General features: G+C 32.5%; 12 protein-coding genes across 13 annotated transcripts; 6 read left to right on the forward strand and 6 right to left on the reverse strand.

The window, feature by feature from the left end:
- The first annotated feature begins 48195 nt into the window (after window positions 1-48195).
- Window positions 48196-49572, forward strand: LOC131841093 (uncharacterized protein K02A2.6-like). Its single transcript, XM_059189330.1, has one exon. The coding sequence runs from the start codon at window positions 48196-48198 to the stop codon at window positions 49570-49572; it is 1377 nt and encodes a 458-aa protein (XP_059045313.1).
- Window positions 49573-51928: 2356 nt separating this feature from the next.
- On the reverse strand, window positions 51929-55852 carry LOC131841077 (aldo-keto reductase family 1 member B1-like). Its single transcript, XM_059189313.1, has 7 exons — window positions 55727-55852; window positions 55352-55503; window positions 54521-54662; window positions 54237-54431; window positions 53684-53883; window positions 52956-53111; window positions 51929-52099 (listed from the first exon to the last, which is right to left on the reverse strand). Exons 1-7 carry the CDS (start codon window positions 55799-55801, stop codon window positions 52060-52062), a joined length of 960 nt encoding a protein of 319 aa, XP_059045296.1. The 5' UTR covers window positions 55802-55852; the 3' UTR covers window positions 51929-52059.
- Window positions 55853-59701: 3849 nt separating this feature from the next.
- Window positions 59702-60760, forward strand: LOC131841163 (glutamyl-tRNA(Gln) amidotransferase subunit C, mitochondrial). The gene is made up of 2 exons (XM_059189421.1): window positions 59702-60377; window positions 60592-60760. The coding sequence occupies exons 1-2, from the start codon at window positions 60079-60081 to the stop codon at window positions 60758-60760; spliced, it is 468 nt and encodes a 155-aa protein (XP_059045404.1). The 5' UTR covers window positions 59702-60078.
- LOC131841162 (DNA polymerase subunit gamma-2, mitochondrial) lies at window positions 60750-64528 on the forward strand. The gene is made up of 6 exons (XM_059189420.1): window positions 60750-61151; window positions 61552-61686; window positions 61955-62111; window positions 62792-62904; window positions 63372-63476; window positions 63560-64528. Exons 1-6 carry the CDS (start codon window positions 60750-60752, stop codon window positions 63611-63613), a joined length of 966 nt encoding a protein of 321 aa, XP_059045403.1. The 3' UTR covers window positions 63614-64528.
- A 603-nt stretch (window positions 64529-65131) lies between these two features.
- On the reverse strand, window positions 65132-68630 carry LOC131841111 (ER lumen protein-retaining receptor). The gene is made up of 5 exons (XM_059189358.1): window positions 68451-68630; window positions 68103-68362; window positions 67403-67549; window positions 65989-66094; window positions 65132-65457 (listed from the first exon to the last, which is right to left on the reverse strand). The coding sequence occupies exons 1-5, from the start codon at window positions 68539-68541 to the stop codon at window positions 65423-65425; spliced, it is 639 nt and encodes a 212-aa protein (XP_059045341.1). The 5' UTR covers window positions 68542-68630; the 3' UTR covers window positions 65132-65422.
- A 682-nt stretch (window positions 68631-69312) lies between these two features.
- On the forward strand, window positions 69313-71912 carry LOC131841120 (protein SDA1 homolog). The gene has a single exon (XM_059189369.1). It carries the CDS (start codon window positions 69579-69581, stop codon window positions 71745-71747), a length of 2169 nt encoding a protein of 722 aa, XP_059045352.1. The 5' UTR covers window positions 69313-69578; the 3' UTR covers window positions 71748-71912.
- A 1076-nt stretch (window positions 71913-72988) lies between these two features.
- LOC131841164 (ragulator complex protein LAMTOR2 homolog) lies at window positions 72989-73795 on the reverse strand. Its single transcript, XM_059189422.1, has 2 exons — window positions 73492-73795; window positions 72989-73408 (listed from the first exon to the last, which is right to left on the reverse strand). The coding sequence occupies exons 1-2, from the start codon at window positions 73557-73559 to the stop codon at window positions 73099-73101; spliced, it is 378 nt and encodes a 125-aa protein (XP_059045405.1). The 5' UTR covers window positions 73560-73795; the 3' UTR covers window positions 72989-73098.
- Window positions 73796-74609: 814 nt separating this feature from the next.
- LOC131841067 (WD repeat domain phosphoinositide-interacting protein 3-like) lies at window positions 74610-84212 on the forward strand. Its single transcript, XM_059189298.1, has 6 exons — window positions 74610-74837; window positions 74910-75191; window positions 76368-76519; window positions 76920-77123; window positions 81829-82066; window positions 82394-84212. The coding sequence occupies exons 1-6, from the start codon at window positions 74771-74773 to the stop codon at window positions 82495-82497; spliced, it is 1047 nt and encodes a 348-aa protein (XP_059045281.1). The 5' UTR covers window positions 74610-74770; the 3' UTR covers window positions 82498-84212.
- A 750-nt stretch (window positions 84213-84962) lies between these two features.
- LOC131841066 (translation factor GUF1 homolog, mitochondrial) lies at window positions 84963-94449 on the reverse strand. Its single transcript, XM_059189297.1, has 11 exons — window positions 94309-94449; window positions 94050-94230; window positions 93680-93802; window positions 92708-93221; window positions 88428-88638; window positions 88054-88185; window positions 87861-87976; window positions 87416-87648; window positions 86883-87011; window positions 86591-86674; window positions 84963-86204 (listed from the first exon to the last, which is right to left on the reverse strand). Exons 1-11 carry the CDS (start codon window positions 94377-94379, stop codon window positions 86079-86081), a joined length of 1920 nt encoding a protein of 639 aa, XP_059045280.1. The 5' UTR covers window positions 94380-94449; the 3' UTR covers window positions 84963-86078.
- A 643-nt stretch (window positions 94450-95092) lies between these two features.
- On the reverse strand, window positions 95093-105316 carry LOC131841072 (intraflagellar transport protein 140 homolog). 2 transcript variants are annotated; one of them, XM_059189305.1, is made up of 11 exons: window positions 104853-105316; window positions 101875-103095; window positions 100229-101791; window positions 99949-100123; window positions 99495-99673; window positions 98890-99075; window positions 97979-98221; window positions 97224-97296; window positions 96805-96897; window positions 95798-95914; window positions 95095-95512 (listed from the first exon to the last, which is right to left on the reverse strand). In XM_059189305.1, exons 1-11 carry the CDS (start codon window positions 104997-104999, stop codon window positions 95418-95420), a joined length of 4092 nt encoding a protein of 1363 aa, XP_059045288.1. In that variant the 5' UTR covers window positions 105000-105316; the 3' UTR covers window positions 95095-95417. The 2 variants fall into 2 exon arrangements, with proteins under 2 accessions (XP_059045289.1, XP_059045288.1); XM_059189306.1 differs by lacking the exon at window positions 96805-96897 and having other exon boundaries at window positions 95093-95512.
- A 1586-nt stretch (window positions 105317-106902) lies between these two features.
- On the forward strand, window positions 106903-109082 carry LOC131841078 (nibrin). The gene has a single exon (XM_059189314.1). The coding sequence runs from the start codon at window positions 107139-107141 to the stop codon at window positions 108945-108947; it is 1809 nt and encodes a 602-aa protein (XP_059045297.1). The 5' UTR covers window positions 106903-107138; the 3' UTR covers window positions 108948-109082.
- LOC131841079 (ribosomal L1 domain-containing protein CG13096) lies at window positions 109022-112594 on the reverse strand. The gene is made up of 5 exons (XM_059189315.1): window positions 112163-112594; window positions 111716-111854; window positions 110884-111310; window positions 110190-110337; window positions 109022-109186 (listed from the first exon to the last, which is right to left on the reverse strand). Exons 1-5 carry the CDS (start codon window positions 112510-112512, stop codon window positions 109117-109119), a joined length of 1134 nt encoding a protein of 377 aa, XP_059045298.1. The 5' UTR covers window positions 112513-112594; the 3' UTR covers window positions 109022-109116.
- Between the last annotated feature and the right edge of the window lie 31585 nt (window positions 112595-144179).

The following is a 144179-nucleotide window of genomic DNA, read 5'->3' on the forward strand; positions in this document are numbered from 1 at the left end:
AGCCACGCACTCCGAATATAATGCAATTACGCGAGATGGATTGCTTCAGCTCAAGCCGCGAGGAGCCCGTATAACTTCCTTATCTGTAGAGGTACCAACCCACTTTTATGGCGTCTTTATAAAAAGGAAATAAAAAATACGAGCCCAGTAGATACTCCTCAAACAAAGCGTACCGAAGCGAAAACAGAACCGACAGCCGCCATACAATTGTTTACAATTCTTTTTTCATTATAATTATTATTGTAAATAAATTATGAGTTCGGAGACCGAGCACGACGAATGCTTATTTCATTATACAATATCAGGATATCAACATACAAATTATTTTTATTTCTTTTTAACTTTGGGAAACAAAAGCCCAGTTACAAAGAGTAATAAATAATTTCTACATATAACAATCTTCACATCATTTGTTCCATCTCATTATTTGAGGTCAGTGCAGATAATTTCTACATACAATAAACAGAAATTAAGCCATAAGACGTTGAATTCGCCATAAGGTGGTATTTTGTGCATTGAGATTATACAAACATTTTAATAATATAAATATAAAAATTGTAAAAGAGATGTGGTTACTTGGTTTCGTTATAGACTCTAATATAAACTGGAAATCCCATATTAAAAAACTAAATAATAAAATATCAAAATTCGTCTATGCGCTTCGTGAGATCAAAAAAACTACAGACATAAAGACAGCTATTACCACATTATGCGTCATATGTGGTTATTCACACCTCAACTACGGTACTATTTTGTGGGGAAATAGCAGTGACTGGTCAAGCGTGTTTACTCTCAAAAAAAAACTATTAAGAATAATTGTAAACATAAAACAAAGAGATAGCTGTAAAAGTCATTTCATCAATAATCAAATACTAACTCTTCCATGTATTTATATATTGGAACTATGTAAATTTGTTCGCAAATACCCTGATTTATACAAAAAAAGAGTAGATATTAAACAGAATTATATGCTTCCAGACTCCAAACTTAGTTTGCACTCATCTGGTCCTCTGGCAATGTGGATAAAAATATATAATAAACTACCGGAAGATTTGAAAAATATAAAAAAAAAATATATTTATAGATAACCTAAAAAAATTACTAATAAAAAAATGTTATTATAATGTCAACGAATATTTGACAGATAAACTATAAAGTCAGTCTATAATAATAATGTATACAGACCGATTAGAAAAATAATAAATAAAATAATTAAATTCTGTTAACGCCACTGAATCTCATTGCAGCTTGCTGCACCCATCAGGGTCCATGGTGCTCTTATAATAATATAATAATATTATGTCAACCATTATTGTAACACTATGGAATGCAAATGAATAAATAAATAAACATATGAATAAATTATTAAGCTTAGTTAACAAAGCTTTGTTTGATAACATTAACCTAATGTTAGATACCATGCTTATCAGTACCTTAATTTATGGCTAAGTCTGTTATTAGATCCCATACTTACACATAGTTTATCGTTTCGAATATTACCTCTCCTGCACCGATGGAGTTAATCATTGAATTACCATTAAAGTATAAGAAGCTACAATCGGAATTGTTGCTTCTTATACTATAATAACAAAATATTTCCTTAACTTGTCTTACCACAAATTATTGAATATTTATTAGAATTATTTAATTAGTGTACAGTTCGTCTTAATCTATATTCTGTTAGATATTGGTCGAGTTCTGTTATAATAGTTCTATTTTTTTTATCAGTCGAGTAAACCTGGATCTGTTTAACCACTTTCGTTTTATTTTATCATAAAATATGCTTACACCATTCACTACAAATGTACAAACATAGCAGTTATTTTTATTTTATGAACTATTATGGTATTGGTGTCAATATGTGACCAGAACCAATGCCCCTTTTTCTTTTATCACGCATTAACACTATTGACCATAAAAACGTACGTAAGCGGTATGTATTTCTATAGCAAGAGTTTAGATAGTGTAAACTGTTTTGTGTACTATTTTTAGCAGAAACCTACTTTAAAATCCATATTTTATACAATAGTTAAATAAAATTGTAAGTAAACTTTTTAATTTCTATTAAACCATATCATCAATTAGTAAAATGAATCACTTATGATATTTAAACGATGTTCTAAAAAATCGATTTTTTATAACATCGTTTAAAAACGTAACGTAAACCTGACACTAGGTTTTTCATACACAAGAAATGAACCGGTTGAGATGCAATAATAAATAGATAGTGTATTATTTGCGTAAGATTTATGTTAAAATATGATAGCCAAAAACTGGCATACTATTCAAAACCACAAACATACCTATTAGAACAATCTTTCGTAATACAATTCAGTTCAGGTTTGTGGAATCAAGAGTTTGATGTAATTACCTTTGGCATTCTTGGATTGTGCTATAAAAATACATATTATAACATAAAGACTGTTGCATCTTCTAAATACTAAATTATATAATTGGATTCCTACAATTTCGTTCGGTTTATTTTTCAAATAAATAAAAGTAAGTGACAAGTAATTAATGACATAACCAGAAAGAAAGCTTAATGGATATTTACATATTTGTTGTCTACGCTTATATATGTATAATAATAAATAGATTTTCAAGATAGATGTAGATATGAAAGACTTTACATATAAATAAATTAAGGAACGTCAGATAAAAACCATAAACTTTTATGTAATTAAAACGCGATTATTTAGTTAAACTGCTTCACATCCGTAGTCTCCTGCTGACATAAATTAAATCTAATTACAGGCGTAAATGCGAGAGATAAGGTAAATATCACACCGTGGGGGAAAATTTTATTTCCTTTCCGCGGTTAGTGAGTAAAGTACATATTTGTATATTGTTTTGTGCTAATGCCATCCTTATTGCCTTCGTGTAAGGTGTATGTGAGGTGAGAATCTTGAGGTTTTCGATAGGTTCCATCGCAACCTGTTTGCAAGCCCGCGGCGCTCCACGTGGGATCTCGTTACACACTCGCGATTGAAATATTTCCGTACCAGGAGACACGTATCTTTATTTGTATACTTACGTCAATAAAAGGGGTAACGCTTTCCGTACATACTTATCTTATTCTCGTGAGGTTACAACACTACATGCTTCATAACACTTATAAAGAAATTACTGCTTTTCCACTGAAACTAAGTTATCATCGATTGCTCAGTTGTACCTAAATGAACGCGTTTAATTACGTCCGGCGAAACTGCAATTGATCTGGGTATAATATGATATTGCAGTGGTTTGCAATAATACTCTCTCCAGTGATTCGGGATTGCGGTTTAACGAGATCAAAAAGCTTTGGACGAACTGGAAGCTAAAATCACTAACGATATCTATAAATTCTACATCTATATGTATTTTTATTTGATTGTTACTTTCAATGAATTTACTTAAATACAAAGTATCTGTTATTATATCTAAAGCTAATATAATAAAAGGCTTCTTTTTATTCTGATTATTGAAATTATGAAAAAAAATCATTTATATTAAATATAATTATATATTATTATTATTATTTAATATAAATTATATATAACAGTGAGATTAGAAATAAAATCAACGTTCAAGATTAAAGAGATCATGCCCATTAGGAATATAATTTGAATAATTAATTTTTGTTTCATAAAAATAATTTCAAATTATTTGTTTACTGAAGTAGCTATAATAGTTGACTTATATATTTTGTCAATCTTAGTATTAGCAATTTGTACTCACACAAAGTCTTGCATTTGTAATGCTGAACAACATTTATTTATAAAAGTAATTAGCAAGTTTATTTCTCTTTCTTCATGTGATGAATCTGCTTTCCGAATGAGCGGTAAAATAAATAAATTATTATATGGCTACTTAAAAGTGTTAAAACATTATCTTTATTTGAATAAAGATTATTTTAATTTCTATTTAAATTTACACGAGATTTGCGATAGTAGAAGGTAATTTTTTTTAGATTAAAATATAGAATGATGCCGTATTTATAACTACGTCTGTAATTGTTAAAAATAATATGTTTAATTGTAATAATTTAGTAACTAGATAAACTTCCTATTAGTTATTTTTTCAATAGACAAATCAACATAATCGAGTATTTTACTAATTTACTGCATACACTCTATGCTCAAAATACAACGACAAGTACCTAATTTTTATTTCACCCTCTGTGTAATAGGTACCGTCATTTGGTTCTCAAAGTCTCTTCGGAAATACGACTATTACTTTTGACATTTTGATGTACTACTAGTAATACTCACTTGCTGCCCGACAAATGTGCCACATTCACATAACATTTACACATCATCAGCGTTGCATACCAACGAGCTCAAAGCTACGCCACAGGGAAATATAATACACCTGCTATGTGAGCATATACGATGCTTTGGGTACATACTTTGTTTACATTGTGTGGTTGCGTTTGCTTTGACAATAGCAAATTGGCATGATTGCTTTGTTTCACATATGTATGTATGTATGCTACTAATTCGAAATAAGTACAAACTTGCAATTAAATAAGGGGTACTATGATATACTAAGATGGATAGTTGATAACCTATTTAAGACTACCTTTCCGCATGAGCGTGGATTGTAACTTTATATTAAAATAAAATTAATTTATAAAATAAAAATAGCCTTATAGTTACTGCTTAAAACCTTAGCTATCTGTTGAAAGTCCCTTCAAAATTGGTCCAGCCATTTCAGAGATTAGCAACATCAACCAGACAGACAGACAAAAGATATAATATTAAAGTTTTTAATATCGTATTATGTGCGTAGAGTGAAAATCTGTTAATTTGAAAATAATAATAATAATAACCTCAAGACAATTTACACAGCGCCATCTAGACCCAAGTTAAGCTAGCTAAAGCTTTTGTTATGGGTACTAGATAACTGATACATATACATAAATATTTTTTTGCAAATACATACATATTATACATAGAAAACACCCAGACCGATACAAACAATCTTACTCATGAATACAAATGTTTGTGACGTGCGAGGAATCGAACCCGAGACCATCGGACGTAAAGCGGTGTGCTAGACCACCGAGGGCGTCAAATACAAACAGACACATCAATTTCATATTTTTTATAAATTATGTCCCCAAAAGCCAACTTGAATCCGTTAAAAAAATGTTATAAGACACAAGAGTACCCGATCGATTAAAAAAATGTTCAATGTAAGTACTGAAAACTCGGTTTTGTCAGTTTACAACCACAACAGCATAAAGTTATAAATTAGAATAAATTACACATGAAAATTAAAAGTATTATAAGGGCCATTGGTAACATTTACTCGCCCCTCGCGTCCCATAACGCGAAACACATATAACTTTAAAATTACCCGAATCTAAATGTAATCCGGTGTATTTGCCAGCTAACATTAAACGCGTGCTAATAGAGGGCGAGGAAGGGAACACTGTTTCAGATCGCACCGTTCCGTGAACACCTATTACGTTCTCATTAACGTGGCCATAGTGTGCCGCTTTACCCGCTCGTTAACAATGCCCCACAAGCAAATTGTGCTCTCAAAATGAATGTATACGATACGGCGACATTTAACGAATTCTCATTATAGGTAATCTACATAGGAACTTATGTAGAATTTAACAGAATTATGCCTACTATTCACATCAATTATAGCTATAACTAGTAATTTCATCGGCGTGAATCAACGAATTTTAGTACTAATTAATAATATGTGTAATTAAAAATAAAAAAAATATAAAAAGTTTGAAATGATTGGCATTGACAAGCAGGTTTAACTTATATACATATATTTCGAATTAGTACTTACGGCATCCCTTAACTAACTATAATAACTAAGCATGCTATAAAGTCGAATGAAAAAAATAGGTGTGTACCTTTTTGTTGATTTGTGATATATTTTAGATAATAGTACATAGTCCTGTCATAGTGCTACTCTAATACGCTAAATTAATACGAGTTTAAAAATAACAGTTAATAAAAATCGGTTTAGATATACCAAAAACTCGTCGAGTTGAGATTCTTCTTCTTAATTTTATACCCATCACGAGTTAAAGTTAAGAATAACTTTCTCATTTTTCAATAATCATGTTGATCTTCAATTATTTCTTTTTATTTGTAATGAAAAGAGTTTATTTTACTAATTGATATTAGTTATGTCATAAATACTATGTAGAAAACATTATAAAGATTAACTCAATAAGAATAATTCAGCACTGTATCTTTTATAGGTATTTCATACTTCTCTGGTATTTAAAACTAACTAAGAACATATGTCAAATACTTAGCAACCACTATGCATGAATACATACAGAAATTTAAATACCTATTTAAACACACAGCCTTGGTTAATAGAAACTACTCTAAAGACGAACCAAAATCACGTAGCATAAAAATCGAGATAAGAAGCTGCGCCATAAGGGTATCAAAGCAGAAAAAGGCAACGAAAAGCTTTGTCACAGTACAAACGCTCCAACCGGAATGTTCGGAAAGAAAGCTTTGAATAACTGAATCCCATCTGCGGCTGCTTTGGAATTTTTCTCTTGCTGCAACCGACGGCGGCGGTTGCGGCGAGCACCGTCGACACCAGGTGCTGAGGTGCCCAACCTCCGATAGCTCTTTTTGTTTCAAAAGATTATACGATATTTTTACGGGAGGAAAATTCAAAATGGAGACTTTTAAATTACTCGCCGCAAGTGATTTCTCTAAGAGTTTTATGAAAAACGTATAACTTTTATAGAATTTTAAATTAGCCAGCCCATTGCTGGTTACTGCTTTATTTTTAATGGCCGGAGATTAAATTGAGATCTTAAAGCTGGCAGATACTGACACGCATTAGGTGACTTAGACGTAGTATATATACTATCTATATGTATATTAAGTGCCTAAATATCAATATTTGTAAGTCTTTACGAAATTAAAATTGTTACTCCTTACAATAAAAAGTACTTAACTCACGAAGTAACTAGCATCCTGCCCTTGCTTCGTATGAAATAAGATATTTTGATGTGGCAAAATAAAGCCTATATTTTAAGTTAAATTTATAACAATATATTAGCACATCGCGTTTAAAAATGCATTAAATTCCAGGTAGTAATTTATGCATTATACGTGTACAATCGTACAAATAAATAAAAATTTTAAAAACTTTTGTTACTTTATTTTTTTTTTATTAAAGAAACGTTTCTCCTCGTTCTTATTACAGCTGGCAACAATTATGACATTCCACCACCATACATATATTAATATCCAGACGTAAAATTGTGACATCACATATATCACAATTTTACATCTAGATATTATTAACTGGCTATAATAATGAATATAATTATGTATATGTAGAAGATGAATAGTAACATTACAATTCTAACACCTGGGATTCTTCCGCCTATGTAAATGTACTACACAAATCAATACAAAACCAATAGTATTACGTATTAATAGTATTTCAATGAATGCAAAGTATAACAACAAACAAAGTATAACGCCTTATTATATTTCGCCTTGACCATCCGGTGCTTTGGACCTTCTCCAAGACTGACACTTAGAATTTGTAAAGGTCGTCATGAGAACGCAAATTCATCGAAACATTTTAAAACTATGTCACACCTTGTAATTTTACAATTGGCTAAATGTATATACAATATTCCCACTATGTTTCCACGATCCAACCAAATAATTCCAATGTCTTTAACTTGATAATTGCTCCCTCGGTAAAGGGCTACATAATAAATTAAACGGCAGAGGAATCCAACTGTGTATCGCCCTTTATTCTACTCGTATACTCCCGTGGCTTGAATGTTTGAATGCTCGTACATTTGAAAAATATATCTATATGTTTCGACTATATGTTTAGATTATATGATCAAACGCGTTTATGACGCTTTGTGGCGCTTTTCATTGTATATATTATAAGCAATTATTTAATTTTATGAACCTTAAATAAATACATCTTATCAATTATAAATAAGTGAACATCAATTTGAATAATCTCAGTTATGAAAAATACACTCTATGGACTAATTTCGACTTCGGTATTACTGTGTTACATTTAATCATTCAACCATTAACAATCGTCTGTTAAACATACATAGAGTGTAATCAATATATAACATTGTTTTATCTGTGGTTATAAATAACGATATGGAGCAAAAATTTACTCACTACTACTGTTTTAGGTTAACACCGCAATTTAGGGATTAGTATATGATGACGTTTATTTAAGTGTGTCCATTATCAAAATTAAATTTACAATGCTGTATTTGCTACATTAATTTACAAGAGTTTAAAAATCTATTCTAAAATCTATTTTATTAGATTAAATTCGAATGCAATGCCGTATAGATATAATTCTAATCCAATGCCGTCAAAAATCACCCTATAGATTACCGATACAAGCAAATCTCCGACAGGTTGTTAGTAAAATTTGTAACAACATTTCTATTCAAAAATATAACAGAAACATTACAAAACGATGGAACCAACTGGCGCACCGTGGGCAGCGAGTCGTACAAATTATTATAGAATCGAAATAACTCCGAAGCGAATATTTGTAAGGGAAATACGAAAAGGCTCGTTGAGCTAGGTATTTATAAACTGCTAACAGCTTTACATAAACTGCAAAGTTTCATCCAAAATTGAAAATGCCTATTGATTTACATCGATTGAAAAGTTCACAAAGCTCGCATTCAATAGTGCAATCCTAATCGCCTCTGAAACAAATATACAGAACGTTTATCTGTACTGTGCATAGTGGAAACTGTTTTTGATTTTATGAAACAAGTTCTATAAAATATGAATAAAAAATGTTGTCGGACGAAAAATGTAAGTTAAACGAAGATTTATAATTTATTTTAATTATAATTATAAACATAGAGTTGTATTCTATAACTTGATCGAAATAGCTTCAATATTTTTCTGTAATAGCTTATATAACGAATTCGTAATATATATAATTATTTCATATACGTTTGAGTATATACCAATGCAAGTAATGTGTTTACCAATACGAGGATATTGTCAAATAAAAAAAACGTAATTAATGAACATACCATAGTGGAGAGATTTAAGTTCAGTGATCTTAATTCCTTTCATGGAATGCCTACTTTATGATTAAATTAGATAGAATTCACATAAATGTGATTGAAAAACTTTTGATTTGCCCTTTTCATTAAATGAAAACACAGAGCCTAAAACATCTACCGAAAACTTGAACCAAGTACGTAAGTAGATATTTTGTGTCCTTGAATAGAATCTTTCAAATTATGTTTCTAAGGAATTTATTTCAATAAATATTAGTTATGCAATAACAAATTAAAGTACGTTGACTTTAGGAATTATTGACAATAAAATTTTGGGTTACGTTCTTAAATTGAACATATTCATTTTCTCATCATATTCATTTCATATGAACCTGATTAGTGGTAGTTATTAAAATAAAGGAACAGAAATCCATCAACCAAAGCAAATTGCTTAATGTAGTATTTGTTAACCGCCGTGTTGAGTCTATTACACTAAATACAAAAACACCACAATGTATTTGTATATTAGATATTTCTTATTAATATTCCATTATTTACTTCACTTATCAAAATTCAATAAAGTACAAAAGAACCCAGAATGCATAATACTATAATATAATATTCATAATATACATTAATATAAAATAGTTTTAACTTGCACTTTATGTCTTAAGCTCTATTTATTAATCTATGATTATTTTATTTATTTTAATAACGGTAGGTATATATGTAAATTACAAAGCGGATCTAGTGTACCTATATCCTAATTCGTGTACATAGAATATGAAAGAGTTTCATATACACATTACTACAATGGTGATATAAATGAATTTATAACGTATAAAACCAGAGAATTGTAGTTGCCAAATATTATCATTTTCAGAATAATCATCGAATTCCTATATATTGTTACAATACCCTTCACATGTTTTAGACATATTAATGTTGTCTGATTGAGTGCTAAATTAGACTAGCATCGGCACTGGTTTCCCTTGAAAAGGCTGATCTAATGTATAAACAAAGTAAACGTTCTCATACATTCGTTAATCCTTTTCTTAGTCCAAAGCGAATACAAATTTTGTCAAAACTATTGCTATGCCTATAAAAATTATAGATAAAAAGACCCCATTATTTCAATTACTTATTGTATTATATAATCAATAAAATTGAAGGAGAACGCAAATAATACCAACTACTTTATGTTTGACAAGGAAATGCCAATGGAAATAACAACAGCAAATCGCCTTATATTATGTAATCTGCTACCCCCTCTCTAATGCTCCGGGAAAAATACGAATGAAATGTACAGGCCTTACTTTAAGATACAATAGGAGACATTGCAAACAAATCACATAATAATGGTGCTATAAATGGGATTTGCTGCGTATTTCGTCACTGGTCTACTAATGGCAGATTTTATCTCATTGCTCTAAACATATGGTGATTTTTAAATATAACAACATTACGTATTATATATAGCCTTGAAGGCTTTTACGTAACGGAAATACTGAAACTATGCATTATATAGTGAATAGGTGTATTTGTGATTAGACCATTATTCAGTCTTAATATGTTATAGTGATTAATTTAAAGTGTATTATGATAACTTTAAAGAATTCTAAGTAATATTATTTCCGTGAAACACCTTAATAAATAACATGGGTGGATGGGCAAGGATATAGCTAGTTTTTACGTTTGTACGGAAATAGAAACAGTTTTAATGAAAACAAACATATTTTAATTTTAAAATTAATGTAATAATTTGACGTTGAACCAACTAACACACCTACTTGTTAATGAGAACCTCCCATAAAGTTGATCCCATGAGTATTTATCGAGGTCGTGTCCGGGACACGTCACAATTTGGTAACGAGCCGGGATTATTGATTGATTTTGTCCTCCCTGGCGAATTGTCTTCATTAATTGTGAATAGGTACCTAGTAACCTACTAACCGTTTTTTATATTTTTTGTAATTCGCATTCCTTAACAAGTTTGCAGGACCTCAGTCAGTGAATTACTAAATTGTAACGTTTATTTGCCAGGAGTTCACATATGTTACAGAATCCATTATATGTGTAGACGTGCAAAATATTATATGTATGTTTCTTTAATAGTTTTTATTTTTATGTCTTTATACTAATGCAACCAACACTTAACTTATTTTATCAATTCAAAGTAATCATATATATATATATATATTTATATATATATATATATACATATATGTATATAATTTTGTATATATTTTATTCTATTTTTATGCAATTGAGCCAATTATTCAAATAAACTTAATATAAACAGTTCAATATGTTATATTTTTTTTATTTTATCAGAAACCTCCTTCAGAAAGCAGATTCATCACAAAAAAATCGAGCAATATAATAATGTTGTTCATCATTATTATGTTTATTTATGTGTCTAACTGGAATGCCAACCAACGGATGCCTACATAATGGAAAGTGATGATAGTCTCCAATAAACACGTAGACGACAGACAAAATAACTAATCCAGAATCATTACTTCAATAGAGTTTGAATAAATGAAGATTAGTATCGACATAATAATACAAAGAATTTTTAGCTGACACCCACCTGACTAACTCTATTATTTCCATTGTAATCCTATCCTTTAAATGAAGTGTCTTACAGAGCAAATTTAATTTACCCACATCAAATCACAGAAACTGATAGACTTAGCTCTGGCTGTCTGAAATGACATTTTTCTTATCTATTGTTAATTGAAAATACCTACTGGTTATCTGAATAATAATAAAATAATGAAGCAGATATTAAATACATAATGTTCATAAATTTATATAGGTAATCATTACTTGAAGAAGGAACAGACAATAATTTTAGGAAAAGTATATAATATTCTTAAATAAAACAAAACATTTACTATATCCGAAATAGGGTTCAAATTTAAGCTGACGTTGTACAGGTAATATATGAACACATTTCTTTTAAAATGTGTATCGTTTTGATGATGATTTGACCATACGATGGTCCCACAACATGCTAAAAAATATCTCACCAAGGTCATGAAAATATATAAGATTAGATTACAAAAAAATCGACCGTATACGTTGTCATTATACAAAATTGAATTCATTCATTACTGTTATCTTATAAATAGCAAGCTATTCAGATATCAGAGAATTGAAGATTTAGGCAACAATATTAGTAAGCGTACTCGTATTTTAAGGCTGATAGCCTGTCACGTTCAGTTCTCCAATTTATCGAGATATTGCTGCTATGGTATCTACTGTATTAGATAATTACAAGTCACTTTACAACTAAATGGAGTTTGGTTGTGGTCGACAAGCATTTAATTTCAAAGTTGCTGTACGTATAGGCATATAGCTACAGTTTCTATTAACCATCTCATTCAATTAGACACGGAGCGTTATAAATGTTATACAATTTCACTATTTTATAATATACATACTAATATTAAAAAACCGAAAGTGTGTCTGTCTGTTCGCCTTTTTACCATTAAACATTTGAGGGAATCTAAATTAAAAATCTGAAGATTTTGTTGTATCACTAAGACGCGCGTAGACTATCTTTTACTATTTATTTTTATCTTAAAAAAGCAGTGGAAGTCGTGGTTAGTAAATAGCTAGTTTATAATAATTTGATAAATGAAACTCCTAGGTATATAATATTTCAAATAAATTCATGTTTAAAATCTGACAGAATTCTCCCCGTAAATATAATCAAATATAACTAAATATTATGATGCTAAGTATCAAATTACCACCACTCAGACGTACAAAAGAAGTAAGAATCTCCTTTGTTACACATCATCCATTTACTACATCAACATAAAGACGAATATTTTGGTATTGTTCGCAAAAAAATACTTTTCACCAATACTACACCGTTAGAACAGTAGCAAGACAGCTTTTTGGGCTAGGCAGAGCTCACAAAGCCCTATCCATTATCGCGTACTGATTTGTCACGGGAGCTGATTCATTAGGCGAGCATTAATCTTGGAACGCGGTAACGTAGTAACATGATAAAGCTTTACTTTGTTTAGGCATAACACTACAACACGATCAGGCGTACCTACCGATGTCAAAAGGAATCACTAATATAACCTTTATAACACTATAATAAGATTTGCAATTGCTTAAACTAATTTCATGGAAACTAGCAATGTGGCTTTGTGTGTTTATAAGTATCTCACGTGTAACCTCACACGTACCACGTGCCGTACCTCTGTTCTCCCATTACCATATCAAACTTTAAATATTAACAAGTCCCCATTTCGTAGAGTTTCTCCGCAAGTACACACATAGATATAAACACAAAACATTGGATTTACAATGGCAAAGATGCTACCTTTGCATTGTAAATTGTTTCAAGCAAATGAGGTAAGTAGGTAAGATAAATAAAAACTTTATTATCTTAAGCTATTTGTTCTTTTTTGTGTTTACAAATCAATATATAGGATTATTATAAAATAAATCTAGAGTGTTTCTGTTTAGAAATTTTAAAGACCCTTAATTTTTACTTAAACTTATCCATGACTATGCAATAATTACTATTTTCCGTCACCTTTTTTACAAGTCAGTAGCAGTTTTCCATTCCCGTATGACAAGTCGTATCAAAGTCATCAACCATCCCTCAAAATATTACACACCACTGTACATCTTGTAAAATCATAAATTCTATACATTAGGTATTTAGGTATTAAAAAAAGGAGCCTTGACGAATCTTACATATGAAGAATGCTATAAAGTGTGGTTAGTACAGTTCCTTAAATAATACTATAATAAAAATATAGTGACGAATTTCACTCTGCTGTTTAATATTATTATAGTTTTATAGCATACATAGAAATATGTGAAGCAAAGAATCTGTTATATATCTACAATTATTTTTTCCATAGGTCATAGGACATGCAATGCTACCATTAGTATGGTCTTAGAGCTTTATTTCTGAGCGATGAAGACAAAACAATATTGATATTGGATAATGGAAAAATGGCGTGTCTGAAACGAATTACTACGGAGGAAAATTGCCATTTCCTCGCTATTTTCTATCTAGCGCTTCTCATTTAATACCTGAGATATTACATGATGTCTCTTTATTGGAAATATCGTTCTAAATAAGTGTAAAAATATTGTAATGTATAAAAATGTAAAAAAGAAGTAAACACATGCGTATATTCATTCCCTAAATTAAAGTACAAATTAGGACGCGCGTTATTGTTTTAAACTTAGATTATACTATTTTACTTTTATAATATTTTTTTAACGATTATTTTCATTCGTAATGTATAATGTATTCTTATTATTGTAGCTAACTACAATAATAAGAATACATTATGTTTATGAACATCTATTCCAAAAATTATTGACATGGGTAATTATTAATCTACCTATAAAATTAGCTAACATACCTGTGTTGTCTATGACGTGCCAATGATAATGGTTTTTTTTTAAGACTGAGAATCTCTTTGGTGTACTCAATGCGTGCAATAGCGTTTGCGCCTGTGGTTTACGCTCGCTTCAGCAGAGTTTAAATGGATTTACAAAATTATGGTTTTAATAGAAGTGTAATTTGAATATCGTTATTGAAATATATACATTTTTATAAATATAATATTATTAATATAATAGAGAAGATGAAGGAACAACAAACAGAACAATATAAAACAAAAATAGAAGAACAAAACAAAACAAAATAAATAACAAGAGACAAAATAACAAAACAATGAAGATGTTGGTGGTTTTTATGATGATGGTATGGAGATGATGATAGTATGGAGATGATGATGGTATGAGAATGTTGATTATGGTGGTATGGGAGTGTTGGTGATGATGATTATGTTTGATTAAAATGTTTGAGGTTGTGAATGATGTATGATATGTGTGATGTGAAAGTGTCGATGGTTGATTGATGTTTGATGATGGATGGGAGATGGAATGGTTCTGAGACCCGAACCATGCTACAGGCCGTCTCATGGTCGAGCCTCGTGGGACCAAACCTCGGGCACACCTTAATGAGATGCTCCATAGTTTGCTCCATGTTTGGACGACAGATGCCCCTGCAACGATGATGCTCTATCGTAGCAGATGCATCTGTCGTCCGAGGTGATCCCGAACCGTTCGAGGTATGATTTGGAGTATGAATGACCCGTGAGAAGCTGGGTGAAATGAAAGTTTGGAGGGAAGGTCTGGAGACATTCATAAGCTTTGGTCAATAATAACCAATACTCTAATACTACAAATGTACATAAAGCATAAATAAATATTCTTTGGCTTACAGGTTCTCTATTTAGTACAAGACAATTTAACACAATTTTAAATAAATATTGTATAAAAGATATATGAAATTGTAAATTACATCTTAATCTTAATATAACATAATCATTATTAATATTATAAACGCGAATGTCTTTTACGCAAAACCTGCAGAACAAATTTAGATGAAACTTTACGGTAATATATAGCTTATACATCAGAATAACACATAGGCTATATTTTATATTGAAATTTAAGGCCGGTGTGCCCGCGGTTTCGGGCACAGCTAGTAATATTATAACCGCAAAAGTTTGCGAGTATGGATGGTTGTTACTCTTTCACGCAAAAACTACTGAACTAATTTTGATGAAACTTTACTGTATATAGCTACGTGATGTTCGTAATACTAACTATCAGATGAGTCGTCAAGTGGTTTGCGAATCGAATTATATAAAAGAATACTTTTACATACAAGTTTATTGATATTGTGAACATGAAGATTGGCATAAACGAAAGCAGTAAGTTAGAAATTTTAGGCTGCGTTTTAATCCGGTCAATATTCCATGCATGAGTCACGGATAGAACTAATATAATAAGCCATAAATGATAGGGAAGCGGATTGTTAGTAATGGGTACTAGTGACCCCATTGCTAGCAATATACCATATCAAGTTGACGTCCACGTGGTACTCCTGGAAACCGCGATAAACGATCGATGAACTACGGCAAAACTGTCACAATAAGTTAACTGCTCTGACGTCATGCTCACCCTACCGTCTATCACACATATTTGTTTAAATTAGAATATCTCTATCCTGTGTACTGGTAAGTACTATAAACAATTATTTATTACTAAACGTCTACAACACAACTCTGTAAATCAGACTCTGATATCCTATATAACATAACGATCGAGTTACTTTAGAAATTCCATTTTAAACAGTATCATTTCCAAATATTGCGACATGACTCCATAAAGAAGGTATTAAACCAACTTTTATAGTGAGCTTTTTATATATTTTACTATCAGCCAATAAATTTGGTACGAGAATATGCGTATTCACCATTAACCATGATTTAAACGCTCATAATTCAAGTATGACACATAATCGATGGTCACAAGCTACAAGGACACTCTACCCTTTTCTTTTCAATTAATTTTTCATAATAAAATAAATTAATAGGAGTAAATTGTTATGTTATAATGATTACAGTATCTTACCGTACTTTACTAAAATTGTCGGAACTTTTACTGTCTTAAATTTTATTATTATTATTAACATACAACATCAATCACAATGTTTTGTGTTCTTTCTGCTCAGAAATATACTTGGCAGTATTTAAATTACTACCAAGTATGTTTATGAGCAGAATATATGTCATGTCTTACAGGCAGTATAAACATTTTTATGACTATTCGTCTACCTTATCACCACCTGTCTTTACATAAGGTTACTCAAGAAGTGGAAATTGAATTCCTAAACAAAACTATTCACAAATAACAAATTGATCTAAAATTGAATCTAAAAACATTTTTCATACCTTTCTTATTAAAAACACGGTCACGTGAATTACGAATAAAAACAAAGTTTAAAATTAGCGAATAGAAAATATAAGTCTGCCTTAGATGACTTCCACCTTCGACAAATAATAGACATGAGATACGGGGATGACTTCCAAACATTACCAGGATTTATTAAGAGACTAGACATCCGCGCGCGCCCTATAGTTGTTATTATTACAGGAGTATTAACTAGCCATGGTGGATGACAGCCAAATTATGAGGTTTAAAGGTTTCAATATTCATGAATACCGCCGATGTTTCTCTCCCTGCCCAGCCAAACCTGGTAGGAGCCTGCTAGTGCAGCTTTAGATAAATAGAACCCATTGCAATTCAATCCTTTTTAGGCTCTAGGTACTGAAAGACTCACAGCCTTACGTATAATTTGGAGCCAAGAATGCAAGGCGGTCCTCGATAGGGGCTAGGAACATCTTGCATCCCACATATATACGAGCATTGCTATACCGTATGTATGGCAGGATTTTTCAGAGATTTTCCCCCATCTTACTAAATTACTTTGGTCTGAGAGTGATTTGCAAGGCAAGGTAAGTTAATGTAGAATTTCAATTTTGCACGTTACAGCTGCCATTTTCATCTTGTTGTAAAAATAATTTTACTTTGTCTACATCTTCTGATTTCTTCGTCACATCCCGGCTCTGTTTGTCTTTTCTCTGCTACAAACTGTTTATGGAACTGAAGTCGTGATTCAAGTTCAGTAGCATTTTTGGATTTATGTGATTATGATGTCCTGAGATTTTCCTAAGACGTGAATTTTGGTAATTCGGAGTAGTTCATAAAATTTCGAATAAAATTCTTTAATTTCAGCCCAAAAGTATTGTGATCCCTAAATAGAGTTAAGGTGATAGCCGGACGTGCCTGTCCAAACCATAACTTTATTGTCTTTATGATATTTACATCTCTAATCTAATTTAGTCAATAGGGTTTTACTGAAATGATATACAAGGAAATGCTAAGTCAGATGTAATGTAAGCTAATTATTTTACTCCCAAGCAAGTTATATAATACGTATAATATATAAAGTAATGATTATTAGGAAAATATATTTAAAATTATATAGATATACCTAAATTATAACAATATTATAGGAAATATCTTAGGAAACCTACCTCTAGTAGAAATATTAATTTCATGCTATCACGTTGTGAACGCTGTCCTAATATTCGTGTCTTGGATCCCCTTTCCCTTTTGATTAAAAACGTTGCGTGTCTCTAGATACCAATAGATCTACTCGATATGGTTTTCTGTACATTTCAACACTATTCTTACTCTCTCTTGCCCATAAAAATTCGATATACTGGGTCTCTGTTCCGTTCTATGCATTTACGTTAATTAAATTAGGAATTCGGCTAATTAGGTTCGAATAAAACGAACCAAAACTGAAATCTCACGACGCGTGTGCAATTTAAGTGCTAATTTAAAAAGGTTTATTTATTTTCCTGTTTCCAACAGATACTGTTTGAGTATTACTTTGTAAATTATTAAGAAGTTTAATGTTACGAAAAGGGAGTTCAGTAACTGTAATATATTATGTACGAAATTTGTTAGAGCCGTCTTTAATCCGGGAATTCATCACACCTGCGACCGAGTTATGGAGGTCGCGTCGCATCATCCGTACTTTTGATCTATTCTTCTATCTATATCGACTGCGTAATACGCATTCCAAGTAAATTGGTAAAATGTTTAAAGTAATATCTCATATCATATCTGAAGACTGTAAGGGGTTGCCATACTCTCTATGATTTGTGGCAATTACTTGCCATCACATTATATTAAATACATGTGTCCTAATATGAGAATACAAACGCCTCATGAATTGAAAATATTTTAGATTTTTTTTATATAATTGTGGATAATATAGTCATACTTTATGATAGAAAAAGTCCACCACCACCAAACGGGCTTTAACAATCGGTTGACAAGGTAGAGCAAACATTTAACGGGATAATAACATTACTTACCTGCGTGGGTGTATTCACATTTAGTCGCTACTGTCGCCAATAGGACTGTAAAACTCCAGTCATTATTCATATTTCCCTTTGACAGTGTATTCCACTAAGTTCGTAACACCGTATGAGGGGGATTAAATACCACCCATCTACAGCTGCGTCCTGTCGGATAAACATAATTTACTAATGACATCTGCCAGCACTAACTTGTTAACATTACAAATTACTACCACCATAATTGTATCACAGATTCACAATTCTAGCTGACACCTGCAATATCTCCGGAGATTAGATTCCAAAGAAAAGATTATTTTCAATGATTATTATTATAAAAGACAGGCCCGCGTCGAGATTTTGTCATGTCGAAAAAGAATGAGGTAAGCACTACACCTTTCGTCTTACGGAGATTTATACGATATACAATAGACTAATCCGCTGACGATGGGATTGAAAGGGACACCTGCTGCTCACAAATGGAAACTGTTTTTCTGCCAGCATTTTTTGACTTGAAAATAAACTCGCGTTCACACCCAAGGTCCTTTACCGAATACCATAATGGTTTTCATAATACACGTCGGTAAAGGAAGGATTATGCAGCAAGCTTAAAACTCGTAATACTGCGTTCGGGTAAATACAGGATATTTTCTCCGTCGCGTTTCCCTAACGCTTATACCCCCATTAAAGCGTTTCTCCCGAATAGAAATCACAACTAAATTGATATGAAAATGACTAAATTAAATATATTTAATTAAAATAATAGAACATTATCTGTGGTATTTATTACAAAACTACCATGTAGTCCTAATCCAAGCCCTGCCAAGTCTATAGGTATATATTAATATCTGAGTTTGTGCTGTAATTATTTTGTATAACAGAATTATTATTATTAGTATATCCTTAAATGAAAGCAGGTACTGTAAATTGTTCCCTAAGATAATAATTTGTATTATATGATTAGATGTTTTTAGATACGTAAATATTACTTTCTATTTACGTAGAATAGAATACTACATAATAAAATGCCTTCTATTTATAGGCATAAGTATGACATCGAAGGTCGGACAAGCGTGTCTCCTGCTTGTCGTCTAACCGTTCTTTTTACAGAAATCCGAGCATTTTATCGTTATACAAAGCTTTCAAAGAAAAGAAACGTAAAATGAATATTCTTTATCCATTACGCGCCATATTTTTATCCACAAAAGTATTCCTCACTGTAACATAAATATTTGTCATAGTTTATTTACGCGACGTCTTTGTTACTAGCCTCGTTCAAGTGTGAATCCCAGTTATCAACCGACTTTCAAAAGGAATGGAGACAATTTTCCTCAATTGTACATTCGTGTGCATATTACGCAATATCTTGCCTATAACTAAATGTACCCTGTATCTTTTGTAGGTAGGTACCTACATATCTATTGTATTGCAAATAGAATTATTAATATTTTGATGCAATTTAATACTATAATTCAATTTTACATTAAAGTACTTCGATCGGACTTTATTAGAGCTAATGGAAAAATTACTTTAGAATCTATACTATACGCAATATTTACTAGTTGATAATATTAACATTGTAATAATAATAACATGTACCTACCTACATATTGACATTCTACAAACATAACTTTAATTAAAATTGAAGTAAGCAATACATAAGTTTTAATAGCAACCTATTAACAGAATTTTTATAAAATGTGCTTAATATCCTTAAATACATAATAAATAAGTAACTAATAGTTACTCATTTATTAATATACAGTTATCATCAGTATCTATTCAATATACAGTTACTACTAACTGAGTCTATAGTCTATTTTTTTGTATTGATAAAAGTATTATCAATATAAAAAACTAGACTATTTCTAAACATTCTAAATTAAGGTAACAACTTGTAACCCTTTTTTGTGTACCTTTGGATACTATTAATATTAACTATGTGAGAAATTTGTGTACTGATGAATATACATATATACATGTGATGACTTATAAGGGAACGGTAAAGTAATAAATGTAGATACACATTCCACAGAAAAGTGAAAGAAATAAGAGACAACATAAAAAGCAATATCGCTTAGGTACAAGGATACATAATGAACCTTTATTTGATTCTAAAACAAAATTAGTTCTTTATAGAACACTACATGTAATGCTTAAGGTTTAACATAATTTTGATTTCTAGCATGATTTTTTTTAGTCTAGGATGCGGTTGCTAATATTAATTAATGTCTATTCTATAATATACATTTTTAACAGATGCAAATAGAACCCAATGCACAGTACCACATATATCATAAAATATATTGTAATACCATGATAATTATGACTACTATTCCTAAGAATTAAGGAAATATCTGTAAATATAAATAAAAATCGATAACTATTCATAATATTTTTGTGTAAATTAATTAAAAAAAGCAAGTTACTTGGAGACACAAATACAATAGGTAGTGACAATGAACATTATAAAAAAGAATTAAAACTAAAAGATACTCATTTCTTCTTTTAAGCCTGTATTTTTACAGATATTCAGTTCATATAGATGAGTTATAATTATTGTAAATCACTAATGAATTTACAGGCACGTTATGAATATAGATGTAAATGATATATATTATAACCACCACCGAAATTAACAAGTGGATCACACTAATGTTCCTATGTTTCACTTCGGGGAATCCTAAAAATCAAATATTTAAAGTGATGACATGTTAGTACACCCTCAAGGGAAGAAACGGCGGTAAAATTAATAAATTCGAGTATTTCCGCTCGCAGTTAGAGCGAACTTTGAGAGTGTTCTGAATATTAATACGCGGGTCAGAACGAAATTAATTTATACGAACCTACCAACCTCTGTTTCACTGGAATTTTCTATTTCAAAATTCCTTTCACGTTCAATTCCGGAATCACGACCATTGGATATTTCTAATACCTACCTAGAGAGCCACTTAATTTTTTCATTTGTATGTAAAATACCATCTAAATAATTTATTTTATTCTATAGCTATACTCATACATACTTTATACTCCTTATTTCATATGTTATTGTAATAAAATTATTGAGAAGTAAAATATAAAATTTTCACATTTAGATCTGCAGGGAAATTTACAGAGAAATGTGCAAATTGCTTGTTATACAAGTAGTTTTCAGATTCGATTTGTAAATTTCATAATAACATAAGATCTGTAAAAGTTCTGAATACGTATTATGTTTACTTACGTACCTATATATACCTATGTGGCGTTATCGCAAGTGTTTTAATAGCTCCACTTATTAATAAATTAAATCTTTAATATTTTTGTCAACGTCAGCCTTACGTGTGTCTGGCATACAATGAGAATACGATCATCAATCTTATAATCGCAAAGGTATTGCTTTGGTATAGAAGAGGACACGTCTCGCCCCTTATGTCATTATGCACGCATTCAATAAATTTTATTTAACGTTTTCGAGACAGTATCAAAATAAATTATACAATTTGTACTCAAATGTATGTTACATAAAAAATCTAAAGCTGTGAGTAAATAAACTGTAAACATAGTGTTAGTTTTAACATATTAAATACTTGTTACTACTAGAGACTTCGTTTGTTTTACCAGATAATTGATAACCTATATCCGTCCTCGGTATACAATCTATCTTCACGCCTTTCACCTTTTAGCCATTTAGTCGTGAAAAGCCAATAAATAGATAGATAAACAGCCAGACAAACTACCGTACTACCGTAACATTAGAATAAAATATTCATGTATTTAATGCCCCTGAAGGTTTAAAATTTGTAGTGACATAAACTAAAGGAACAAATCCTCGTTCTTCATATACTTCTAAAGTTTTTGTTTAGTGTCAACATTCTCAATGATTTGAAGCCTTTTCTACTTTGTCACAGTGAAAGTAGTTGTCAATAATGTCATCATGTACCTACTAAAGTATTTTCGTAGTATTCCTCGTGATTGCGTGTAGTTATTGTTTTGCTCTTTTATTGGTAGTGATTGCTTTATTTTTTATATTATAAATGGAAAGATTTGATTGTTTGTTTCTTGGCATTGAATAGGCTCTGGATCGATTTTAAAAATTAATTTACCATTAGATACCTTCGATAACATACCCCAACATGTGAAAAAAATAACAAAAAAATCCTTACGCTGCTGAACTTATTGACAATAGAGCAAAATGATGCACTCAGTTTTATAAAGGACATCAATATCTATAAATTAAATCCGCGATACCATGTCAATAATAGTAATATAAAGTAACGCCGGCTATACTAATATTATAAAGACGAAAATCTTTCGTCTTTATAATATTAGTATAGCCGGCGTTACTTAGACGAAAGATTTGATTGTTTGTTTGATTACATCGACTATTCAACCTATGCTCTGAAATGACTTGACCTATTCGAAAAAAATATTTATTATTACTACATTACAAAACAAAATTAAAATAATAGCAAAAACAAAATGTCTTAATAATAATATCCAAAATTTTATCATATTCATTTTAGTAACCATCAACGCAAAATAAGTGTATCCATGTATTAAAATTTGTAATTTTTAAATGTTTTAGAAAATACCCGTAAATTTATATACAACTAGTAAATTGTTAACTAAATTCATCTTCAGATTATGCAATCGACACGTCACAAATCGAAAACAGTTTTGAGAGGGAGTAATAATCCTGTAATAAAATTATTTTATTATTTAATGGCTTTATTTTGAGTACTGTTAATTATCATATTATACGACGAATAATAAATGTTTTGTGGTTGCAATTAAATAAAACGTGTTTACTAAATACAAAACTTTCAATTAATATACTGCTTACATCTACGACAACTGGCACCATAAAAGTTTTGTTATTAAATATCATACCGATTCATATTTTCAATAAATTACACAGGAAGGGTAAAGTAACAGGTAAATTTCTAAATCGAAGAGTCACAAGGGAGACGAGGGCCGGTAATTGACAGTGGTTGTATCAGCGCTGCAAACTTTTTATGGCGTCATAAACACGAGATGAAATTATATCCTAACGACCCAATAAACGGGAAAAACTCCTCTCAGCTACCAGTTATTACATGAACGGAAAGGTTCAGCTACGTATTTGCCTGCTAACTGTATTCATTTTTACGTTATTACCAATTAGATATTACTGAACCTTCGTAAAATCAAATCTTACATATATTAAGACATAACTATACAAATTGGTTTATATTTTTAAGTAAAATAATCATTAACAATAATTATCGGGCCAATCTAAGAAATCTTTAAATGGTCTGAGTTGTATTATTATGATGATATAATAAAAGTAGATATATACTGGTGTATACTCACTGACAGGTCAATGCAAGCAGACAATATTGAATGCAAATCTTAATTAACTACTTTTTAGCGTAGACTTTTAAAAAACCTAATGATAATTGTCCGAAATAATTGATAGGTGTCAGTGCGTGCCTATTTCGTGTTTTGTGTCGTTGGCGTGCTCTCAAATGCATATATTTCAAACTTCAGTACACATACACAGTACACGTTATACGTACACTAGGCCTAGTTTTTCTTGGATTTGGTAATGATTTACCACACTACATTACCTTTTTTAAATTTCTTTCTATAGCAGTACAATATACACAATTACTATTGTTAATTATTAACCATCAATATCCATTGTCATCAGTAAAAATAAAATTCAACATTATTTTAACTAACGACCCGCCCCAGCTTCGCACGGGTGGCGTTTGAAATGTAAGCGCAAAAAAATGTATTGATTTACGACATTAGAAACCTTTAAATTTATCTGTGTTTCTCTACAATATTACGCATGTATTATGCTTATAAACTTTCCTCTTGAATCACTCCATCTATTAAAAAAACCGCTTCAAAATCAGTTGCGTATACTATAAAAGATTTAAGCATATATTAGGACGGACAGACAGCGACAGCGACTTTGTTTTATACTAAGTACTAAAGAATAATATTTTTAGTAGCTCTATCATACACCTGGGACATCTACATCATTCATCTTACATCATCAACATCTACAATTCCACCTCTATAAAAAATAAGTCTGTCATCTAAGGTTTTAGTTTATTTGCAAATGATTATGTTGTTCATTATTAGGAATCTTGAGATATATGTATTATATGTTTATAAAAGTATTAAGAAACTAGTACAAAGTTTCGACTAATAAAATGGCCAGTGTGTACCTGTCTGATATGGGTACTTAGAGTCATTAGATTCGTTGCCAAGCCACTGTTGAATCTTCCAATTAGCATTTAATTTAGTTTTTATCCCTCATTTCGTTTCGATGCTGAATAACGTCGAGCGACCCTCGTCACGAAAGGCTTTCGCGGGGAAATAACAAGACCTTTGTTTATTTTCTTTATCTTTTTCAGCGCGAAATGCAGCTACTAAAGCAACAATTACTCTCGGTAAATTAAAACCCGATCCTTAAAAACAACACTTTGTGCCTTATCTCCGCGGCGTCCACTCGGAACATAAGCGCGGAACCCTCGACTAATATCGTTCCTGTTGTAATTAACGTGGTGATTAATTAAAAGAAGATGTAGCGGGGATACTAATTCTGAATTAGACTTCATTAAATTAAGCATACTTCAAATAGAATTTAATTAATATCCGGCTATAATTAGGTATAAATCCAATAGCATAGTAGCAAAGTGCATTCGAACTTCGAGCGTCATACTGGCAAACATGAACTTCAAAGACAAACTTCACTTAAGAGTTAGACGACTCTTTAAATGAACAGCCAGCGTTTTGTTAAAAGCGTCTCGACATCAAGCTATATTTACCATTGTTGAGTGAAACGTCACTTCCTTCTTTCACAATTTTTAAAGTTGATTTATTGTGGTCCCTTTGGTAATAAAGTGTATAGCAATATTATTAAAGTTTTAAAATGTAGACGACCATTACAAATTATTATTCAAAGTGCCAATAATTATTTTCAATACTGTAATATGATTTCATGACAATGTTACGAATATAATGCCGTAAACAGATTGTGGAATACAGGCCACTTATTTGGTTATAACTATTTTATGTTTTATATTTCGAATACCAAAATTATCTTCTAAATTGTCACTACTATCTATTGTTCTTTTTCGGTTTCCCTTCCTGGCCCTAGTTAGTAGTGTTTCTTTATAATATTAACATATACAATATATATATATATTCTACAACTCCCTGGTTTCCTTTATCGCCCACATATTTTGGTCCTTCTCGTTTTGAATTCAGCGACATATTTTTTTCTAAATTTTAATTATCTAAATTACAACATGATCACAAGATCGAAGGCGGCGATGAGGGAATGCCAGGCTGAGGGCCTGGGAGGGTTTCGTAGAAGCATTGTGGAACCTAGTGCTATGAGTTGTGAAAGTGTTGTGCCAAGACATTCAGCGGAGTCGGTGCGGGAAGCGCTCTCAGTGCCATTACCGCCCGATCAAGAATTTGACCCGCCTGAATCGTTTGCTCATCGCGAAGAGTTTGGGATTCTGAATGATGCAGCACTTGTATCGTCGTCGAGGGGTAGGCTAGCAGGAGGACCTCCAGCGTCCAAGCTGCGGCAGTTACCTGGCTCGGAGTACGGTCAAGGATGCTATTCAGGGATGCCGGTGAGTGAGTGTCGCGATGGCAATGTCCATCGCAACTTACAACAGGTCCAAACAGTACAGGTGAGTGAACTGTCCCGCTTGGCAGATGCCATTTTTACTCTAGCTAATAAAAATAGTAGGCCTTCACCCGTAGACCTTACCACATTCAGTGGTAACGTGAATGAGTGGCTACTATACAAAAAAATATATGACGATACGAAATCGTCCTATACGCCTGCCGAAAATATGGCCAGGCTGCGTAACTCATTACGCGGTGTAGCTCGAGAAGCAGTGTCAGTACTTTTACTTACCTCTTCATGTCCTGAGGATGTACTACAAGTCCTCGAGCTTCGTTTTGCTCGACCTGAGCAGATTGTTCTATCAGAGATAGCAGCAATTAAAGCTATCCCTAAACTTGGTAGAAACCCTAGTGATATTTTTATTCTATCTACAAAAGTAAAAAGCTGTGTAGAAGTAATGAATTTATTATGTCAACGAGAATACATTTATTCACCGGAATTATTACATAATGTCATTTCCAAATTAACACCTTTATTATACAGTAAGTGGTGTGATTTTGCCACAATTCACTACACACCCGGTCAACCACAACTCGAGTTGCTTGCTGAATTTTTATTGCAGGAGGCTAGTAAACAAGCACGCTTTGGACTGCCGTGTGAGGCAGTTAACATCACGTCTCATGCGGAGAGGACGAGGGCGACATCCATGTCTGCGGCCCCGCGCACGGATTGTGTGCAGGCTTCGTACCGGAATGCACCCTCAAGGCAAACATGGGCAAATACTACCACTGCGTCTGTGCCCCTTCAAATAAATAATAATTTGTCCAAACTCATTTCTTGTGCATTTTGTTCTGGCCCACATAGCATTAAGACTTGTTTTAAATTCATAGCACTCTCAGTTGATGACCGTCTCAGTTGTGTAAAGAAGGAAAAACTCTGTCCGAGATGTCTGAAAAAAGGTAAGCACAGCTGGAAATTTTGTAGAGCTAAACAGTGCGATATTTGTAATCAAAATCATCATAAATTTTTACATGTTGAAAATAAATCGGAAAATTCGTTTTCACATAATACAAATATTGATGCTGTCATTTGTCAGAATGATAATTTGAATTTTTCTTCTGATAAAATAGTTCCGAGTACTAGTAGTAATAATATAATTTCTTTTTCAAATAAACAAAAGCAAAGAGATCGGATACTTTTGAAAATTTTACCTGTTATTTTGTATGGTCCGATTTCCAATATTGAAACTTTTGCACTTTTAGATGATGGGTCTTCGGTCTCAATGATCGATGCTGACTTAGCGAAGCAGTTAGGTCTCAGTGGTACGGAAGAGAGTATGAACATTACGACGGTAGTTGGTACACGTAACGTCACCACCAGCTTAGTAGATTTTAATATTAAGGGTAAACACTGCTCGGAGATACATACGATTAAGAAAGCCCGTACTGTACCTAATTTAAAGTTAGCATCACAATCGGTTGACACTAGTGAGTTAGTTTTAGAACATTTGCATGATCTTGTCGACGTTCTCTCGTATTCTAATGCTAAGCCAAAAGTTCTCATAGGATTGAGCGACTGGCATTTACTGATTGCTAGAGAGAATCGTATAGGTACTCGTTCCCAGCCGGTAGCCACTCACACGCCTCTGGGGTGGGTACTATACGGATTATCATCCAAGATTACTACGCCTGTTCAATTCATTAATCATTGTGTATTTTCTGAGGTAGACAACGACCTTGATATTTTAATTAGGGATTACTATAAGTTAGATTCTATCGGTTTAAAATCACGCGAGCCTTATACCACTTCGGAGTCGAGAGCCATTCGTATTTTGGAAAATACAATAACACGTCTTCCAAATGGTCGATTTGAGGTTGGTTTACCTTGGCGTGAGGATTCAGTAGTTATGCCCAATAGTTATCATCACGCCCTGTCTAGGTTGAATGGTTTAAACAAAGGATTCAAACGGGATCCTAATTATCAATTATTGTACAAACAAAATATTGAGGCTTACGTTGAAAAAGGATATGCTGAGGAATGTGTGGTTGATGACGGTATTCTCTCAAATTCTAGGCTTTGGTATTTGCCACATTTCGGTGTGACAAATCCCAATAAACCGGGCAAGTTGAGAATTGTTCACGACGCATCTGCTAAGAGCAGCGGTGTTAGTTTAAACTCGTTACTATTGCCAGGTCCAGACTTACTTCAGTCATTGGTAGGTATCCTCATAAGATTTAGAGAGGGACAAGTAGCTTTGACAGGAGATATTAGAGAAATGTTTCCTCAAATTAAAATTCGTGAAGCCGATCGCAACTGTCAACGCTACTTGTGGCGACCAGATGGACCGGACGGGCAGGTTCGTGAGTTTAGGATGTCGTCTCTTATTTTTGGTGCAGCTTCGTCTCCTTTCACCGCCATTTATGTTAAAAATAAAAATGCTAGAGATTACGAGAAGCTGTTTCCTGAAGCAGCGAGAGCTATCATTGAAGATCATTACATGGACGATTTTCTGGGTAGTGTAGACGATGTTGATACTGCCGCTTGTCTTGCTAGGGATATTGTAGATGTTCACAGTAAGTGTGGTTTTGAATGGCCAGTAGAGCCCGCTGCTGACCCCGTCGCTGGCCAGGATCTGAAGTGTCATCAGACAGTTTTGGCAGACTCTCGGCCCTATTTTAATATTATTCCAAATTCTAAAAACTTTAGCAACTGGCTGCGACTTACGAGCCACAGCCAGAGCTCACCAATTTCTACGCCTACTTATAGAAAGTAAGTCAAATAATGTATTTTCTAATAATAGATGTCGTTTTACTAATAGGGGTACACTACGTCCGCTTCTTTTTAAAGACATGAAGTCAGCAGAGCTCCATTTATTACGGCAAAGCCAGGCGGAGTCTTTTAGTCTCGAAATTGCAGCTTTACATCGTGATGAGCCACTTCCTAAATCCAGTAGAATTGGAAATCTCTCGATAAAGCTTAGTTCGGATGGACTACTACGCCTTGATGGAAGGATATATATATATCTCTGCGACGAAGTTAAGTGTCCTCCTATTTTAGATGGATAACGAAATATATACTTATATATATTACCACATCTGGGCTTGTCATGGATATAATGAGACGGTTGTGAACGAATTGAGACAGAGGTATTGGATTCTTCATTTACGACCAACTGTTCGCTCAATTGCTGCTAGATGTCAAGCATGCCGCATAAAAAAGGCTTCAATCTCGATTCCACCTGAAGGAGATTTACCGGTATGCAGACTAGAACACCATCAACGTCCGTTTCTGAACACTGGCCTTGACTATTTCGGACCTATGGAGGTAACAATCGGAAGGAGACGCGAAAAGCGATATGTTGCGCTATTTACCTGTCTCTCCGTCAGAGCAGTACATCTGGAAATTGTTGGCAATTTGAGTGCAGATGCTGCTATTATGGCACTTAGACGTTTCATGTCACGCCGCGGAGTACCAAGCAAGATCTTTTCTGATAACGGCACGGCATTTGTTGGAGCTAGTCGAGAGATAAGAACGATGTGGAGAGCCATGAATCATGCAGAGGTAGCAGATTACGCGACATCTCGTGGTATAGAATGGAACTTTATTCCCCCCTTTCTCCATTCATGGGCGGTTGTTGGGAAAGGCTAGTTCAGTCTGTTAAAGAGCTCTTGCAGCGGTTGTCAAGAGTAAATCCTTTAAAGAAGAAACTCTTATCACGTTCTTAGCAGAGATAGAACACGTCATCAATTCGCGCCCATTAACCCACATATCGGTCGAAGCAGGAGAGGGACCTGCCCTCACGCCGAATCACTTCCTCCTTGGGCACTCATCTGGTCTTCCCGGCCCCACCACATTAGATGACGGAGTGTTACTTGGCAGATCGCACTGGCGTAAAGCTGTTCGACTAGCTGACCATTTTTGGTCAAGATGGCTGAAAGAGTATGTACCAAAGCTAGCGCCACGTACAACGCGGAACTCTCAGCAGCGATATACAAATTTAGCTGTTGGTGACATTGTGCTGATTGCTGATGGAAACATGGCTCGTGGAGTGTGGCCCAAAGGCCGTGTAGTCGCCGTATATCCAGGACGCGATGAAATAGTTCGCGTAGCGGACGTAGCAACAGCTGGGGGGATGCTTAGGCGTCCTGTACGCAAACTTGTTAAACTAAGTGTGTAAATATTTTTGCTACTTTTTTTATATGCCTGTGTTCCATGATTTATTGTTAGTATCGAGCCTAACGGGGTGGGCAATATGTGGAATACAGGCCACTTATTTGGTTATAACTATTTTATGTTTTATATTTCGAATACCAAAATTATCTTCTAAATTGTCACTACTATCTATTGTTCTTTTTCGGTTTCCCTTCCTGGCCCTAGTTAGTAGTGTTTCTTTATAATATTAACATATACAATATATATATATATTCTACAACTCCCTGGTTTCCTTTATCGCCCACACAGATGAATCACGCACTTACTTATTCTAAGCAGGTAAATGCCCCAAATACCATTTTGCACCTGTTCACTATATAGTTACAAGATAAACTTTTTACTATTAGGTGTATTTTACGCTACGGCAAAATGTACTAATGACTAAAGTCGCTGCAGAAAAAAATATTATAGCGGCGATGGTATGAGATTTGGTAAATCACAGACTTCACTGGGGCGAATGTAAAGATAGTAAAGTTTATATTAGTATGGATGGATGGTAAAATAACTTAATTTTATTTTATTAAAGAAAAAAAATATTTTATTGTTCTTCAACATTAACTTTGGTGATAAATGCTCATGATATGCTTTTCATCTTCATGAATAAGTGGTTTTAACATAAAAGTTGAATTTTAGTTTTCGCATTAAAATTAAATCCGCAATTAATTGGTTACAAACCACCAATCAGATTAAAATATTTTATCGTCACGAAAAGCAATTTACAGAGTTCACCGCAGCACAATGCGCGTCAGGAACAGCTTGGATCTGCAATATCTGATCGAGGTAGAAAACACTGCACATTTTACCTCGAAAATAATTTTCAGCCGTAGCCGTTTTTGTTAATTCTCTTATATCACGCCACATTGGAGTTGATAATTTACCAAATTTTGTAAACAGAATTCTACTAAATATATCGTGAGACAGCAACATGTTTATAGTATTATTTGACAGACGAATCATTAATGTGTTTTATCTCAAGACTGCTAGTGCATTAGGGACGACAACAGACTTATCCATGGAATTTATATATTTACTAATCCATTGCATACCATATAGGTATTATCTAATTATCTAGAATACAATGGTCTACTATATACAATTACTACTTTTCTTAGTTCCCTAAAAAACTTAAAATTTGTTTATTAATATTATTTACTAATTCATGTCACAAATAAACATAAAATTCCTTAAACTAAAAAGGATTTATCGCTGTTTTCATATTCTAGTACAAATTTCCTCAAGTTTTGTTGCAAATTGACATCTTAAAGGAAGTATGAAATGAGAGTTTGTTCAATCGGCTCGATCTGCGTCCCAAGTTAATGAGTGAAGATGCTCCGCGTAGTCTAAAGATCGGCCGATTTGCATTGATCAGTTATAAATTGATTCCCTTATAGACAAGATTATTCAGGTCTATTCTAACCCTATTACGAAGAAGAGATTTTGAAATAGCGCTCAAGTGAGAGTGAATAGCGCGAGTAAGCGACGCTCCTATTTATCTCGACTTAGATAATTCCGCTGAACTGACGTGGGATAAGGGTAAACATCTTGACGTGATTAATAGTAATCCTTAGTAGTTTAATAGTGTAGGATTTAGTTGTTTGAATAATATTATCTAAAGCAGCGAGGGCGGTAATTTGCAAAGCCATGATGTAGAGTCAATCCTTTGCTTAGTCGAAGTATTTTGCAAGTCAACTGGATCCTATTTTATTTTATTACACACGTATTTTTTTTATTAATTCATCATCGTAATAAAGATCTTTATTACGATGATTTATATTTATAAATATATAACTTTATATAAATATATATTTTAATTTTCAACATAGTAAATTTATGCAGTAAATACCAAAGCATTTATCTTATACTATAAACTTTCTTGATAGAGTGTTAAACATGATTTAATCAATTTTATTATAATATAAACTTTATTAACGTCCATAGAATTAAATTAACAGGTAAGTACATTACACACAGCGACCGCTCTGAATAGGAACTAATAAAAATTTGAATTATATGTCAAAGTATCATTCTCACTTCATCTTAAGTTTATTTTCTTAGTTAAATCACAAAAAAACTCATCCCAGTCACAAGTATCAAAGTTCGACGATTACGTCTTTAATGAATCAACCAAAAAGTTTTCTTATAAAAAAATTCTTGTAAACTTGCATAAAATTTTCAAAGTGGTTACCTAGCGCATGAATAAATTGTTTGTCATCGGAAAAAGTTAGCTACTTTTCACATAGTCCGACTAATATCATAGCCATGAAATTCTGTTAAACATACCTCCTCCTGAATTAAGCATGATTTATACTAAGATATACAAGGTCTACTTACGGAAAATAAATTGGTGCGTAATTTAGTAACATCGTGCGCGACAGCAGAACACGCACATTGCGCATTAAACCCTATAAGTAATCTGCGACAGGTTGAACAGAGTTGTATTTGTCGTCGTGTCAACAATTCAACACATTGTAACTGACGAGGTTATCGCTCACCATATGTAGATATATATATATATATATATATATATATATATATATATATATATTTACCTAGATATGAAAATACATTTTTATACCCCCTCCAAATTTTACAAACATTAAACACCTACATATATATATATATATATGTGTATATGAGTTCGTATCTTACATAGATTTCAATTACAATTTGTAAAATAATAATAGTCCAAATTAGAATTAGAATGTTGTACGTCACGTTTGTTACAATTTTACTGAAATTAATCTAAATTCCTTATTAATAAATAGTTTTTTTTATACTAGTATAATCATTATATACTTATACTTATATTACTATTTTATACTAGTATAAAAAAAAGTATTTTTAGTATAGGTGTGTACTAAAATAAATGCACACTTGTACAAAAAAAATCAAATTATTACATCCCGTTACAGTATCGACCCTGTCCCTACTCGGTACTATTTTCGACCTAGATATACATCTCCTGCATTATTTCCATTAGTTATGTGCATATAATACAGATTAGGATATATAAAACTACTTAAAAATTAGAAAGGCACTCAATTTACATAAAGGTGAAGCAACCTTCTCTTTTAGATAGATAGTTAATAACAGCTTGTTTCAAGTTACAAGCAAGTATATGGTAATGAAATGTAAAACTATAGTTAAAACGTAATACACATGTACTGTGCATAGATTAAGTTAAGTAAATATATACTCACTATACTCAACTTAAATTAAGCAAAAGATCCAAAATAGCTAGAATATGAAAAAGGTTAATAACAGTAATATTATAGGTAGAATTAGCCTTTATCTATTTTTATATATAAAAATGAATCTCTATTTGCCTTGGTCACGGCATGACTTAAGAAGGACATAACCAATTTTATTCGTCTTTTTAAATTGTTGTTGAATATCTACTACAAGTAAAATTTCAGAAAGTTAACAATTATTTTAACATTGCTGTTTTTTCATTAGCGGTTGAAACAAATTAAGACAACTGCTGTGCAGTCACCAAAAGAATATATAACACAATCTATGTTTATTACATCTTATAACCACATTACTTCTATAATAAAACAAGCAAGTTACATTCAACGTTGATTCAATAAAGCCAGCTTTATACAACACATCCGGAAACGTGTCTGTTCTTTTGTTACACACTGAAAGTACATTAGTTAGTGTAATCAATCAATAAACTAATTGAATTTGGTACGCGAGGGATGCCACGAAATGCCATCATGTTTGTACGATACGATCTCGTTTGAGAATGAGAACAGTGGGGTAACTTTTCGAATCGAATTAGGATGAAAACAAAATCCCGTCGAATAAGATAAGATTTAGTTGATGATATTTACATTTATACAGTATTATCTATGGCTTCAGAATAATGTACATTATTTTCGTTTCTGTATTATTGATTTACTTTTTAGTATGTGGAAGTTTTTATCCATTAGAAATTTGTACTATACCTACTATAGAAAGAAAAAAATTATGGATTGTATTGATATAGTATTTTTAAACAATAAATATGAGTGGTGGTGATAAAGGATACCTAGGTAATGATATAGCGAGAAAAACATTAACGGTTTGACCAACACTTACTCTTTTCCTCGCTTGAAATTGGCTGCGAACAGCAATACTGTAAGAAAAGTATATATAATACATATACATATACGACTGAAATAGTATCTGATAATATAATGATACTTGTTAGCAGTATAGAAATATGCAGAATGGTCTTAAATAGAATAGATTAAATATTAAAGGATATATCTGGGAGCGGTATTCAACAAGGCTGAGGTAAGAAATAATTTTATACTAACATTTCAATCTATATTGGAGGGGAGCAGTGAAGTTACAAATTGTCCATTTAAAATGTCACAACGGTGTCATGGCCGCGGTGTGAAATGACGAACATATTATTAATTTTCCGTTCCTACATTTTGTCGATAATTGAAATAGTCATTAGACCTTGATATTAACACAGCAAAAGCAATAGCAAATAGGAAGTCATCATTCATTCATTACGGAAGCAGACACATATTACCATTATGACGTTCATTAATATTTTATTTTCAACATCATAGTTTTTAAAATCAAACAATCATTAAATTTACTATAAGAATATATTTATTATTTATTACATATTTGATGGTCTCAGTGGTCTAGCATACTGCTTAGGTACTTCCGAACACTATCGGTCGCGGTTTCGATTCCTCGCACAGTACAAACTTATAATTAATAAATTAATTAATAATTAATATTCATAAGTACGGTTCTTTGTATTGGTCTGAGTATTTTAAGTTTATATTTTTAAAAAAATAATATCTAAGTATTTCTATCAGTTATCTAGTACACGAGCTATGTTAATGTTGGGACTATATGTATAACGCTGAGTGAATTGTCCTGAATTATCATTATTATTAGAATATATTAAAATAAGCAATGTATTTACATAAATATTGAAATAGTAGTAGCTATTATGGCTTTATCAAGTACAATACAACAGCAACCACATAACAACAGCTATGACTCCGATTATATTATAACAACGTGTAATAATGTAAAATTACTGACTCGAACGTGATACGACTATTAACGGTCAATCACATCATCATCAGCGACAGCACACGCGATGATAATTAGTAAATAGGTAGATACCAAAAGAGAAATTGAGCGCCCTTCAAATTTGAAATCGATTGTGTATATCAATGTTAAATACTTTCACTGTTACGTTAAACAAACTACAATCACTATAATCAATACATATTAACTATTTAAAATAACTATCTAAATATTTAAGCTTTGAAGTAATCAAGTCTCTCTCTCTATAATGTCGCAGAATGACGAGTGGTGCCATCTAGTATAAGGGATCAGAACTATTCAATGTTAATTTTAAATAGATAATGTTCGAAAATTCAAAAAACCTACTAAATACTACTTTATTAATGGGTGAATATAGAACATCCTCCTGCGCAGATAAACGGTGACGAGGCACCGGTAAAGGATAATGTCCTATCTATCTAGTAGATTCTTTAGGTTACCATAATAACTAGAATTAGTTCATCCTGACTAATTTATCAAGAAATAACCCTCACATGCCACTAATCCCTACTACTGACAATCCATGCTTGCACGTGTAATGCAAGGGAAAGTCTGAATTGAAGATTGAGTAAGACATTAGTTAATACTTAGAGTAATAAAATCCATACGATCACTCTAAATCCCTACAATACTGAAGCTAAGTAGCCAATAAATAACACAGACCACGTACTATAACCCATATATGAGCCTACGAAAATATATTAGTACTAATTGCAATATTCGATTCAGTATGAATTCAATGTATTATTTAATAATTCTTTAGGTCATTCAATTCTATGGGTTTTTTTATTTAGGTATCCTCCTAAGAATATTATCTGCTGTCTTCTTAGATACATATTGTTTTTGTAACAAAATAATTAATTTAATAGTAATTAATAATTATAGTTTAGTAAATTAATAATTAGTAACAAATAATAATGAATTTTTATTGCAATATTATTGTATAACTGCTTTATTTTTAAATGCTTTCACTGATACGTGATAGTAGGTACTTTATTAATATTAGAAAACCTACATTTAAGTGCAAGTACTTTCTGAATGAGGGATAATCACTAATATTGTATTTAAAGGAGCCTACATTATTTGAACACATAAACAAACCGAATAATATTAAGTTACTACTAATATTTCTCATTTGTGCTGCTAGTAATAATGTAAGGAAGGCCTCTCCTGATGTCAGCAGCTTCTAAACCGCCTTCGTTGCACATACAAGATGCTTTAGCATACTAAAATTCTATTCCTCCACAAGCTTTTTACAATATTTCAGACAATAAAGTAAATATTTTTATTATTGTCTTCCACAAAAGTATAAAGCAAGTTGGCTGTAGTCGTCTATCTACTTCAATGGATTTTAGTAATATTTAGATAATTTCCTCCAACAAGTTTATTTACATATATACATGTAATTCTTAGGTAACGAACATAAATTGTATAAGAAGATACACTGTACACCCGTGCAAAGTCACTAATTAATAATATTTTATTGGACAACAAAATCAAGTTGAAATAAAATATTAGTACATCGTAACAAAAAAAAAGAATCCAAAAATTCGTTTAGTTTGCAATAATTACGAGGGTAAACAAGAAGAATATTGAACACAATAAAATACTCTGAAATTGAAGTCGGTCACACAATCTGACGTACCTACATATAAGCTGGGATTCGTACTTTTCTCTTTTGCTTTTCTCCGACTGAACTGTCGCCAATTTTGAACATTTATGATACAATAATCCTCCGCCTTTGTGAAGGAAGTTATCTGCACTAGAGATATGCATTCCCGACTCAGTCCGTAATTATAATCATACGACAAAAGTCACAACGTAGAATCCCTTTACGACATAACATGACATTTTTTACTGTGCTTGTTCATTTAACCCTTTGTTTGAGCGGGGCCAGCCCTTTATTAAATATATCAGCATTTTGCAACTCCACGAATTTAATGCTGTTCATTATTAGGGTCCTATTCGTCACAAAGCGTGTCGAAAATAATAAATAAATTACTGCCGCAAGCTGAAAATAACGAGTAAATTTAAGATATTATGAAAATAGATTTTGTGGTTCATGATCCCATTTTGTTATTATAGTTTAATATTTTCTTGATCCTGGATAACTCATTACACAGACTTGTACAATGGATACTAGAACTCTGACCTCTTTTTTTAATACATGCTTATAAACATCAACAATATACACAATATGCAATCACGCACATAAATTTAAATACATAAAAATGTATGCTCGACAATCGAATATACAACTATTAAAGAAATTAAAGTACCGTGATCACCACGGTTGTCACTTCAAGTAATACTCAATTTCATCTAACTTTGGGTATACGAATACGTAGACAGTAGTACAAATCCCTCCACTAAATTTGATTAGAAATAAAAAATAGACAAAGAATCTTTTATTAAAACGAATTTGTACTTTCCGCTGGTTAATACATCATTAGCCGTTAAATGATATCACCCGACTTTTTTATAAAATCTTCTTTATCTACGAGTACATCACCATTTGCTATTGAAAAAATAAAAAGACAGATATGATGGTTCATAACTTCTTGCTATTATTATGAATTAAATAATGTAAGTTTCATTTCACATTTACCATATAAATTAAAATTACGTTTTTTTTATTTGCAAATTAATTTACATTACGGTTTGTTGAGAAAGGTACATAAATCAATTTAAACAAGTACAGGTGTAGTAAGAGCATCCCCCGAACCACAATGACGGTAGTCGGTGCCGGTGGTCATACCCTTCCAACTCTGTCTGCTAATTAGGTGACATAACATGGAAACGTTACAATAGGGTACAACAATATTGTTCTATGTGAATCTTGTTTTATAACTATTTTTATTGAAAACTTTTATTTAACTGTATTTATTTATCTTATAATCATCATCTTTATTTGTCTCAAATAATGAACTATTACAATTGCTATTTATGTTAAAATTTAAAGCTACAAATTGGAACAAAACGATCTACAAATAAGAGGAAGCAATCCACCCTCTCTGCTATCCTGTTATAGTCCTTATCAGTAATTATTACAATAAAAATTCACCGACGGAGAAATCCTCATTTATTCACCGCCAAACAATTTGCTATAATACCTATTTTGGATCTGAAGGGTGAGAATTTACAAGGTACGAAGGTAAGCTGCCATAGGTAAATGTATTTATATGAATGTTTATATACAGAAGGGACGATTATCACTTACTATCAGGCGGGCCTTCAACTTTTTCTTTTAAATAGTTTATAGTAGTAAATACTATTTGTATTGGGATTGTATTTTTTTTAATGTAACTAGAATACCAGAAACGTTGACGGCCCAACTATATACTTACATGAACAACACCATGAGAGTCTAGTCACAGAATTATATAAATAGACCTAAATATTTATAAAATATTTAACAGATAAATTATTAATAACTGATTTTTATTCATGCACCCAATTCCTAATTTACAAATTATTATCACATTGTTACATAACATGTTAAAAATTTTATAACTGTAAAGACTGTACCGTATCTTCAATACTATTATCCTACATGGGGTAGTCGAAAAAGCTATGGGAAACAATAAAAAAAAAGGGATAAACTAACGTTTATCTATTTTTTTAGACACAGATATAGATATATTTTATCCCGTTAGTTTGAAAACTACTTTTTTATAAGCATAATCAAAGAAATCGAGATCGTGAACGTGATCTAGCAGGAGTCGCTATCTTTCTTATTTCTTTTCCAGAAAAAAATAACAGCGTACCCTCGTCACGGCGGATTTGTTAACTGAAAAAAGATGTACAATTTGGCTTTTTATGCTTTGTTGTGTCACCTGATCAAGATACGAGGCCAATGGAAATCGACTAGGGGTAAACTGCGGCCGGATACGGCCAATTTTATATCATACTGATGACCGACGACAAACCCTATTGTCCCTTTTGTATGGGTCTATTATTGTGTAATATTGACCTTATTATATTTATTGAAATCTATTTTAATATTACTCTGTAACTTCTATGGAGAAAATTACTATTTACATAAATAATTTATATACTATTAGATGTCAAATTTATTATAAACATTAAATATTTACATTTTTTTAATTCTATATTGCAAAAATATGTAACAGGAACCTAGATGCTATAAACACCGATACAAGTTCAAAATGAATTAAATACCTAACGATACGCAAATTTCTTGCTCATTACCACTTGTAGTCAGCGTTCCCAGTGAGTGGTAGAACTAAACGAATATAATATTAAAAATTGCTTATATTAAGTTTATTTAAACAATGAATTTTTGTAGTAGTTAAACTCGTTTGTACAGTCTTTGAAGTATCAAAGTTGCTATTGAAGATACTTACAATCTAGAGCATTGTTGCACCACTTCCCGCATTAGATGGTAATAAACTAAATTGATGTAAACTCCTCCCCTGCACTTTAATACCTTTAGCTCCTTCGTGTTATCGTAACATAAAATTAGGTACATATTTATTATGCATCAAATTTCAATAACTCATAAATTGGAACAGACAATAAAGTCCCCTTACGGCGAAACGTCAAAGACTCTACCTCTAGATGACTTGTCAAAACACAAACCCAAATTAGAGGCTTTTTCGTTTACAAATCTTCCTTGACAAGGGTCGCCTTCCGGCAATACTAGAAATGTACGTAGAACGTATTCACGATGTTACCCCTTTCTGAGAATGTCATGAAAATCCTTACAAAAGGGAACAAGGAAACTGAATATCGCAATATGATATTATTGTAACGCAATATTGAAAAATACTTAATATGTTGTCATGACAAAATATAATTCCATTTTAGAAACACTTCTTGTGTTACAGTATGAACTTAGCTATCTTCATGTTATTGTTCATCCGTTAGTACGTCACCTTTTGTTCGCTCGAATTTCTTATAATTTCTTTGTAATACAACCCACTTTTCAAGTATTTTATCATCCGATAGAGTTAAGATCTTTCATACGTAAATATCAAATTTCAATAGAATAACATGATCTTCATGTTTGAATTGCAACTTGCAAATTTATCTATTACCTAAACTTCAACTGTTGTAAATTCTGGAGACTAAGATATCATAACGGTGTACCTTACATTTGCCTCTCATATCTTTAATAGAAGCATAATAACCTCATAGATAAATTACATACCTAACTAATTATTTAACAATACTAAATTTCGACCTAAATTTAAGTAAGAGTAAACGTGTAGTAAATAGAGAGAGACTGTGCCTAACTAAAACAACAACTCCACGTTCAGATTGCTGATTCTAAATATTCAGATACTTGCTGTTCTGTATATATTATAAAATACTATGCCATATCTTTTATACGTATCTTTCTTCAGATGATTGTTTTTTTAAATAGGTCATATATAACTGTTATATCCATTATAAATATTCGTAAAAAAATCAAAACATCAAACAACATTTTTGTTATAAATGACATAGAACTAACACTGTTTATATTTTAAAAGATTATTCTTCACGACAAGTCCCAATTGCACATATCTATGGGATGGAAGTGATATTCCTTATCACATGTAACGGTAAAGTCGACACAAGTGAATACGTAGGCTCGCAGTCTGAAACTCGCACGCAATATTTACAAGCTCCACAAAGACATCGCCGTAAAGTTCGCCCAAAGAACGATAAGAAAGTTGCGAGTGGCCCGCCTCGCTGCCACCCGCGATAAACTCCGAATATCCATCATACTTAATTACCTTACTCTTTTAACAGTTTAGAAGCTCGAGAGTAAGAAATTAACGGGAGCTTGTCACGTCGCGTCGCCCGCTGTTTCAGCGTTTCCTGACGTCCTGATAAATCTTAGTTCATATTCAAGTTCTTTGCGGTGATTTAATAATAATCATTTCTAACGTATTATTACGTCACTGAAATAGCAATGAAAAATCTATTAAGTAGGAAGTGAAGAGCAAGAAAAGAAACTATGATATTTTAACCCATTGAACTACATATAACTGGCACACAAAAATCACGCTAGACTGAGAATATCCAAATAATAACCATGACTTAATATCCGTAGCATAGTGGCACAAGCATTTTATAAGGGCATGAGTGATTCCGTTAATCACATTCGGTTGATTCGACGCAGGTAATCCAGGGCGGGTAAGATGGATGGCGAGACTAGCGAAACCTTCCGTACAACTTACCCTTTACAACCACAAACATTATTCTTTTTAATAATACCGCTTGTTTCCATATTAGTATATTATGTAATAATGTATATAGTAATTTTTATTTGCGTATTCTATTACAATTTTTCTCTCAAATTGGTATAATATAGGTAAGTCAGAAAATAGCCACGCTGTTACTTCTACTAAATGGGTGCTTACAGGTTTACAGGATGATTCTGATTGACCTAGGAAACGATGAAGTGTGGACCTGGACCTGAACACTAGAAGCAAATTTAGATAACCTTTGCCCAGTATTATTTTCAGCCCGGAAGACGTCCACTGGTGAACAAAGATCTCCCCAAAAGACCTCCACGACGATCGGTCCTGCACTGCTAGCATCAACGCTTTCCAGCGATCTTGAGCAGATCGTCGATCCACCTTGTTAAAGGCCTTTCCACACCGCATCTTCCGCACCGCGGTCGCCATTACTGCCCTAACGGCCCTCTATCCTCTATGCCATACTGGGCACATTGCCCAGTCTTAGCATAACATAAAAACATAGATATAAATATTAATATTAAAAAATATATAAAATAGTTATAAAGCATAATAGTTAAGCTATAATATAACTGTGGCAACAACGCAAAAGTATATTTATATATTAGACTAGACACACAAATCTTCAAATTACGCATCTAATTAAAAATTTTAAGATCTTATTAGCAGATAGGTCAAGGATATGTAGGTACTAGCTGTGACCGCGGTTTCACTAAATATAGTCTATATATTATTCAGATGTATAAACTATATTGCTGTACAGTTTCATTAAAATCCGTTTAGTAGTTTTTCCTAGAAAGAGTAACAAACATCTATCCAAACTCACAAACTTTCACGTTTAGGTATAATGTTAATAAGATATAATATAAAATAATAGAAGTACTTAGATAATATAATAAATGTTTCATACCGTCCAAATTATATTACATGCAAAAAACTTACCACAAAAGGAAACTAGTTATAACTGTAATTTGTATAAAAGCGTAAGATTTCCTTATTCCGACGAAAACTCTTGGTGACAAATTGCCAAAGGGCCCTAGGAAAGAAACAAGACGATATTAAAGCAATGGGTCATTTCTGTCCGGGAGAACTTCAACGATCCATCACTCGTAATTGCCACAGTTCTCTGAATGTCCATCTCTCCTGTTATTTGATTATTACTTATTCAATTTCTTTATACCTAACACCTATCGTATCCTAAGGAGACAAAAAGTATTTAAAAAATTTTTCTTGACATTTCGACTAAGTTTATATTTTTCTGCTTTCGAATTGTATTACAAATCTTCACGATTCGTCGGCTCTTTGGTTAATTTTTAAAAGCAAACATCAGAAATTTTGTCGAGAAAAGTCACAAAATTGGCATACAGAAAATCAGGATGTTGGACATCCGTCAGGCAGAAGAGAGAGCACACAAACTTTGAACGAGAACAGTAACCGGATTCACTAACGAGTCTCTACACGGGTGACGGCACGACTGCCTCCATATTTCGTGCCACTGATCTATATACATATAATGCGTAGATCCTTATGTACTTATATTTTACGTTTTTAATTCGTACGTTATTTATCAAATTATATTTTCGGTGAGCAGTTTACTAACTCGATCCAATTATTCAAAGTAATCACTAACAAGATTAATTACTTGACAAAGTTGCGGAATAAACAAACAACAACATGATTATGATAGCAAACAACGAGGTCTTCGCACCATGGAAATGCACAGTTCGTAACTCTATATTTGTTGAATTCTATTTTAGCGTTATCTTGTGCACACAGTGGTCACAGTTAGGACTTAACGAATTATCAAGCCAGCTGTCAATGGAAGCCAATTGTGAATAATGGAGCATTGAATTTATAATCACGCCAACCTAGGCCAGCGGACGGGCCGCGCACACCGCCCTTACCGCCCGACGCCCTGACCACTACAAAGCACGGTAGATTAGCGCCATTGTTTGAAAGTGGGCTTAGCAATATAATTTACATTCACAATAAAGTCCTTGAAATAGAAACGTGGGTAATAGGTACACATTTACATTCTCTCAGCTAGTATCTATCTAATGCTATTTATAAATTCACATACCTGAATTTGAGTCACTGCAAAGGAGCCTCTCAGGAACCACGATCGTAAATTCGTACTTCCTTTTACCTTAGGAAATGTAAAAGTGACAATGCCTATAATATAATCTTACCTATGTTAGCATGAAAATTCAAGTGTATTTAATATTTATCTGTAGTAATAAAATACGCAAATATGTCAACGAATTAATAAAGCCTATCGGTATTACCCACGACTTAATGCATCAAGTATGACTAAAGAGTCCTACCCATCTAAAGTACCTATCTGCTAATTCCGTACTTGTAATTTAGTTACACGCCAACAATAGGTTATAAATAAAGTCACTTTCACATTTATTAGACGGATAAGGATTCTATTTGTTTTGCAACCTTTCCTCGATAATGCGGAGAAAATTAATTAATCCGTAGTTACCTACTCCGTTCATTTTATAACATCATAAAATTTCATTATAATACATTTCATTAGATGCTTTATGGTTTCATCTTTTTGATGATAATAAAATATGTCCATATATTAAAATGTACAAAGCATTAAAGTTGGTTAAAAGTACAGATAACATTATATTTTAAAAGTATCTTTATTAATATTCCGGGCACTTGAAACTTTCAACCCTATTGCCAATATAGTACCTAACATTAAAGTTTACTAGCTGACCCGCACAACTCCATCTGCGAGTGTAATCACTTGCTTGACATTTATCATTATATTTCGCGCAATTTACATAATATGTTTTTAAGTTGTAGCCTATGTGTTATTCTGATGTATAAACTATGTTTTTATAAGGTTTCATCAAAATCCCTTCAGTAATTTTTGTGTGAAAAAGTAACAAACAACCATCCATCTATCTATGCTTTCCATACTCACAAATTTTCGCGTTTATTATATTAGTACGGTTAATCTTTTGCCTGCGACTCCATATTGATTTATTGTTTGTAACACAAACTAACCTATTTCACCCATACCTTCTAGTTAATGCAAAATGATCTAAGTAAGAAACTATCTACTTATTTATATGTAGGTACTTAAAATAATTTCAAAGTTTACTGTTTTACATTAAATAGCGGACGCGCGTGACTTCGTCTGCATCACACTTATTATTATATGTCGCTCAATTTACATGATATCATTTTAAATTATAGCCTAAATTAAATTATAACCAAATTGAAGAAAAAATAATAGCTTTAATTTAATGACGTGTTCAAGTAAGCAAACTCCTTAATTCCAATTACTTATTTGGTCAATGCTGCGTTACTTAATCAGAATATGATTACGTATTTTCTACATATATATGAAATTATTAATTTATTCCATATTTATCAGCTTTCACGAATTTTCAATCAATTACGTACACTCACGAAGTGTCGGTAGTATCGTGTCTAATATCTTTAGCAGAAAACAGGTGAGGTTGTAATAAATGGCGAGATAGGGCTGGTCACGTGCAGGTCATCCCATTTATGCTTCTTGTGAACACTGAAGGAAGTGCTGCAATTACCTGTGATGGATAGTGAGAGTTAGATGCGGCCGTAAGGGTCGCGCCATCCATATAACTTTCTTATCTACCTTCGAAGGGAAACTTTATGACATCTTTACGAGAATCGAAAAATATGGACGACCCTTGACATTAAAACGCTAGCCTCGTTTAAGGAAATCCTCGTAGTAGATGAAGTTTACCGTGACTGGCCGTCAGTTATCGAAAACTCGAGTGCATCTAATTTAACTTTCGCTCCAGTTTGGGAAAAAGTAGGTACATTATTATATTATTTGAGGCAGTAAATATACTTGCTGGAATTTAAATAACATTTTCACATGCCACGCTTATCTACTTAGTATTACTTACTATATATAAATATACAAGAAATTGAATTTATTAAAAAAAATACAAATGCAAACTTGTTTAGATTTCGTGTAAACTACGAGACTACAAAGGGCGACAAAGGGAAAGCAATTGGAATTGGAATTGGTAATTGTTCATCAGAATATACAAAGTTTTCCCGGCAGTGAGTTAATTATACAATTATTTTTGGAAAAATACAATATTGACATTATCTGTTTCACTGAACATTGGCTTAAAGAAAGCAATATGATGTTCAGTTTAAATAATTATAATGTTGTCAGCTGCTTCAATAGAAAGTCAGTTAACAGAGGTGGGTCTATGATAATTGCAAGAAATAATATTAAAGTAAAGGAACGTGCTGACATTATTAGACTTTCTATTGAATGTTGTACAGAAATCTCATGTATAGAACTAGATAATTATATACTTATATGTGTTTACAGGCCTCCTAATAGTGATTACAATGTATTTGAAGAGGTGATGGAGGATATTTTAAAAAAAGTATTTAATAGCAGTAAAAAAATTATTGTGTGTGGAGATTTTAATGTTTATATTCTTTGTATCCCAAACACTAAAATGTCCAGACTTGTGGCGGCGTGGTGGGGTCATTGGGCTCCCTAAAATATGGTCGAGCGCAGTGATGGCTGGCTCATCCGTCATACTCGGGAACGGGTACTGCTTGTAGGGACTGGTCTGCTCTAGTCACTACGACTGATTTCCTCTTATTAATTATTTAACCAGTTGGTTATACATTCAATATTTTTTCTATTTGAGTATTTAATTGAATTAGTGCTAATTGGTGGTTTGTATTCACACACTTAAAACTTAAAAATGTAAATGTCATATATAGATGTGGGTACTTACTTTTATACTTTGTTGATTAATAAAGTGTATTAATGTAGGTAGGTACAATATCTTCTTTACATAAAGTGATAGAAGCTACATAGCACGTTTTATTTAAAATACTATATCTTGAGGACATATTAGTGGCGACGTAGTGTAAAAGTACTAAAATGGACACAAAAGCTGTGAAATTCGATGAGTTTAATCCTCAAACGGACAATTGGGACATATATTTTGACCGGCTAAAAATTTGTTTCGAGACAAATGGCGTCATTACAGATTCGTCTAAACGAGCAAATTTCTTTACTGTGTGTGGATCACGAGTGTTTGAAACGTTACTAGCATTAATTACACCTAGAAAAGCGAGTGAAGTGACATTTTTGGAAATAGAAACTATTCTAAATAAACATCACAGCCCGAGACCGATGGGTTCAGCACCGATAGATATTAACGCTGTCCAGTCAAGAGCTTCCATTCGTTTTTGCTACCGATGGGGTAACCGGCACAATGGACAATGCAGATTTTTAAATGCCATTTGTAGCTACTGTAAGAAGAAGGGTCACCTTGAGAAGATTTGCATTAGTAAAAAGAAATGCAAAACTAATACTGTTAATTTCGCTGAAGAATCAGATGACTGTTTGAATGGAATTTACTGTATGTCAAGTGTGAGTCGCATGTCGCCTTATGAGGTGATAGTTTCACTGGCTGGAGTGCCAGTCTGTATGCAATTGGATACAGGAGCAAGCTATTCTATAATAAAGGAGCAACTTTGCACACAGATGCCACAAGCCGTACTGCGCCCTAGCACATTGTCATTACGAACATGGACAGACACACCGGTCCAAATACTCGGTCAAGTAACACTGCCTGTATGTTATAAGGATGTCTCACAAAATTTGTGTGTTATTGTGGCCAAGGGGAATGGACCAAACCTGCTTGGTCGAGACTGGCTTGCTGCTTTTAACTTTACAATGAAAATTAATTTTGTAGCAAATACGGATATCAAAGCAATATATGCAATCCTATCTAAACATAAGGAAGTTTTCAAAAATGGACTCGGTACCTACCGTGGACAGCCTGTGACTATACATGTGAAACAAGGAGCAACTCCAAAGTTCCTTAAAGCTCGTCCGGTGCCATTCGCTATAAAACAAAGGGTTGAAATTGAGATTGCTAGATTAGAAAGTGAAGGAGTATTACGCCAAACGTCTTTCTCAGATTGGGCTACACCGGTAGTGCCAATAATAAAAAAAAGTCAGGGGAGATAAGGTTGTGTGGAGATTATCGCAGCACCGTAAATGAGGCAACTGAATCTGATACCTATCCTATGCCTACAGCGAATAAAGTATTTGCTGCAGTTGCTGGTTGTAAATTTTTCACCACCTTAGATTTAGATCGGGCGTATACCCAGGTTATGGTAGATGAGAAGACTTGAAAACTCCTTACTTTGAATACTTGCAAGGGCCTTTACACTGTACATCGCCTGGCCTTCGGTGTTAAAGCATGCCCCGGAATTTTTCAACGTTTGATGACATCTTTACTGGGTGGTATCGCAGGTATCGCTGTTCTAATTGATGACATAATAATCGGGGGTCATACTTTGCTGGAAATGCAAGAACGATTTAACGAAGTACTAGGAAGAATTGAACGTGCAGCACTACGTCTAAATAAAAACAAATGCAAATTCGGCCAAGAAAGAGTGGAGTTTCTAGGCTTTGTAATTGATGAGAATGGCATCCATCCTGCACCAAGTAAGGTTGAATCTATTGCAAATACTCTTGAACCTAAAAACAAACGAGAATTACAAGCTTTTCTTGGTCTTTATAATTTTTATGAGAGGTTCATACCTCATAAAGCCACTTTATTGGAGCCTTTACATCGTTTGCTGGATACCCGGCAAGAATGGCATTGGACTGAACGGGAACAAAATTCATTTGAGACGGCAAAGCGATTATTGACATTTGATTTAACGTTAGTACATTATGACGTAGCTAAACCTATAACACTTACTTGTGATAGTTCAGAATATGGTGTAGGAGCTGTATTGTCATATGTAACAGATAATAACGAATTTCCTATAGCTATGGCATCTAGAACCTTACATTCTCATGAACGGCGTTATTCACAGCTTGACAAAGAAGCCGCTTCAATTATGTTTGGCATAAAAAAGTTTCATAACTATCTCACAGGAAGACAATTCTGTATAATAACAGACCACAAACCATTGCTTGGTATATTTGATCCGAAGAAGCCAATGCCTAATATGATTTCACCACGGTTGACGAGAATTGCCATAGCCTTGACATCTCATAACTATGAGATAAAATATAAGCCACAACCAGTACAAAGTGAACCTCAAACACATATTGGTGAGGTTTTGTTAATGGCTGAAGCTCCAGAAGATTTTCCATTTGACGCAGAAGATATAGCTAGAGAGACAAATCGGGATAAAATCTTATCTAATGTTATTTATTACATACAAAGGGGATGGCCTGCAAAAGAAACCGACGCTGATTTACGACCATTCTGGTTACATCGCACAGAACTGTCACTGCAAGAAAATTGCATACTTCTGGGATGCCGCGTCGTAGTACCTCACACTCTTCGTCGAGCAACGCTCCAAATACTACATAAAACACATACAGGTATAGTTCAAACGAAAGCACTGGCTAGAAGCTACGTTTGGTGGCCTGGACTAAATGAGGACATAGAACTTCTAGTTGGTGGTTGTGTTAAGTGCTTGGAAAATCGACATATGCCTCCTAAGACTACACATGAATGGATTACACCTTCGAGACCTTGGTCAAGAATCCACATCGATTTCGCAATACAAAATACTTTTTTTTGGACCGTATCACAACAAATATTTTTTAATTATAGTCGACGCATATTCCCGATGGCCTGAAGTATTCATGGTATATAATACAACAACAGCCACGGTAATACGATTGCTGAGAACGACCTTTGTAACTCAGGGTCTATGTGAAGTTTTAGTATCGGATAATGGTACATCGTTTGTATCAGGAGATATGAAGTATTTTTTGCAGGCCAATAGAATTCGTCAGGTAACTACAGCACCTTACCATCCGGCGACCAACGGATTAGCAGAACAGATGGTACAGACAGTCAAAGATAAACTAAAGAAAATGAATGATTTATCTTGGGATATCAAAATTTCGAATTTATTGGTTTGCGGGTTACTCCATGTACAGGAACCAATAAAACCCCGCAGAACTATTAATGAATAGACAGTTGCGCATATTGTTAGATACTATACATCCAGATAATCTGAAACATAAAAGAACAGAAATACAAATTGACAACAATAAACAGATAGCAGGCAGAGAAACTACTGTGGGACAAAATGTAATGTTCAGAAATTATAGCAATCAGGGCCCTAAATGGTTACCAGGCAAAGTCTTGCAGAAAAGTGGGCCTTCCAATTACAAACTTGAAACAGAGGAAGGTGTAGCAGTTAATCGGCATATTGATCAGTTGATTAAATATAAACCAAGGCTAGAGAAAGGGGAAGAAGGGATTACTGATATAACGTCAGAGGCAAATAAAGACTCTAATAGCACATACAGAAGTGGTACGAATTACCAACATGAGCACCAGGAAAATAGTAGTCAAGAGTCAGAGACAATTATTGAAATACCAGATGCCGAGAAATGGGCTGAGATTTTGGGTATCCCTCCTTCTTCGGAATCAACATTGCCAATTCCAGGGAAAATTAGAACTAAGTTAAATGTACATTCCAGAACTCCATATCAAAGGCCACAAGATCATATAGACAATCTGTATTTATCCTAAATGTGTTTTATATATAAGTGATCATTGTTTCAGTTATACTATTGGTAGATATTGTTTATTCTTAATATTAATATGTTTAATTATGTTATACTTAATTACAAAGTGATTAAACTATCTTAGTGGGGAGGTATGTCATATATAGATGTGGGTACTTACTTTTATACTTTGTTGATTAATAAAGTGTATTAATGTAGGTAGGTACAATATCTTCTTTATATAAAGTGATACAAGCTACATAGCACGTTTTATTTAAAATACTATATCTTGAGGACATATTAAATACAAACAGACAAACTTTTCCTCTTTATAATATCAGTATGATATATATATAATGCAATACAATAATGTGGAATGCTATAACTACATACAAATTTGTAATAACATAACAGTTAACAATGATTATATTTTATTATTATATTTGAGATTAATAATATATATCAAGTCAGTGTATTTGTCACACAAGTTGAAGTAAGAAGGTATGAAGTAAAAAATGTATATAAGTGCTCTAAATGAAAGGGCCTTGAGGGGATCGCGCCGTGATATACAATTTGTAAAATTACATTTCTTTTCAAGTTCTTTCATTTCAACTTCAGACAAAAATGTGTAATAGGATGGCCTATTACCAAAATGGATTTGCTTATACCAGACAAAATAATCTCTTCTTTAAAGATAAAGTACTAACCTTCCTACTACATAAGAAGGTTTTCGAATTTAAAGACATGTAAGATTTTTGACGACCTCGGTGATCTAGCGGTTTAGCACACCGCTTTACTTCTGATGGTCGCGGGTTCAATTCCTCGCACAGTGCAAACATTTGTATTTATTAGTATGATTATTTGTCTTGGTCTGAGCGTTTTCTGTGTAGATTATGTATCTATTTACAAAAAAAATCAAAATATTACCGTTGTACTAGATGACGCTATGTATTAATATAGCGCCATCTAGTACAGAATTATCTGTAGTGGTATTTTCGTTAATTTTAATGTTTCATATTCAGAAAATTTATAAAAAAATGTTTTAAATTTTAATAGTATATGTTTATTATCTCTTGGACTTATTTGATGCCTAGTCTACGAGACTGTAAGAGTGAATAACAGTGATAACGTAATTTAAGTAATCTGTACGTATAATTTGTAAAAATCACGGGATCTTACCACGTTTTATATTTATTTGCTGAGTTCTCGATATCCCGATATTTAAGTAATCTATACATTTCAATATATGGAGAAAATTAAATATGAGGTACGAATACGACTATAATATAAAATAATATTATTATTATTATAAATTTTATGTAGTCCTATAACTCAGTTGAAACTCTATATGATCTCTAAAATAATATAAAACACATACTGAAAATTACCTACAATTTTAATATTTAGAAGTAATAAAGAAGTAATAAATATTAAATTCTAATACCATTAACTATATAGAAGAAAATTGCGAAGATTTACCTATAGGCTAGTGAGTTAGGTAGGTACAATATTAGTCATTATATTACTTGTTCTTATAATATATTATATATGGAGTATTAATACACATTTTTTTAACTGGTAGGCATCTATTATTTCTTCATTTATTACTCTTGGGAAAATGGATAATCTTTGTGCTCCCGGCCACTGCGAACGGAAAAAATATCAAATGAGTATACAGGGTATTTCTCTTTCGGATTGTATCAAAGGCACAAGTCGTAAACTGTGATTTGTAAATCCTTTTATAAAATGGATCAAGCAAAATAATGTATTAGAATAATAGAAATTACATTTTACATCTTTATAATATTATTAGTACGTACGAATATAAAAGTATGTTTAATGTTAGTTTAAGAAGAGGTATAAACTGAGCTTATTTATTAAATATATATATGATTATGAGGTGAACTAAATATATTTTATTAATAGTACAATTGAAATATAATACAATTGCATTACATTAGTCAAAGATTTTACCATAATATTGAAATATTTTATATATTTGTACCCGTTTTATAAACAAACGGGTTTGCATTGGACAGATTCCTTATAGTGCACGGGGCGTGTAACTTTCGTATGTCTACATTAGCCGGCTTGCACTTGTAAAATTTGGGCACATAGAGCAAAATCATAATAATGGGGTAAACATAAAGATTATTTTATCATTTCACTTAGGAACGCTATGTATTTTTTAAAAAGTCTGAACCAATAGTCACTCTATTCTCTAGGCCTTTCGTTTTACTTTTATTTTTATAACTGAAATATATACCAAAATTCAATAAACACATTATGTTTTTGCCTTTCGCGACAATTATTTCTAATTCATCCAAAAGGCTTCTCGAGACTACAATACATTTGCCGCAGCTTGTCGGTTCACACTATCAGTACATTAATTAAATTCTGGCATGGAGTTCTAAAACCATTAATGTGAAAATTTTATACATCATAAAATAATAAAAACTCTTAACTCAATGAAAGGGAAAATTAATATGTTTCAACTTACTGATCGTGTGGTATGACGCGGAAGTTCCGATCTAGTCTGCTAATCTCTTTTATATCATCATTGGTCAGTTTAAAATCCCATATATCGAAATTTTCAGCGAGACGTTTCTGGTTTGCAGATTTTGGTACAATCATTATACCACGATCAACAGCTATTCTGTAATTTAAATTGTGTATTTTCTAAATACCTACATATATGATTGCTGTTGTGCCTACGTCTGACAAACTATAATTACGAGTATTACAAGCTTTATGAAGAAATTATTTAATTGCAGTCTTCACTACTAAAGATCGTTTATTACTGATTTGGTACTTGTCATACTCGACGTACCTTCCGACAAGTATGATTCAGAGTGAACTAAATCTACTCCGGCCGGAGAGGACAAAGTTCGAAGCGTAAGGACCGAGTTCAAAGTGTAATTTATAAAATCATATCTATAGATCATTTAAAAAATTTGTTCAGCTAAAATATATAATCCTAGCTTTTACCCGCAGCTTCACTCGCCTTGAATGAAAAATATTTGTTTTCTTTAATAAAAAGTATCCTGTGTTCATTCTAATACCTCCAAGAACATGTGTACAAAATTTCATGATGATGGGTTCAGTAGTTTTGCGTAAAAGCGTAACAAACATCTCTACTTTCACATTTATAATATTATTAAGGATAAAAGGTTGAAGATTTAGAAATAAAAAAAATGGCTAAAAACATTAAAAGCAATGCAATCATACCTGATAAGAACCTGAGCGGGAGTTTTTCCATACTTTACAGCTATATTCTTTACAACAGGATCATCCAAAACATTAGGATCCTTGCTTTGCGCCCACGGACGCTGAGGGCTACCCAGTGGACTGTATGCTGTTAAGACTATATCCCTCATTTTACAAAAATCATATAATTTCTGTTGATATAAATAAGGATGTATTTCCACCTGTAAAAAATATAATACGGTTTAATTACACCTGTAGTTATACGGAAGGTATTGTTAATAATGCGAACTAGCGGATACTGTGCTAGTAATGTTCACCAGGTCAAACTCCCCTCGGTTTCCCTGAACACCATTATAGTTTTCTGGTGAATTCGCCACTGACCTTACCTCACGCTCATTCCATCATTCTCCATTGGTTCCCAGCTAACGTATACCGTTAGGGAAGGAGGATGGTGCATACCATACATTAAAAAATTATACTAAGAAGTATATACTAAATAATTATGAGTGAGTATATTATATAATATCAATATAAAAATATCAAATTAATTAATAGTAAGTATAATATTTCCTACCTGGTTTGTAACGGGTTTAATCTTGGCCACTTTCAAAACACGGTCGATTTGTTTTGGACTAAAGTTACTGACTCCAATACTCTTCACTAAACCTTTTTCTACTAATTTTTCCATTGATTTCCATGTATCGACGTAATCTACGTCGGAAAATATTGTTTTACCATTTTCATCAACAGGTGTTAAATCATAGCCTTCCTAAAAAACAATGAGCACGCGTAATATAATATTTTACACATGAATATTATTTGCCTTCTATTATATTCAGGGATTTATTTTGTTATTACCTTGTACGCCATTGGCCAATGTATGAGATATAAGTCGAGATATTCGAGTCCGAGATCGGACAAAGAAAGTTTCACTGCCGTCTCAACCCAATCCGGACTATGAAATGTATTCCATAGTTTGGAAGTTACAAAAAGGTTTTCCCTGTAGATAAAGCGAGAAACAAATATTTAGTAGCTCCCAAATCTCCAACTACCTGGGTTGTTTTGTTACATATTGCCCTATTAAGCATAAGCAAATAGGTATCTATGTTTATTAGAATGTGTGAAAACTTACGATGTTAGAAATTGTAACTATTATTTTCGTATTTCGTCGGTATTTTATAATGTACATGTAGGTATAGTAAGTTTTAGAAGGTATATTTTTTAAAAAACTTAAATAAAAAACATCCTAAAAGAAGCCTGTCCATTATGATGACTACCGTACCGACACAGTGACTACCGTTGTCTACCTATATAGAAATAAATAGCGCCTCAGACATAATCATAAGACTCGCATGGTAACCATGTACCCCGTAGCCTGCCTGCACTGCCATGCTGCTAACGACTTCGTACACCGTAGGTATTTAAGTTTTGTGATACGTAATCAACACGAAACCAAATAAATCGATAAGTATATTAAGTAGGTATATTTAATGACCCGGTTTTTTTTACATGTTGCTAGTGTTATATAATGATGTTAGGATAATATCTACCTACTTTATAAAAAGGTACAAAATGTACGTGTTATATTTTTTTTAAATATATAACTAATAAGATTTTATACTAATAAAATCTTATTAGTTATATATATGTACCTATTATGAGTAATATATTCTACCTACTATTCGTTACCTTTTCACGACGCCTTGACTAATCTTTTCCTTAATCGCTTGCCCTACCTCCTTCTCGTTTCCGTACAAATGTGCCCCATCAATATGCCGATAGCCTAAGTCAATAGCATCACAAACTGCTTGGTAGACCTTGTTTTCTTCGCCGCGTATTGCCTGAAAATAGAAGAAATTCAATTCTCTGAAGTAGTAGTGTCTGACAGAACTTTCGATTGATGCCAGTTTCACCGCAAAATTGTTCGTAAAGACTAAAACCAACAAACTCATATTCACTAGTCACACGGCTGTAGGATAGTGATTCACTGTTGTAGGTTGGGTTACAACCAAACTTTTTTGTAAATTCAAATGTTTCAAAAATTATGTATTATAAATTCCTTACCTGCCATGTTCCCAGTCCTAAAATAGGACAATTTAAGCCATTATTAAATTTTACCAAGTGTACTTTTTCCGACATTATTGATTACTAATAGTCACTGTAATGATTTATAAAAAATAGTGTTCATTGATGAATGTGCAATAACTAGGATACGATAATACCGTTGTCAATATCATGAAGATATTTTATCACTTCGTTATCAACAATCAAGGTTGGATTATAGGCATATCTATTAAAAACACTTATAACCTTTATAGGCCTTTCAAGTGGTCATAAATTCAATAGCATTTTTCCCCTTTCTGTAGTAAAACAGTAAAATATGTCGAAAATGCTGCTTATCGCTCTCTATTTTTAAAAAGGTACCAACCAAAAACTACCGCATAGAATTAATTGAAAATTTTCACACACAAGCCTTGCAATATGAGCTCTCAAAGCATATAAAATTATACGGCTGAAGTGTGAAGTTGATTGCAAAAATTAAATTAAATCCTCTGTCAGGAAAAAACGAAATTACTTTCCGAACAACCTAATATTTTTTATATATTAAGTAAAAGTACTAAATGATCGATAGTCACGTAGAGAGACGGATAGTTCGGTAGGTACTTACCTATTCTTCAGTGTACTCTCTAAAGAATTATCTACAATATTGCCGTCCTCGATGGTCTAGCGGTTTAGCACACTGCTTTACTTCCGATGGTCGCGGGTTCGATTCCTCGCACGGTATAAACATTTGTATTCATGAGTATGATGGTTTAATTGATCTGGGTGATTTCTATGAATATTGTATATTATATGTAAAAAATGTATCTAAATATTTATATCAGCTATCTAATACCCAGGACTAGATGGCGCTATGTGAATTGTTCAGGGATATTATATTATTGTCTACAATATAATAATAAAAACAAAAATAACCAAGTGTTAGATCACAAGTTGTGTGGTTGTTTAGTTTCATGATAGAATTGTATAAAACGAAACAACTTCCTCAAGGTGGGTAGTAGTAAATGTAGGTATTTAATTAAAATATACAATAACACCTATTTGTAAAATATACAAATTAGTAGGTATTTTTTATCTAAATGGAATTGTTAGGAATGGTTTATAAGGAGAGTAGCCCATTGCTATATTTATAGACGATAATTAAACATCAGATAAACATCTTAAATTTTTTTTAAGATTATTATACTTTTGTTAATTTAAATGTATTTACTGTGCAATAAATTGTTACCAACAAACAAAAAATCAAACTTATTATAAATTTAGTACTTCATTCATTTATAATTTAAGAGCTACGCTCTCTTGAAATTTAGTACTGACATGTTGTAATTTAAATATTTTAATGGGAGAAAATTGAGATTGTTACAGCATATACTGTAAATACTATAAATAGGAGGAGGAGGAGTAACATTAAACGGTCATGCTCGCTACAAAGTTCAAACTTAGGGCGGCATAGTGGGCCGGGCCAATGTGCTCCCTCTAACATGGTTGAATGCAATGATGGCTGGCTCATTCGTCATACTTGTCTGTTTGGGTTATGAACACTGTTTAGACTATGATTTTGCAATAGCATATACTGGAGGTCACTCTATTCTCCCAAATTTGAATTTTAAAATAAATCTGTAATATTCTAAACATACAGGTAAATTTATTTTTTTAAATAAACGAGCGGAGTTTCTTGTCAGTTCTTTTCATCTTGAAATCATTCCGAACTGACGGTAGATTTGATATCATAAGATTCTGTAATTCTTCTTCTTCTTCTTCTTCTTCTTTGTCGGTTCCTCAAGACTGAGGGTCGTGACCACCAGGAATGCTCCTTCCAACCAATACTCTCCAGGCATTTCTATCCTGTGCTAAATGGACCGCCGACTGTATATGTTTGACTGCTTCTCGTACAGGATCAGTCCAACGTGCAGGTGCCCTACCTCTGCCCCTTCTACCGTCCACGTGGCCCAACATTATATTTTTTTCAAAATTATCTGGTTTTCGGCGGGCTACGTGGCCGAAAAAAGTTAGCAGACGCTGGAAGCACACAGTAGAGAGACGGGTTCTGATATCCAGTTGTTCCAAAACAGATGCATTAGTGCGACGCTCCGTCCATGATATTCCTAACATTTTGCGCCAACACAGATTCTGTAATAGACCTACATAAATAAATATATGGTGGCGAATTCATCTGGCATTCTTAACTTTTTCCCATGCATAACCAAATTATGGGATCACCTTCCAGCAATGGTCGAACCACGATCGAATCGAAACAATATTGAAAGCTTCAGACAAAATAATACTTGTTTCTAAAAAGGCTGAAAATGCACTTGCAATTCCCCTGAAGTCCAGGTTGGTGTGCTCATATGCGGCGGTAATCACTTACCATCAGATGTGCTGCAACCTCTATGCTATAAAAAAAAATAGGTATGCTGGTGGACTACAGAATGTGAAAGTTGCTGATGGAAGTTTGAGAAAATATATTTTGAAATAAATACCTATTAGACATTAAGATGATTAATATTTTCTTAGTTTAAAAATTAATTAGATTTCACCCAAGAATAAATCTTATGATCATAATAAACTACTTAATTTGGGTGATTGGCATTATTATAAAGAGGCTTAATAGTTGAGATTAACACATAGATTAATACAAGTGCTATATTATATCTAGGACTGGTCTATCTTTTATATTTACATATTTAAAATTCTGCCATAGTCACCTATGCAAAGCTTCCATCAAATCACTAGTTATATTATAGATAACAATAATTTTAATATATTACTATTTATATTTGTATAAATAATGTATATAATATTTATATGCCAACCTTAAATAAAAGAAGAAGCAGATGATGCATATACAAATATTAACATAACAATTTTAGTTTACAATTTGTCAAATATATTACAGTTTAATTCATCAATTATCCATTTGAAAATGTAATAGAACTAAATAAAAGAATAATCCTAAAATAAAAGAACAATTGCAGAATAAATTATTTATCAATAAATTATCATACTACAGTACATTATCATAGGTGTTGCACCAGATATTACATACTTAATTTCCAACTGAAATATTATACAAAGCTTATGTACTTATATGCATATTAATCATTATCAATGAGATACACAGATTGCTTAAATAACAACTATGTAATAACTTACATATGTTAATGGAAATAATATTAAAAAAAGCTTAATAAAATTTGTTTTATGATCATTTTCTTGAAGGTTTTTGTAGTACAAATTACCGTTACACTGAAATAAAGCTACTAAAATAAACTACCTAACAACTACTAGCTACCTATTCTTTCAACAAAATTTTATCTGAAGACCCTTCCGCTAATAACTCTTGCTCTGTCGCTAATTTTGCTGCTTGTATTTGAGGTCGAACATATTTGAAGTATTTATAGAAATGGTCAGCAAGCATAACCGAGCCATAAATGGTTAATCCAATACATACTAATACACCTCCTTTGTGTAATCTGTCATACAACTGATTACGGGCATATTTCTTCATAATTTCTGAAAATATAAAATCTGAATTCAATAAATAACGAATATGATATTCGTAAAATCTCAAATGTACATATAATTTTATAAAATACAATTAACAATTATTATTAAAAATAATCAAAAGTGGTTAAATAGAGAGCAAATAAAATAAAATATTAATATCTAGAAGTACAATATAATTATTTATAAGGATATACCTAGATTTAATATGCGCACAGTATTTTAAATTAAAAATAGTCCCATGAATTTATTTATTTTGGTTTAACTAAGTATAAAATTATTTTGATTTTTAGGTTATATTTTTTTTTATTTAATCGGTTTCTGGCTTGGATACTTGTTCATTAGCCACTTTTATTTTTAAATTTCACTTTTTGAAAGTATATTAAATAACGACAAAATTCTTTATATAAAAAAACTGTACCCCTGCCGGTCTTCGATATATTAGAATTTTAAATGGTGACCTACGAACCACTTTTTGTTGGAGACTAGATTCTGTGTGCAGCATTTAACAGATACCATGTAGTTCTATTTTCTATCTAAACAAGACTTGAATCTTCTCCTGAGTTCCTTTTCGTTCCTACTTATTTACTCGTCTTCTTTGTTATCTACTGTAAGTGACATACAACAGAGACCCAGTGCCAAAAGAAAAAGACATTTTCACAGAGAGAATTCGTATATATATTTTTTTGTTTATAAATTGACAATGACAATTGGTTATTCAGTACTCTGTATTTTTATAGCACAGAACATTGAATTCAGTAAAATCAGTAAAGGATTAATATATTTTATTACTTTCGCTATTTGCATTCTAAACTATTGAATTAATTTCATTCTTAATTACGTTTTTTGCAATGAAATTTAAATTTCCTTCCCTGTTATCTTCATATAGTAAAATAAAATATATACAAACATTGTCTAGAAACTTTGGAGATAAAGTGCCAATAGGTCCTGTAAATTCTTTGGAAAAGTGCGAAAACAAAAAGGTAGTAATAGACCAAAACACACTCGGACTCTTGGAAAGACTTTCTTTGGTAAAATGCGATACAGCGGATGGAATTAAAGTATTAGAAGATTCTATTGCATTTGCTAATAAAATTCTTCACATAAACACAGATAATGTGCAACCTATGTACTCTGTTCTAGAAGAAGAGTAAGTTTTTTTCTTATAATGAAAACACTTTAGTGCTAAGATATGAACTTCTCTGTACTATGATATTTAAGGACTTTGTATATTAAAATTAAAGATATAAATCAGTTTTTGTAATAAATAACTGCACACTTTACATATTGGACAATATTTAAAATAAAGGTGAATACTTTGTTATTAACTTACTGAAGCATGACAATTTTAAATCCTGTTTCAGAAATCTTAATTTGCGGATAGATAAAGTTACCCAAGGAAACTGCCAAAAAGACATTTTGAAAAATGCATGTGTAACAGAGGATGATTATTTTGTTGCCCCACCAGGAAACATACCACTGCAAGACATCAAAGTTAAAGAGATAAAACAGGCTCAAAAAAATGAAAACTGAAATGCATAGAATTCTTAATATGCCTATGTTTTTTAAAGTTATACAATCAACAGAACATAATGTTAAATATATTTTTAAAAAACCTTGTATAATATTGATGTCAAATATTAGTCTGCATTGGCTTAAGTATATTAACACCAAAACACAGAAACACATGCCTGTATTTATAAATGAGAACTTAGTTCAAAACCAAAAGAATCAAACCTTACCATTTGGGATTCTTTCCCATAATCACATTAATTATAATACAGACACTTTAGTAGAACATAATTTGAATAGCTTTACTCTAAATACACAATCAGAATTTAATTTCAAATTAATAATACCACAAGAGAATGTGATGCAATATTTTACACAGTGGCAAAGATATAGAAAATTTTGGTGGAGTTCTGTAAGTATAAAACAAATTTACATACCTATATATTTTTGTATTTTATAGTTTTTTTCCATAACAGTAACAGTACTAAGTCCTAAAGGGAGTCAAAATGTAATTATGAAATGATCTTGGTAACCTTACAAATATACTCAAATGTGAGGAAATGAAAATGTCTCTGACAGTGAAATTACACCATTATAATTTGTGTAGAAACATTGAATTGCTCTAACATAAACTGATAAATTTAGTATTTGAGTAATGTTTTATATTGATAGACTGAAACCAATACTATATTATTAATTATATAACAATTTATGATCTTAAAAGTCAGTAGAATAGCCTTTAAATACTCCTTGCATCTTTCTAAAATAGATGTAAGTAAAAAAACTAATAACAAATAACAATAATGTTACAGATTACAACAACACCCAGTTTATTTTCTGTAAGTGATATCAAGTTTGGAGAAAATACAGCAGACGTGGAAGTCTTAGCTCAATTTACACCGGGCAATACAATTGTAGAAACTATCAAGATATATCCAAATACTAGTGTAATCCTTTTCTTTTGTCATTTACTACTTTCCTGTGTTATCTGTTTCCAATGACACATATGAGTAATAGTTAGAATAGCTCGTAAGCTAGTTTTAGCTCTAATTTATCTATCAACATCAGATAAATATACAAAGGGGCACAATATTCTTCCTAAAAAGTTCTAAAATCAATACATCCTAACAGTACAAATTTAGTTTATATAAAAGTAGATGATGTCTACAACTAACGTTTATTTATTATATTTTACTATATTTCATCACATTTCAGATACCAAATTCATGTTGTCTCAGTTGCACATTATATTTAGAAAAAGCTCTATTTATTTTATTATTAGATGGATTAAGTGGACAGAATAAAACAAACTATTTAAAGCTACACAAAAACATGGCGCCTTATAAAATTTCATTTGCTATTAATTGTAAAGGTATAGTTTATTATAATTATAAGTACATGTTACAACTGCAAAATTACATACAGTGGACCCCCGGTTATCCGACAAACGTTTTGTAGGGCAGTGTCGGACCATCGAATTTGTCGGATTATAGTGCTGCCTAAGGGTCCCGGATATATATAGTCCGGAATTTTTTACAAAAGAGTATCTTATAATCCGACAAATTACAGATCCTGTGATAAGATTCTATGTTATATATGTATGTATGTATATGCACTTTGAAATATAAATCATACTTCATTATGTATGTCAACTACTAAAAGATTAGTTTCGATTTAGGCGGTCTAAAATATCATTTTCTTTAATTGTCAGTGTTTTGTGTTTTCGCTTCTACTAATATGTATACATGTGAATAAACAGTAAACAATGAACACATGCTATACTGCACTGCTATCTCCATCACATGTACTTACATGTGATGGACTACTTAGTCAAATTCAAACTAAGCAATCATAATCAAAGCAATACCCTACGCGTCGAGTACAACCGTGGTGATTTACAAGTTTAAACTTGTTCAATCATGTATTAGCGAAGATTGTCAAAAAAATATTCAATAATAAATCACAGACCATTTCGGATTACAAGGGGGCCTGGATTAGCGCGGATCCACTGTACTTATTATATTTGATATTTATTTTGTCATACAATTGCAGATACCGAACATAAACAAACGCTACAAGAACTATCAGAACTACTCAATTTTAGACTACAAAAGAAAAAAATATCTACTTGGATACCAAATTTTTCACTGTCAACAGAATCACAAGTATGACTAATATATTTATTTCTTTTTATAGTCCGATTCTTATTGCAGTGCAGTAAATTTGACCGAACTTTTTTTCAAATTAACATTTCTATTATTCTTATAGTGACTTATGGCTAACTTCAGTTCAGGTCACTTATTGATATGATATCATATATCACATATCATTATCATATATCATATATCACTTATTGATAGTTGTGAGTTGGACTGAATTTCTGTAAAATGTAAGTTTCAATCAGTCTCACCATTATATTTTGCCCATATCGTATTATTAATATTATAAACGCGAAAGTTTGTGAGTATGGATGGATGTTTGTTAGCTTAGTGATAGCAACGCCTATTGTACAAGTCTATTTAAAGGTAATACTTTTCAGTAAAATCACAGTGCAATAAAGTTTATAAATAAAGATACATATTTTTTGTTATATTCGATGTACAAGCTTGTTGAAACTTTATTTGTTTTACAGATACAGGAAAACTTACAGATGGGTGTAGTTTATACAGCTATCCTAAACGATAACACTCTAAAAAATGGAATATTTCGCTTAATGAACAGCAGTACTATGTTACAGGTAAGTAGTCATTCGATAACATTCTTATTATTTGAATTACTTTCATCTTGGATGTTTAATTCAATCTTTTTTTGTTATTTCAGGAACAAATTCATGTTGCCGATTTTGATTCATATGCATCATTGTTGTGTAAATAGAAGATGAATAAAGAAAATTAAGCCATAGTGAACATCACAATTTTTATTTTTTTCCTCTATAATAAAACTATATAAGTATGGTGCCCTACCAACATTCTCTAAGTACGGCGATGTTTTAATTAATGGATAAATATGGAATCATGTACTCGACTGCGCTACACACAATCAATAAGACAATATCCAAACGTTTCACGAAAAAAATAACTTTTAATAAAAACCTAAAAATACAAGTCAATCGCGAAATATATAAAAAAATACAAAGATATACATACATATATATATATATAACCACATTCAACAACTGCGTCGCGGAGTCTAGCAAAAACAGGAGAAATTTCTAATAACTTAGTAACTTATATCGCAGATTTTACCATAGTGCCCATCTACGTTAAAATCCGCAATAAGTTGCTGGTAAGTAATAATAAGTTGTTACTAAGTGAATTCAATTTGTGTTGACGATAATTACACCCATCATAACTTATGATGATAAGGTTCTATATTATAGATTTAAAAATGATACACTTCTCAAATTTATTTATTCAGGAATACTTATTGCAAGATATTTATTACATACAGTTCTTACAAATATCGTTCCATCTCTATTTTAATGAAAAAAAAACATTGCTTTTGTTATAATTTGACACTTGTACAATAATAGTTCATGAATACAAATAATATTAACGATAGCAATATCAAAATTAGAGACAATAATTGTTGAAGACTTGTACAATCCTCGCATACAATGTAATCAGTAAATTCAGTTAACCTGCGCCAACACTGTTCTACATAAGAGCAGGATTGACGATACTATGTAAGGAATTTTTACATAGTAGGAAAATATTATAAAATGACTTACCAAAGGGCGATACCTACACATCTGTGATAGCTTTCATTGGCTTACATTACAAATTAGAACGTATTTCTTATATGACAATATTATTTACTGTTGTGTGACAATGTATGGAAGGAATGTTAAGTAGAAGACATCCCATACATTGTATGATAAATGCTGTAGAAGCATACCAATTACCACACAAATGCATTCTCATAAAATAGATAATACTAATTTACGTGTAAACTTATATTTTATTATAAAGAAAACAAAACAATAAAATTTTCTTATTTCAACATTTCAGTTTATGTGGACGTTAAATTATAATATAAAATATTAAAGTTAATAAATGAATGGTTATATAAAAGTAGGGCTGCCATACGTTATTGCTTTTGATATCATAATAATGATTCATATAACTTAAGGAGATAACAGTATATTAGTCAATAATTCGGCTATCAAAGCAAAATAAACTAGAAATGTATGTCTAATAATAATAGACATGTTAAGTTAATGTATTTTTGAAAATCTATGACAAACTTAGTACTAGTTTAAAAATTTATCTTATCGGAAATACGAAAAAATATATTAACTTTAGGGAAAACATATCACTAGTCTCTAGTACTAGACTTCTAATGTAGATATAACATATTTTCCCATATGAAGAATAGATCAAAGGCTATTTATAAACAGATATCATTTGGATGTATTTATCTAATATTTATTTAATCATTGGTTTGTCGTTATTAATATTGTGCTATAAACTAATATAGTACATGGTTAGGTTACATTAATAATTCATCATCACACATAACTGCGTTTAGTAATCAACATTTTCACAAGTGTACACAGACATTTTATGTACAACTAGATCTTAGGTTATTTATTTGCTAATTATAAAACACCTTCACAGATATTTTTGTCAAATTGTTTTTTTTCTTCTTCAAATCACCTGCCATCCCAACACTGGATAGAACTTAAGCTGGCAGCTGCAACTTCTTTCCTTTGAGAACTAGAAAAAAAAATACTTTATTGCTTAAAAATACTTAAAAATACTTTATGGCTTATTCATAACAATACAAAACATACAATTTTTGTTTATTCTACAAGAAATTACAGAAATATTATTTTCCTATATCATCATCTGCTTCTTCCTTATCCCCATTTATTTGGAGTAGCATAATATGTTTATCTCTGTTCGCAGTCATCTCGTTATTTAATCCCTTTCTTACTATATCATCTTTCACACAGTCCATCCATCTCTTTTTCGGTCTTCCTCTGCCCTTATAACCATCCACATTAACCTTAAGTATGAACATCATTCCTATGCATTACATGCCCGTCCACAACAAACGTTTTTTAACCTCTCTGACCCCGGCGCCACTTTCCTACTTCCTCTAATTTTTCCATTCATTATCTTATCCATCATTATTTTTTTCCTCTATATGTATATGTTAAGTATTGTATACTTACAAAAAAAATACAACTATGGATTTTAATGTAATTTTACCTATTATATATAGATGTATGTTAACAAACTTACCTTTTGTAATGTAGAGATAGAAGAAATCACAGTATAGTACAGTCTGCACAATTCCAGCTATAATGGCAATCAACTCATAATGTCCCTCAAAGACATAGCGGTATACCTGTAAATGTAAAGTATAATATTAAAAAAAAAATAAGTTGTCCGCCTAAAAACATTTTAGTTTATGAATGGTATTCTACCTAATATACTTATAAGATATATATATAGTATGAGTAATTAATATTCTTATAAGATATAAGTAGGTACTGTGAAATGTTAAGAAGTTCTTTCAGAATATTAAGATGTTCCACCATCATCAGTATAATTTTAAACTGCACCATGTGATGACAACATTAGATCTATTATGTGTACCACCTTTAGTAAAGGTGTATAGTATTTAAAATTTTATTTAATGTCAAATAGGACTAACTTGCATGTCTATGTAATAAGAAAATCATAAAAATCATAATATCTAGTAATAAAATTAATTAAAAATTCAGTGTGTTAACTGACAACACTCCTATTTCTTTTATCTTTCTGTCAAATGGAAATTGTACCAAAAGATATGTATGAAAAATCAGCATAATTAAGTTTGATTGTGATAAATAGTTCTCATAGTACTTTGCAAAAAATTATGTGTGAATGTATATTAAAAAAACATACTTATGTAGACAGGTATAGCATGTTAACTGTAGAACATCCTGCATTTTGACATCAAGTAAAAATAAAAACAGACCACATAATGCAAATATTCAACTACAAAGTTTTATTCATCATTCTATTCTTATTGATTTGTAATAACTACAAAGTATCTAAATTTAGGTAATATAACATGACTGGCACTATAATAACAGTGCAAAAAACTTATCTTTGAATTTATATCTTTATAATTGTATCATAATGCTAAGTAGTAACTGAGCTAAGAAGTAATATTTCTAGAGTTAAGGCATGGCATGGCAAATAACAATATGTTAAAGTATACATACATTTAAACATTTCAAAATATAGTATAGATTTTAAAACTTGTTTAAATAAATAATGAAAAGATTGCTGTTCTGTTACAAGATATAATGCATTGTATTTAGGACTACCTTACCTACTACTTATGCTAAGTTACAATTCAGGTAACAAAAAGGTGATACATGAATATCTCAATTGAAAATTCTTTAGAGTTAATGCCTATGCCTTAAAAATGAATGGCAATGTGATTTTTGTATTTGGAATTGTTGAGATGCAATCAGGCAATAAAGTTATGGATAATATAGATTTTTGTGTTTTTCATCTACAGTCAGCCCTTCCAGCAGATATAATAAAATTCTGTGGTGTTAGGGACTGTTAAGAGATAAGGCACATCCTGTGAGGTGCCATCTCATTTATTAATTAAAGAAACAGAAATGTGTACAAAAAATATTTACTGTTGTTAACTCACCCAATTGAATAAATAAAGTGTTCTATACATGCCCAGAGCAAACAAGTAATGGGATGTGATGCTTTCTGCCTCTCCTGTCTTGGACACTAAGAACAGTTGAGGTAAGATGGCCACTGCTTCAAGGTAAATAGAAAATGTCCATAATACCTGTGATTTAAAATATTTACAATGGCAAAAATAAAATTTCCACAGCATTACACTTAATTCAGCGAATTTGTTTCTTGCAGTTAGTTCTGATGGTTGCGAGTTCAATTCCTTACAAACATTTATATTTATTATTTAAAAAAAATCTAAGTATTTGTATCAGTTCTCTAGTACCCATAACACAAGCTCTGCTTATCGTGGGACTGTGTGACTTCTTAATGTTTATTTGTTTATTATTACAATATATCTAATAAAACTGTCAATAATTTACTAATCAGTAAAGATACAGAAAAATGAACATTATGTGTGAAATAAACCAACAATGATGATAAGAGTAAATACAATCTAATATATGTCATGTATTTCAATTACACATCAATTAGCTTTCATCAAGTCAGCATGCTGTAACTAAATCAAATATAATACTTATGTTAACATGTTGATTGACAATGATTACTGAAGTGATTGAATGACAATATTTTTTTACTAAACTTAATTATTTGGGTCGCAATAATAATAATGTTGACATATTAGGGACTAGATCAATCAAACTAACCTCCATAACTGTGAACTCGTGATGTATAAGTAATGCCAGAATAAGCGATGGTATCAACAGGAATTCAATCCTGAAGGTATCGTGATTGTGGTCATATGTTGCTTTGAACTTAACATACATCAAATAAACAGTTGCGTAGGAAGCAACAATGAAGACCACCTTCATTACTGTGTTATAAGGTGAAATGAATGTCGTCAATAAATCCACATATCTCGTGGTATACACTACGGAGAAAAGTATCTGAGATTTCCCAGAAATGCCTGAAAACAATTAAACATAATGTTACACTTCCAAAAGTAAAATATATCCTCATGCCGGCAAGACGAACTATGTAAGCAGCTAAATCACCTGCACATGATCTTGTTTTCCAGATTTTAAGCAATAATATTATTACAGCTAATAGGTGAGATAAATCACCACATAAACGAAATATATTCATGATTTATTATTTAAAGAGATTTTAGTCTGCGTACACTTTTTCATTCAAAGCAAAAATGACGTGGCTGTACACAGTCAACAAGAATACAATGACAGATCAACATTTTTCAGTTTTGCGTTTTCGTCTATGGTGATTGGTTTTCTATGGTATTTGTGTACATAGACGTAGAGAATTCTAACTGGATGAGACAATATTTATAACGAGTACGTGTTATGGTGCGGGTGACAATTCGATTAACGTTTCGTTTCACTCTTAAAAGTTGCCGCGATTTACACATTTTGACTTAGTATTTCAGCTGTACCACATTCATATATATATATATATATATATATATATATATATATACATATATATACCGTGTAACACATGATAAACCTTCTAACTGATTTGACTTATCTGCACCTTCCAAGGATGATACCTCGGGAGAAACCCCATTAGCCCGGCTTATTTTTCGGGTTAATCAACACTAGCTTAAGTATGTTAATTCTTTGGATCCCTTAACGTCGGTTGATATAACAATAATTTATATTTATATATTGTCATCTAAGTCATATCAGAATATGTTAGCTTATTTCTGTAGATTTTTATATTTGTAATTTATCCTATTCCTCACCTTTTACTACCAATGAACCCTTTTGATCTATACCAAATTCCGTATCCTAAATTTATTTAATTCGTAAACAAGTTACTTATTTTGTCTTTGGCAAATGCACCAACGTGCCAAGCCACAAAATGAAAAAAAAACTATACCAGCTTTACAGGAAGTTGCTCTGCAATACTCTGCATAGTCTGCATTGCTTTACATACTCTGTTTACCGTGATTACCTTGTCCGTGTGTCTTATAGGTTATCTAATCCAACATGATTTGTAATACAAATATAATATAATTCTGAAAATCGTCGATTATATTTGTTACGTTGTTTTCTAAATAGACACTGATAGAGTGTACTATATAGCATAGTAAGACACTATTATTCTGTATTTATCGCATAATCATTAAGCATTTTACGAATTACCAATTTATTTTGTGGTTCACCATGGTTCGTCATAATAATCAGTTACCTAACAATTTAACACAGTTACAAAATTTAATAAAAAGGGATCCTGATTCCTACAAAGAAGAATTTCACCAGCAAGTTGCCCATTTTGATACAACGTTAGAAATTTTTAACTTAAATCCCACTCAATACAGTAAGAAATTGGAAGAACAAGCTATGTTTTTAGCTCAAGTATCACAGTGTTACTTGAACGAAATGAAATTGTTTCCACAAAAAATTGTAGACATTTTGAAAACGCACAATACAGTAATGCATAATGATATCAGACTATCATTGTGTAAATGTTTAATTTTATTAAGGAACAAAAACTTTATTACACCATTTGATTTATTGGAATTATTTTTCCAACTGTTAAAGTGTCAAGATAAATTTTTAAGGGACTTCCTGAAAACACACATAATTACTGATATTAAAAATATTAATATGAAAAACAAAGATATGAAATTTAATTCAACATTACAAAATTTCATTTTTTCCATGCTGCAAGCCTCAGATGCGAAAGCAGCTAAACTTTCTCTAGATATTTTGGTAGAACTTTATCAGAAAAATATTTGGAATGATCATAAAACAGTTAATATAATTGCAGACATTGGATGTTTCTCCAAAGTGACTAAAGTAATGGTCGCATCATTAAAGTTTTTTTTGGGTAAAGATGAAGAAGAAAAACAGGATTCTGACAGTGATGATGAGATAGACCCAAGGGATACAATGATATCTAATAAATTTAATAAAAAAACTCGCAAAAGGGAGAAGATGGTAGAGAAAGTAAAAAAGGTAGCAAAGAAAATGAAAAAGAAAAAGCAAAAGGCTCCTTCATTCAACTTTTCAGCACTTCACCTTATAAATAACCCACAAGGATTTTCTGAAAAGTTGTTTAAACAATTGGAATCTTCAAATGAGAGGTTTGAAGTTAAATTAATGATGTTAGATGTTGTGTCTAGGTTGATTGGATTACACAACCTGTTTTTATTTAACTATTATCCATTTATTGCTCGTTTACTCATGCCGCATCAAAGGGAGGTGACTCGTATTTTACAATTTGCTGCTCAAGCTTCACATGAACTGCTACCACCAGATGTAATTGAACCAGTTATGAAAGCAATTGCGAATAACTTCATTACTGAAAGAAATTCAACTGATGTTATGGCTGTAGGCTTGAATGCAGTACGAGAGATTTGTTCCCGTTGCCCTCTTGCTATAGATGAAGATTTACTGAGAGATTTAGTTCAATACAAGAGTTACAAAGAAAAATCAGTAATGATGGCTGCAAGATCTCTAATACAACTGTACAGGCAGTCAATGCCCAACCTTCTACATAAGAAAGATAGAGGTAGACCAACAGAGGCATCTTTAGAGGTGAAATCTAAAAAATATGGTGAAATGAAAATTGAAAGTCACATACCAGGTTCTGAAATATTACTTGAGAAGAAATCATTAGTCAAAGAAGATAAGAAGAAAAATACTAAGAAACAAAATAAAGGTGTTGATTCAGATAGTGAGGATTGGATTGATGTTGCTTCATCAGATTCTGAAATAGAAATACCCACTGACAGTGAAGATAGTGTTGATGAAGAAGAAGAAAGTAATAATGAGCAGGATAATGATGAGGAAGAATGCAATGAGGAGCAAGATAGTACCAATGTTGAAGATAGTCAATCTTCACCTTTGAAACCCAGAAAAATACTAAAAGCGAAACAGGCCAAAACTCAAGAAAAAGAGGAAAAAACAAAGCAAGCTCGTGAAATAGCAATGGAAACAATATTTACTGATGAAGATTTCAAGCGTATTGAAGCAGCTCAAGTAAAAAAACAGGTTAAGGGTATCAAACGAAAGAGTGGTATTGAAGAAGAAACTGATGAAAATGGAGAACTTGTACAACTGTCAGCAATAGAAAATATTCATAAAAAGAGGAAACATGATAAAAATGCTAGACTTGAAACTGTTATGAAAGGAAGAGAAGAAAGAGATAAGTATGGTTATAAAGATCGTAGAAAAAACATTAATTGCTCAAAAACAAATAGAGAAAAAAGAAAAACCAAGAACTTCCAAATGGTTAGACATAAAGCTAAAGGCAAAACCAAAAGGTCATTCAAAGACAAACAAATTGCATTTCGAAATTACTTAATTAAACAAAAGAAAATGCGATAACCTTGTAGTAGATATATTACAGAATTTGTAACAAAACTATATAATATGCAACTGTTGCAGTTGTTTTGTATTAATATTATATATTTAATATTTCTGAAGCAATGTTTTATTTCTCTTTTGCTTTGAATTTGTGTTCTAATTTATTCCAAATAAAAATATACAAGGATATTATGGTATTTGGATGTCGGCATTACAACGTTTAGTAGATATGGTATATATTACATATCCTCTGATCCTATCTGGATGGTTGATACCATACCTTATATAAAATCGATTGGTACCACATATAAAATCTACATTTTTGTCTGTAAAATTCAAACACATTTAAACCATTAATCTATACATATAAATAAAATTGCAGTGTCTGTAATATTGAAATAACCGTTTTTTACTACATGCATATGAATATAAATATGATACATACACACAATTTTTGTCTGTCTGTCTGTTTGTTCCGGTTAATCTCTGAAATTAGTGGACCGATTTTGACGGCACTTTTTTTGGCAGGTACCTGATGTAATAAGGAGTAACTTAGGCTACTTTAAATTCAGAAAAATTAAGTTAAATATCATGCGGACGAAGTCGCAGGAACAGCTAGTCTAAAATAATAATCTGATTTACCATTCCATAAATTAATATAATAATGTATTTCATTATATCTTAATAGAAATGGCATGATGTATATTCTATACTATTATTTCCCCTCCGATAAATCCCCCGTCCAATTCAAACAGGGATCAAAATTACGACGGCCTGAGCTGAGGTTCGAACACCTAGTGGTGCCCTCAGACTAAAGTCGTATCTGTCAGGCAGGAGTTGGCCTTCAGCCGCTCCATAAGTCCTTCCGCGGGTTTGGAGTGCTATCTGCACTCGCCCCTAACGTCCGGTGAAACTGTAAAGGCCAGATACAACCAACAACATTAGAGTAGTCCGAAAAAAAAAACTTATTAATAAATCTTTAGCCTTGTTATTGGTGTAGTGAACTACATCAATAATAAGGCTAAAGATTTCTTAAATGAAACACTAGAATACTTCAAATATATATGCAGGTATGGCTTAGTGTTTTAGTGAAATTGTTGACATTATTCAAAATGCATTTTTAAACAGGTCTATTTGATTTCTAGACTATATCACTAACCATAATGTAGATGGAATAATCTGCTACTACATAAGAATTACTAGTTTTCAGTTATAACACTTAAAAATTATTTTATGTTACAAATTAATTAAAATGAAATATACTTTATTCCGAATCAACAATTTATTCCCAATAAATTATTAGAATTTCAGACCATGGCTATATATTATTTTAAAGTTTTCAACTGAGGTTTCCAATAATAATGTACATTAATCATGAACTTGCAACCTGCTTGAGAGGTCCTTCTAAATATTGTGCTAAGGCATTAATCTTCTCTTTTAATATACCAAAGCCAACTGTTTCTTTAGCATATAAACATAATAGTAAACTGGCCACTTGTGTTATAGCTATTTTGCCATTTAAACAGTCTACAAATATAAAATGCAATTTGTCTTCTTTGAATACATTGCATCCCTGTTTTTCATAAGCTGACCACACATTACTTGCGATCGCAGCAGTAACTCTTGCGTCTTTGTCATTATAGCCTGAATAAGCTAGTAGTGCACCTTGATGATTAAGTAACCTAAAATGTAAATATTTAGCATCAATAAATGCATATAAATTTGACAACACTATTAAAATATAAATTAATTGAAGATTAAATACAGTGTATTTTCTACGCCTCCAGTATTCGCTTGACTTAAAACTTGAGTCAAAGCTTTAGGCTTCAACATAGTGTTTAATACTAAGAACTTTGCAATTTATTAAGATATATATAGTCGCCTTTGTGATTGATGTACTAATTATTTTATATTTTTATTTCGTAGAATGTATGTTTTTTATACTTTATACTTTATTTTCCACACAAACTTTACTTTATTTCTAATCACTACCTATTCTGGAAACTTTAATCCAGGAATAATAATTTAATATATATAATATCAGAACAAGCAAAGAACATTTGACAGAAATAAATAAAGTTTTTTTTTTGTTCTGTTTATGCTCATGATAGACAGAAGGATCTATATCATACAGCCATGTTGAGTGTCAAGAAAAGATATTTTTTGGTCCGGTTTTTCTTTTGACAATAATAATAATTAGAGTCCGACTGAAACTAATTTTCCGGGCGCAACCGAAACCGAATATTCGACCGAGGCTTCAGTTTCTGCCTAAACCGAATCTCACATGATCAAGTATAAAATTCCTTAAAATACTGAAATTTCGTGCATTTTACCCATTATTCGTCATTAATAAGGACGTGAAATGGAAACGGAGTAGGTATATTAAGTTTGTTGTAATCATTCATTTAATGTAGTATATAAAAAAAAACATTAATGTTATTTTTATTTTTTTTTCACATCTTCCACCGAAGTATGAGGCAGCATGTCCACAATTATGAGATCCATTATAGTTTTATCAATCCTTTTTGTAATTTCATGGCGTAAGCGAGCGTGCACGACAACTTCGAAAATCAGTTTCGAAATCGGCAAAAGTTTCGGCCAGTTTTAGCCAGAACCGAAATTTTGGTCGGACGCTAATAATAATTATATTTATTTTTTAATAATTTCACGGCTTCGAAAAACTACATATCTCATTTGTAAAATTAAAAATACGTGATCCCAATGCCGGGTTAAATAAGATAAAAAAAGTCATATGTATATAAAATTTAATTTATTTCCGTCCAATAGTTTTTGCGCCAAGTAAAGAACGTTCAGACAAACAAACTTTTGTACTTATTATATTAATGGAATGGGATTACTAGAACATCCATTGTTATTTATTAATCTGGATTCTAGTAGACATACTCTCTGTGATCTGTGTTAATTGTTTTGTTTTCTTGTATTCTGCTACGTGCTATGCTAGACTAAATTGTATTATCTTTTGTATTCTTATTTTGACGTGCAATAGTTTTGTAATAAACCATTACCATTAGCATTCTTTTAAAATGAATTTATCAGACGATAACAATTTTGGAAATGGACTTTTATATGTAGGATTTAACCAAGATCAAGGTAAATAAAGATAGGCGCATTTAACTATAGTTTTTCCCACAGATATTTTATTTCTTCTTTCTAATTGTTTAGGTTGTTTCGCTTGCGGAACGGAGAATGGATTTCGTGTATTCAACAGTGACCCACTAAAAGAAAAAGAACGCCAGAATTTCTCCGATGGTGGACTATCTTACGTGGAAATGTTGTTTAGATGCAATTATATGGCTTTAGTCGGTGGTGGTGCGACACCAGTTTACCCGCCTAACAGGGTGATAATATGGGATGATTTGAAAAAAGATTCAGCTATATCACTAGACTTTAACAATCCTGTTAAAGCTGTGAAATTGAGAAGAGATCGCATTGTTGTTGTTTTAGGTATTTATATTACTAATCTTTGTTATATCTCATCATGGAAAAATATCTGTTACATTTTTTATCAACTAATATTTTGAATTTTATTTATAGCAAATTTGAGGGTAGTCAAAACAAATTATATGTATTAATTACTGAATTCAATTTAACTGAACAAAGTACCAATTAATTTTATAATTTGTTACAAATTTGGTAGATACATATCTTTATCCTGTCCATTATAAAAATGGATACACATATGATATCCATTTTTATATATACCTCACAATATATACCTCCATGTGATATGACATGGAAACATGATGTGGATGTAGTGTGAATTGTAATTTTTTTATCAGATCGATGGTATCTATGTATGCTTTTGTCCTTTAAATATTTCGATAATAAATCTATGCAAAATACAATCTAAACTGAGATAAGAATATTGGTATGATATAATAATTTAGTGCTGATCTTGATAACTTCAATATATATAAACATTATTATTATTATTATTCTTTAAATATGATATTATTTTCTTAATATTTAGGATTATTAAAACAACCTAAATACCTATTGTTCAAATTAGAATAATGACTGATACTTCTTATTATGTATCTCGGCACTATTATAACTTTATGTGGCATTTTAGTTTTTAACCCTTTTGCTTAGAATCCTATACAGATATGAAATATGAATAAGACATGACAAATTGAATTGATTTTTAGGCATATTTTATTGAATAAGCATAGCATAGAAGCAACATATTAGTGTATTATATTAAATTACCACTTTCTAAGATATAGGATACTGGCAATCTGTTTGCTAACAATGTAGTGACAAAAAAACAGTACAACACATATTTCTTGGTATTTTAATGTTATTGGAATGTTAAACAAGCCAACTGGTAATTGGTAAACATCACATATACTCACACACTACAGTATGTATATACCATTAACATATGATGGACATGATACCATTATTATGCATAGTCATTCCAGAAGACAAAATGTCATGCCTCTTATAATTTGATTGTCTTTTACTGTCTCAACCTTAACTGAAACAAATCTACTGCTTGTTGGCTCAAATACGTGAGACTGGAACACATAGGTGATTTTTTGGTTGCTGAGTCAATCACTTTATTTACATTTTCTAGAATACTACTAACTAATTTTATATGTGATATGTTATTTTTAGAAAATCTCATTAAGGTGTACACATTTACGGCACAGCCGCAATTACTGCATGTGTTTGAGACATGCCTTAACCCTCGTGGATTATGTGTAGTCTGCCCAAACAGTAACAATGCATTACTTGCTTATCCGAGCCGCAAATGTGGACATGTGCAGGTAAAGTTTTTTTAATTATAATTCTATTAATTTTATTATTAAATATGACTGGAAATTAATCCAACTTTTTAACCCACAAACTTACTATTTTTATGTTTATGACTTGTCAAGGAAAATAAGTTGATAGATCATCTAATAATAAGAATAAGATATGGATGGTTATAAACCATATCATAGATATTACAGTATAAGGAGACACCCATGACACCTGTTTTGCCAAAAGGTATATTTGTCATACCCAGTAACTTCACTGTCAATCTTATAAAATCAATATTTAGCTTATGTCATGCTAAATATTGATTTTATAAGATAAAGTATAGGTAGTACTAATGCAGATGACTCAATACGAAATTTCCTTTTGGTAACAATCAGTTTTAAGATGCATTGTTTAATTTTACAGTTAGTAGAATTGAGCACTCAAACAGGCACAAGCGCTACTCCAGATGGGCACCTTATAAGTGCACATGAAGCACCATTAAGTTGTTTGGCCTTAAACGTTGGCGGGACGAGGTTGGCTACAGCTTCTACAAAGGGCACACTTATTAGAGTGTTTGACACAGCCACTGGTCAAAAATTAGCTGAACTCAGGCGAGGTGCTAACCAAGTGAGTGATTTATATTATTATGAATTTTACAAATCATAAATGTTAATGAAGTATATTCCAATTATTGAAGACATGAAAATATCCAGTAACAACTTTAACTACAATTAATAATAAGAAATGATAAAGAATAGAAATACAAACAAATAGTAATTACGATAGAACAAGCCTAATCTCAAAGTGTCAATTGTGTCAATTGTGTGTGTGGTGTCACCGTAAGCATTAAATAGCATTGTATTGTATTGTATGTTGGACTCCAGTCTCCGCAATTAGCCTCTCATTCGGGCCGTTGTGCGTGCAGAGCCAGACTACTAAAGTAGCCAGCCAAGCTCCTCCCAAAAGCGCAGAAGACTCCTGGTGTCTTCACAGGCTTCACGGAGCGACCTCACCGTTCCGAGGATTTGTTTTCGTTGTTGGGCCACTGCCGTGCACTCCAGGTTTACGTGAGCCGCCGTTTCTTCAGCTTTAAAGCAGCCCCGACAAAGGGGACTATCTGTAGCATCAATTTTGTATAAGTGTTTGTTTAAGGAACAATGGCCCGTTATTGTCCCTATCATTATTTTAAGGTTATGCCTATTTAGATTAAGTAGGCGTGTTGTTAATCGATGGTTCGTTTTTGGAATTGCCACTTTAGATTGTTTGCAATCAGTGGTTAGGTTCCATCTTTGGTTTTGTATTTCGGTGGATCTCTGGGGAATCCAGGTGCGAAGTTGCGAGAAGGGTATTGGCATAAGCGGGAGGGGGCCTGCAACCACCATGCCAGATCCTATTCTCGCTAGTTCGTGTGCGGCGTCATTGCCATATGATCCGTAAGAATAGCACGATATTCCCCAAATGGATTTACACCCAAGGCCCCGGCCCACAGTCTCCGGCGGCCCCGCTAGTTTTGACCATGGTAGCGGTCATGGAAACGGCGGGGCAGGGGGTGCGACGAATCTCCGGGTAAGATCAGGCTACCACAAACGACGACCACTGGCTCTGGCAACATACAACGTTCAAACACTGCGGACCGACGAAAAGTTAACTGAACTGGAGGAAAAGTTGAGCAGATTGCACTGGCACGTGGGATTATCTGAAGTCCGATGAAAGGGAGAGGACTCGATAGTCCTGAAATCCGGCAATCTGCTTTACTTCCGGGAGGGCGATCAACTGTCCCAAGGCGGTGTCGGGTTCCTCGTCCACAAGTCCCTTTTGAATAATGTTATCAAGGTCGAGAGCGTGTCAACTAGGGTAGCGTACCTGATACTCAGAATTACCAAACGGTATTCGTTGAAGGTCATCCAAGTGTACGCTCCAACTTCGACGCACTTCTACGATGAGGTTGAGGCTATGTATGAGGATATCTCCAGAGCCATACATAGTACAAAGACTCATTTTAACGTTATCATGGGGGACTTTAACGCAAAATTGGGCAAACGAAGCGGTGATGAGCTGAGAGTGGGGCAATTTGGTATCGGTGATCGGAACTTCCGAGGTCAAATGCTGGCCGACTTCATGAAGAAGGAGAGCCTCTTTATGATGAACTCCTTCAGGAAGCGGGAACAGCGGAAATGGACTAACACACCCATGGATGGGTGCCACAAAAAACGAGATAGATTTCATCTTGTCAACGAGAAGACAGATTTTCAAAGATGTCTCTGTGATCAATGCCGTCAAAATTGGAAGCGATCACCGGATGGTAAGAGACACATTGAAACTGAATCTGTAACTCGAACGATCCCGACTGATGAAATCTACGCTCCGCCCTACACCTATACAGATCCAAAACCCCGAAAGTTTTCAGCTAGAATTGCAAAACCGTTTCGAATGCCTTGGTGACTGCATTGACGTGGACGATTACAACAACAGGTTCGTGGAAACTGTCCGTGCGGCTGGGTCTAAGCACCTCAAAACCCGCCGCGCAGAAAGAACCGGAAAAATATTTATCTCTACCCTCAAACTGATGGATGAAAGGAAGTATGGTCCTACAGTCTCCGACTGACGCTTCCCAGTATCGGCAACTTAGCAGGCAGATCTCTAAGTCCTTGACTCGTGCCCATTTTAACACAAATTGTGTAAAGGAGGCTATTGAGAAAAACAAGGGTTCAAAAGTCTTTAACAGGGATCTGGCTGCCGGACAGAGCCAGCTGACGCGACTTAAGACGTATCTAAACCCGAACTTTTGAGGGAAATTAAGAAGTTCTATGGATACACGACAACACGGGCACCTGTTAACAATACGGCGAAAGACCCTAGAGCCAAATTAACCCGACATTATACCGAAAATATCCCGGACTTCAGCCTGTAAGAGATTGGTATGGCTCTTAAACAACTTAAAAACAACAAGGCGCCGGGCGATGATAGTGTTACTGCTGTGCTTCTGAGGGCTGGTGGTAGACCTGTTTTGCGAATCCTCCAGAAGCTATTCAACTCCGTCATCCTCGAGGGCAGGACGCCTCAAGCATGGCAAAGGGATGTGGTGGTTCTGTTCTTCAAGAAGGGAGACAAATCGCTTCTGAAGAATTTCAGACCCGTAACACTGCTGAGCCATGGTTATAAGTTGTTTTCGAGAGTCATCACGAATCGTCTCGCGCGCAGGTTTGACGACTTCTAGCCTCCCGAGCTAGCCGGGTTCCGAAAAGGCTTCAGTACCATAGACACATTCATATGCTGCGGCGGGTAATTTAGAAGACCGAAGAATACAACCTGCCACTTTGCTTGGCGTTTGTGGACTATGAAAAAGCCTTTGTTTCGATCGAGACGTGGGCTGTGCTACAGTCTCTCCAGCGGTGCCAAATTGACTATCGATATATCGAAGCGTTGAAATGTTTGTATGAAAACGCCACTATGACAGTTCGCCTCCATGACCAGAATTCGAAGCCTATCCAACTGCAGCGAGGTGTCAGACAAGGTGATGTCATATCGCCAAAGCTATTTACCGCTGCGTTGGAAGATGTCTTCAAGCTTCTGGACTGGAGCGGGCTGGGCATCAACATTAACGGCGAGTACATCAATCACTTTCGATTTGCCGACGATATAGTGGTCATGGTTGAGACCCTGGAAGACCTTAGCAAAATGCTCGAAGATCTCAGTAGAGTCTCAGACTCTACTGAGGTCTTCGTTCATCGTCGGCAAACAGCTTTGGCGATATGACATCGCCTTGTCTGACACCTCAAGGAGTAAAATCTTAGATGAACATGGACAAGACGAAAATCAAACACCCATGCCGTACCTGCTCCCGTAAAAATCGGAGATTCTACACTCGAAACTGTTGATCATTACGTATACTTAGGCCAAACTATCCAGCTAGGTAGATCCAATTTCGAGAAAGAGGGCAAGCGTCGAATCTAACCCGGATGGGGGGCAGCGTTCGGGAAGCTGCGATATATCTTTTCGTCCAAATTTCCGCAGTGTCTCAAGATGAAGGTTTACGACCAATGTGTGTTGCCAGTGATGACTTACGGCACAGAGACGTGGTCGCTAACTATTGGCCCCATGAACAAGCTCAGAGTCACTCAGAGGGCAATAGACAGGGCTATGCTCGGAGTTACTCTGCGTGATCGAATCAGAAATGAGGAGATCCGCAGAAGAACCAGAGTAACCATTTATAGCCCGAAGAATTGCGACTCTGAAGTGGCAATGGGCACATAGCTCGTAGGACAGATGGCCGTTGGAGCAGCAAAGTCGAGTGGCGACCACGGACTGGAAGACGCAGCCAGCAAGGTGGACCGATGATCTGGTCAAAATCGCTGGAAGGCATTGGATGCGAGCAGCGCAGGACCGATCGTCGTGGAGATCTTTGGGAGAGGCCTATGTCCAGCAGTGGACGTTTTACGGGCTGCGATGAAGATGATGATGATGATGATGAATCTCAAAGTAAATACCAAAAGTTTGCCTTTATCATTTCTATTCTGATCTGTTTTTATCCAAAAGGTTAGTTGGTAAACTAAACTTGCTAATTGTACAAATATTTTGAATAGTGCAATAAGTAAATATATATATAAATCTCATGTTGCACCCGTGTGCACTAACGGTTTACGCTGACGGGACATCAGTGGAGGATAACAAGATGAGCCCATCGTGACAAATTCACCAGGAATTTATCATGATGGTTTCCTCATTGTACCATATCAGGTTGAATCGCGTGAAGGTCAAATTGATATGGTACAATGAGGTCATCAATCCGCATTACTATCCCTGATACCCTTTCCCGGCATTGTACACATTAAGTTGTATCACAAACAAGCAATACAGCTTGACTACTGAGCTCATATGCTTATATGTATGAGCTCATATGTCTGTATAACGTGGCTATACTAGCAGTGCGAGGAAGTGAGAGATGCCAACAAAATACATATGATAAAGTAAAATTCCTTGCCGCGTCTGTCTGTATGTTAGCTCGAAAATCTCAAAAATGATTACATAAAAAAATGGGCGAGCTGTTAATTCTGTTTTCATTCATCAACAGAGTAATTTCTGAAGGTTTACTTATATAATTCGTTGAGGTGTCTTGGGCGGGACGCTAGTTGTGTATATGATAGCGTATGAAAAGTAGTATCTAACACAAATGCATAAAATTTCAATTAAATTGTTTCAGCAGGTGTTACCTGATGATTTAACAAACTTATTTAGAATTTAACATATTATTACTCATATCATACAGTTCTAATATTTACTTACATACATACATTACAGGATAAAATACTAAAAAATATTATGTTACTTTCAGGCAACTATTTACTGCATAAATTTTAACCATACGAGTACTAACTTATGTGTAACGTCCGATCATGGTACAGTGCATGTGTTCAGTCTTGAGGATGAGAAACTCAACAAGCAATCTAGTCTGGCCACAGTCAACTTCTTACCAAAATACTTCTCTAGCAATTGGAGTTTCTGCAAATTTACTATTCCCAATGGGCCACCTTGCATCTGTGCATTTGGAGTTGACAAAAGTTCTATTATTGGTAAGTACCTTTATCGTTCAACATAATCATATAAACATACAGATAGCTGTTTACCACTATATTATGATACTGAGTAATTTAAAATATTATATATTTAGATGTTATATTTATTTTCTTAATTTTTCTGGTTTCAGGAGTTTTATTGTAGTATATATTAAAATTTATTTCTAATTGGCATTTCCTTTACACTTCCCATTTGCGTTTCAGATATTATAATTGACTTCTCTAATGATGGGTTATTTTAAAGTTCTTTATGTTAGCAAATTAGTATAATATCCTAATATAATTTAAAAAAATATTTCAGTACCTGATTTTGTATTGTTGCAGTTATATGCGCTGATGGTTCTTATTACAAATACAAATTTAACGAGAAAGGAGAGTGCACCAGAGATGTATACGCCCAATTTCTGGAAACTTCTGAGGATAGATAAAATGTAATAATTAAGCTATGGATATGACTACAAAGAAGTTAGTCATTACTTAGAAAGTGGTGCATTAATTTCTTATAAAAAACTGACTGGCATTATGCTGTGACATTCTATCTATTCTTATTATAATGAATGATAGCCAATTTATTAAAGCGTTATGTAATTATGAGATACCCCTTAATATGAATTGGGCAAGTGATATTTATTTAATACCTGCTAACATAGATTTACTGTTCTTCTACAATGATTTGTGTAAAATGAAATGCACTATAGTCAATGTTGTATGTAGTTATAATGTAATTTTTATGTTTTAACAATTTTAAAAATTATGTTGATTAAATGTGATACAGCAAATTTAGTAATTTAGTAGGTATATATAAAATAATTATTTCTTCGGCTGCCTTTACATTTTTATGTAAGTTTTACTGATGCAAGTACCTTGCGTAATAGACTTACACCAGATTTACGTATGTAAACATTTTAGTAAATAACATATCGTATTTTTTACATGATCGTTTATTGAAACATGTAATATTATATTATCTGTGTTGAAACGTACTTTCGTAAGTAAATCTTAAAGATAATGCCGACCATTGTTGCACAATGATTTCAGAGTCTCATTATTAACAAAATTAAAACTATAATTTATCAGTTGTCCATCAACTGATTGTTTTGAATAAGTACAATCGGCTTTAATAATATTATGCGACAATAAATTGGCAGCAAAGTTTTAATTGACAGAACATTGGCAGCAAGTTTTATTTTATCTAAATTTTTTATTATCAGATATTGTTTTCAACAAACAAATCTTATTGTACTGTATCTTCCAAGTTGAAGTGCAATAACAAGACATTTATTTTAGTATAGAGATATGCGTGTTCTTAAGATTTTATAATGTTTACACTTATAATATTGAATAACAATAAAACTCAAGTTCGTCTTTGGCGATACAATCTATATGAAACTAGCTGTACTTTGATATGTATAAAGAATTGAGATAACCTAATTTTTAAATGATAATTCTCACGGATGATTTTCTCGCTGATGTACTGTTTTCAGGGATGATTTTTGTAAATCCATTTCCATCTGGTACGTATAATCTAATAATATTGAAATTATACCCTGCACAAGCAACTTCATTATGAGAATGCGATAAATAATTATCTTCATATAAATGTGATGATGTCATTTCTCAAACAGTAATATAAAATTATTTACCACTAACTTGATTAATCTCAGAGTAACGCGCCGTAAGAGACCACTGATCGATATGGGATCCTACAAGTTTGGAATCGAGACTAGGATCTAAAGTGTAGACAGAGAAAGACCAAGATATCATGTATATAAAAACATGTTTCAAATAACCACTTTCTGTCGATTTAAACATTGATGACGCAAGGATGTCTTTAGATCATATCGGTATGCTATGACCATTTCATCATTTGTATGTTGCAATTGGAAGGTATAATTGACAAATAATCAGTGAGAAAATTACTCGTAGGTAAACAACTCAACTCTTAACTAAGACGATAAATCTATGTAATGTTGGTCAAAATGAAACTTGTACTCTTTTAGTGAAAACTGGACTGGTATCGTAATCTTTATACAATCCTGAATTAATGGCTGTAAGTGAGTCTCAAAAGTTTTGTTTATACATATTGTTATCACTACTTCTTTATTGTTTTAGCTCTGGTAAATCTAGTATGTTGGTATAATTAATTAATTTAGCGTGGGCTGAATATTTGTAAACTGATTGTTGGTATTAGTTATTGTTAGATATTATTAATTTTCTCCATGTGTGGTTTTCGTGAAGTCAGCAAAACAAACGTGTGATTTTTGACAATGACTTACACGAAACTATAGTCATCTCAATAATTTGGTATCATATGAATATCATTGAACATATCCATTAATTATTCAGGCTATTTTAATCACTTGAAACGAATTTGAGGTCCACTGTAGTAAAAAGTCAACTGATAACTAACAATTTTATTTTTCGACGGTCTATTAAACCTGCACCTCATAAATGAAATAAAAATGATGAAATTCACTATTACAATGAATATCCACAATCCGTATGAGGCTAAAAATATTAGGTACTAATAATAATAACTTCTTACTAAATGTACCTATATGTAAATAAAAGTATACACAGATGTAGATACGTCATGACCAGATCGCAGAATTGATTGATATCATAAAGTAATGAACCACATGATGATTTTGAATTTTTTGAAATTTGAAACAACATAATTTATTTAAACAATAATATCGAAATATTTTGTGTTAAATAAGTAAATGGATACACGGCCTATAATTTAACTACTTTGTGATGTGATGAAATTCTACATCTCTTCAAGACAGATATTGCATATTTATTCATAAATTATAACTAATTATTTCTGTTAAATTATTTGTTTAGTATGAGAGGATATTATATCTATTGCAAAAATTAGCCAAAGACTTACTGATGTTCGTGAGTAAAAATTTCAACCTAAAATGTCAGTTTTAATCACATTTTTAATGGTTGTGTAGTGTAGATATCGCAATTTGTCGATTTCAGATGTTTAATTTACAAACTTTAAAGTAGGAACAAATTAAAAAGTTCCTGTTACTGTTAATATATCTATAAAGAAAAGCTATTTCGTCGTAAAGCTTATGCTCCGCTCATTGTAAAATGGTGCTAGTGGCAGTTAATATTTTAGCATCTTTACTGTAAAAAAGCATCAGACTGAGCTTTGACGCGACGCTATCGAAATCAAACCACCATTGACGTCAAATGATATTTTAATATGATATATTAAATACTCAAATATTTGCTAACGATAGATAATGCCAACAACGAGCAAATGCCATGAAATCACCTTAACGATTTGATTTCTACATAGTTTCGTCAAAAATTAGTCTGCTGTGTCGAGTAATGTAATTAAAGATCCAGTCAATGCTATGCATTTTCTCTCAAGCAATTTATTTAGTAAACCTTTCTAAATAAAATAAATTTTTAGTTAACGGCGCCATGCTACAATAGTACGAGTATAATCTCTATTACATCGGTTCTATTTTTTTTTCTATTAAAAGGCCCATTAATACACACGCACCTGTACTTTTCAGTTAGCTGAAAATTTGAATCATAGAATTAAGTAGTTCCGTTTCCGTAGTCTTAAGTTTTTACATTTCATTCTCAGCTGCCCTTATATTATATACTTATTTTGAATAGAGAAGACTATGTAAAGTGATAGTAAACCTACGAATTATTAATCATAGCACTGTGAAGGATCATAATGTAATCATTCCTTTATATTTTCGACATTGAATGTAATGTTACATAATCTGACCTAAGAATTATATATTAATTGCTTTTGAAATTACGTAGTTTTATATTGTTAGCCATGAAAATGACCCTATTATAGATAAACATTTTTAATAAACAATTCTATTTTTCTAAGTTTTTATAATTTTGATTTAGTTGAACCCTATATAGACATATATTTTAAGCAATAACGTTATTTGCTCCTTAATATCATAGGATTTCTTAGCAAATGTATGATATTAAAGGCCAGTTATCTATTAAGTATCGTTTATTATTATTTCTTTAACACGTCTATAAAAGTATTTCTAGGTATATTAATGTTAGCAACACTTCGCATTTTTTTCTTTCCTTCTGCTTGTTGTTTTAGCAACTTCTTTCGGCGAGTCACATCACCGCCATACTGAGAAAAAAAATTATTGATATAAATATTATATATGTATACAGAAACTTACTGTTATAATGTTATAAACATGGAAATTTGTGAGGATGAATGGAAGTGGAATGAAGATTACAAAACTCAACTATGTATGATCTGTCAACCAAACGTGAGTCAAAATGCACATGCAGTAACAAAACAATGCTTTCAAAATGTTCTCTACAATGCTGTTATCAAGTTTACGTTAACAAGTTTTTTTGTGCGACTTAATTCAAGCGAGCACGCTATCTGATAGTTAGTCTACATAATAGAAAATGCTTCATCTCATAACATAAAGAGTGCATAGGTATCTTATGTGTTGAGAACGGAACCAAAAAGATTTTTTTTAATTGTGCATTGTTTATACTTACTAATTTTGCTGTGACATCTTTTCTGTACGCCTTTATAGTTTCCCTTGCGTAAACTTTCCCTCCTACTACAGCTTGGATGGCGACCTTATATAAAATTTCGATTTAGATAATATAAATTCGTGATAAAAACAACATCAGCTTTGGAAGTTAAGGCATCGAGCAAACATAACTAGCATTTTTTTATTTCAATGTATAATTTTAATCAGGGATTTGTCGGCGTGACCGGGGTTTAGCCATTTTACGCAATAAAAATATCCATGGTATCAAAAGGCAAAGAGATAAATAAAATTACCTGCACCATTTGTCGTGGTATCATTTCTTTTAACTTCTCAGCTAATCTTCTAGCATTATATTCCAAACGGCTAACATGTACAATAGTGGATAACTCTTCAACTAATGTTCCATTTAGCAAAATATCCATCTGTTAAAAATTCAAACATTATCGACTGTTAATTATGTTATAATGATTACAAAGCGATTACAAATTTGAAAATTATTTACAGTGACTAAAACTTTATTGTTGATTATTATTTCACATTTAATAGACTAGGCGTTTAACACACAGCTTTTCTTCTGATAGCCGCGAGTTCTCTTCAAAAGAGATACAAACATTTGTATTCATGAGTATAGTTGTTTTTATTGGTGTGGTTGCTTTCTGTATATAAGATTATGTAGCCAGAAAAAAATCTGCATATCTATTAGATGCTTAGGTTGCGCTGCTTTAATTGTCCTGGCTTTAGTTCACTTTTGTGACTGAAAATCGTAGAGAAAATGAGATAATACAATGATCATAAAGACAAAAAGGGTCGATTTATATTAACGTACCCTGACTAACACGCTAGGATGAAAGCCATAATCTTGATAGTCGAAACTGGCAAATCCTGAAGTGATGCTTTTGAGAGTGTCATGAAAATCAACAACCACTTCAGACAACGGTAATATGTATTGCATCATAGTCATTTTATCATCAACAGCATGCGACGGCAGCGGAGTGCCACGTCTGTCTATACACAATGAAGTTATGGATCCGATATATTCTACTGGTGTTATTATAGTACCTGAAATAACATACATATATATGGTCTATTGTATGGTCAAAATGCCGGAATACATCACATTATGTCTATGTAAAATGCCATTGAGTAAGTTACATGGTAAAATTTCACTTTGGTTGTTAATATCGGTAATGTAAATACCTAACATCTTTAAATTATTAATATGTCTCTTATTATAAAAATTATAGCACAAAATATATAAAGTAGAAACAGACCTATCACAAATGGTTCGAAATATTCCGCTATGTTTTTGACATCGGGTAATTGTAAAGGATTTGTAATTATCACTTCTTCACCTTTGTATTGTCTTATTATTTTGGTTCCCATAACTCTGGAATTCATAAATCAAATGTATTTTAGTAGTCACATTAAAAATAATTTGAAAAAATAAAAGTGATCTGAACTTACTTTATTTTATAAGGGACAGATGGTGCAGTAAGTATAGCTTCAGCTTTATATTCTTGTAATAATCTCTGTGTAAACACATCAAGGTGTAGCAATCCCAAAAATCCAATTCTCCATCCCTGTCCCAAAGCAGGACTGAAAAGTATAGTTTTTATTTTTAAAACACTACCATGTAAAATTATTCAGTTTCATTTTGGTGAATTTGTCAACATAACACATTAGTCACATTAAGTGACCTGACTTCATCATCATACTATATCTATCCTCCATTGGTGTCTATGATGTCATTGGCATCCTTCATCAGTACTACCATATAGTAATCACTATTCCAATAAAATACATAAAAAATACACCTTTTGATATTTTCTTTACTTTACCTACTATCTGGTGTGATTGAGACTGCAGAATCATTTAAAGATAATTTTTTTATTGCATCACTAAGTTGGGTATGTTGTGATTGATCAGCAGGAAAAACTCCAGCATATACCATATGTCGCACTGGGGCTAATGTTACGTCTTCTCCACTGACTGAATAGTCTGTTGATAAAAGTTGGTCTCCAACCGATCCTCCACCTTTTGGGCCACAACCTAAAACATGTTCAATTATCATATTAAGTGTCAGATGATTTTTTCACAATTTTTAGTTACAACAATCTTAATATACATATTATAATAATCATATCCAGGAGAATTCACTCCACGCCATTTAGTCCCAAGTTAAGCAAAACTTGTGTTATGGGTACTAAATAATATAATTTTTCTGTATATATATATATATATACATATATATATATGTGTTTATCACCTCTTCTAAAGAAGTTAACCAATATGAATGGAAAATATTCCATCAGATGGGTTCACTTTTATTATTATTATTTTTTTTTCCAAAAATTCTCATCTCCCCTCTTAAGGAGAGGAGATGGCAACATACCCCCGGCAGAAGCACAGTCGGCCGGGGTTCAGGGCCCCAGGGAGAGAAACCGGCGTACAATGCGGGCAGAATCTAACAGCACCGCTTTCTGCATCTTTCCCGGGAGTGAGCCGCCCCGGAATCCCTACCGTCTGAGATGTTGTTCCAGACTGGTTGGGATAAGACCGTTCACCGACATAACGATTGGAATGATTTCGGTGGACATCACCCCCCACATTTCGGTCACCTCGTGAGCCAGGTCGAGATACTTTCTCTTTTTCTCAGTTTCGGCTTTCACGAGGTTCTCGTCATGCGGTATGGTGATGTCCACCAAAAACACCCTCGAAAGTGCCCGATCCATCACCACGATATCAGGTTTGTTCGCAAGAACGGTCCTGTCCGTGATGATGGATCGGTCCCAGTAGAGCTTGACGCTGTCGCTTTCGAGGATCGGCTGGGGCTCGTACTTATAGTACGGCAACCTCTCATTCGCGAGGCCGTACTTCAGAGCTAGTTCTTGATGGAGTATTTTGGCTACCTGGTTGTGTCTGTGCAAGTACTCAGTGTTGGCAAGAGCTGAACAACCCGAAAGCACATGTCTGAGTGACTCTCCGGGATGGCGACATGCCCGACAGATGTCCTCAGTGCCATCCTTCAGAATGTGCTTTCGGTAATTGTTCGTCTTAACCACCTGATCCTGTATTGCACAGACAAAACCCTCGGTCTCTCCGAAGAGATCACCGAACTGTAGCCAGTGCACGGAGGTCTTCGTGTTGACGTACGGCCCGTGAAGGGCTTTGAAGAACCTTCCGTGCAACTCCTTCTCTTTCCATACGGCCTCCCGCTGAGAGGTACCCAGGACTTCGGGTTTTCGAATTTGAAATGGCTTGAAAAAAAAAAAGAATTGCATGGCTAAGGTCACATGGCTGGCCGAGAACGCCTTTAACCAGTAGTGCTGCAATCCGTCGATTCCCGGACTTTTCCAGTTCGGAACCCGACAGATCGCAGCAACCACGTCTTCCTCCGTAATGGTAATGACGTTCATCGGCGTTATTCGAGCACATGCTTCCTCAACACCGTGCATCCATGCGCCCTCCTCATGTTCCACAGGTTCAGACCACAGCTGTCGCCAGAAGGCGACGAAATTGGCTGTCTCGGGTCTTTGTCCTGTGGGCTGTAGTTTTGGGCGCTCCAAGTTTCTATAAAACTTCCGTTGATCACTCGTAAAGAGACGATTCTGTTGATACCTCTCGACCCTCTCAGAGTACCGTCGGAGTCGCTTCCCCCATGCAGCGACCTTTTGCTTCAGGTCATCTATACGCTCCGTAAGTTTTTGTCCGAAGTCCGGCTGGAACAGACGTACACCTGTCCCAGCAAAGGCCTTTTTTACGGAGCGCATAATTCTCGGGCGTGTATTGCCCTCCCTGAAGCAGAGCAGTCTGCCAATGAGGACCCTGGCCTGGGTGATCCGTCGCTCAATCCTTCTTTTCCAGGCTGGTTTCGCATTATCCCTTTGGATATTACGTCCAGCCCGGGGCATTTTTGCGCCGGTATATCGGCATACTGCCAACGCAGCGCCAAACAGGATTGAACTCGTCTCTCCCAGGCCACCGCTGCCCTCAAGGTATTGAGGCAGCAGTCCATTTGCGGCCTCAATGGCATCCCGCGTCGCCACATTTGGATGTATCCGGGGAAGCTTCGGTCTCTCTTCGAGGGGAGTTCTTCGGATCTCTAGAATCGCCTCTTCTAGTATGCTCCTCATATGCTCTATATCCTGGGAAGTTGTTCCGTCCGCATCCGCTTCTGAAGGCCTTTCGGCAACCATCTCTACGTTAGGTAGCACGTCTGAGATGGGTTGCTCCATGGTCGTAGGGTCTGCTTCTGGAACAACTTCACTTCGCAATCGTTCGAGTTCGGTCGCGCTAAACATACCAGAGCGCTGTATGTACCGAACTCTATCGGCTAGGTTCTGTTCCGAGACGATTAGCTCCGGTAAAAGACGCAGAAACTCGCGGTGCATTACTGCCCTGTATCCTGTTCTGCCTGTTTCTGTCCCTGTAGCCCTGTAGAACGCTCGCATGAGGTCTTCGTTCATGGCTCTCGACCATCTCATGCGACGTGTACCACCAGTGGCGGGCGCCGATTGCTGGGCCTGTGACGGCCCTGCCGGTGCCAAGCCAGCTGATGTCGATGGCAAGGGGTCGGACCGGCCAGGTGGTGGGGCCGGTCGGCTGGCCGGCTATTATTATTATTATTATTATTAAAGCTTTATTGTCCATATATTACAATTATAACTAATATTTTAAGTTAGGATTAATTTATTTTCTTTATATATGTATATGGTCCCATGTGGGTAAAAGCCTCCTCCAACTTGTTCCATTTCCCTCTATTCACAGCCACGCTCATCCAGTTTTCCCCGGCCACTTCTTTAATGTCATCAGACCATCTCTTTCTCTGTCGACCTACTCGCCTTTTTCCTGTCGGTCCCCGCCACTTTGTTAGTTGGTAAATCCACCTTTTGTCTTTGTACCTAGCTACGTGACCTGCCCATTTCCATTTCTGTCTTAGGCCATGTTGAAGTGCATCTTTTATTTTTGTTTTACCGCGAATGACTGTGTTCCTTATTTTATGTATTCTGCGTAGCTTTAGTACACTTCTTTCCATTGCGTGCTGACAGGACAAGACTTTGTTTTTTAATTTTTCCGTATATACCCATGTTTGGCTTGCATAAGTTAAGCTTGGCAGGATGCAGGAATCCATTATTATCTTTTTCATTTTCAAGTTGTAGTTCCCTTTTAGAATTTCTTTCTGTGCCCAGTATTTCTTCCATGTTATATTTATCCTTCAGTCAATTTCATTTTCGTTACTATTGGGGTCAAAGGAAACCATTTTACCCAAATACACATAGTCATCCACATATTCTATTTCTATTCCATCTATTTTGATTGTTTGTTTGTAGCTGTTAGTCATAATTTTTGTTTTTGAAGAATTCATATGAAGACCTATGCTTCTACTCTCTGCATCTAAATTATTTAGCATTTTGTTTAAGTCTGTGGCCGTTTCACTAAAAAGAGCTATATCGTCTGAGAACCTTAAATGGGTTAGCCTTTTATTCAGTATTCCTTTGTTTCCCCAATTAATATTTGTAAAAATTTGCTCAAGTACCGCTATGGACAATTTAGGAGAGAGAGGATCTCCTTGTTTCTCACTTTTTTCAATTGGGAATTCTTTACCTAATTTGACTCTACTTGTACTTTTGGAGTAAATGTTCTTTATAATGTTTATGTATTTTTCGCTTATGTTATTACTTCTTAATGCTTTCCATATAGATGAATGTATTAAGCTGTCAAATGCTTTGGTATAATCCACAAATGCTATGTATATTGGTTTATTAAACTCCTTGTATTTTTCGATTATTTGTTCCATAGTATGTATATGATCAATTGTCGAGTAATTTGGCCGAAATCCTGCTTGTTTTATGGATTGATTTTTATTAATTTCTGGTGCTATTCTGCTAAAAATAATTGACGAGAAGAGTTTGTAAGTTGTTGTTAATAAACTAATGAGCCTGTAATTACCAATGTCAAGTGGGTTCACTTGTATTATACAAAATGTGTAGAATCACCAGAATGTAAATTTAATTTTTAGAATATCGTTGATAGACAGTGTTTTAATTTTTATTAGTAATATTATGAAATAAATAAATTGCACTATATACCTAAGACTATTTGTTAATACATCACTTACCTACCATTATAACTTGACCAGCTCCTGCTTCCTCTATAGGTTCTTCATGGGGTCGTAATAGTGCTAAGTATTTAACAATCTGTTGTTTAGATCCCAACCTCCACTTCACTGTTTGCCCTAATTGTACCTTACCCGAATGGATGTATGCCAAACATAGTACACCTCTATATTTGTCATGCCATGTATCAATTATGTGTGCTTTAAAAGGATCATCCAATTTAACAACTGGTGGTGGAATTCTCTTGATTACACTTTGTAACAATTCTTCAACACCCCACCCCTTTTTTGCTGATATACTCAAAACTGTATCAGGATCTATGCCAAAAACAGTCTTTAATTGTGTTTTAACCTTATCAGGATTAGCTCTAGGTAAGTCCACTTTGTTTAAGGTGGGTATTATATATAAATTGTTCCTTTTGGCAAGAGAATGGACTGCAACTGTCTGTGCTTGTACACCCTCATTGGCATCTACCAACATGATTACTCCCTGACATGCAGTTACACTTCTAACAACCTATTAAAAATGAAGAATTATGAGTGAAGCTACCATACCATGAATTCTAAACAAAAAAATTCTCATTTTCACTCCAAAACTTCAGAAAAAAAGAAAAATGGTATATTTGAAATTTCCATCTTATGAAAGCACTACTTTCTTTATTCACACCCTTTGCCCAGTATTACTACTCACTTAAACTAGTAAGAATACTTGCCAAAGGGAGTGAATTATAGATGCTTTTATGATACTGATATTGCCGGTGTGAACATGGACACAAAATTTATTACTATATATATGTTAATCTTCAATAAAAAATAGGCCTACATTGTTGAACTTATTGAATTAAATAATTGTAATATTAGTATGGCATACAAAAAATAACTTAATTAGAGTTTTGTGTTTATAAATTTAACACTAATTAAATATAAAGTTGTAAACAAAATATAAAATTATTTAAGGAAACATATCTTACATACCTCATTGGCAAAATCCACATGGCCTGGTGTATCTATAAGATTCAATAAATATTGTTCACCATTGTATGTGTAATTTAGTGATGCTGTAACAGCTTTTACAGTAATTCCTCTTTCTCTTTCTACCTAAAAACAATAACATAATATAAATCTACAGATCTTACTTATAAATTTAGACACTAAGTAATTTGTTGTTCAAAGGCTGAAGAACTCTGATTGATATTTTATAATAGGTGAAGTATCTCTACTAATTCATGATGGATAGTACAATAGTTTTTGTCATAATATATGTAATTTACAAACATAACTAAATAATTGATAATAACAAAATAGTCCAATACCACAATATGTATGAAGTTATGAATTAACATACTTGTAACTGATCTAAAATTTGAGCATGTTCTGTTCCAGGTTTTATGACACCAGTTATCTCCAGTAATCTATCAGCTAAGGTGCTCTTGCCATGGTCAACATGAGCTACGATACTGAAGTTCCTAATTCTCGTTGCATCTGGTATTTTGGAATCTGAACTGCTAGGTCTTTTGATTATAATTCTAAAAAGGAAACAATATGAAGTAACACTATATTTGATAAATATGAATGCCAAAAACAAGTTAATCGATAAAATATACCTTTGATATAATTTAGTAGAGATTAATGAATATTTTTTTAGACAATTAATGGGATTTATTAATTTATCCATTATTATTATAACATTTATAACCTCTTATCTAAACAAACTTGACAGAAGTTGACATGACAGCTGATGCGTGTTGCCAGTAGACCTATGTAGTTCGCGATCAAAGTTGGGTAGAGCGTTCTCAAAGAAGAGCAGTACGAACTAGTTCAAAACTCTTTGGCTCTTTAGATCGTTTGAAAAATAATAAACCCTTGTAAAAGAAAAACAAGACCTCTTATAAGCAGGAAAAATATTTATAGACCTAGTGGTTGACCAGACTATTGCCTTTACTGACTTGAGTCAGAAGGACATGAATTCACAAGAGATGCGAAACGCATTACTGGTGGCTACATTATTGCCTTTTCCTAATCCTTACCGAAACATAGTTTTTAAGAAAAAAACTCCTAAATAGAATCCTATAATAGTGATCGCTGTACGTTTTAACATTGTAACCCTTCTAATATTATGAAAAGGTCCAGAGTACCTACTGTGAATTTGGCCATTACTTCTGTTCCAATTGGAAAACACCGTGGCTTAATGGTTTACTATCATACCATGACTTAGAACCGAGGGTCGCAATTTCGATATTCATAATAACACCTGTCATCCAATAAACAATATTAATTGAAAAGACGGTTGATATATTATTTGCTATCAGAGTAGGTACAACACAAATAACAGTCGCGAAAATTACTTATTTTGATTAAGACATAATAAATGTAATAAAATAAAGAACTAAAAATATTTTTAACATAAATTACATTTATTAGTTTACAAATAGATACGGTACGTCGGCAGCTGACTGTATCTGTTGTAGAAACATTCGGTGGAACGTATGCGAAGCCAAAGGTTCGGCGTTGATAGTGGGTATAAATGAATTAGGTAGGTATATAAATCGTTTTGTATAATTGTGTTTTTACTATTGTTATTAACTATAAGTATATTAAATTTATCAGACAAGATTGTAACATAAAAATAGTTCTAATAAAAATTGTGCGACATTCACAAGACATCTATTGAATCTGGAAATCTATTGGCTGTACCGATATTTCCATCATTATTTTAAATTATTTCTTCTATACTTTGTTCAGGAGAATCTGTAGAAATATTTTCTTCTTCAGGATGTTTTTGTAATACTTTTAATTGTTCTTTAAATCCTGAAACAAAAAATATTTGCAATATAACATTAGTTGCTACGCGTAAGAAATCAAAACTTAATTTCCATTACATGTAATTATAGGATTACCACACGACGTTTAGTCCAACCTAATCGATACGTCGAGCGACGTAAATACTTACGTCTTAAAATATTTACCATAAAATTATTTTAAGACCCGGTTAACAATATAAATAGTGAATATGAAACACGTAAGTTTCATAATAACTAGAATAATTCAAAATCCAACTAGGTATTAAACGTATCGTTCAATAATTAAACTCACGAATTAATTCTGGATGATTCACAGCAAACTGTAGAAGTAACATTAACACTTTCACCTCAGTGACGAGCCCAGATCGGCCGGACACCGCGCGAAGTAACTGTTGTCCACTTGTCACACCTGAAAACATGATACACACACATAAACAGGTTAGCCGTAATGGAAAACCGAAAACACTATTCGTGAAATAAAACCATTTTCACAAAGACAGTCTTAAAATAAATTTTGTAATTTTAATACAAAATTTATTTTAAGATTACAGAAATCGGTCTAATTACTGCGTCTAACATAGTTTAGTAGCGTGTCAAGCCGAGTTTCAAGTAAACTGGCAAGCAGCACCGTGTGTATATTTACATGAACCATTTGGAGCCACTTTTGACCCCCTCATAACTCAAAAACTCTTTCACACAAACCTGTCAAATTTGGTTCATATATTGAGACTTGCGAGATAAATATGTGTTCCAAATTTCATAAACATATCTCAAACGGTTATTTAGATATTAATGTCCAAAAATCGTCATTTTTATCACTGATCAACTATAGATAAAAATTATAACCCACTTCCAGATGACCTAGGAAGCTCAAATTTGGCATGCAGATAGGTAGTTAGGTGAATATAAAGGAAAAAATTGTTACTTCACTGGGCTAGTTTTCATATACGAAATATACTGTAGCCTTTGAAAGTTCTAAACATGTTACTTGTCGGTTCCTATTTTAATATTAGTAGTAACTAGCAATCGAAAGTAATAATTGGTATATGAGAACTGGCCAAGTTAGAACTTAGGCTACAGTATATTATCCTAAGTTATAAGAAGAAATGATATTTTATATTGTTATAAATACATTTCAGGACAGACCATTGAACTTGGCACCCATTTAGATCTCATCTCTTTTGTCGTAGAAGTCAACAATCAAGGCATATATCATAATATTAAACTCGGCTATCATTTCACATTTATGTTTTTGATGGGATTATTATTTAACTAAACTATTAAGAGTAAATAATTTACCAGTATTAATTTCACCAGCTTCTAATGTTTTCTTAACATCCAAGTAACGCTTAACGAATGTACTTTGTTCTTGAATTGCGACGGTTTGCGCTCCTATAAAATTAATTTCGTTTATTAACGAATTTAAACAAAATAAAGACAAACTGGCAGTAGTCTCTGCTTATTCCGTAAGGTTCTGGTTTGAAGATATTATTAATTAATTATTTTTGAATAATCTATATAAAGAATCTGAAGTAAAGATACATGAGTGTGAGCGGATTGCTATAAATAGGAAATAGTAGTCCAGTAATGTCAGGCCCACATTACCACGACGTCCTCCAAATTACATTATAGCGCAGTCGGCTATCCATTGTATTACATTGCACCAACATCATATTTATATATATATATATATATATACAAAGAAATATATTTATCACCTGATTCAGGATCAGATGATTTTGCTAAGCATTTTGCAGCTTCCTTAAGAGATTCCAGTGCTTTTTCATAGTTCTGTAAATGATTAAATTAATTTAAATATGATCAGAACCTTATTACACCATATGTGCTGTAGAACGGTGCAGGTGACATTTTCATTTCATTTTCATTCGCGATTTACGAATTATGACTTAGTATTTCAGCTGTACCACATTAGTAAAATATTAAATCATTAATAATTGTATCAACTTAAATGTAGCAATTGTTAAATGTAAAATTAGTAACTGTTAACTGTAGCATGCTGGGGGAAAGGGGGTTGCTAGTAATATGTACGTATGATCTAATTGCTAGCAATGTACCATGTCAGATTGACCTCCACGCGGTTCCCCTTGGAAACCATTGTGATAAATTCTTGGTGAATTTGTCACAATGGGCTAACTGACCTGACCTCATACTCATCATCCTCCACTGGTGCCCTACCAGCGTAAAACGTTAGCGCCGGCTGGTACACCATTCCATTATCATCTATAAAAAAAAACCGTAGCATGCTACAACGTACACAGTATAAATGATAATATCACCATATAACAGACCACCTAGCTGTAATACTATATACATTTATATTAAGTTAATATATAACAGTTTACATACATATATACATTGCGTTATGTTAATCTATGATTAAGTGGTAGTAAATATAACTTTTTATAGCGAGTTAATGTAAAGTAAAAATATAATAAAGAAAAGTGGATCTTACATCGTACTCGTCGACTTCCATCTTGGCGCAATCTGCGTAGAAGGCCGCGAGTTTCCCGTAGGCGCGGGCTCTGGTGTAGAAATGCAGGATATGGCGAGCCAGGTCTGGTCGTGCGCGCCAATCCGCACGTCGTCGCAGGAAATCAGCTGCCATCAGCTGCGCGCCGCGATCGCGAGTTGCCGCCGCAAATACTGCGATGCGATCCGCATCACCCGACCGCATCAACCACCGCATAGCACCCGCCTGTATTTTTGTTTTAATATTTATCATTTCGAATTTTGAAACCAATATTGTTTCTAATTCTAACAACGAGCGTCTCTTTTAAATTGAAATTACGGGTTTGGTTTCAAGTTTCAATAAACAGGACAGCTTACAATTTTTAACTGCACACAATTCGATTTTAAAGTATCGAACTTTTCATCAGTTCATTTTTAATTCTTTGGAAAATGTTTTTTGGTTACACGGGCATTTAATATTAAATTATTCAAAATTTATTCTACGAAATCCTTTGACTTTATTGACTTCAGAGACTTGTAGTAGAAAATATGTATCGGAGAACTACTGGAACTATATTTTTAAATTTATATCTGGCCCTTCTTAATAGAAGACGTCGTTCAATTATTTTATTAAAAAATAACATTAAAGGGAAAGAACGTAAAGATATTGTAGCACTTTCAAATGAATGCATTATAGAATTAAAAATAAGATAGTCATTCTTCTCATCTCGATATCATTCCGAACTAACAATCATAAGAGTCTGTAATTACATGTTTTCAGAAATAACGTTATTTATGTCTTCAATTGTTTCGTTAGTTTTGTTGATATTGTGAGGCTTTTACCAAACAAATAAATAAAATTTCAATATATTGATATAAGAATGTCATTTTAGGAATTAAAATCGGAATACATACCTTGTCTCCTGCATGAGCGAGGCGTTTGGCAGCCTGTTGATAGAGTCCTCGCGTTCCAAGCACGTCTGCCAACCGACGTAGTAGTGCATCACGGCCACTGGTGCCAGCCGGTGCCGCCAGCCGTTCACTCAGCTCCTCAGATAACGGTGCTGATGATTGTTCCACTATTTCCAATGCTTCCTCATACTGTCAAAGAAAATCATTAGATATTTCTAACCTTAATATAAATATTTTTGTTTATATCTTGAGATGTTGTTAACGTAACAACATTAAGTTGTGTGTAAATAGGTCAGTTGGATCATCATAACAGTTAAGTTGAAAAATAAAATGGAAATAATATTCGACAGCCTGGGTGGTCTAGTGGTTTAGCACATGGCTTTACTTCCGATGTTTTTCGGTTTTCACGGTTTCAATTCCTCGCACGGTGCAAACATTTGTATTCATGTATATGATTGTTTGTATCGACCTGAGTGTTTTCTATGTATATTATGTATATATTTACAAAAAATCTAAAAAGCATTTATATTAGCTGTTTTAGATTGCGAACGCGAACGAAGAATTAACAAATTCTCTAGGGTTGTTATTATTAACTATATTATACTAACTTTTCCAGCCGTTGCTAACAAAGCAGCGGCGTGTGAATGATGGTCTGAATTCTTGAGATGTGTAGCAAGGGTGTGCGCAACTTCTGGGTCAACACGATCACCCAACGATTCCACCGCTGCAATCATAGCATTCGTATCGCCGCTACTTATAGCCAATTTCAAAGCCATGTGTGGTTTTCCTATAAAAATAAAATAAACATGTATATGATTGTTTGTATCGACCTGAGTGTTTTCTATGTATATTATGTATATATTTACAAAAAACAGTAATTGTTCGGAAATCTTTAATATAGGATGATTTGCTTAAATATTTATCACCGGTAGTAACATTATTCAAAGTTTTCTTGTCTTGCAACGATATATTTGTTTGTTACTGATGACAATTTTACATTTACGGATGTGAACGATCAAACATAAAATAATTAATTGTATAATAGGCAATGTAGTAGTTTACCTGCTTTTTGATACAAAGCAATTGCTTGTTCATTTCGACCACCATTTTCTAATATTGAGGCCGCATGAAGGGCATGTGTTGAGGATATAGAACCTGCACGCCAAACAAGATTCCAAGCGCTTGCCTCAGCTGCGACACGGATCGCTGAAGACACTGCACCACATTTTATGTACATCTAAAATAAATATTTGTATTATTAGTAGGTGTATTGAGTAATGTAAAATAGTATTTCTAAATACGAATACTTTTCTAGTTTTAACGTTAAAAGTTGTATAGTCACCTTAACGGCATTCTCGGTTTTATCTGGTTGCATCTCTAGATAGCGTGCCATTTGATATAAAGAAGAAGAATTCATATGGCATATTTTTTCAGCTTCGTCTATTCTATCCATGTGACATAATAATCTAGTCTGTTCTCCAAAATCATTTGCGCGAGCGTATGCCTCCAATGCACCATCAAGATCACCAACACTTTCAAGGTAATGTCCCCACCACGTTATCAAACTAATATCATTCGACTTGGCTACATATTGTGCTAATACGGGAGCTTGACCTTGGACTATTAGGTTTCGCGGTACATGGGGTACAAGAGTGCCTGCAGCTTCAAATAGCTTCAAAGCTGCGGCGGACTCCCCGTTAGACCAAAGAACTTTTGCCAATTTATGTTGAGCACTCTTAATAAGTAAGATATTCTCCCCTTCGTCTGCTCCATTTGTTATTTCGTTTAATCCTCCTTCTTTAGACGATATCAGGCGCGTTACTAAATCTGGCCTTTCTGCTTTTCGGAATAAATTCTCTGCTTCATGTATCATGCCAAGATTAACAGCAAGTACGCCTATTTTACAAGTATCATCGATGTCGTCATCGCTCATCGCTTTACGCATCATAAGTGCACCTTTAATATTACCCATTTTACCTAAGCACACTGCCCCGACATCAGGTCTTTTGCGTGATACACATTCTTTTGCTAAGCTGTCCCAAATAACAGTACTTTTCCCACCTGAGATGCTGGAACCTAATACAACCGCTTTTTCTAAATGACCCGTAGTCATGTAATAAAGAAAATCTAATACTTGTCTAATATTTAAAGGATCATAGTCAGGCACATCTTCAAATTCACGCATTAATATTTTTTTAAGGTTTTGTTGTGACAGTATAACTAAATGCGGAGCATATAAAGAACATAGTACAAAATCTGTCATATAATATTCTTCTGAAGAAGAGCACCAATTTTTATATTCATTAAGTTTGCCTTCATGACAGATAAACAAATGGATGCTATCTAAATCTGCTGACCTCATGTGAACAGCAACGAGTCTAGGATCATTACTGTCCCATAGTATAGCTAAAGGAACACTTTGATAAGGCGGTAATGAGTTATCATTGCTAACGAGAATATTTGATATAATATCATTAGCTACATCCCACAAATAAAGTCTAGGATCAGGGGCTAATCCAGCATTAGCAACACTTAAACAAATATATCGCCCAGTGGAGTTCACCGATGCTCTCATCACCTCTCCAAAGTCTTCAATCATTTGGTAGCAATTTTTTGGAGGATATGGCAATCGTAGTCCTTTCTTGGTTATCTCTGCTAATTTAAGTGTTCCATCCATTGTTGCGATGACAACAAACTTATTAGTATTTGTGATTCCAATTGGTTCGCCTTCCCCTTCTGTACTAGGCAGGATACCTAAACTGTTACCTGTTATTGTATAACATTCAATGTGAGGATTAACGACTCCGACAAGAATGTCATTGTAGATAATAAGAACATCCGTCTTCCAGGAAAACGTTCTTATAAGAGAAAAATTTATTTCATTGTCTTTGCTGCACATCCATATCTGTAAATTATATAATAATTTTATTTATTGACAATTAATTAAAAAAAGTACAGAGCTTGTTTTAAAGTTATAAGTTATATTACCTGTACTTCTTTACCATCCCCTAAAGCTACATATTGATCTTTATAAGCAAACGCTCTTACTGTGATTGATGCATTAATACTAGCTGTAAAATCATTTTTATTACAGACAGCTAATTCATTAGCAGATTTTTGTACAATCCACACATTTGGGGAATATCCCCATGAAACAGGTTGTTCACGAAGTATATATGCACTAGTTATACAATTTACATGCAATAAAGGGTTCATCAATCCCTCAGAACCCCAACTAACTTCTTTTACTGTTCCTTTAATAGTTGTGCTACTTATGAGTTTCCATTGGTTTCTGTGATCACGTCGCCATAGATATAGATGTCCCTGAGATGTCCCACAACAGAGCGTATCACTTAAATTGCAATAATTAATACTTGTAAATATATCGCCTGGGGCAATTTCTTCTTTTTCATTTGGCAAGGCGTCATTATCTCCAGTTTCACTATCCCATACACGGATTAAATTGTCTCCAGTTATAACAGCTACATTGTAATTCCCAGCCAGAACAATGCATTGGCCATTTCTTGCTGTCATTCTTACGTGAGTATCTGTTGTTAGAGACCCATCATCAGCTGTAAATAACCTAGTTAGGCTAAGAGCGCCACCTGATTCCCATGCGACGAGGAGGTATATGTTGCTGATAACACCCATAAATATAATATTTCCAGAAGCATTAAGAACTTCAGAACATGCGCCTGTATGGTCAATATACAAAATTACACCATTATCTTGAGCAGCATAACAAGCATGGTTATCAGGTTGGCTGCCTTCCCTCATTCTAGCTGTAGTGCGGGGACGCCAAGCTGCTAAAGCATCTAGAGCATTTTCATCTCCACCAACTGCTGCTCGAGCAAGCCCTCTAATTGAGGACTCGCTGTTGGGACGAGGAGAACAGAATGTAACATGAGTTATCACATCACCTAATTGGTGATGAAAGGAAGTTAGAGGAGCTCCAGAAGCCGATTGCCATCCAGATAGAGAGCCCGCAGTGTCAGATGCCAGGAGACGTCCACCTCCAATACTGAATGCCACTGTGGTAAGAGCAGCATTATGAGGTGCTTCCAATCGTGCCCATGAGTATTCCAACCAAATATATAATTCGCCTCCATCCCAACCTACTACTAATAATTTTCTAGTAGGATGCCAAGCAAGGGCTGTCACTTGATTAGACAACAGTATAGGCCATTCACAGCCTTCCAAAGGAAGTCCCTGAAAATATAATTAAACTAATTGTGCTGACTTCTTAAAATATGTTGGTGGTGAAATAATATAACTGTAGTGTGTCCATGAGCATGTATGAAAGCGTGTGTGAAAGCCGATTCCCGCATGAAAGAGGGATGTGTAAAGCAGCTTGGTACATATAAATAAAATTTGAGTGTCTGTTTGTAATATTAAAATAACCGTTTTTTACTATATGCATATGAATATAAATATGGTACATACATCAACATAACATTTTATACAATTATTGTCTGTCTGTCTGTTTGTTCTAGCTAGTCTGTGAAATGCCTGACATTGATTTTGACAGGACTTTTATTGGCAGGTAGCTGATATAATAAGGAGAGGAGTACCTTAGGCTACATTTATTTTAGGAAAATAAAGTTAAATTCCACGCAGACATAGTCGTGGGTATAGCTGGCTTAACTTAATTTTTTAAAGAGATGTCTTTGAGCGAGACTAAGGTACGCATATCTACATCTGCATCTATCTTAGTCTCATCTATTTCACTCTTTTTACAATCAACCTCAAGCAAACCAAGTAGTAAAAGAATGTTCAAAAACAGTAATTATATTTTCACATAAAGTATTGAGGGGAAAGGAAAAACTATTATTATTAAATGTGAAGTTATGATTTTAATATCTATATAAATAATATAAAATTTCAACAGTTCACTAAATGCACATGAAAATGTGTTTAGTTTTTTCTATAGTCCCTCTTGCAATCAGTCGAAGACTCTTTGAAAAGATGTGATAAAAGTTATGTCACAGGTAGAGTGTGATTCCCTATAGAATCATTGTCTCTTTAGGTAGTCCTGAGTAGTCAAGGAGTTTGTAGCCTATGCATTATAAGATGACATATGTTATCAGACTATCATATGGTTGGACAGTACATTGGGATTATTTACTAGCCATGTGTTGTAGTTGGAGCAGCAGTGTTTTATCTCTTCAGCTATTGTGTTTATATTGAGATACTCATAAACCTCAGATGTTTTGCACACCTAGGAAAATTTATAAGCTATTTTAAGATACTATTTTAAGCACCTTGTATTATGCTTCTATTGGAGCAACTGTACCCCATAATTGAATGCTGTATGACCAAATTGGTTTCAATATTATACTATTACTATGGGGTAGTTTCCTGATCGCTGACTGATACATGAAGTGATTTGGATGCATTGGCTGCCGCCATTCATTTATTGAGCCACCAGTTGATAAGATTAAGGCCATTTTGCTTAGTTGCAAGCTACAACTGTCAAGTGTCATCAGCTTATGTAGCTGTGGTTACACTCTCGTGTTATGATACGTCTCAAGGGTAGATGGTATACAATACTGATCTCAAACTAACCCTGGGACACTCCTACCAGTATTTGGTGGGAGGAAGGTAAAACCATAACAAAACAAAAACATATATTAAATTAATAAAGTTAAATTATGAAAAAAATGCAGTTATATCTGAATAATACAGAATTTTATGTGTTTAATAAAATTAATGTTTCAATTATGTAAGGTAAACAGTTTTGTAATTATTATTTACTTGTTCTTGGAATACATGTATAGGTTAAAAAAAAAAGAAAAACAAAAAGTCGCACTGATATTCAAATTTCAAATTCAAATTCAAATTTTGTTTTCAAATTAATGACAATAAAGAACACTGTTATTGAACATTCTAATTCCCTTATGGAAAAATGTAATGAATAGCATTACATTGTAATGAAAAGGAAAAATGTAATGCTATTAAACACTTACATTTTCATGAAATATTGTTACAAATCCTCCTTTTTCTTGGTTGTAAGAGCCTATGGCTAGAAGGGGCATAGAGGGATGCCATGATCCCACTGTTGATATTACACTATTATCAATAAAATTTAACTTAGTGTCAATGTACAGAGTCATGTTTTAACACAGTACAAAATGTTATTAAATGATAAATCTATTTAGATTTATGCCTCTTGCAGTATTTGTACTGTTCAAAAAAAAAATATTATTCATAGTATTGGTAACTATTTTAATTTAGTTATTGTAATAATATTTTTATTAAAAAATAGTCTTTTTACACGACTATTCTTTCTTGGAACTTATGTTTCGATAAAGTTCTTTTCAACTCGTATAAATTTATCAGAATTTAGATACCAATTCATTGATTGCATTTTATAAGTGAAACACATAAAAGCATTTTATTAAACTTTTAAATACAACATCAAATCTCACAACTTTGGTTTCTATGGAAACATTTTTTTTTAATTCGGTTTATCCCGTCTCAGGGATAGCAAAAGAACTCAGCTCATACTGCCATATGGAAATAATTGACATTGACAGAGTGTATTAGATAGAATATAATTAATTTAATCGAAAAATACATATAAAAAAATAAAATAAAAAAAACAAACCCCCAAGTATGACACTAGTTCCCAAAATACAGATTTTTAAATTTTAAATACCTGTATCTTAATTATATTACAAAAGCGAATGTTTGCAAGTATCTATGTTTGTTACTGTTTCTCGCAAAAACTACTGAACGAATTTGATGATATTTTTATCTCCAATCTCTTCACGGCTTTGTACACCTCTGAACCCTTGCTCACTACATATATACAGCGCTCTTAAAATCGGCCAACGGTATTATATTTGGATGTCATCTCTTGCAAGGTGTCTGCTAAGGTATCACGCCAATATGTCAAAATCCAAATAATTTTGGCCCACAGATTGTGGAGTCAACATTTAATAAATATATTGTATCATTTCTACTTAATGAAAGTAGAAAAATATTAATTATAACTTTATGTATTAATATCTATATACCATTATTTTAGTAATGAAGCGTTTTAAATAAAAATCATCCACGCATTATATCTGAGGAACCTATAAAAATCATTATTAAAGTAAGCTTTTTAATCCCGGAGACAAATTTGATATTTCCGAAGTTGCCAGGTTTTTGCATTTTTTAAATAGGTTTGCGCACAATCGGAAATTAATTATTTTTATAGGTTATTCAGAAATAATGTGTGGGTGTTTATTTCAAACGTATTATAAAAATAATTAAGTATAGGCATTAATGAATTTGCTGTTGTATCATAATAGTTTTTTTTATTTTTCACTAAACTAAAGACTAATTGTTTTTTTTTTAAATAAATGACCTTCTTATAGATTATCATAAAACATATATCTCTATAAAATGTTTAGATGTTATGAAAATGTTAGAGTGTAGCTTAATACTGTAAAAAATACTATTTGTACGGAAACGTCAAAAATGTATTTTTATACGTATAATGTAACGACATTTATAGAAAAACATAAATTTTAAAATTCTTTTGTAGGAACGTCATTTAAATCTTTAAAACTACTATGTTAAAAAGAGTGTCCGATTAAGCAAATCGCTATCGTCTACTGCAGCTGCTATCGGTACTCTGCTATAGGTGGTAACATTATTTGAAAATTTGACATTTGCATCTGTCAATTTAGTCTCCGGGATTAAAAAACAAACTATAAATATAATTATCCGGTAACGTCACAAAAATTTAAGAATCTGAAATACTGGCAACATAGGTAAACTCAAATTTGTGTCCAAAATAAAAAAACTCAGATAAGTATCGATACTTTTAACTATAGCTTTGTTATTCAAGTATCGAGTCCTATTTGATTTTATGTCAATTGCGCACTTTGAACGTATTTGTAGTATATATAATACTTGAATTGAACCTGATACCTGAATAAGGTATCAAGTTCTATATTCAAAATATATATATTAAAATTGATTCGATTTATAAAGTACTTGGTATCGAAATAAAAGTATCGAGTACATACTCGTATTTACTCAAGAATCAGGACATCCTTAATCCTATTTTACACAAAAATAAAATTCCTTTAGTTTTATGGCATTTTCGTTTTTTTCGAACAAAACTTACGAGTAAAGTATTATTGTGTTTCTGTTGTGATAAATGTGTCTATGTGAGAAATTATGATCCTAAGTAAATAAATAGATTTCTAAGCGTTTTTCGCTATTAATTTCTTATATATTTTTTGTTTAATATTAAAATGTGGTATTTAACCTCTGAAGTTGACCATAGGGTCATTTATATTCTACCTAACAAGGAAGTAACAATAGGTAGAAATGTGGATCATTTTGCCATACCTGATGATGCTTCAATCAGTAGGAAACACGCTACTTTGTCCAGTACTAGCAACGGATTATATTTGCAAGACCTTGGGTCCAGGTATGGAACCTACGTGAATAATTCTTGTGAGAAAATTGATAACAATTCGCTCATTAAACTGCAACGCAAAGATGTAGTTAAGTTTGGAAAACTGGATAATAAGTGGCAAGTTAATGAAGTAAATTTTATTACTTGCACATCTACATTAAAAGGAGAGCACCTTCAGACTTTAAAATTATGTGTCAGTAAAGTAGGAGGTATTATAAAAAGCGAATGGGATGATTCTTGCATGTATTTAACTATGCCTGCATTAACTTTGACTATAAAAGTTGTATTAGCATTAGTACAAGGGTCCCTCATTGTTACCACAGAATATTGGAATAAGTGCTTGGAAGCAATCAATGCCAATACATCAATGCCCAATCCAAACAATTTTAGCCCACAGATTGTGGAGTCAACACTTAATAAAGATATTGTATCATTTCTACCTAATGATAGTAGAAAAATATTATTTGATGGGAAGAAAATTGTATTTTTCTCAAGAAAACAATTTGAGATGTATAAATTGGTGTTAATTAAAAGTGCTGGAACTCCACTTTTACTAAGTGATTCAAAGATGACAAAGTCTATGCTATGTGAACAAGATGTTATTGTAATTCAGTGTAATCCTACGAGTACTGAGGTTAAAATGTTAAATGATGTCATAGATTATCTAAACAGCAAGGGCAAAAGAGTTATTGCTGATGCAGAAATTGGCCTAGCTATATTATACTGTTCAATTGAGAAGTATTGCAATCCATGTTTCAATTTTTCATCTGAAATAATAAAACAGAAATCAAATGAAATTCAGCAACCTGCTAAGGTGCTAGCACTGGAATCACAGGAACTAAATAAGACAGAAACTAAAAAAGAACATGTAGTAATAAATGAAAGTTTGACTTCTGAAAACTACCACGGCAACTTTTCAAAAAGAAGACTGAGTATTGATGGTGACGAAAATTATGGTAATGCATCAAAAAAATTAGCTACCGAAAGTGGAACTATTGAAAATAGTAATAAAAGAAAAAATTGTGGAGATATAAATGGACAAGACATAAATCCACATAAAAAACTTGCTACTACTAAGGTTGACAACAAAGATGATGATCTTTTCAATTTCATTGCACCTGCTAATAAAAGCCCACCAAAAAAACTTAATCTTCTAAAAGCAGTTAAAAGGAAGCAAGATATGAGAGATGATAATGAGGATGAGTTATTTCAATTCATTGAAGAAAAAAAGCCCTCACATGGTAATATTTCAAATAATAGTATTTTCAAGACAAGTCACAAACATAGTAATTCAGATGATGAAGCAGATCTTGATACTCCTATAAAAAAAATAAGTATGATATATGATGATGTAGATATATCAGCATTGAGAGGATGTAAGCTTGAAGAATTACGAAAGAACAATATGAATTCAACATCTACTATTAACATTCGTAAATTAAAACAAGAAATAACTGATGATTTAGATGAAAAAATGAGTAACCTTGATATAGGTTCTATTATTGTGACAATTAAGAAAGAACTAATAGTGAAAAAGGAGCCTCACATTGTCGAGTTACATAATAGTTCAGTGAAAAATTTCAAGAAATTTCAAAAGGTGTGGCCTTTGAAAAATCAATCCACTATTATTCTAGCTCTATGAACATGGTGGTACCAAATATAAATCAGGAGGAAATGTGCTCACAGAGTTATGACTAATGTTGAGAATAAAATTAATGTTCACTTCTGTTTATTATTCTTTATTTGTACACAATACAATAAAAATGTTTATTATATCTTTGTTTTGTATGATTAAAAAATCTAACTTTAGACTATTCACTGTCATTGTCAGATTCCTCTTGTTCATCATTTTCTTCAACTTCATTAGTATCTTGAGATTTGCTAAAAGAAAAATATTTAAAATTATATACAGTTTAGAATTTAATATTATAGAAAAAATAATTAACAGGAACATACACTTTTAATAGTGTCTCTAAAAAGTAGAAATCAATTCAAATACACAAGCATTGTATTTATTAAGTGAAATTAAGGAATAAGACATCATTAATAGCTATGGTGCAATTATACACCACTTTTAAGCTAATGGGCCAGCTGGGCCCTTTGATATAGTAAATTTTAATGATTTATAATAATAACAACATAAATAAAAAACACAAATAACCTAACACATACCCTGCTTATAAGATGCAGTGTAGTAGGTTGAATATTAATTTTGCTATTTAATTTGATCGATTTGAATTTCTTAATTGTGTGATAATCAAAAAAACATCCCATTAATGATCTTATTACTATTTTGTTATAAATCACACCCTTTGCAACATACGGCTGCTTAAATATGTTTATGAGGTCCGCCCGAAAACCATTTCTAAAATTTAATTTAACTTATGAGTTTCTCCCATCCCTATATTGTTATAAAATTAATTATATATAATAATAAAAGGGCAGCACATACTAAACAGAAACAGTTTTTTCTAACGAGTTACTTGTAGGCGACTTGTTCACACATACAATACGAAATCACGGCGGCTGGGCTAGCTTTTATTTTGCATTAATTTGTAATTTTTTTATTATATTTATTAGAAATAGTTTTGTAAATTATTAATAATTATTACTTTATGTGCACCCGGTAAAAAAAACTTAATTCCATTTGGCCCTTTGTTGAGAAAGGTTCCTTTAGATATTTAGGGCAACATTACAACTATGTAGGTGCTGAAGTTATGATGTTGCCTTAAAATAAATGGCAATGATGAGTGATATTATGTTGTTGAAAAATAGATTTTTATTTTGCAATAAAAGCAGCAAACATAATAGTAGCTTATGCATTAATTATATGCATGATTTTTTCCAATTTTGGGAATACATAAATAAATATTCTTTCATTCACCTTTTATGTGGTCTTTTTACATGCACAGTGCCATCAGGTGCCACTTTGACTGTGCTGTCTGGAATAGTAGAAAGTTCATCCTCAACTGTAGCAAAATGTTTTGGTTTCTTGTGTACAAGTTTTGGTGCATTAATCACGCTGGACGGTCCTGTAGAAAAAAAAATATGATTGATTTGTTTCTTTGTGAGATAGGGTTAAGTATAAATTGCAAAATTCTATGTATGCTCAGAGTTCAAAAGCAAGAAAAGATGTGAATTCGAAATATTTTCTACTAACACTACCATCTTTAGCTTAGATGATACTTGAATTTTGTTGTAGGACAAGAAGACAATATTTATGCTTTCAAATCAACTAAGAACAATATGTGCGTTACTGTACACAGCATACTTAAGCTGATTCAGCAAACCACTTCCAGTTTTCACAAGTTTGATTACTTGCATAGTGCAAACATTTGCATTCATAAGTATGATTTGTATTAATCTGAGTAATTCCTATGTATATCTTTTATGTACTTACAAGCATAATACAAGCTCTGCTTAGCTCTACTAGATGGTGCTGTGTTAATTTTTCAGGGTTATTATTTATTATTATACAATAAATTCTAAATCATCAAATCCAATTAGTTTTCAGAACAGACCAGCTGTTAGCCTGTTTAACTTAAATAAAGTTTATCTAATTTACATAGATTACTTACTTAGTGTTATATATAAAGGCAATGACAATGACAATGGAAGCTTCAGAGCAAGTGATCTTATATTAGCATCTCCTCCAGGATATTTTGTTTTCAATTGTTGTACTAAAGAAATGACATTTTCTTTTATCTGTTCTCTGGGCATGCCTGTGTGCCCAACAACAATTGTTGATGTAGCTCCAAGATTCAATCGAAGCATGGCTGTTCTTAAACCAATATCAATATCTTTCTTAATATTACCATTCTCATTTAATCTGACAGGTATGATCATATTATGTTTTTTGAAAAAGATTTTCCCTAAAAGGTGGGATACATGACTTAAGACTCTAGTGTCAACCATGATGAAGTCATGCTGTGTTAATAGTCTTCGTTTTAATTCATACTGATCATATTCAACTGCTAACTGCCTTACTGGAAGTATGGTTTTCACCTGTAATTAAGAATTATACATGAACATGATACTTATTAGTTACAATTAAATTAAAAATTATATATATATATATATATATATATATACTAAAGTCTGAATTTTAAACTATACTTTGTAATTCTTGAGACCCCAATACTGATTTATTATACAAATTGCCATTAAAAGAAATTGAAACTATACACTAGTTTCAATTTCTTTTAATGGCAATTTGTATTGTCACAAAATAAATAAATAAAATGTAGATAAATTTAAACAAACTAAAAATTTCTCTATTTTGTCCATATTTTGTTTAGATATTTTTAATGTTCCATAAAATTACATGAAGATTTTGTTATAATTTTGATATAGCTTTTCAATTAGTACTATTGTCAACAAACAATATTAATTACAAATAGTAAAGCTTACTGCTGTAACATTGGCATTTCTCAATATGTCTTCCCAACGGTCTATAGTTGGCTCATGATCATGCCTCTTTCCTTTTTTTAAATCTGGTGTCACAAGACAAATCTCATTGGTTGAAAAACAAGTACTGTGCGGCAGGACACTGAAAAGTATAAAAGTACGTTATTTAATATTTCGCGTTTTGTACACTTTATCAATATAGTTAAGTGGGTTTTAACATAATTTTCTGGTAAACAAAGGCTGCTTCATTGACAGTTAGTTTGCAACTGATATAAGTTGCGTTAATGTAGTTAAAACAACTATAGAACAATTGGAATAAAACAAGTATTTTAATTAGTTAGACATAATACCTGATTATGAATCAAACTTATTTTGCCTTTATAAATAAATTAATAACCTATAGAGTTTATTTCACTAAACTAAAGTATAGTTACTATTAGAATGACATACATTTTAATATTGCCTTTGGAATTCTGGATTTTTATACAGTTTATTTCGGCAAATATTTGTGTTTCTTCATCGAATATTGCGTTTTTCTTCTTACTAGTCATCTTCAATTGTTCTAAGGCTATTAAACACTGCTCTATAAGATCACCAGTAATACTTTTTGATGGCATTATGTATTTAGTCTTCTTTATTGTTTGTGTTTCAGGCTGTGTAGTTATCAAATTCTTCTTATTTAAAGGCTCTATTTCACTAGCAATTTTTGTTTTCAATTTACGTTTTTCAACTTTAGATTTTAGTTTTGCACTACCCTTGTTTAGCCTGTCCTTGGGACGAATTTGTTTTATTGAAACCATTGTAAATTAATTAAGTATATAAATAATTTGTAGGTTGTAACCAAGTTGTAACTATAACACACGTGAAAGTTTTAAACAAAGTTTTTTTTATATTATTCGGCTCTGGATATTTGCGCAGTGTTGCCAAATGTTTGTCTAGAAATTCTACAAAATTCAGTTTTTGATAAATCTCTCCGAAAAAGAAGTCTGAATTCTGATGACCTTTTTTTATTTTTAGATCGCTTGATCTATAGCAGTTCTTGTTTTCTTTTTATACTTCAATCGGTTTTTGGAACTATTGATGGCATCACTGTTAGGGATAGGTGCCTAATGTACGTACATCGTACGCCAATACTGTTCCCTACCTTGTTGATTATCGTCGAATATATTATTGTGGACTGAATCTCTATTCTATTTTATTAATTTATGGAAATTAATTATTTTGTACAAATCTTTTAGGGTCGCCATCTGTAAATATTCTTACAATGCAATATACATATCTGCAAATAGCCAGGAATTGTTTCATGTGTTAACTTCCTCTTTCCTGGTGTTGTTGCTACAAAGAAACACACAGTATTAATATAATAGTGGCTTTCATATACATATAACCGCTCGATTGGTAATCCAAGACGTTGCAGCACTGCACCCACGGTGAAGCGTGAATTTACTTCAGTCCATGTGTCATCCCTATTTCACTCCTTTTCCTTACCTGCATATTTACCAATCCAAAATCTACACCTATCGTAAGTAAGTACTATTGAGGGTTTATAGAATTGTCCATCACCCAAGTTTTTACAGGCATTGTACCTACTCGCCGCCCGCCGCTGATGAAAGAACCATGCAACGCAGTCAGGATACGTACTACGTACGAATCGGACCTCAATACTCAGATTTTATATTGTTATTAGCTGTGCCCGCTGTTTCAACCGTGTGAAATTTATAGCCTACATGTATGTTAATATTACTGTAAAGTTTAATTAGAAAGCTATTCAGTAGTTTTTGCGCGAAAGACAAACATCCATCCATCAATGTATCCACACTCGCAAACTTGCTGTAGCCGTAATTTTTTTAAAAGTGTTTAATATAATTTTGTGTTCTAATCTTACTATGTAATATTACGTTATCTGCGCTAATATTATTAACGCGAAAGTTTTTGAGTATGGATGGATAACTGGATGTTTGTTACTCTTTCACGCAAAAATTGCTGAACGGATTTTGATAAAACTTTTCAGTAATGTAGTTAATACATCAGAATAATATATAGGCTATATTAAAAAAATATTATCTAAATTGGGAGAAATATAATGATGAATGTCAAGTAATTGTGATACGGATGATGTTGCGCGGGTGAGTTAGTTAATTTATATAGCATATGTAGGTAGATATATTATCCTTTTTCATATTAAATACTAATTTCTTTTATTCGATCTCGCATTGGTCGCATAGAAAAAAATGGCGTAATCCGGCATACAACGTGATCCTGTTATATTCGATTATGGAAAACAAATATTATCTATTCACTAAAATATGTTTTTGTTTATTTGATTATTAACAACAGCTAACAAAAGTAATTAGTAAGTATGTGATCTGTACCTATTACGAAGGTCAAGGGTAGGTTGCGTCTTGTATTGCTATTCCGGGAACTAAAATGTCATTATGCTATATTTCAATCTTTAAAAGGAAACATAGCTATGCTATGGTTCCTTATTTTCTTAGCGACTAAAATAAATGAAACAAAAGTACAAAAAGATATATAGTAAGGCACCGCAAAATGATAATAGGCAAAATAATACTATTACTCTATATCTCACTGTAATTTTCAATTAAGTAGGTGTAGGTAGTAGCAAAGAATATAAATGCATTATGAAAGAATATTTGGTTTAGTAGGGAATACGAAACTAGATACAATTAGGGAGGTGCAATATTGCTTTGGTTTTCTGGCAATGATCCAAAAATCGACACCTGTATTTGAGAAAATGCATTTGCGGCCTTACCTAGCTATCGCACAATTCATGAAAATAGATTCCTTCATAAATATTTCCGTTTCAGTATAGTTAAAGCACTTAGAAATTATTTTTAGGACGTAGGTAAGTTTGTACACTATGGATGGGAACTGATGCCCAGTAAATGATGCGCCCCATTTACATGCAGTACCTAGGATTTGTTAAATAAAGAATGAAAGAAAGAAAGAAAGAAAATTGTTTATTTGGTACACTGAAAATAATTTTAAAATTTTAATTTACATTTTTATATTAATTTTAATTTTTTTATTAATAAATAGTAATAAGTAGATCTACTGAGTATCTCTGTGTTCTATTGTTAACTATAGGTATTATAGCAAGAGCGTGGCTAAAACGGACTTAAAACTGTGAGTTCTATCCAGAACATGATGGCTACGGTAGTAAACATTATACAGCCATCATCAAGGCAGGGAGGAGATTGCTGATAATGTAGATTGGTCGCCCCATTCTTTGCAACCTCCATGCGGTTCCTTCTGAAAACTATAATGGTTAATCCGTGGTGAATTCATTAAAATGGACTAATTGTCCTGATCTTTGCTCATCATATTATTCTCCATTGGTGCCTCGTTAGCATATACCGTTAGCGAAAGCATCATTCAATTATCATATATAAAAATATAAAACTAAGCTACACACCGAATCTGGGCCTTAATGCTGTTAATGTGTGAATGAATGTTAATGATCATGAGTTTGCAGTACTATTAGTGTTTCTACGACGGCTTCACTGAATACCTTCTCCACGGCTACGATGTCCTGCAGGGAGAGCTGTACCTACATATTGTGGAAAATATAATAATGTTATAATAATGTAAAACACTATCTAATGTTGTTATAATGTTTCGCAATGACTATATCGCATTGAGGTCTAATTTTGTACACGTTGTATTGTTGTATAATAAATAATAAAAATATAAATAGTAGGTAATGATCCAAATCAGTAAAATCAAGCAATTAAATAAAGATCAAACCTTTAGAATCTTCCCCTTTCTGCTATTACACCACCAGAATATATATACCTGCATTGTTCAATTTTAATTTGCATTTAATACGTTTATTATTCTTTCAATAAGAGGGTACTTTTAGGTGAAAAAATATCAACATAGAACATATTAAAATTACATACCATTGTCGGTATGTATATATGGTACCTACCTATATTAATAATATATTTATACTTGTCACTCTACCTTTAATAAGAATATATGGATAAAATTTCCTTTGGAAACTTTCATTTAATTTCTTACAAATATCACTACAGATTCTAAAGACTATTTCTTATTATGCGACATTTATTTGCTGGTATTTTGATATATATTTATAGTGTAACATTTTTGTAGCTGATGCATTGACCAAAATAATTTAGTATTTATTTGTTGAAAGACATAGCGGACATGCAAGTGGTGAATATTTGTCATTGTATATATAAGCAAACGGAGATAGTGGCAGTGTATGTCTTAGCACAGATAACATAATATTACATAGTCTTAGTAAAATCGATAAAAGTAAACATTGTTCTACTAACCAGACCTAATGACTAATTATGGGAACTAATAACCCACTCAATATATACAGATGTTCTATATTTGGCCGTACCTACATTACCCACTCTTCTTAAAATTAGGTAATAAAACCTACAGATAATTAGTTTTGGTATGTTGGATATCAAATAATAATATTAGGTGCTAAAAGTAAAAATAGAATGAAACTAACTTGGTTTTATATTTTTTATAGAACACTGAGGGATATACACACTAAATAGAAGCTTAACCTGCCTACTTATGCATTTTTATTAATATTAATTAATTTAATATATATTTCTTAATTTATCATGCTGTAACATAGTAAGAACTAAACCGATTACTTCATCTTTTTTTTATTGTCTGATAATAATTTATAAATAATTTTAGAAAACTAATACATAGTTAGGAACTCCCTGGCGAAATCATAAATGCAAAATATATAATATTAACGACATATAGTTAGATTCAGTAAGAACATAAATGAAATAGTCAATAAACATCAAACCAAGCAAGCACCTATACCTTATTTCTAATCTAGTAGGGAATCAAATTATCTTACTCAGAAAAAAAGAAAATCTTGCAATATGAGAAAACCAGATAATGAAAAGTCTTAGTGCTCCACTCATTCCAGTATCCAGTAAAACTTTATTTGCTAAATTTGATCAACCGAGAATGAAACCCGAAAATTAATTAACACCGAGTAACATGTTGGACTATTAAGGACGTCAAAGTTGATTTGTTTGTGTAAGTAGGTAATAGGTATACTTAATTATTAGGTGTGGTGTAGTAAAATTGGATGTGTCATGTTTCTAATGAGTCCTAGTGAATTAGTTAATATAATTTATTTAGTGTAAGTGTTAGTACGATATTAATACATGAACATATATGAAACCAACTTGTTGGGTATTACAATTGTATTTAAATAAATAATGACATGTCTTTATATGCAGGAAGACTTATAAAAATAATTATAATAATGTTTTGCTTGTACTTAGAATCTCGTCATCATAATCATGACTCATCATGATATCATAAATGAAATTAGAGCACCTACATTAAAATCTTAGTTACCTTGTTATGATTCCCAAGATTCATCAATCATATTGGATTTAAGATTATGTCAATTTCATTTTATCATTTTGTGCTTCGACACCTAGAGTTTGATGATTTGGAAGGGACATAACTTTTAGCACACCTACCTGTATAATGTTTTGCTGTAAAAGATTGATCTAAAAAGGTTACAAAACTCTTGTATCGACTTTGCGAACTCCCCGATCAAACATAAATTTATTTTCGGTGTCATAACTTACTCACTGAACTTTATTATGGGTTCGAGTAAATATAGCATACGAGTATGGTGAATACAATTTACAAAGCTTATCTCGTGTTAAAATAAGTAGGTACTGAACTAATCGAAGGAGTCTGAACAGAAAAAAATATATGTACTAAAATTGTTAGATATAATAGTCAAAAGTATTTGTAATTAATTTGATTCATGTATTTATATGTATATCCGCTGTGGTTTCTAGGAAAGATGATGAGAAGATCGACCACATATGCTAGCAATGTGGTCACTGGTCCCTATTACTATTAAATCCACATTGTTAAAGAAAGACATTGGTATACTTTAAAATATGACAACTGAATCGACGGCCTCAGTGTTCTAGCGGTTTACTAGCGACGGTCGTGACATCATTTCTTCGTACGGTGCAAGTATTTGTATTCATGACTATGACTGTTTGTATCGGTCTAGCAGTTTTTTATGTATGTTATGTATGTATTTTTATAAAAAAAGTATTTAAGTATATCAGTTGTCTAGTACCCATACCACAAGCTTTGCTTAACTCGGAATTGTGTCATTGTGTGAATTGTGCTGGGTTATTATAAAATATATATATCATTATTATTAAAAATACTTATATAAAATACGCAAGGTTAAGAGCACCCACGAATTTATTATAAATTTATTTATTTATAAATATTAAATATTATGTCAAATGGCATAATATTACATTGAATATTGAGCGCAATAATACCTACGACGATGATAGATTTATCACAAAGTGAATTGTTAAACGACATTCATTAATTTGTAATTTCACAACTCACAACATCATTAATGACTGACAGTGACAGATTTTCTAGGAGACGATCCGGGAACAAACATTATAATGAAGATAAGTAATAAACAATTTATATCTTACAACTTCATTTATGAGTAAGTGGCAACGTTAATGGTATGTTTTGGGAGTTTATATAAAGATATATGTTCTTCAATTAGGAGATAGAGATGATATTGAATATAAAGAAAAATAAATATTAGATATCCTCTTTAGTTAAACTAGTGCAAATAGGGATCATATAAACGGAATATTCGTTACCAGTTATTATTTATAATATACATTCGGAAACACAAAAATTAGAGTAGGAACCAATCATTATATTTTTTATTAAAGTAATTTCTATTGATTGCAAGAAGAAGCATAAAAATAATTACCAAACAACATATGCTAAACAAATATAGTATACTTAAGAATTAACTTGACCAATCTCTGTGATTCAAGCAGAAAAAAAATCATGAATCCATATTTATTGCAAAGTATTGACCAACTATTAAAATAAAGCTTTAAATGAAAGAACACAAGAAATGAACGTGTCAATTTAGATTTTTACTTTAGTGTAGTGTAGTGTTGGCTTTGTTTCTGTCGCAAGAAATAGCTGCGATAATGAAGAGTAAAGTGCACTTTTCCACTTGAAATTTACGTCGGAGACTGTTGGTCTGTCATAATGGAAGTTCAGAAGATAACTTTACTGTCTTTACAAGAGGTTACGTACACATACATATTTTTGTTTTATTTATTATTGTTTACTTATTCAACAGTTATAACATTATTAACCCTAGTTAAGAGAGTAATAAGAGGCTAGAAGTCAATTAGACCGTTCTGCTCTGTTGCGTGGCTTGGAGCCAAGTATGTTGGCTACAGTCCATGACGATGAAGTGCAATTCATGCATAAGGGTGAGGTTCGAATGTGGAATATATAATTTGTTTTAAGAATCTTAAATATTATTACGTACACAAGCCAATAAATATTCCATAGGATTCCAGACTTTAAGTACTTATGTATATGTAGGTTCGTATAGTTGTTAGTTAATGTTTGTGTATAAATTAGTTATATGGGTACCTACTATATATTTAAAATATATTGGTAATAGTGTATAGTTGTATTAAATATGAAATACAAACACAATAAGCTTAGATTAAGAACCAAACTGCTCAACAGTTTTCAATTTACAGTTTTATGAATTACAAAGTCAAAACTTCGTAAATCTCTGTTATGGAAATCATATCGAACGTTATATGAAGGACTGCAGACTGCAGAAAATAATTACAACAGAAAAAATACTAATTAATTGAGGCTCTTGCCAGTTGTTCTCAGCTAAAGTAGAAAGACGAAATGCACATTAAGAATAGTGATAAAAAAATTTAAGTTGTTTTCTTCACAAGAAAAGTGAAAACTTACCGATCCACTGCTGTGTGCCCAAGTAGTGCTGTAAGCTAGGCATTGTACGATGGTGTCATCAATTTCAACTTTGTATAGGAAGTGTCATCTGATAGTTAAATTGGAACCCCTACCTGCTTATATGGCACTAAAACAGTTTGAGTCCATACTACTTTCTATTACTCAGTTTAGACTATGTTTATATTAATTATTATTATTATCTCAGCGAGCCGTACCTGGTTTACACGAGTACACAGTATATAAGACATATTATTAAAGAAATTCGAGAAATGTTAATGACAATATGAAGTTAATTAATTGGTGGTTTAGAAGAAGTAATCGGAGAAATAGACTTTATGCAACAATAGATATAGTCGTTAAATAACTTTAAATAAGTGTTACATGTAATTATAAAAAATAATTGTTTTATTAAAAACATTAAATTTCTATAAAGATCATCTTATTTAACGGTTTAACAACAAAGTTGTAGTGTTTAACTCTACGCTTAGACAAAGTGCTCTTGTTTATTATTATAAAACCCTTTCGTGTCTTACCCAGCCTTTGTAGTAACAACAAGTATGAAGCGGTTTAAGTTCATAGAGATATGTTTATTGTGGTAGGTATTTTTTTAATGAATAATACAAAATAATGCAGGCCTCAATTACACCTGTCTCAATTTTTACTGATTGAAAAGATGGAATTCATGCTGCAGGGTCTGCAGCTACCGCTCGCACGGCTCCTGTATTTTACAAGTTTCCATTAAGCTACGTAAAACAGCATTTCCGGATGATTTGTACTTCTGACTCTGTTGTTCTTTATGAAAACCCCAATTATAGCCTATACATCCAGAAATGGTGCACAGATCACAATAGTCTCTTGAATGTAATAAAAGTTTTTCCTACTAACTTCCACTTCACGCAATTTTTAACCGGGCATGGATATCACAAACAATACCTTCACCGCTTCAAAATAATTAATAGTATCACTTGCCCGTGCGACAACACTACTCCACAAACTATGTTCCACCTTGTTAAAGATTGCGACAGGTTTGCTACAACCAGACACGATCATGAAACCGCATGCTGAATGTTAAATATAAGACCCCTATAGCCTAGAAGAAATTAAAAGTAAGGAATACAACAAATACGTTTATAGCACATATACAAAATATCATCACCGAATTAAAAAAATTTAATCAGATATAAACCAACTTTGAATGACTGATGCTCGGTGGTACTACTAACCACCGACCGTCAGTCACTCAAAGTTTTATACTGTCTAAGTATGATTGCGCTGCCGTCGGCTCAGTAAAAATGTAATAAAATTATTAATATAAGTTTCATTCCTAAATCTAGCGAGGGTACACCGATAGCGCAACCGCAGTATTGAAAGGAGATCCAATATACAACCACATAAAAAAAGTCCTCTCTTACACTTGTCTCATCTTTTACTGATTTGAAAGATGGAATTGAAGATAAGAATATAAGGCCTACGATGGTTTCCAGGAGGTCCGCATGGAGGTCGAACAAATATTGGACCATTGTTATTAATGAGGTCAATAGTTCCTATTTTTATATATACGAAGAGTATTTATAAAAATTGGAATTAAAAAAAATATCCACAGATTTCAACAAAAATCTAACAAAATATCAACAGAAATTAAATCAAAATGGAGAATAACGCTACTTGGTTATTGGTTGGTTGGTTTTTTTCTATTCGTTTACAATGAAATGTGTATGAACTTTGTTAACGAGGCCACATAGATTGTACTTCAATATCCATCGCCCTTTGCTGAACATATTTCACTGGAAAGGACGCTGTGAAGGCCTTACCATCAATCTAATGTAGAATGGTTCTACAATGCTCTATGCATTTTCTTCACATCTTAGAATTGACTGACTGATTGTGGCGAATGATGAATGATCGTTAAATGACACCACATTGCACACTAAAAGGCCAATACATTACGATAGGATTAATTTTATGATCTGAACAGGGCATCTAAGCGGAGGTAAGTAATATATTTGAAGAATTAGACGTTTTAAGAGTTGTTAGGTAAATAACAGCACTGCGGTAACGATATCGGATATAGGAACCTTGTGTGCTGGTGAATATTTTATTTACACATTACCGATGTTTAAATGAAATATTGAAATATGTAAGTTCAATGGAAAATATTTAGCGGCAGCTACCGTCAACCGCGTCGTTTTATGGTGTATACGGTATACCTATAACGAGCGAGCGCCTGTATCTGTTGCCTATATTACTTCCCGGATGGCCCGGGGCTGACTACACCCGGGAATTTACTCTCTGTCGGCTACTATCGCATGCGCGGGTTTCAAACGTTTGAAATTACTATCTATAACCATGCCAGATGCTACGACATAGGTTGACATGTCCATTTACCGTTGCTTTGAAATTTACTGTTATATTTGGTTTCCCATTTTAAATTAAATATTCGTAACTAGCTACCTACCCCGGTTTCCCACGGGTGTACATATATATATAAACATTCCTCCTCAATCACTCTATCTATTAAAAAAAGTCCGCTTCAAAATCCGTTGCGTAGTTTTAAAGATTTAACCATACATACGGACGGACAGACAGCGACAGCGACTTTGTTTTATTATATGTAGTTCTGTTTATTAATAGATTTTAACATCTTAAACATGACCACAAACCTTAATTTAAATCGTTAAATTGGAGCAAAACTCCATTCGAACCTCAATATCCTCCTTAGAAACTTGATATCCTGTTTAAGGTAAAGTAGTACTTCACGCCAGAAAAGTAGTACACAAGTTCGATGAACTATGTACTATAGTTATTTCTATAATAAATCTGCCAAAATTCCAGCTGGCTACCGTAAGCTGAGTAGAGCGCCGAACTATTGAGGTTTATTGGAGACGACACTTTAACAAAACTCCGACTTTAGACTATAGAATATTGAAACAGAATGTCTGAACTAGACATTCTATCGATGTTCTATAGGATAACGATTGAAGTGAACGTTTGTCCTTGAATTTGGGCATGCAGAGTATAATTATACACAATCATTTAATCAACACTTTTCTCTTATTGTATTGTAATATTTTAAAGCGCTTATAGAAATACTTTACAAACATTAACTGCAATTGATTCTGATGACGTTGAGATTTTGTAAAGTATAAAAACATTTTTTTTCTTTAGCTAGAGGAACCATCTGAAAAAATAATTTGTAAACCTATTTGTACTAATTACAGAAATGTGTTTGTTTGTAAGCAGTAAGGAATGATATATCTGCTAGATATATCATTCCTTTCCTTCCTTAAATAAGTGGTTTTCTAAGATTCTTCAACAAAATATTTGTAGATACTAACAGACAGATACTTAAATATCTCTTTAAATAAGCATATGATTTTAATCAATACCCAAACTCTGTATCAATATTTGAATAGTCAAATATTTGAACAATGAATTAAATTTGCGGAACGAGCCCGTATTTTTTGGGCGAAAGAATATTGAAAATGGAAAATAATTACTGAATAAAATAATTACCTTTTGAAATATTTACTTTCCATTATCATAGTATTTTTGAAGATAAATTATTGATTTTAATTAATATATGTAACGCTTTTATAATAGGCGGTCTTATATTGACATTGATTTATGAATTTCCGCCATACTACTTGCAAAATTAATTAAGGGTCTAACATTTACGAACGCGGTGATGTATTATTAAGCACAGCAAGAGAAGGTAATAGCTACTAGCCTACCTATATAGAAGGATATTAGTGTATTGTAGATACATAGGCATATTCTACAATCCATAATCAACGGTGCTTTTGTTTTATGATGTTTTCCAATACAGTGTTATTAGTAGAAGATAATACCCATTATAGATAAGGTACCTAGCTAGTACTAAATTTCTTTTTATTGTTCTGAGTACATGGGAATGGTTGTACGTAAAACTACTTATTTACGGTACGATCTAGACAGATACTATCGAGTGGGTTACTGTCATTTTGTTCACCATTCTGTACATAAAAATATATTCTAGTATAATGAATTTTTCTTCATTTCTTTTTTTACTTAACCTACTAGAAGGAATTAATGTGCGTAAATTTATGATGCATCACATATGAAATAGAAAGAATTAGTGAAATACAGTGGGTTAGATTCTAACTTATAGAGTTCTGGTATATTTGGGAGATATGAAAGTCACCATGCTGAGACAATTTAGTGTTTACGTTGTCAACCTGAAGGGATCTGTTTATTATTAATATAAATGTTTCTGATTTTCTTATCTTGCCATTGACGACCTCGGTAGTCTAGTGGTTCATCACACCACCTTACTTCCGATGGTCGCCGGTTCGATTCTTTGCATAATATCGGTCTGGGCGTTTTCTGTACATATTATGCCCATATTTATAAATAATATAAGTATTTCTATGTGTGCTTTTAAACAAAATAAATAATTCCTAGTTTACTTATTAGATACATTAATTATATGAAAAAGCGCTTTATTAAATTTTAATTAGTAAATATTGACCAGCCCTTTTCATAATTATACTAATATGTGACAAGCAAGATTGTTTATTTATTGGCTAAGGACGTATATACGTAATACAATGTTTATTATGGAATAATCCTTTCCACATTATTCGTGTCACGTCAAAATGGTACATATACATATATGTAACGTTTACAGATTTATCTGCGGTATTCGTATAAGACAAATGTGGTTACGTAGGTACGTGACCGTTTGTTCATACCTTTGTTTCAGCTAATGCTTATATTTCGACAAAGGCACGTGTTCCCAACGCCTCGTAAAAGTCGACACAGATCTCGGCATCTCGGACGGCGGCCTTCATTGATTGTACGCTCGAATTGTCGTTGTCTCGTAGGAGTTCTTACAAAACGAATCATGTTTGCAGTGCGAGCTTAGACTTTTATTATTTTCTGTGTTTATTACGTAAATATATATACATACTTAATACGAACCTAGCGTTTTCGTAAATTTATTATATTTTCGCTAAACAATAAACTTACTATCAACATATCCGAAGGTTGAAATTATTTTACTTATATATATACATAATACAGAAATCTATTATACTGTTTGTTTATCCTATCTTAGTGACATTTATTTTATATGTATGTTATTTAATCTTGTATTAGTTTGATGTTTATTCTATAAAGTATAATTAGTAGCCTGAAATAAATAAATATATGTTTCCAAAAAACATTATTCACAAATTATATTACCGAATTAAAATGTATAGTTAATTATATATATATATATATATATTTAAACAGTCTACCTCACTCTACTTACCTAAGTCTCACTTATTCTGTCACCAAATAGCTTGCTTTATAAGCTGTTTTGGCGGAAGGTTCGATGATAAGGTATTTCCTTATATATTATTGCCTTATCACCTTGCCATAGGGCTCCAGGCATAACATCTGAGTTTTCGGAACAGCAGCGCATAAGAGATGTCAAGGGCATCACATGATTACGTCACACAAACCGTGGTGCTGTTTATGTATATTAGTGGAGTTTACCATTTACGATTAAGTTGTCAAAATAGTAATTTTAATAGAAAATTGGTAGTAATAAAATATTTCACTTCTGTATTTGCTAATGATCAATCTCAGAATTAAAAAAAAAATCGTTTATAATTTTCGTATATTTGTAAATCTCAGTTTTAAGAATGTCATAGTAGTAACAACTATATTACTAGTATCATAAAAAATAGGTAATTAACTTATTTTAGAAGTAAAGTTAATTACAAGTACTATATAGAGGCTCGATGACTTGGCCATGAATGAAAAACAAAAGCTGTGTATTGAACTATTTGAAAAATTGGATTCTCCTTCGACCCAATCGCAATATGAAATGACGACCGGATTATAGTGACAATAAGTTATAAACATATAGGGTCATACAAATATTATGTAGCGAATAAATGCAAAACTATTTTCGTTTTTCTATCTTATACTTACCTATATGATCAGCAATCACTATGATTGAGCATTCAATTAGAGACTACAGGATGACAGATCAATTAGTAAGTCGACGTGAGTATCGACTGGTGCAAATGTGCTAAACTTAGCTTTTACTTACTTAACTTTATTCTGGATAAGTTGTTGTTACTTGTTAATGGTAGTTATTGCGCAATATTTTTAAACAGATAGGTATTATTTTCATTTTCTTTGAATAAACAACATTCATTTGTATTGAATAAAAAATGGATATTTTACGTTATTGTCACAAAATAAATAATCTCTGAGAAGTCACAGAAATACATTTAGCCAAATCAACGCAATTCTAAATTTTATTTTCAAACGTTGAACTGTGTCAATACAACTTTATTATCGTGTATTTTAATTGATTTTCATAATCCCTTTGTAATCTGTTGTAAATTGTTAATCTTATACTAGTTTTTCAAGAAAGACGGGAGTTTATTATTTTTAGTTAGTAGTAATTACACTATGTAAAACAAAGTTTAGGTTTAAAATATAATGGAAAATTTCGATAAATTATGTGTTAATCGCTTTTAAACACTACCTGGCTAAAATAAGACGAAGAGCTAAACTGTGGCTACATGAACCGGGTTTACTAAAGACAAGATGGATTGCAAATAGAGACTTATCTTAGCAACCATAGCATGGATAGATAGGCCATAAATCGGGACGTTGGGGCAGCCGCGGGGCCCACCCTTCTCGGGCTCTTTACGCTATTTATCAAATATAACTTGCTTTCGCTCGTTCTATCAAAGTTTTGTGATAACAAGGGGTTTGACGGAATAACAATAGGTTTAAGATCATACTGGTGAATAAAAATAATAAAATGACTTGTGTTTTATCTTTTATCCATCAGACTTTGAATGCTGTTTGAGTATACATTCTATTATTTAAATAAATATATTAAAAATGAATTCAATTCTGATTAATAATTAAATATAGGAATATGTTGTTTGAAACATGCTTATGTATACATAGTTGTAAATATATCTACCAATAGAATACACTTGGGTGCATGACGATTTTGCTGAACCTCGCTGAAAGTGTAAACAAAACCTATAGCTATTTGCTCGCAGTTCTAGAGAGACAATGTTTTATTCAAGAGATAACGCTGGCCTTTGTGTTACTTGGTAGAAGCTCAAATAAATTATTAAGAACAAGGTAATCACTCCGTTTGCCAAGAAAATGTTACGTACGATGAAAAAATGTCTTTCAGCGGCTACAGAGAATGTATAGTACATTATATATGAGTATCTACAGAACTAAAACGTAGTATGATAAATAAAATGCGAGTGTATTATTTTAAAGGTAGCCACGTCGATAGAAACCATGCTTGGATACAGTTAGAAGTTTTACAATTTCATATTACCTTTACGAGTACCTTGGTTTTACTGATAATGCATGTAGAGTCGGTGCATGGCGGCGTGCGTCGCGCCGTTCTGACAGTCAGTCGCTTTTCGTACCACAAGCATGGTCCTATAGGTATATCCACTGGAGCACGGGTTGTTGACGTGTGGGACACATTCATTTGTACTGGAAATGCAGTTTCTATAGAATGCCAATATTCAATTAAAGTTGCAGACTAAAATAAATAAAAGTTTTATTATTGCATTATTGATGCTAATTTTCGATAATGTAGTATTAAAATTGAATCAATAAGTATCATTCTAATTTTGCTTACGGATGATGGTGGAATTGTGAATGTTGTAAGATTGAGCATGATCATTATGTAATAAATACATTACAGGAAACTCGTCAAGAATTACTTTTAACCACGACTGTTTCTTTATGGTATAGCATGGCGTAGTATATTGTAAGAATGGATCTAATACTTAATCGCTATCAAATGTACCTCTTTGCAGTACTTGGAAATCGATTAATGCTAAGAATTCATTCTATACTCATAAGTAGTTATTAAGATTTATATATAGACGAGTTAGCATTACATATAAAATAAATGGGATTAGGTTATTAAAATTGCTAAGATACTATTTTTTTACATCGATCGGTAAATATAGAGCTAGCTTTTTTATTACAGATTCCGAAAATACAGCGTAATTTTTAATAGACATGAAAGTAAAAAGTACAGCCATAATCAGCCCGTATAGATAAATATTTTTTCTTAAGCTTAATAATTTTTATCATAACAAAATTTTAGCTAGGGTTAATCATAAATCACTTCTCTCGTCTCTAGTCTCGGACCAAGAAATAAAATAAAATCTAATAAAATATTGTACATTAGCTCAATTTAGCTAGACAGCACATATTATTTTATCAGATTTTCGTAGCCCTAATTTTGTACAAAGTTGTAAGATAATGTCCACGTACCGAAGGCCAAATATATCGTATTTGTTCGAGGATCCTCGTACCGTTGACATTTCTATCCTGTGCGTCTTACTACTGGGAACGAATATATAATATATAAGGGCAGGATTTAACCACGAGCTACGCTTAATTAGTGCCACGCTGATCAGTTAGCTCGTTGAGTCGGGTTTTTTATAGAGTTTTCTTCTCTTGCATCGATGTAGTATAAAGTAGTATTTAAGCTTTACTTGTTTAGTTGTATCTTACAACTCTGAGAGTAAGAGAGGGCATCAATTGTTATTGTTAATTAGAAAATAACTGGAAGATATCAAATCAAAGTTCAGAAATAGTGTTCTATGCAGTAGTAAGATTGAAACAATTTTTGTAATATATTAATTTAAAGATTTACATGTTTTTTAAGTTAGAACTCGATAAGCGATTTGGGTTAGCGATAAGTAACTAGGGAGATGTCGCCGTTCGTATAGTGAACTTTATTTAATTTCCTGATTGCGCAAACGAAAACTAGTGGAGAACGAACCGCACACCCGCTGTAATGTTGTTTGAATTTGCCTTCAACTACAAATTGTATAGGGGTGTCTTTATTTGAATTTCTAACCACTGTGCTTTGGTACCTACTATTTTGCATAAATTCAACTACTTAGTACTTTTCTCATAAACAGATGTTAAATGTTACAAGACGCGATTTAGCGTACACATATATCTATTAGGTATGTGTTTGATATTTGATTGGTTGTATATTCATGTTTATATATTTAAAAACGTCTATAATATGAAACTGTAGTTAAGATATATAACAGAAAGGACTACATAAAAAGAAGTGGTATGAAATTTATTGTTGATCCAAAATTTGTGCTAAAGTCTTCTAAATTTATAGTAACAAATATTGTATATTAGTCTAACAAGTTAGAATGAACATCTACCCTGATCTATTATTAGATAATGACGTTTACATGTTAGAGTTTACAATATATATATATATTTATTTATATCATCTATTAGGGCTATATTGAGTAAATATTATATTATTGGGACCAAGATTTCACTCGGGTATAACAGTCTGAAGTTGAAGGAAGTTGGCGACAGTTGGTTCCGATCCAATTTATGCAGACGCCGTCGCTGATTAATTTCATTACTGAAGATCTGTTTTTTGACTAATTGACGACAACAAAAAATATTGCTTCATGATGTTACTGACAAAGAGACTCGTCCCTTACAATGGGTTATTATGATGATAACAATGTTGAGCTCGTTTATAATGGATGATAAAGGTATGGTATGGATATAGGTCGAGTATGAACCAGATGAGTCAGGCCTATCGTAGCGAATTTATAACAAATCGATCGTGACGGTTATATAAAGAGGCCACGTGGAGGTCGACTTGGCAGGATTTGTATTAGTAATACCGTAAGCTTACTTTTTAATTTGTACAAAGTCGTCAGGTGGTTATCTTTGTCTCCCCATTTCAGCTAGCTGTAAAGTTGCTGTGAGCCGTGTTTCGGTTAGATGCCATATGGCAGTGAAATTACAGGGTATGGAAACATAACATTTTAATTCCTCTAAATGTCACCGCATACGGACTATTAGGGGCGTAGTATCGTGTAGGTAGTGTTAGTATGAACTACAACGGACTGTGAAACGGCCTTCCTTTGATGTATTTCCTTATTTGTATGCCCTAGGGTTGTACAAATATAGCGTAGAAAAGCACTTAGTGATAGATATTACGATCATGCTTTGAGAGCAGAATTTCCTCTCTTTGCTTGTTTTAGTTTTCGCGAGCTTGTTGTATTGCGTATTTATGTATGAATATCATGTAGAAGTCAGGCAAAGTCAGTTGTCAAATCTGTATAATTTTCTTTATATAATGAAAATGAGTGTTAAAGTAAGTAAGGAAGGTTTAAACATATGCACTATAAAATATACGCACACACACATATATAATGTGTTAGGTCTTTACTATTGTTGTTGTCTTTACTATTGATGTTTGATTCATTAGACCTGTGCAGAAGCCTAAGTGTGTGTATTTTTAAGGTTAAAAAATGGTTTATCCCTATTTCCGGCAAAACTACAAGTCCTAATAAAAAAGTTACATGGCAAAGTTGTGGAAGATCTAAAATTTTTATATTTACACTTTATTCACATAACCTCAAAAATTGTGTGAATAATTCAATTAACCGACTGCAGTTTTGCCCAAAATCGTTATAAACCATTTTTACCCTTAAAATATATCTCCACCCACTTCCCAACCTAAAATCGCCAGCAATTTTTTGTTAAAATTTGTTGTCTTCTCTGTTCTCCATAAATAGTAAATTTTGTTGCACACAATATCTGAAATGTACCATATAAACAAAAATACTGTAATATTTATTCACTACCTACCTATTGAACAAGTACAATAATAAGTATACGTAGATATCTACCTACGATGTGCGCACAATAACACGCATCATGATAGATTAATTATTCCATTTGTAGGCCTTCACTGTCTGGCGCCAGCTCGCCCTTTGGCCCTCCATCAACTGACCACTATTCGTTTGTTACAATTTCTTTAATTTCGGTGATGCAATCGTACAATATAATTGTTCAAAAATAATTTTGATTTTGACGTTGCATATTCATCACGCTTTGAATCTTGGACATCTCGCATCATTAGAATTCAGGATTTCTATATAAAATTGTTGCTGTAAGTTTAAACATTACTAAGGTTGTTTTGCCAGACTATATGTGTGTGTTAAATACGTGGTATTGTGTATGTGTCACGTTTTTTTTATTGATTTAATGTATCTTTTATGCGTATTCTTTTAAAAATAAATTGACTATCTACATTTCTTCAATATATAAAGTACAATATTGCGAAATTACATACTACTTCGTCCTTACAGTTTTTGTAAGAAGGGGTACAAAGTTTTTGCTTCACGTATTAATACAATGATTACAAACTTTCTTAAAAATATGAACTGAAGAAGCTACCAAACTTTCTTCGATTCTCGGTCAGTAGGTACCTATTCTTTATAAAATTTAATTTTATTAGTTGTAAGTTTCTTGGTAAGGGGAAATAAGGAAAAAAATAAGTCTTCTTTTAATAAATGGTATGATCCTGTTTTTGACCAGGCAATTGATATTATAATATGTAATTTACATTATTATGACAATATTCTTATATATTTTGTTAATTTTATCTCACACCTTATAAATATGATTAAACAAGATTCGGCAACTCTGAGTCACAAACACCACAAGTTTTATCTGAATGGGTAGTTGAGAAAACTTTCTTTTCTTACTTTTGTCTGTTTCATGTCTTATTTGTAATACAAACTTGAGCATGTGTGTCTCTGCGGTATAAAATCTTCATATTGACAAGTTCTCCAAAGTTATATGTTTGATATCCTGGGTATGTCTATCCTATGTGAATTATGCCTAGAACCGTATTTCTTTGCTTAATACAAAAACAGAAATTTTTGAAGTCTCGTTTAGGTACTTTATATTATCATACTATGTAGTCATTTAAACATTAGTGGGAGTAATGTACAAAACGTCAACGACAAATAAAGCAGTTAATTAAAAAGTTAGAATAACGAACCTGGCGTCTCCAGTGCATTCAGATGGCCTCAAATAAGAATCGTGACTTTGTAACAACACAAAGTAGTAAAATTATTTAAATAGTATGATGTAATACTGACAGACTATAAAATACAATGTGATAACCCTCCTCTACATCCTTTGGATTGTTGTGTGATTGAGTTAGATGAATAAGATCCGCAGTGTAAATAAATATATATATAAATATGTACATATATTTGGTAAAGGTTCACAACGTGTCAACAGCAAAAATTCAATGAACATTAGAAGACACAAATATCACTATTTTTTTAATTATAAGTTTTTTATTCTGAATTCTATCTACAGGGACCAGATATAAATTTAACATTAAAATTCCAATATTATCTTATTTTGTTATGGAATGTTGCACCTGCCTGCTCTAATGGTATACGCTGGCGAGGCAACATTGGAGAAAGTATGATTTCAGATCAGATAGCCCATCACAACAAATTCATCAGGAATTAACCACAAATGTTTCAGGGGGTGTGGAGGTCGACCCAACACAGTATTTTCTTAGCAATGGTGTCACTCACTGCTATGCACCATCCTCTTTGCCCCTAAGAAAGCATAATTATAACGCAGGATTATAAAGGAAACTTCAATACCACCTGCTAATATAGAGACACATATATATAATAGAACCACTCCCTTATTTAATTTAGTTGAAAATATAAGAAAAGAAAATTTATGATGATCTATAATCATGAACTTACACCATAACAGTTTTATTTTAGTCTCTTTTTCAGTTCCTGTCATTCTTTATATATCGAATGGAAGCACTTAGTGTGCTTCCATTCGATAAGATTTAGGTTGTCATTCAATTTATTAACTTTTATTTGTTATACAATAAAATTAATGAATATAAATATAAGAGTTATTTAAATATTTACAAATTTTTTAGTCAGTTGTACTCATAATAAAATGGTACACATTGCATGTAGCTATATTGTGGGTTGAACAGAATTCAAAACCCTATTTATGTTAGGAACGTGATGGGCTTCAATATTACCGTGACTATATTATTAGGATGATTTTCTATTCACTCTATAATAATTCATAATACTAAAAAATACACTTATAGTGAAAATCCTTGTAAGCATATTCTTTTCTATACGTATATGTATATATTTTATATATATATATATTATTTTACTTTATTTTATTTTACTTAATTAATATTAAATTAATAATTCTCAAAGTAATCATTTAATAATGATTACTTTGAGAAGTACCTATAGTAATCTATTTGTTAGGTATTTCATTCTACTAAAAAATCTACTTTCACCAAATTTAGCAGATATAGACAACGGAGTAATTTTTACTGTGTAAAATTAGCAAAAGTAGCAATTGTGTAATTATGCATTAGGACGATACAAAATATACATATAGATAGTTACTGTCTAATGGAGAACCTTCTTTTTTTTTAAATGGATTTAAACAAACTATTACATTTCTTTGTATTACTCGTATGTAAGTACCAAGTAATATAAAGTCTATATTTTTGTCCCTTCCTTGTTTACAAAATATTTACCAATTAATTGCTCTCTCTGCTTGTGCCTTTGCTTATTTACATTTGGTTTTGTTGAGGAAAATTGAAAAATAATGCGTGTTGACTCGCAATGGAATTTCACGTGTTGCGAGTCCCCAAACATTACTTCCCTAAGTTTATTGTAACTTATCCATGTTCTTTAGATATTTTATTATTTTATAGGACTTCAACGGCAGAAGGAAAAATGTCTGAAAGATTAGATAAATAATTACGAGAGATGTTTCGTAATTCGAGGAATATCTAACAATCATACTTATTTTATTAAAAATATGCCAGCTCTAAGCATATCAACTCCGATACAATTTTTATGGATTCAAAGGCAAAAATAATAAAGAAGATTAATTCAGATTGGAAAGTAACTATCACAAACATTACATACCTAAACATTATATATTATGTTATTTATAATAAACTACCGAAACTTGGTTTGAATAGCGATGGGAATGAGCTATAAATATTGTCGTAAATAAACATAAAGATAAAGATAAACTTGTGACTTATAGACCGATAACTCTAATGAGGTAGCTCGTTCCTACGTCATTCCCCTTCCCTTCGCTCAACATCGACCTCTTAAAAAGCTAAACGGGAGAAAATGCCACCTGTCTCATTAGTTGTCGAGCTATATCATTCAACGAAATCTGAATATTTATTGCTATATTATACTTTACATTTCATTTCCATGAAAAACTCGGTTAAAACAAAAGGCATCTTCTTTTCTTTACATATAATAACTCTCTGTTTGTTTTATTTTTTTTTAACTTAAGGTTCAGGTGTCCACTACCTTTAGTAGCGGTTTAATATTAGATAGGTCGTATGCTTGTTTATCACCATTGTGGTATAAAAAAGTAAAGTTGATCGCGTAAAGTTCAAGTATACACTATAACCAATAATGATTTTTATGATATTTGGTAAACGATTTTGAACGAATTAAATTATTTGTTAAACATCATAATCATGGCGACTGCTTGGGGTAACAAAGTACTCACTTTTACATTCATAATATCTGTAAGAATAAATAGTACCTAAAGTAAGTCATCTTTAAGCAATTATGATATTTAGTTACGCATATTAAGTAACGGTGGTACTTCCGTTCATAAATAAACGTTTAGGCGCATGGGAACTGACATTTCCTAAAAGCGTCGTCCATTTTTAAGTAGGGTACATTATTCTTATAACAATATCAATGTTATTTATATTTGTTACATTTTTATAGAGTTAGTTATTATAAATATATAAGTTTTTTAATTTTAATTAAAAATAACGAAATATAATTTGAATTTTAGTAAGAAACTATTATTATTAAATGTGTAAAAGTTTAGAACAAATATATACGATAACAATATATAAAACATGTTCTTACAAACGGTATAAATAGCAGACATAGTAACAGGAAAGAGTTAGTAATATTATGAAAATGATAATATTTGAATTCATTTAATCAAAGTAGGTACATATCCACAAGACTCATTAATACAATTAGGTATATGAAATAATTTTGTTTCAATATTTGCTTTTCATTTACAACAATAAAGTAAATTAATAAACAATTACTGTGTATTGATTTGTTTTTAGACAGTTGCTTACACATTTGCATAGCATTGTTTTGGAACAGTAATATTAACAATGTTTCTCATGCAAAATGCAAACAAGAGTACGGGATGCAGAGGTACGGAACTGCGGTTGCCTGCTATTCCGCTACATAAATGCAAACTCACACTACTACGTTATTTACTTTTGTCTATGTTGAATTTTTACTAAGAAAATGGAATTGGATCCACGTTTTTTATTGCACAAATATGTACAAGAAAACGGTGAGCCGCTAACTTTGTGAGCAAAAACGTGAACGGCTAATGAGAAGTACGATGTCCGATTATGTTTTGTTGGGAGTACAAAAGGGAATGTCAATATTGCGTGCGGGCAGAGATAATCCGTGTCCATATAAGTATATACCTACTACAAATTCCTGTAAATCTCGGCGGCGAAGGAAGAGCCAGTACAGAGTACATACACATAATATTTTTTTTACATTTGTTACAGAAAATCACTGTATTCATAATTTTATTATATTATCTCGACTTTTAGAAGTATATCTAACTTTAGATTTCTTTATAAGTATACTTATAACATGAAAGAGACAGAACAGTATAGAAAGATTCAAAGATGGTTATGTAAGATTTCATTGGCTCATTCACTATACCAGTTAGTCATTCGAGGGGGAATATGATGGTTACGAGTTGATAAAAAGAAATTCGTACAGTTACATGTTCCGAGAAACGTACGCCTATATAACACTACGAAATTGTTACGCAAATATTAAACTTACGATTCAGAATCCTTTGTGTAGTATTTCTGTTGAAACCACGGGGATTCTTTTCATTTACGGTACTTGCTCAATATGAACGTAAAAGAAAATTGAATGTATTCTATTGGTTGTTGTTTATCTTCCTACTTCAGTAAATTAGCATAAATAGATTTGACATTTATGGATAAAAAATATGTACAAATTTCACATTTGTAAATAAATAAGGCTTTTTCTTTGGTATGTCACATTACATTTAAATTTGTTTAATTTACTAGTTAAAACAAAATTTCAAACAACCGTTCATACATTATATAGTTCTTTCTAAAACGTAAATATTATAATAGTAGCCATTTGTATAAATTAAGATATGTATAAACATGCAGGTCACAACGCTCAGGTCACAGGTTGAAAAGGGATGAAGTAAAGGCACACAAATTATGGTTACCATAATCAATTTAATGTTGGCGATAAGTAACAATTTACCATTCTTTTTAGATCATGTATGTTGGCTTAATTCGTCTCTATATAAATGTAGGACGAAAATAGACTGTCGGTTACCGATCGAATCGTCTCTCAGTTTAATGCAGCTCGTAAAGCTGTCAAACATCATAGCGGTGTACGATATTGCTATAGACAACCAGACTCACCCTTGTTATAAAACGTGTGTGATGCGTGTGATGGCATGCATGAATACCCGCCGCATACTGAGCCTCTTGAATATTTATGAGAATTATAAAGGAGCCAAGAATACACTAGTTAAACGTTTATTTAATTCGCAGACATACAACGTACCACTGCGATTAATTGTGTAACGTACTGAATTCACTAGAAGTATAATTGCACTATATAATTATGGGTCGCTGTTCGGTTTCGGTATGTTCAGTACCAAATATGAAAAAATATGTATGGTACCTGTATAATATGCGTTTACATATTGGTATTAACAAAATAAAAACATGTAGATATTTTATTTTTATTTTACATTAAATTAACAATCTGTAAACAGTAATTTTAAACATTAATTATTGATGAATGTTTATATAACCACTTGTTCGAAATATTTATTAATTCACAAATAATATTTAAAAAAAAAATACTACGTGCCTTCATTTTTATTTCTCATATGAAGTCAGATGCCATATCAACTTTCTGTATAAAACGTCAAATAATCAGTTAAGATGTTTTTATGAATTTTATTAAACCTCCACTGTGGGACGAAGCAACAAACGGTTTGAATTCTCTATTATAGAAATTTATACATACGAGTAGAATTAGTATTGTAAATAATACAATAGGGGCAATATGCGAAACGTTTTTATAGTGAAGTAGGATATTTGTTATGTTAGGAACTGGGAGTAAGTTCCCCCAACAATGTACTTTCTCATTAGTAGTTCGAGGTGCACCGTAACGTCCATAACTACATACTACTTCATAACTACGTGCTCGGGTCTGTATTCGACGCAATGAGAGTATAAGAAAAATTCCACCAACTAAACTTTTATTACCCATACCGTGTAGCAACTTCTTTTTATCAAATAGTGTATATCAAAAAGAGAATCAAGTCACATACATCCACTTGTAAAGTTAAATGTTATCGAAGTTTTACTTACTAATTTTATCTAATTTGTTAGAGACCTTTCCTATAGGTGTAATGTGTACCAATATTTAAAAAAAAACTTCATTTGTAGCAGACACCGTTTGTGTCACTGAACTGTATCACTGCAGGAGCGATCACAATAAATAAGAAGGATACGTGCACTTACTTGGATGGAGTCTTGTGCGACGTTCTGGTTCCACCTTAATTTCAACGAGATGCTTCGAAGAGTATTCTCCTGGATTTATCCTGGTTATTCGGTAATTACGATTTACAGAATTGTAAAAGTGCATGCGTGGGTTCACCGCATATACGATTGTTCCAAACATTACGCGCGGTAAGCGAATAAAAAATGCACAATTTATGATTGGGACGGTACATAATTATCGATATTTCTTTAAATAAAAATATACACATAAACGATACTAATAAAAAAAAAACTATTATTAGAAATACAGATGAACTTCACAATGCTATACTATACCTACGATGTAAAACTACGATGGCTAAATATAAATAATAAATATTAAAACGGATGTGAAGACCAAAGGTCTCTTGATCAAATTATCCTTATCCTTGGCAGACCATCTGATATTCTACAACTCTCCCTATTTGCCAATGTAAAGGTGGATGATTATCATCTTTGATAATGACCATTGAGTTCAATTCTAGTGGCTTCGACTCTTTTGTCCATTTAGCCCGCAAATTTAACGAGTGGAGATATTCGTTTCTCCATCGATTCCAAAACGATCGTTGGAACGACTGAATCAAGGCTAAAATAGTTACATCCACATCTGGAACAGATGTCAGAGTTAAAAAATGTCCTGGTGTTAAGACTTGGTAATCATTGGGATCTGAACTCATAGGATACAAAGGCCGCGAGAGGACTGAGACGGTAGCTAGTTCTCGAATGTCGGCCTACAACTCGCTTGCGTATTTGAATTATATCCGAAATGAGGCGCAGATCCGTTCTGTCTTAGACGCGATTTCAGTGAGAGACACGAGTTGATTACGAGCACCGATAAAGTTTGTACCACAATCTGCGTGTATTGTGGAACATCTGCCTCTCCGAGCAACGAAACGACGTAAAGTAGCAATAAATCCGTCTGTAGAAAGACTGGAAACGGTCTCTAAATGTACAATACCAAATAAACAAAGATAAGCCTTGTCTATTTTAGCTCCCAGTTTTTGACCGCATTCATAAAGTAACCGATAACAATTAAGACATTTGGAGCGTCTTATAAGATATAATCCAAAATTGGTATTAAATAATCAAATAAACGATTGTATTAATTTAGATGTGAAGGGATTCGATGATAATAACGCCGGATGCTTTTGTTCATACTCAAGCCCTGAACGAGAGATCCTGCCGCCCACCCTGAGTACATCCTGGTCATCGATAAATACATTGAGTTTACGCGACTTTGGTAATGATTGACCTATTCTTTCTAGTTCATATATTGAACGTATTTTACTAGAATATAAAGTGATTTGTACCGTTCTTCACTAGTCAAGACTGAATCCGAAGAAAATTCAGATTTTCGTAATATAGTGGAATATCGACTATTGCATCGAGATTATTGAGTAAATCAAAAAAAGGATCCAGATGTGCTGAGTTTCAACACCGTACTGTCATTTGTTTCCTTAACAAATACGTCACTCGGTGTGTGGACGTGGGCCCCGCCCACCATGAAAGTTGTACCAAATATCTGCAGGGTTATCATTTGTAGGAACATGACGCCACCATTCAATCGTTGCAATGCCTTGTATGTGACTAACTCGGTTTGCAACAAAAGTTGTCTTTGATGAATGTGATCTCAAGAGAGAACGACAGTCGAATCACTCCATAGAGTTTAATACGCGGAGCATATGCCTCTTCCACGAATTTGAGCAAATTCACCAATAATACTGCCGCATTCAACCACTTTAAAGGAGCTACGCGAGCCTTGGAGCATACAAAAAACGTGTGTACACGGAATCAGTAACCGTCCAGCAATGGTATCCGTTTCATATGACACGGCGTGATCGATACGATATTGATAATTCCTTCAAGAAAAGAGCCACCCAAAGTTGTTGAATTAAAATTTTTTGAAAAGAAAGAAATCCCAAAGGATCAAACACCCGACAACCTCACTCAGAATTGATCGTTTAGTGCACATTTTATTAAGAGGTTTTACATGAAAGACGAATACATCATGGGATGGATCCCATTTTCCGAGAACCTTCAGTGGGTTGTTCATCTAAACGATAGGCAGCGTCAGTACATCGTCCAGCTCAGGTTTGTTTAGCCCCATCAGCTGATCCGCATGCTTCGATCGTTTGTCATCGACCGTATGTAATGTTATAAAAAAATTATAAACACGAAAATTTGTTAATATGGATGAATTTTTAATTTATTATAATTAAAAAAAATGTTATCTTCATATGGTTATTTGATCAAATACCACACGCAATTGGGTGGTGGGACTGTCAGGCCGTACAACACAGTGATGCGGGATATAATATTTTCCGCGACGCTTTTCTGAAGTGGGTACCAATGACATATGACCACTCTGAAGATAGTCAAACATAAAAAATGTAATATGTATCTACGATTTAAGTTAAATATCTGAATATCGAACTAGAACCCATTCTTGTCCTTTCCATGCCAATTTATTGACTGCGATTTCTTTTAGTCAACGTCTGCTTGAATCTGACGCCTGATAAAAGTCTTTCCTAGTAATAGCCAACCAAATCATCTTTTGTTGTCTGTGATCCGCAAAAATATCTGCACCGAGCAACAGTTCAATACATATCTACATATATTCGTAGATTCGAGTAGCAGTGAGAGTAGATAGTATCATGGCGATTTAGTTTTTTTTTAGCTGTTCTGTAATAATAAAAGTAATAATAAGTACATATTTAAAATTTTACTAGGGAAATGTATTGTTAGCAATGAGTTGCTAACAATAAATTTCATCAAGTCCGATATTAAAGCACCTCCTCCACCTTGCACACCATGATGGTTAAGTGCTAGTGATAAATTCACTAACTAATTTATAAGAAGGAATTTCGATATTCGAATATTTTTCCTCGATGGATTGACTGCAAATCTGAGTTTTCTTAAACCGACGAAAATCTTTTCTTCAACACATGTGAATAGTATTTTGCCATGCATTCCGTTAGCGCAGGCAGGAGCTAAAAACATTTTGATTTTTTAATTAAATTAACTAAACTATAGTAATTAAAAAAACAAGCAATATAATATATATAAACAAGAAATAGAAATAGGTAAGTTTAGCCATTTTTCATATAATTTCTGTATTATGTTAATTATAATATGGTGGTCAACATATAGGTCATAAACATAAAGTTCAATGTAACAATTAGATTAATGGATATGTAGTAAAACCTTACAAATGTTTTATAAAAATATGTTATGCCAGAGAAAAAAATGTTTTTAGTCACTTTAGGTGGAAATTATCAATTTTAACAAGTTACTAATATATAAACACCGATTAAATATAAGATTGTTTATATGATTCCACACAATTGTTAAATATAACGATTTTGTAATAATATGAATTTTATATATCAACAATTTTGCAAAAACATAAAATATCGGAATGAAACCATTGAATAGGAGAGAGAGCACATAATATGCAGTTTTGTTGATGAATACGAGATGTTTGCAGACATTTTTTCTACTGAAAAGAGCAACATTATTCGTGCCTTCGTGTGTGTAAATGTTAGCAATCTGACATTTTAATGTTTGTAGCAGCTCATCGCTTAAAGGATAATAGGTACCTACAAAATAAAAGTTGAAATATAACAGTTTAATATATCGATGAATTTTTAATTTAAAAAAAATGTATCTATATACAAAAACTTAAATAAAAATATCTGAAAAATAAAAATGCCAATTTATTGATGATAAGTTGAATGAGCCAAAGCTCATCTTTTGTTGTCTGTGATATGTTAGTTCAATACATATCTACATATATTCGTAGATTCGAGTAGCAGTGAGAGTAGATAGTATCATGGCGATTTAGTTTTTTTTTAGCTGTTCTGTAATAATAAAAGTAATAATAAGTACATATTTAAAATTTTACTAGGGAAATGTATTGTTAGCAATGGGTTGAAATGTATTGTTAGCAATGGGTTGAAATGTATTGTTAGCAATGGGTTGACCTCCTCCACCTTGCACACCATGTTTTGTGTGATAGTGTTTTGTCTGAAGGGTATTTTGCCATGCATTCCGTTAGCGCAGGCAGGTGCTAAAAATATTTTGTTTTTTTAATTAAATTAACTAAACTATAGTAAGGTAGTAGTAGTAGTAGTTAAAAAAACAAGCAATATAATATATATAAACAAGAAATAGAAATAGGTAAGTTTAGCCATTTTTCATATAATTTCTGTATTATGTTAACTATAATATGGTGGTCAACATATAGGTCATAAACATAAAGTTCAATGTAACAATTAGATTAATGGATATGTAGTATAAAAATACATGTAGTGTTTTAGGAAATTACAATTTTAACAGTTACATACACATTGTGAGAAATATGTATATCAACAATTTTGCCTGGAATGTGAATAGGAGAGGAGCACATAATATGCAGTTTTGTTGATGAATACGAGATGTTTGCAGACATTTTTTCTACTGAAAAGAGCAACATTATTCGTGCCTTGTGTGTAAATCTGACATTTGTTAGCAATCTGACATTTTAATGCTTGTAGCCGCTCATCGCTTAAAGGATAATAGGTACCTACAAAATAAAAGTTGAAATATAACAGTTTAATATATCGATGTATCTATATACACTTAAATAAAAATAAAAATAAAAATGCCATGATAAGTTATTACCGTGATAGTATTACCAAGGTAGACTTTATATAAATTCGTCTGCGTTGATACCTCTGTTGCTTTGTGGGAAGTGTTTTGTCTGAAGGGTGAGATATACCAGTGAAATTATATAGAGGCGTGACGTTTTAGTTCTTAGTATCCTTAGTTCTCTAAAATAGCAACGCATAGCGATGAGAAGTCCATCGTGCTGTTTATGTATTTATATTCGTTGGCTACGCTTTACACTTAGATACATTACAGTTACATAAAAAAGGTCTCCGATATTTATAGTCCAATTACATATATTATGTATACTTACTCATAGTTTATGAATGTAGGGCAAATTTTGTGTAGGAGTCAACTGCTGGTATTTAAATTAAATCAAGTTACTGTTTCAAATAGAATAACGGAGTTTGATCGTGCGTAAATTTACCGAGCTATAGTCGCGGTTGTGGGGTCCGCTTCCTCATATTAAATATGTAGGGCCAATACAATTAACCCGAAGTGGTGAAAAAACAAAAAGGGTAAAATTTATCCACAATATACAATATTCCTCATATTATTTAATTATACGCAAGTATTGTGAACATTTGAAATCAGGTTCTTTATAAATAATGATTTGTATACGATATCACTATCTATACCTATCACTACATTCTAAATGCTAATTGGAGCAGTTATCTCAATTTATTAGTAAGAGACTGCAGCGATAAGACCGCCTTTTCTAATCCATTTTTTAAGATGCTTTTTTATTCTAAATTTGTTACCTGCTCGTTATAAAGAGTTATGTTTGTTCTTATTATTATCTACTAATTATGTATTAAGATATTTAATACAAATATTCTCTTTAACATATATATAAATATGCTTCGGTAATGATTTATTAGATTTGTGATAGAAAGTGACAAATCAATACTGGTTTTTAGATTAGGTAATTTTGTTGCTATGAATTTCCATTTGAAATAGAATTCAATTGTACATTTCAACAGACAATGAAATCTGTTATAGTGTCGAAAACGACCTTTCCTAACGCTACGCTGGTCGAGCAAATCATTATCAACTTCTTTTCATTTTTAGAAGAATTGGAAACTTTACCAAAGTACGCTATTTAAAACTTTCTGGGTATGTTGAATCGCGAAACCAAAAGTCCAACAAAATGTTATTGTTATTTCAAAAGGTGAGACAAATGACCCAAAGTTATTTTATTAAAAAGTTTTATTTTGCTTGGTATAGCTGCATTCAAGGGTCAAATTTGCAAAGTTGCTACAATTAGAGTTCACTTACTTTACGCAGTATACCTATGTATGTGAGACATATAGTAGAACTAATATGGCTGTAGTGAGTCTCAGGTGTACTTACCCTTTATCCATATTTTTAGATGCATTTAAGAAAAAAATATATATAATGTATTTTTATAATAATATTACTTCTCTACAGGTTTATAATTTTAATTTAAAGAGCATCATAGTTGCACTCTAAATTAAAAATTTTCATACTATTTTTTGGACGTAACAGCATTTTTGTCCATGAAAAATTTTGTTTCGCTCTTTAAAAAAGAAAATAAAAATCTATGCGAGTAACATGGTAAAATGGCCGTACGTGCATGCAGGTATATAAATATTGATGATGGCTTGCAATACTTTGCCAGGTGAGCACTGAATCAGATCAGCAGTAATGTAGGTAATGGCGTAGCCCAGGCTGCCCGAAGCGATGAGTTATACTCGCAATTCTGCTGAATAATGAATTTAACCAGGCCACGAGTTGCCCTATCCTTAGCGCAGGCGGCCACGCCTGTTTCCGTCATCCTTTTACAAGTACAACATAAATGAAAAAGAGCCCTCAATTTACACTAAGTGTTCGCTTAGTCTATCTATAATGATGAAGTATTATAGTCCATCTGTGAAAAGTACATAGAAATATTGCAATGTAAAAAATATAATAACCAACGATGTTCATATAATTTTAAATAAATAAGTGTTAACAAAGACGTGCTAAATCTGGAAAAGAGATTATTGCTAATTAGTAGCTTAAGACTGGAAAGTTGTGGCAAGGGCATTTTGTAGTAGGTACTTAGTTAAAACATAATTCATGTTTACGTTGTATACCTACGCTTCGCTAGTCGCTAGTAGGAACGCCGCTAGTGATACGTGGAATATTCGGAGATTTGGAGTAAACAATGTGAAAGCGTGTGCAACCAGGATTTGACAGTTGAGTGAAGTGTTTTGTACCTCAGAGAGTTTGTTTCTGTATTTATAATTGGTTTAGTATTTTGGAGTTTCATCATAAAAATAGTTTTCGACGTATAATAATTGTAGGTATTTTGTAACTGAAACCGTCTGCAAAATATAAAATTCGTATAAGTTACATTTTTCACATTGGTACTTAGATATTTTTTTAGCACCTTTGGTTTTTATCGTACCTATTTCAATAGGGTCAAATATGTCCAAA

This window comes from Achroia grisella, unplaced genomic scaffold, assembly GCF_030625045.1.
Source record: "Achroia grisella isolate CSIRO2021 unplaced genomic scaffold, CSIRO_AGI_Agris_v1 utg1573, whole genome shotgun sequence".
Classification (NCBI taxonomy): Eukaryota; Metazoa; Arthropoda; class Insecta; order Lepidoptera; family Pyralidae; genus Achroia; species Achroia grisella.

Bases quoted from the DNA above. Each gene is read 5' to 3' on its own strand.
- LOC131841079 (XM_059189315.1), bottom strand. From the start codon at position 112,512: ATGGTTTCAATAAAACAAATTCGTCCCAAGGACAGGCTAAACAAGGGT. The intron at 111,855-112,162 runs GTATGTCATTCT...TATACTTTTCAG, and splicing joins TCCAAAGGCAATATTAAAAT to TGTCCTGCCGCACAGTACTT. The intron at 109,187-110,189 runs GTGAATGAAAGA...TTTTTCTTTTAG, and splicing joins GTAAAAAGACCACATAAAAG to CAAATCTCAAGATACTAATG.
- LOC131841066 (XM_059189297.1), bottom strand. From the start codon at position 94,379: ATGGATAAATTAATAAATCCCATTAATTGTCTAAAAAAATATTCATTA. The intron at 94,231-94,308 runs GTATATTTTATC...TTTCCTTTTTAG, and splicing joins TCTACTAAATTATATCAAAG to AATTATAATCAAAAGACCTA. The intron at 86,675-86,882 runs GTAATTTTATTT...ATTTTATATAAG, and splicing joins TACCACGACAAATGGTGCAG to GTCGCCATCCAAGCTGTAGT.
- LOC131841067 (XM_059189298.1), top strand. From the start codon at position 74,771: ATGAATTTATCAGACGATAACAATTTTGGAAATGGACTTTTATATGTA. The intron at 77,124-81,828 runs GTGAGTGATTTA...TGTTACTTTCAG, and splicing joins TCAGGCGAGGTGCTAACCAA to GCAACTATTTACTGCATAAA. The intron at 82,067-82,393 runs GTAAGTACCTTT...GTATTGTTGCAG, and splicing joins TGACAAAAGTTCTATTATTG to TTATATGCGCTGATGGTTCT.
- LOC131841072 (XM_059189305.1), bottom strand. From the start codon at position 104,999: ATGACTCTGTACATTGACACTAAGTTAAATTTTATTGATAATAGTGTA. The intron at 101,792-101,874 runs GTAATATAACTT...TATAATTTACAG, and splicing joins GGGATGGTAAAGAAGTACAG to ATATGGATGTGCAGCAAAGA. The intron at 100,124-100,228 runs GTGACTATACAA...TATTTATTTTAG, and splicing joins AAACCGAGAATGCCGTTAAG to ATGTACATAAAATGTGGTGC.
- LOC131841120 (XM_059189369.1), top strand. From the start codon at position 69,579: ATGGTTCGTCATAATAATCAGTTACCTAACAATTTAACACAGTTACAA.
- LOC131841077 (XM_059189313.1), bottom strand. From the start codon at position 55,801: ATGTCGGAAAAAGTACACTTGGTAAAATTTAATAATGGCTTAAATTGT. The intron at 54,432-54,520 runs GTAATAACAAAA...ATTGTTTTTTAG, and splicing joins ATTGGCCAATGGCGTACAAG to GAAGGCTATGATTTAACACC. The intron at 53,884-54,236 runs GTAGGAAATATT...TATTTTTTACAG, and splicing joins TTAAACCCGTTACAAACCAG to GTGGAAATACATCCTTATTT.
- LOC131841163 (XM_059189421.1), top strand. From the start codon at position 60,079: ATGAAATTTAAATTTCCTTCCCTGTTATCTTCATATAGTAAAATAAAA. The intron at 60,378-60,591 runs GTAAGTTTTTTT...ATCCTGTTTCAG, and splicing joins TACTCTGTTCTAGAAGAAGA to AAATCTTAATTTGCGGATAG.
- LOC131841093 (XM_059189330.1), top strand. From the start codon at position 48,196: ATGACATCTTTACTGGGTGGTATCGCAGGTATCGCTGTTCTAATTGAT.
- LOC131841162 (XM_059189420.1), top strand. From the start codon at position 60,750: ATGAAAACTGAAATGCATAGAATTCTTAATATGCCTATGTTTTTTAAA. The intron at 61,152-61,551 runs GTAAGTATAAAA...ATAATGTTACAG, and splicing joins GAAAATTTTGGTGGAGTTCT to ATTACAACAACACCCAGTTT. The intron at 62,905-63,371 runs GTATGACTAATA...TTTGTTTTACAG, and splicing joins CACTGTCAACAGAATCACAA to ATACAGGAAAACTTACAGAT.
- LOC131841164 (XM_059189422.1), bottom strand. From the start codon at position 73,559: ATGTTGAAGCCTAAAGCTTTGACTCAAGTTTTAAGTCAAGCGAATACT. The intron at 73,409-73,491 runs GTATTTAATCTT...TTTACATTTTAG, and splicing joins GGAGGCGTAGAAAATACACT to GTTACTTAATCATCAAGGTG.
- LOC131841078 (XM_059189314.1), top strand. From the start codon at position 107,139: ATGTGGTATTTAACCTCTGAAGTTGACCATAGGGTCATTTATATTCTA.
- LOC131841111 (XM_059189358.1), bottom strand. From the start codon at position 68,541: ATGAATATATTTCGTTTATGTGGTGATTTATCTCACCTATTAGCTGTA. The intron at 68,363-68,450 runs GTGATTTAGCTG...AATTGTTTTCAG, and splicing joins GAAAACAAGATCATGTGCAG to GCATTTCTGGGAAATCTCAG. The intron at 66,095-67,402 runs GTGAGTTAACAA...TTACATTTACAG, and splicing joins CACTTTATTTATTCAATTGG to GTATACCGCTATGTCTTTGA.